Source organism: Mesocricetus auratus, unplaced genomic scaffold, assembly GCF_017639785.1.
Source record: "Mesocricetus auratus isolate SY011 unplaced genomic scaffold, BCM_Maur_2.0 Super-Scaffold_6730, whole genome shotgun sequence".
Lineage (NCBI taxonomy): Eukaryota > Metazoa > Chordata > Mammalia > Rodentia > Cricetidae > Mesocricetus > Mesocricetus auratus.
Genome location: NW_024429184.1, coordinates 62,568,270 through 62,712,448, shown reverse-complemented (window position 1 = coordinate 62,712,448; position 144,179 = coordinate 62,568,270). Strand labels below are relative to the sequence as shown.

The 144,179-nt window shown below is 42.1% G+C and overlaps 3 protein-coding genes and 1 long non-coding RNA gene across 7 annotated transcripts; 2 read left to right on the top strand and 2 right to left on the bottom strand.

The window, feature by feature from the left end:
• Positions 1-19,398: 19,398 nt before the first annotated feature.
• On the bottom strand, positions 19,399-44,818 carry Tram1 (translocation associated membrane protein 1). Of its 2 annotated transcripts, none has more exons than XM_040741427.1 (11): positions 44,685-44,818; positions 36,129-36,192; positions 34,790-34,911; positions 34,550-34,666; positions 33,118-33,176; positions 31,233-31,317; positions 27,758-27,828; positions 27,555-27,659; positions 26,179-26,322; positions 25,679-25,839; positions 19,399-20,906 (listed from the first exon to the last, which is right to left on the bottom strand). In XM_040741427.1, the coding sequence occupies exons 1-11, from the start codon at positions 44,805-44,807 to the stop codon at positions 20,833-20,835; spliced, it is 1,125 nt and encodes a 374-aa protein (XP_040597361.1). In that variant the 5' UTR covers positions 44,808-44,818; the 3' UTR covers positions 19,399-20,832. The 2 variants fall into 2 exon arrangements, with proteins under 2 accessions (XP_040597361.1, XP_040597362.1); XM_040741428.1 differs by lacking the exon at positions 44,685-44,818 and adding an exon at positions 43,834-43,857.
• On the top strand, positions 44,103-50,977 carry LOC121138769. The gene is made up of 3 exons (XR_005875633.1): positions 44,103-44,313; positions 46,181-46,310; positions 50,478-50,977. It is a non-coding gene; the product is annotated as an uncharacterized LOC121138769 (long non-coding RNA).
• A 26,550-nt stretch (positions 50,978-77,527) lies between these two features.
• On the bottom strand, positions 77,528-106,961 carry Lactb2 (lactamase beta 2). The gene is made up of 7 exons (XM_040741426.1): positions 106,763-106,961; positions 102,252-102,415; positions 98,980-99,112; positions 89,745-89,923; positions 82,271-82,419; positions 78,620-78,701; positions 77,528-78,082 (listed from the first exon to the last, which is right to left on the bottom strand). Exons 1-7 carry the CDS (start codon positions 106,882-106,884, stop codon positions 78,039-78,041), a joined length of 873 nt encoding a protein of 290 aa, XP_040597360.1. The 5' UTR covers positions 106,885-106,961; the 3' UTR covers positions 77,528-78,038.
• Positions 106,962-107,050: 89 nt separating this feature from the next.
• Positions 107,051-138,965, top strand: Xkr9 (XK related 9). Of its 3 annotated transcripts, XM_040741424.1 has the most exons (4): positions 110,757-110,864; positions 110,952-111,099; positions 129,218-129,438; positions 136,578-138,965. In XM_040741424.1, the coding sequence occupies exons 3-4, from the start codon at positions 129,285-129,287 to the stop codon at positions 137,204-137,206; spliced, it is 783 nt and encodes a 260-aa protein (XP_040597358.1). In that variant the 5' UTR covers positions 110,757-110,864; positions 110,952-111,099; positions 129,218-129,284; the 3' UTR covers positions 137,207-138,965. The 3 variants fall into 3 exon arrangements, with proteins under 3 accessions (XP_040597359.1, XP_040597358.1, XP_005066817.1); XM_040741425.1 differs by lacking the exons at positions 110,757-110,864; positions 110,952-111,099 and adding an exon at positions 107,051-107,234; XM_005066760.4 differs by lacking the exons at positions 110,757-110,864; positions 110,952-111,099 and adding an exon at positions 116,889-117,491.
• The last annotated feature ends 5,214 nt before the right edge of the window (positions 138,966-144,179 follow it).

The following is a 144,179-nucleotide window of genomic DNA, read 5'->3' as shown; positions in this document are numbered from 1 at the left end:
ACTATGTACTCTTGCACGAGCTCATGACTGTGAGGATTCACTCACACAGATTGATACAGCTGTACTTTTCTCATGTCCAAGGCTACGTAGCCTTATATTTGTTGTTGACGGTCTTTTGTGTATTGTCTGGTATAGAGCAATCTCACACAGTGCCACTACCCTCTTGTGCATGTGTTTTACTAAACTAATATAGACACTTTGGTTGGAAAGTATATCTCAAAGTGAAAGTTCTCAATTTCTGCACAGTATACATATATTCAGTTTTAGAAGGCACTGATAAACACATTTTCAAGGTGGTCATACGATTTGTGCTCCAATACATCTTGTTTTTTAATAAGAAATTTTAATTACCATAATTGCTCTAACCACTGTCATATAATTTTATGGTTCTGCTTTTGGTTTCCTTGATTTTTAAATTAAGTTCTCTTTTTAGTGTAAACAGAACTTTGTTTTCTCTTGTATTTTGCAATAATTTGGAGGATGCAAAAATCTGTTTTTAATTTTACTAATAGTTACTACAAAGCCTTTCATGAACATTCTCGTAAGTCTGTTTAATTATCAAAGTTATAAGGAAAACAATGACATTGACTCACTCATTATGAAAGAGAAGACTGCAATGCTCTGACATTTGCTTTCTTCCCTAATTCCTTCTCCATAGGAGAAACCAACCTAGAGCATTTGGTATTGGCCCATATTAAATTGATCAAATGGCATGCTGCCATTGACCCTGAATGCAGTTATGAGAAACCACAGACTGCAATTACCAGGAGGGTCTTGTTCATTGCATTAGTGTGTCCTCCAGACAAGACACTGCTCTCCAATCTCAGGGCTGTTTTCAGGAGTGTGGGTTTGCATTCTCCTTTGTGAACACGGACATTTCTCATTCTCCAACTCTGACTCCTAGGGCATTTAGGATGCATGTTATTTCTGTGTGGCTTACATCTCTGAAGACAGTCCTGACTCTTTTAGAAAGGAGACAATATATGAACCCACGTAACAAGGACAATGTTGTCAGTAACAATGATGGTTATGAGAAAGTAAGATGAGAAGAACGAGAACTAAAAATAATCCCACTAATTATTCATATGTGTTGTTTGCGTTATCTGAGCATGAATCTGAGCACTGCTGACATGATTTTAAAAAGAGGCATCTGAGCCTGCTGGTAGTGGTGCACACCTTTAATCCCAGCACTCAGGAGGCAGAGGCAGGAGGATCTCTGTGAGTTCAAGACCAGCCTGATCTACAGAGTAAGTTCCAGGGCAGCTAGGACTACACAGAGAAATCCTGAGATCACCGAGAGGTCAAAGAAAGAATGTCCTACAAATGCAGCTTGGTGAACGAGTAAGTTGCTAGGGTCACTTATGGGAGCATGGGTAAATCAAGCCATTTATCAAGCTATACCACTGAAGAGTCCCCATTCCAATTCACATGTTTACTTCTCAGACATATACCCTAGTCAGGGGAGGGACCTCATGAGGATTTCAGGAAGTCTCTTGAATTACACCAGAGAACTATGAACCTCATAACACTCATCTCTCTTCATAAAGGAATGTAAATAGACCCTGTCTTAGTCAAGTGTTTTATTGTTGTGAAGAGACACCATGATCACAGCAACTCTTATAACAGAAAACATTTAACTAGGGCTGGCTTACAGTTTCAGAGCTTTAGTCCATTACCCTCATGGTGGGAAGAATGGTGGCATGAAGGAAGACATGGCAGCTGAGAGTTCTATGTACAGAGCCACAGGCAGCAGGAAGAAAGAATGGAACACTAGGACTGGTATGGGCTTTTGAAATCTCAATGCCAACCCCCCTAGTGACACACTTCTTCCTGGCCATGCCTATGCTAACAAGGTCATACCTATGCCAATAAGGCCACACCTCTTAATCCCTTCTAAAAGAGCCACTCCATAAGCATTCAAATGTGGAGCCTATGGGAGACATTCTTATTCAAACCATCATATTTGACTCCCTGGCCCCAAAGGCTTGCAGCCAGATCATAATACAAAAACGCATTCAGTCCAACTCCAAAAGTCCCCATAGTCTATAATAGTCTCAAACTTGTTTAAAAGTCCAAAATTCAAAGTCTCTTCTGAGACTCATGGCAATCTCTTAACTATAATCCCCTGTAAAATCAAAATAAAAAAAAGCAAGCCACATACTTCCAACATAAAATGGCACAGGATATACATTACCATTTGAAAATGGAGGGAAGGGAAAATAGCGAGGAAATACCAGACCAAATCCATCTGGGCAAACTCCAAACTACATCTCCATGTCTGATGTCAAAGCGCTCTTCAGATCTCCAACTCCTTTCAGCTTTGCTGACTGCAACCCACTTCTCTCTCTTGGGCTGACTCCACTCCCTGTTAACAGATTTTCTAGCAGGTATCCCATGGCTCTGGCATTTCCAACACTTTGGGGTCTTCAGTAAAATCCAGGCTTCACTTTCACAGCTTCATGCAATGGTCTCTCTGGGCCTCCATGCAGGGACACCCCTGACACATGCCGAATCCCAGCAGCTTTCCTTAGTTAGCTACAGAGGGAGATTTCACAACCCTTTCTTGTATCCATTTGAAACCCCAAAGCCCACCCTCGTGACACACTTCCTCCAACAAGGCCACACCTGTTAATCCTTTCTTCCTTTTTTTCTCCTCATTTTTTGAGACAGGATTTCTCTGTGTAACCCTGGCTGTCCCAGAACTCTCTCTGAAGACCAGGGTGGCCTTGAACTCACAGAGATCCATCTGCCCCTGCCTCTCGAGTGCTGGGGTTAAAGTCATGTGCCTGGCCTCTTCATCACTTCAAATAAGGCTGCTGTAGGAATCTAGCACAGTCACTGTATCCCGAGTAAGCAGTAGAGTGAAGAGTTGTTTCTGGAAGTACTTTTGCCTTGAAGAATCATTGGAAAACAGTGATTGCTTTCCACGACTTGTAGTATTGTTTTTCTGAGAGAGCGTTAGAGGTTTTCTTCACTCTGGTCAGAAGGCAGTTGCGGCACACCTGAAGCTCTTGGCCTGTTGTGTGCTGTAAATTGTAGTTAATAAGAACTAAAGTCATGCGGTGTGACACTTTCCTTTAGAAAGACATAGAGATTAGACAATGGACCTTGGTATGAGGAAACACTTTACCCAAAAGACAACTATGTGCAATAATCAATGCACACACTGTGGTAAGGCTGTTTGAGATTCAGTTCCCCAGAGGCTGGAACTTCTTGCTGCACAGGCCTTCAAATTTCATCTTGGAGTGACCTCTTTTTTCCACCAACTCATGCAACCCAGAACAACCAGACATGATGCCACTGCCTAAGCATTCAAATATATGAGCCTATGGGGCCCATTCTTATTCAAACCACCACAGACCCAACGAATGTCACGATGGTGAGGTCTCATGGGAGCGGTCCCAGCGGCTCTGACTCAAGCTGTCGGTGGTCATGTCCAAAAATCCTCAGACTCACCTAGGCTGCAATGAGTTCTTGTCTCCTCCCAACTTCTATTCCTCTCTCTGCCCAGCCACATCACCCTTCTCCACCTCACTAGTTCTGGGATTAAAAGTATGATCTCTGTTTCTCTTTTAGACTGATCATTCTCATGTAGTCCAGGGTGGCCTTGAACAGCAGTTTAGAAGACAGTAAAGTGGATACAGAATTCCCTAAAGCTTGAGGCCCAGAATCCACAGAGATGGTCAACTAGTCAGACTCAAAGATTACAGACCTTTTATTCAGCAAAACCAAGGTATGAAAATCGGTCACAGATGAGGTGACAATATTGATGATGAGTATCAAGGACACAGTTAATAGCCTTACAATAGGACTAGGGATATAACTCAGTGGTAGAGGACTATTCTAGCAATGCAGTGTGTGTGCGTGTGTGCGTGCGAGCTCGTGTGCACATAACCTTATCTTAGTTCAGCCTGCTATAATACTAGGTTTAAACAAAAAACACACTTATTTCTGATAGATCTAGGACTAAAGGTGTGTACACCACTGCCTGACATCAATGTATGGCTAACTTGTGTGGATAGCTTTTCACTCTGATCTTCAGGCAAGCTTTATTAGATCATAAACAAATGATATATTGTAGGTATGTCTTCAGGTCGGTATCTATAGAGATGCTATATGGTTCTCATAAGCTGCTTAGTTTTTCCATTGATGGACATCTGCAAAGACTACTGTTTAAATCACTTCCATTACTTGAATGCTTGCAGATGATCATACAGTGTATGTCTCCACACGCCCATGCCTATATTCTGGAGGACTAGAATCCAAATGGGCTGCGCGTTCTTCTAGTGTAATTCTCAACAGGAGGCATTCTTCTACTGCTTGCTCTCTTCTCCTTCACCTGCGTTAGTTAGAAATAATATGAATTTTGATTTACTGCCAATCTGACAGGCATAAGGTACAGAGTTTATTCTTTTCATTTGCATTTCTTAAATTACAAATTTAATTAAAATGTTTCTTGGCCTCTTATGGACTGAATATTAGTGTCCCTTCCAAATTCATACACTGACATACTCACTGTTAATTTAAAGGTGTCTAGAAGTGGGCTTCTGGGAAGCGATTAACTTACACAATTAGGTCTCTCATAACTGGAGTCACGACACACATGAAAAAGACATGAGTAGCTACTCTCTCACTTTCTGTTCTCTGCTGTGTGGACCCAATGAGGAGAGACAGGAAGCTGTCTCTCACCAAACACAAGATCTCTGCAAAGTTGGACCTTGGATTTTTCATCTTCTAGATCTGTAAGAAATAAGTCAAGCAAACCTCTAACACTCTCTCAGAAAAGCAATACTACAAGTCGTGGAAAGCAATCACTGTTTTCCAATGATTCTTCAAGGCAAAAGTACTTCCAGAAACAACTCTTCACTCTACTGTTTACTCGGGATACCGGGACTGTGCTAGTTTCCTACAACAGCCTTATTTGAAGTGATGAAGAGGCCAGGCACGTGACTTTAACCCCAGCACTCGAGAGGCAGGGGCAGATGGATCTCTGTGAGTTCAAGGCCACCCTCGACTACATGAGAATGATCAGTCTAAAAGAGAAACAGAGATCATACTTTTAATCCTAGCACTAGTGAGGTGGAGAAGGGTGATGTGGCTGGGGAGAGAGAGGAATAGAAGTTGGGAAGAGACAGGAACTCATTGCAGCCTAGGTGAGTCTGAGGATTTTTGGAGACAGGATCGTCCTTTCAGTCTAAGGTAGAGGTGAGAGCAAGTGGCTGGATGCTTTGCTTTTCTGGTTTTCAGCTTTTAACACCATATCTGTCTCTGGGTTTTTATTATTTGACTACAGTCATTAACTGGGCGGGGGGGGGAGGCAAATTGCAGATGATGTGATTCAAGCTTGGGTAACTAACCACACAAAGGAATCTGCTTGTAGTTTGCTGTATCTGTGCAAACAGAATAAATTGAGGAATGATCTAGACCATGAGAGTACCAGGGAATTCTGTGGGAAGGTTTGATGGTTGTGTTTTTGGTCATCTTGGCATAGGCTTGATCATCTGGGAAGAGGAGCTTCTCCTGAGAAAATGACTCCATCAGATTGGTTTGTAGGAAAGTCTGTGTGGTGACTGCTGATTGACGTGGGAGAGACCCGCTCACTGTAGGAGGTGCCACCCCTGAGTAGGTGGTGCTGGGTTGTGAGTCTCAGGAAACAAGCTAGCAAGCAGCATTTTGCCTTGAGCTCTGCTTCAGTTCCTGTTCTAACTTTCTTTCTGATGGAAGACAAGATGCGTGGCATTTATCACAGCAACAGAAAAGCAGTGGATCCAGAGGATACAGTGGCAGCTTTCCCTCATTAGTTTGGTGAGCCTCTGGGTAGTTGTTACTTTGGTTAACATGTTTTTCAGGCATTTTCAAGTAACATTGTCTTACACACACTTAAAGTAGACAGAGGGTTGCTCTGTAGTGTTATTCTTGAACTACTCTGTAGTTCATTTCTTTTTTTCTTTTTCTTTGATACAGGATCTATCTACATAGCTCTGGTTGTCCTAGAACTCATTATGTAGACCACACTGGCCTTAACTCACAGAGCTTTGCCTGCCTCTGTCTCCCAAGTGCTGAGATTAAAGGCATGCACCACCACTGCCTGGCCCTGTCCATTTCTTTTTTATATATTTATGACAGAAAAATTCTTTATCTTTTTATTACGTGTTGTTTGGTGTGTGTGTTTTATGTGTACGTGCTTTCATGCACATATGGAGGTCTGGGGACAACTTGCAGAAATCTGTTCTCTCCCTCCACCATTTGGGACTCAGGGATTGAACTTAAGTTGTCAGGTTTGAGAGCAAGTGTTTTTTCCTATTGAGACGTCTCACCAGCTCTCTTGTAAGACATAGTAAGTGACAAACTAGATCCCACAATTAACTAGATTACAGAATCAATGAAATAAAGTAAAAATAAGTCACACCCAGAGAGAAACGTCAAGGAAGTAGGAGGACAGTTCAGTTGGTAAATTGTTGGCCATACCAATATGAAAATTAATCTCTAGAACCCATGTTTAAAAAGAAAAAAGAAGCTGGGTGTGGTAGCATGTATTTGTAATTGCCTGGTATGATGGATGGAGACAGGCGGATCCTTGGGGCTTTGCTTAGCCTAGCCAGTCAGCAAGCTCCAGGCCAGTTGATGAAGACATCTACAAAAGTAAGGTGAGTGTGATCCCTGAAGAATCATTTGTGAGACTGAACTCTGGCCCCACATACACATGCAAACATGTGGGACCACATGAAGTCAAGTGCACGCACACACACACACACACACACACACACACACACACACAATTTATGGCCAAACTTATTCAAAGACTCTACACTACATAAATATAGCATGTGCATGATAAGTATCTATCAGTTTTCTCATAGCTGTGACAGATAATTGAGAAAAATAACTTACTCACGGAAGCCTTATTTTAGCTCTTGGTGTCAGCAGCCTCACACCACAGTCCTTGGCTATTGTGCACGGGCCCCTGGGGACGAACGATGTCGTGACAGGAGGAGTACATGGCAGAGGCTACTCACGTCCTGGAAGACAAGAACTGAGAGAGGAACAGAGAAAGAGGTAGAAAAAGACAGAGAGACAAAGAGAAACAGAGACAGAGTCTGGGAGAGAGAGGGAGACAGAGAGATAAAGAGAGAGACAGAAAGACAGAGAGAAAAAAGAGACAGAGACAGACACACAGAAACAGGGAGAGGGAGACAGAGACATAGATAAAGAGAGATAGATAAAAGTAGAGACAGAGACAGGGAGACAGAGAGATAGGAAGATAAAGAGACAGAGACAGACAGAGACATCAATAGAGAATATACTTGCTTTAGAGGTCTTTCTTTTGTCCTTATTCTGTCTGGACCACTTTAGGGAATGGTGCCACCTCCATGCAGGGTACCATTCTTCCCTTAGTTGACCCTCTCTAGAAAACCCCCAAGACATGCCCAGGGTAATCTTCTAGATATTTCTCAACTCAAACATCACAGTAGGTGCTTGGTTTCTGTTACTTGAAAACATTGAGTTGATGGTAGAAAAATCATCAAAAATCACCTAGGTTTACTGCCAGGCTACTCACGATAACAATGATGGCAATGACAACTCTCCAGCACTGTTAATATCAGGTCTTAGTATGAGATGCTACCTTGTACACACTGTATTCCCTGCTCTTTTCAGAGACAAGAAAGTACCTTCTCTGAGCCTACTCTGTCTGTCCACATCCCTGAATAGACAAAGAGTACACCTAGCCAAAGAACGACTACCCAGAGCCTATACTCCCTGCATTCTTCACTTACAGACATCTGGGGCTCCTGGGATTTCTGGCGGAATCATTCCAGAGTGGGTTCCTACATTAGGTGTGCCACCCTGAGGTGAGCTCTGCTGTACGTTTGCATTTAGCCAAGAGGAGGCTGTGTGCTATGTTTTGGGTGGAGCTGGGAATGAGGAAGAGATACTGGTACAGGGTAGGCCAGTGGTGGGGAGAAAGGTAGTGAGCTGGATCTGGGGCAGGGTGAGGGATGGGAAGAAAAGTGGGCGTGGGGGGCCATGGTGGGCTGGAGACGGTCTTTCTTCTTCACCCCCTTTAAATGCAGAATGCCAAGGCATGCAAGCATCCTACATGCAAGCCTGGTCTCTCCTGTCTGCCTACGAGTACATAAGCTAGCTAAGACTGTGGAGCATGTTTTATTTAACAACCAATTAGCCTGACTTAAACTTGAAAGTATTTGGACATATAGCATACGGCACAGTGTGTATGACTGTACTCTTCCTCTGGACTTCAACATGGGGGCAGCTGGTTACAGTCTATGTGGACCAAAATTGAGGAAGACTCCTAGAAAGCAAAATGCTCACAGAGCAAGGATTCTCTGGAAGAGGCTGAAGTAGCGTGTGAGGATTAGGTGAAGCAGGAGCCACTGCCTTTCAGTGATGCAGGGAAAGGGATAGTATGAGTGGAAGCCATTCTCCCCAGAACAGCAGGGACCTTGTAGATGTTGAGATGTGGGGAGGGGCGTGGAGTGCAGAATACCAATGGGGCAAATCAAAGTTATTTGTTTGTTTGTTTCTCTTGCCATTTCCTGTTAGATACTTGTGTTGTTTAAAAGTGTAAGTGTTGCCTTCTGGGTGCTGGCCAAATGGCTGGGCAGGCAAAGGTATTCACCGCAGGCCTGATGACCACATGATTGGTAGAAAAGAACAGATTCTACATGTACCCCATCATATACACACTCCCCACAAATAAACACTTCTAAAAACAGCTTTTTAAAATTTCCTTCTGTATCAGCTACTTTTCTATTGCTGCGATAAAGCATCAGGACAAAAGCATCTTAAGTACAAATTTATTTTCGCTTACTGCTCCAGAGGACTAGATGGCCAGAATGGCAGGGGAGGCGTGGTTGTGGGAACAGGAAGCTGAGAGATCACATCACAAATGCATACAAGATGCAGAGAAAGCATATTTACTCCAGCAAGCCTTTGTGTGCAGCTGTCCACCCTCCCCACTAAGCAGTATCACCAAGTGTTCAAATACATGGGGGATTAAGACCATAACACATTGTAAGACATTGGTATTTTTAAAATATTTTCTTAGCCGGGTGTTGGTGGTGCATGCTTTTAATCCCAGCACTTGGGAGGCAGAGGCAGGTGGATCTCTGTGAGTTCAAGACCAGCCTGGTCTACAGAGTGAGTACTAGGACAGCCTCCAAAACAATACAGAGAAACCCTGTCTCAAAAAAAACAAAAAACAAAAAAAATTTCTTGCAGGGTGTGGTGATACACGCCTCCCCTAAAGAAGTAAAAATTAATAATAAATAAATAATTCAGAGTCAGAAAAACATCTTTTAACTTTGTTTTGTTTTATTTTCAAGACAGGGTTTCTCTGTGTAGTGCTGGCTGTCCTGGAACTCGTTCTGTAGATGTGGAACTCACAGAGACCCACCTGCCTCTGCCTCCAGAGTGCTGGGATTAAAGGCGTGCGCCACCGTTGCCCAGCTTTAAAATATTTTTGTGATTTCTAGCCTAACAATTCTACTTCGTTGACTGTATTTATAAAGCTTGTACTCTCTACAGCAGATCTTACCCTTCTTTCCTTCACATATGCCCACAGCCTCCTCCTCATCTTCGTTGACTGTATTTATAAAGCTTGTACTCTCTACAGCAGATCTTACCCTTCTTTCCTTCACATATGCCCACAGCCTCCTCCTCATCTTCGTTGACTGTATTTATAAAGCTTGTACTCTCTACAGCAGATCTTACCCTTCTTTCCTTCACATATGCCCACAGCCTCCTCCTCATCTTCTGACAGAACATAGGCCATAGTTCTCTCTTTTGTTGGAGTTGTTTCAAACACGATCTTCTGTTGGTATCTCAGGGTTGGAGGCTGGCTCTTCCATTTTTCATATTTGTTTATTTATTTATTTATTTATTTGTTTGTTTATTTATCCTCCCTTCTTTTTTATGAGATGGTTAAGGCAATCTACAAAGAGAGCAAGCATTTTTGCTTTGTTCCCAACTGTGGTCTGAGCTTCTGAGCCAATGCCTGGAGCACACAGAGTACTCCAGAATTGGCTAAATAGAGAGATGCCTAAACAATGTAGCGTTTCATATCAGTCAAAGCTCAGCTACTGAGCTCTGTGGCCTGAAATCGGATGCAAAGTAACCTCTAGGCACAGTGGATTTGGAGGGTGCTTTGGCTTCTTTCTGTAGCTCTGATCCACGGTTTGGTGGGAGTGTTTGTCTTTCAGTCATGTAATGTTTGGGGTCTAGGGATTCCGCTCAGCAGTGGAGAGCACTGGCTGTTCCTCCAGAGGACCCAGGTTTGATTCCTAGCAACCACATAGTGGCTCAAAACCATCTGTAATTCCAGTTATAGAGGATCTGACACCCTCTTCTGGCCTCCCTGGGTGCGAGACACACATTTGGTGAATAGACATACACATGGTGCAGTTTGGGAGGTGGAGTCTTGCTGGAGGAATTACCTCACCCAGTGTGGATATTGCAGTTTTACAGCCTGGCCCACTCCCCTTTCTCCTTGCTCCAGGATGCCCGTGCAATGCGATGGGCTGACCTCACGCCCCCACCACCATGTCTTCCCTGCTGTGATGGACTGTGTCCCTCTGTGACTGTAAACCCTTTCTACCTTAAGTCACTTTGTAGGGTGTTTATATTACAGTAGTAGAAAAATGTGTAAGAGATTGAAGAAAAGAAACAGGAAGGAATAGGAAAAGTATTTCTTGGTTTTATCCCCTACCTATCTCCCAATTCTCATAACTGTCATTTGAGAAAGGGCAAGATTCTAGATGTTTGGGTCTCTGATGTTGTGTGTGTGTAAGTGCATGAGAGAGAGAGAGAGAGAGAGAGAGAGAGAGAGAGAGAGAGAGAGAGAGAGAGAGAGAACCGCCTGTGCTCTTTTTCTTTCTTTCTTTCTATTGCCTGGGCTCTTTATTATTTGAATGACATTGCCAAATGGTTTTGCAGTGACACCACCAAATACGTAAGTTGTCTTTTCTGGGAGAAGTTATAAAAAGAGTCTAAAACACAACAGCAGTTCTCAAAAGAGTTAGCTAATATAACAATAATCTTAACAGGGTATGCAGCTTATTGTATTTGAATAGTTTTCAGTTTTCCTCAAGTGAGTTATTGGACTCTGTCTCCTGGGCTTGCAGGGAAGTAAAAAGGCAATGAGTTGTACTAGAACACGTGATCAGAAACCTAAAGCCCGCCACTTCTCTGTTTCCAGCCAAACGATTGTCCTCTTTCTCTACAGGAAAGTGCTATAGTTTGTGTAGGGTTTCAGTGTGTCCCCAAAAGGGTCACACGCTTGAAGCTTGCCCTTTAGTGAGGCAGTGTGGTGAGAATGTAGGAACCTGCTTAGTGGGAGGACCTACTGCAAAGTACTAGCGCAGGGTACTAGTGCAGGGTACTTAGGTCATCTGGCACAGCCTCAGGAAGGTGAAGGTATTTCTCAGGGCACGCGGGCTAGCTCCTGTGAGGGAGCTGTCATAACAAGTGTAGGCCTAGCTCTTGAGCCCTCTGGTTTCCTTACTTGCCATGCCGTCTCCCCTTCTCGCACACACCCCTATCATGATGCCATTTATCATGTTGTGACACACCCAGAGGGTCCCTTGTTGTACCTGAGTAGACGCGGGTATCACATTCTTGGATCTCCAGAATTGTGAACCAAATAAACCCTGTTACAGCTACAGACAATGGACTAATACAGGAAGGGAGTGGGTTTGGCTAAGCAAAGGTGGTGTTGGGGTAGATGGGAGGATAAAAAAGAAAGCAATAAATAGAATGAAATGCCCATGTCCCAGGAACCGTCAAGAGAGAGGGAATGGAGTGAGTGTATCCAGTACAAAGGAACATTCACGACATACGCATTGCCGTGTCAGGGATACTAATGCCTTCCCCTGATCCAAATATGGATGTTGACCAATGGCTTGACCATTAGCTAAAAATAGCATATGCAAAGAGTATGGATGCCAGCTGTTGAGATGACGGCATGCCCCTCTGCTGATCCCCTACAGGGACCCGCTACTGAGAACAGCTCACAGCTTCCCTGTTCATGCAATATATAATACACATGCTGGGTATCATGCAATATGTAATACACGTGTTGGGTATCTGGGCTGTTATGATACCACCTGAGGATATGACCCACCTGATCCCAGCTTTAATGTTACTCATGTCTGTCTCTCTTACTCACTTGTGGTTCCCAGTCAGGTTTCCAGGCCCAGCTGCTCTGGTCTGGTTAAGTCTCCACCAAATGGACTCATGTCAACAGTGGTGGCCAGGACTGTACTTTCCTCTTTTGGCTCTCTCCCTGGGGCTTGGTAGCATAGACTCCATTCCCTTCAGAGTCCCTCAGAGGAGAGGCCGTTGCCTGCTGAATGCTGTAGTCCGATTTGATTGTTAGAGGCCAGAGCTCATCCACTTTGATCTTGCTGGAGTTTTGCTAATGGAATTCAAAGGGGAGAATAAAAGAGTTTGGATTCTGGTCATGATCTATGAGCCTTTCTCACCTGCATGAGTAGCCTGGATTTTCCCTGAGCGTAGTTGGTTGTTAAAACTTATGTGCCACGACACCCAGGTACATGAGAACTCAGTGTGTTTTTTTCCAGGTCCTTTCATTTCTTTTTCTTTTTTTTTCCAAGATGCGTTTTCTCTGTGTAGACCTGGATGTTCTGGAACTTGCTCTGTAGACCAAGCTGGCCTTGACTTCAGAGATCTGCATGTCTCTGCCTCCCGAGTGCTGGGATTAAAGGCCATGACCACCTGGCTCATTTCTAGAATTTTAAGTTAAACAAAACAGTACCCAGCAAGGAAAATAAATAAACTTTGAAAGTGTAAAAAAGGAACCTGTTGCTTGATTTATATATTAGCTAATCACGCGTCTCATTGTTTCAATGACATGCCTGACAGAAGAGACTTCAGGAAGGAAGTGGCCTCACACACACGGGTGGGGAAGGCCCGGCAGCAGTCAGCTGTTTACACTGCACCCACAGTCAGGAAGCAGAGAGTGACAACACCGTACCCCTGTACCACTCACTTTCTGCTTCTATTCAGTTAGGGATCCCCACCCATGCTGCCGCGTTCAGTGTGGGTCTTTCCTCCCCACTTAAACTTCACTGGAAACACCCAAACAAACATGGCCGGAGACTGGCCTTCTAGGTGATTCTAAGCCCTAATCAAGATTAGCCATCATACTCTGTGAGTTCGAGACTCTTTCGACGTCTTACAGTGAGAAGCAGACAGCCTGACCTGTGGCTCTGAAGATATCCTGGGGACCCACAAGCTCTCTGTGCCTCTTACTGGCTTACCATATCTCCAGGTGAGCTTCCACTGAAGTCATGAGCTGGTTTAAGGTGACTTTCTCTTTTTATTTATTTATTTAATGTATGTGAGCGCTCTATCTGCATGTATGACTTTATGCCAGAAGAGGGCATCAGATTCCACCATAGATTGGTGTGAGCTACCACGTGGTTGCTGGGAGTTGAACTCAAGACCTCCGGAGGAACAACCAGTGCTTTCAACTGCTGAACCATCTCTCCAGGCCCATAAGGCAACTTTCAAGGGGAGTGTGCCTGCCTCCCAAAGTTTCTGAATCTATGCTTCCTACTGGCTGAAACTCAGAGCCTGGATTTCAATGGGAGTCTACAGGGTGGCAATAGCTTGCTTCTGACCTCTAGGTCCTTCTGGAAGCTGGAAGGTTGGGGCTGGAGTGGGATGCTTTGAAGCCCACTCAGGCTCTGGATAATACACCTCAGACTGCTGGGCAGGGTGGTGGAGGATTGAGACAAGGATATGAATCTATCATGGACAGATAAATCTTCATTTCCAAATCTAAAACAAAACAAAACAAAAAACACATGCAGCTAGTATTGTATGCCTGCAGTTCTAACTTTTGGGAGGCAGAGGCAAAAGAACCGCAAGTTTAAGATCAGTCTAAATCAAAAAGGGAGACCCTGTCTCCAGCCAAATTTAAGAAGGCCATTTGAGTCACAAGCAGAGCAGGAATTTCTCATAACAGGAACAGGCCACAAGTCCTCGGCAGCAGGCTGTTTTAAATCAGAGCTTGGACACTGGGTGTGACCCTTGATATCCATAGAAGTCAGTGGCCATTCCCCTTTGCTTCTCGGAGAGATGCAGACCATACGCACTCCCTCAGAACTAGTCTGTGGTGTCAGGTCTCATTTAACATATTGGAAAACAATTGGGTGCTTATCAGGCTTTTAGACCTTGCTTGGGGGGTCCAAAGAAATTTCACTATTGCCTGTGTCTTCCCAGGATAAGGACTTGCAGAGTGGTGGGAGGGTGAATACACTCCTTTACCAGGCTCAGCACTGTAGAGGCCTGCAGGCTGAGCCTCCGGCTGGACTCTGAGAGGAGGGATGGTAGGGTACCTCAAGAAGGGATTGCTGTGGTTCCTCAAAGAGAGGCCAGCGGTAGGGGAGTCAGGAAGCCAGGCTCAAACTGTGTCCTTCCCCGCCCCGCCCTGCCTGCTGCCTCCCTTGGCTCCTGGCACTTTCTGTCTCAAGTGGTTGTTCTAACAAAGGCTTCCTCCCTCTGCGCCTGTCCAGGTCACCCTCATCCTGGGCTTCTGGGCTCACTCCCTTTTCAGAGAGCCTCTCCTCCCATTCCCTCTTTATTCTTTCCTTTCTGTTCCCCACACCCTGTCTCCTCCCTATAGCATATAACTTGTGAAGTAGGACCTTGTGAAGGTCAGAGGTACTATCAAGCAAGCTAGTACCAAAAAGCCTGGTTTTACTCCTTGCCAATCACTTGACACCACTGAGATTCTTCATTTAGGAAGCGGGGGGGGGGGACTGAAAATGGTTCCTGCATATCCATAGGGTGCCAGTAGAGAGTGTCAGTGAGGGAGATTAGCTGGCACTTGAAATGTTGAGGCTAGCAACTCTGAATAAATATTAGCAATTCTTGTTTTGCTTCATACAGTTGAAGAACTTGCTAGTTTTGTGCTGCTATAGCAGAATGTGAAGCTGGGTAATTCATAATGAACAGAGTTACCGGGTCCAGGTTCGAGAAGCTGGGAAGCACAACATCTCGGGGGTCCCATCTAGTAAAAGCCTTCCTGCTGCATTGTCTCATGGCAGAAGTGCACAGAGCTGGCAGGGGGACACGGAACTCATGCTTCCGGCTCATTAACACAAAGGCATTCGTGAGGACGGCACACTTAGGAGATAAACATAGAGACCATCTTTATTTTATGCACCACCAAGAAAAATGTGCCATTGTACAAAGGGAGTGTATTTTAGAGTCAACAATACATAGCATTATGGACGTCGTGTCTCAGTGTGGTCTCTGTCCCACCTCCAAATCCATGTGGAAAGGCCCCAGGAAGAAGGTACCATGAGTGAGGAGTTTGCAGATAACTGAGTCTCATGAATTATCTTGAGTTGCCTGTCGCTTCTACCAGGTAAGAGGGTAGCAAGAGGTTCCCTACAATGCTAGATTTGCTGGTGCCTTGATACTGGGCTCCCGGCCTCCAAGTGACAGAAGTAAGGTCTGTTACTTACAAGGCACCCAGTTTATGGCATTTTGTCTGTGGAAGGGATTTCAGGGATTCTCAGGAAAGATGTTGGTCTTGTGTAATCTAACAGGATATGAAAACGAACATCCTTTTCCTGCTTCTTCCCTCCCATACGCCAGGAAAAATGGAGCGTCTGGGTAAGTACTGACACTTGCTGAGCTAAAAGGGAAAGAACATGTCAGGCTCGGTAGTCATTACATGAGGTCCCCCCCACTCTGCCCCCAAGTGAGACTTAGCATAAAATGTTCTACCCAAGTGTGATGACACCTGACTGTCACCTGAGCCCTTAAGTGGCTGAGGCAAGAGGATTGCAAGTTATAGAGGCTAGCATGGATTACACAGCAAGAACCTCCTAAAAAATAAAAATAATTGCAAATGCAAATGCTAGCTTGTTGTTCATGCAACTGGGAAGCCAAAGAGAAACTCATTTCCATTGTCCTGAAATGCAAACTTTCAGATCAGCAGGATAAGGTCTGAAGGAGCTTTCAATTTGGCCCCCATGCTGGCCAGGCTGTAGGGATGAGTGCTGAGAACACAGGTCCTCTCTCTGGCCAGTGAAGCAAGCAGGATTTCAGATGAAGCTCAGATCCTGCCTAAAAACAGCTGAGGTAATCAGTCTAAAACACTGCAGGCTGAAAGGGGGAGCATTTGTGACATTAGGGAAAAATAAAGGAACAAATGTCAAGGACGGCTGGGTTAATGAGTACAGCTAGTACAGCTGCTCTTACCTCTGGAGGCTGGGGTGCTGACGTGGACGGAGCAGAATGGAAAATGAGGGAGGTGACTGCGGCAGCCCTGTATGGGCACTTACTCTACAGCAATATATAATGGTGTGTGATTGGCGTGGCCAAACAGGAGCAGCCGGACTGTAATTAGAACACAGTGATCATCAAAACAGCCAAGCAAGGAGAGAGCAGTGATTACTTAAACGTAAAGCTGCCTCCCACAAGATGGCTTTTAAAGTTCTTTAGTCATAAAAGAGGGAGAAAAAACCAAACCATGCAAAATTAAGATGCTGTGCTATAGGAAAGGGTGGGCTGCTGTATGATGGCCAGGAGAGTCTTATGAATGTCCTCCTCTGGAAGCTTTGCTCTTGTTAAATGGCTGTCTCTTTCTCTTTGTTACATTCTGTTTGTGACAGTGTTTCTGTGTGGAGACCGAGATGACCCACCGTACTGTATCAACAAAGAAATTCCTTCTAGGTTTGAAACGGGCTTTCTGTCCACTGAGAATCATGGATGGTGGTACAGTTCTGAAACCGTCTCTTTGGAGATGAAGTTCAATCCAGCTATACATACTCTCATTTTTTCAAAACTTCATAGAAAAAAATACAAATCACCCATCGCTCCAATTTATTCCTGGTAGGCTTCAACATCCTGTCCCAGAGAACTAAGCTCAGTCTTTAGAACCCTACTTTCATCTGTCCTGTGTTTAGTATACACAGCATAGACACCGTCTTCTGGCCTGTTACGAATAACTTGTATTACTTTGATTTTGAATCATATATAAAAGGACTACTAAATCAGTTTGATTTAATTGCACTGTTTTATGTTGCAGTGTTGGGGACTGAACTCATCTGAGCTACCCAAGTGTTTCACCGACCTCTGTCTTAGCACTCACACTGCATTCTGAAGTCCTCACAGGGCACTTAGCATGAACGCCACACAAGAGTTGTCACATCCAGGCCTCCTGGCCCATTTGCTGAAATGGGATTTCCAGGACATTTTACGAGACCAGCTCAAACTTAGTAAAACATCATGCCATGTCCTTCTAACCTGGAGTTTCTTTCTAGTAGGAAGGGCAGTGATCCCAAGCAGTAGAAAATTCAGGGCACTTTGTGAAGCAGTCAACGGGAAGGTGGCTTCATAAGCTACATTCCCATTTTAACGGCATTTTAGAAGCCACACATGGGATTGGCTTTATGATTATGTCCCATGCTAAAAGACTCCAAATACTGATGCTTACGGATGTCTGTGCTTGCTAAACATGGTCATGGTATTCCAACGGTTTGCGGTAACCACTGGCTCAAGAGCAGCCACCATGGAACCTTGGAGTTGCATGGTGAAGCACCATGCCCAGCCACTTGTAAAACTTCAAGTAAGAATAGCAACAACTCAGTGTCTACAGCATTAGTCACAACCTGGTGAGCAGATTTCAAGAACACCGGGCAGAGTCACACACATTCTTGATGTACAGGTGTCAGTGCCCTGGATACAGGAACTACCCAGAGGGGTAGGTTCTAGTATTATTATTCAACTTGTGGGACGTCATCCCAGTAAACCCTCTGCAAGTTGAAAACCCATTAACAGTAAGACAGTAAGATGCATTTTTAATCCACCTGGCTTAGATTGCTTACACTAGCCTATAGGTGGGCAAAATCATCTAACACAGGACTTGTTTTATAATAAAGTATCAAATAGCTCATACGACTACTAAATACTGTCCCAAAAGGAAGAAGCAGAATGGTTGGGTGGGTAAGCTTTTGAACCACTTCAAGACTGAAAACTTCCAAGTCAAAGTTTTGCCACTGAAAGCCGTGACACCAGACATTTATTTGTAGAACTGACAAGTGGAGTCAATCTTACCACTAGTCAGCTCAACCTAATGAGGGTTTCTATTTCTTAAATTGCTGAATTTTTTTTATGGTCTGCTTAGGTTATAAATGGTAATGAATGTCCTGGTTCAGATTTTGATTGCAGGTTGCATAAATACATTAATAATCTTTTTCACTAGATGGTTGAACTAGAAAAACTGGTTTAGCCTTTCCCCAAATAGTATTCAACAAACCGTGTTAATGTGTCACTTAGCTATGGTGCAACTTTTTGTAAAGCAACTCCTGCTTGGACAAACAGAACCAAGTTGCCTTTGTAAATAGTTTTCACTGTGTGTAGCTGTGCTGCCTGCCTTCTGTAAATGGCTGGGACCTTTAGGACGACTCCAAAGCTGCTGAGTTCCTTTTCTAGTGGAGCAGGCTGTATGCCAACGTGACTCTCCTGTGACAGCTGCTTAAGCATCATCTCCTAGAATTTTCTTCAGGTTTACTTAAACCAGGCTCTCAATGTGCAAACAGGTGATTAGTGGGTTTTTCTTCTTAAAACACATGCTTACCGTTGTCCTTTCGTAGGCAATTAGAACTCCTTTTCAGAGACCTTGCCTGGCCACACTCTGGAGACGAATGTTAGAGGGCTCTAGTTAATCATGTCTTTGCAATCAAGATGCTCCCATTTCCTACACAAGCTGGGTTCAGGAGTTCTGAACCTAAGGACTTCACAAGGTTGTTTAGTTTTAGCAGATGGTGGCAGATATCTTGAATACTCCAACCAGACCATTCCCAACTTTATTTTAATCTCAGTCTCTCAAGAGACTGCTTTAGGGAGAAAGAGTAAATCCCAGACCGACAAGTTCAAAGCCACTTGGAACCTAGGAGCTAATAGCAGCTCTCCCAGTTCAGATCTGTCTCCCATGGGTTCACAGTTCACTCCATCCTGCTAATAGCGCCAGTCTCAGCAGGGCTGGAAGACAGCAAGGGCACTTTCTACAGTGTCTGGGGAAGCTGGGATCCAGGGTGCATAATTTACTACTAGTCTGTGTTGTGTCTATCTGTGTGGTTTGTAAAGTTTAGTCACACACTAAGGGTGCTCTTTTTTGTTTCTTGAAACACAGTCTACTGTACTGAACACAGTGTTGCAAATAACTCAAAAAGGTTCCAGTCAAACGAGGAGGGGAACAATGCTTACCATATCCCTACTGCCACCACTGCTTGGGTACGAGGAAGTGCCTTTGCTTATGAAGGATACTTTAATAGTACACTTTAATGAGAATACATACTCAAAATAGCAGAAACATAACAGTGAAGGACAGGAAGCAGCTTTTGAAAGTAAAAATTTTTTATTCTGATTGATTTTTCAATGCATTGTTCAATATAATGCCAGTTTTAATGGCAGAAATTTGGTTCCACAGACACTTGGTAATGCTACAGAGAGCTACTACTTTTCCCAGGAAGCTAGGTTAACGGCTGGAAAGAGAAAGCACAACTTTCTAGCAGCATGGCAACTGAAGCCACAGGCCCAAAGCCCCGCAGCTTTTATATTTAAAGTGGCACGAACATGTTTTTAGCTGGTGACAGAAGTGAGAAGTGGGAACAAGACGTGGACACCAAATGGAGCAGTGCATGTACTGTAACAAGAGCAGACAAACCAAACGTAAGGGCTGTAAGGGTAATTATAGAAAAGGGAACCGATGTTTTACTCAAATGCTTTTTAGAGCCTTTCTGTAGATACAAATATATATATATATATTTATCCAAAAATATGTTTTATACAGATAAATGTTTCTCAATTAAAGATGGGTCCAAAGCTATAGTATAACATAAAGCATGTCTTCTGTTAAGACTAACCACCTGAATTTTCAATTTCTTTAAAGTTAGTGCATTAGTTTTCCAAATTACCTGACACCTTTTTATAGATATAAATCAAGCAGGCATTACGTTTTAAAAGGGTTTTGCACGTTAAATGGCATTTTACTAAGATGCTATGCATATCAAACTTATAACAAGCCCCATTAAGAATTATTAAACATACTAAAAGGGCTATGTAAGCTGGATATTCCTCTTCACAGTAAACATTTTCTGATTGCCAGTTGATAAATGTTGAAAATGCACAAAAAGACTTCACTTCCTAAGTACTCTTATGTTAATAAGACATCTGCTCCAATATACGGCAATATCTTGCAGTAACTATGGGATGTAACACCTATAACCACTACTTAGAAAATAAAGCACACATTTTGGTGATCTTACAAATCTTTTTTCCAGGTGTAAAGGCTACAAAAAACTCCTAAAAATTAGAGAACACTGAAAACATTAAAAGTTTGACGTCAGACTTTATAGTATTTCCATTTTACCCTGAAAGACAACTTAAAAAATATGACCTTCTTAGAAAAGGTCACCTTGCTAATATTATAAAAAATTGGTGAGAGCAAGAAAAAATTTCACTGGTTATGCGGGGTTTTTGGAAATGGTCTTTCCCCAAACCACTAGAAAAACGTTAAAGACAAAAAGCAAAATAAAATACGTGGTGGTCCCTAAACTATTCTGAAGGCAGGTAGCTGAGACTAAGCTACAATATTTCCTCACTCATAGTAATCCTCCTCCCCTCAAATGCCCTTTCAAATGCAGGAACAGTACAACAGCAAAAATCAAAGAGCAGAAACTGTATTTTCAAGAACAGAAAAATCGATAGTGCTGAAAGACAGAGTGGAAAGCAGATTCTTTGGGGGCCATTAATCCGTCAGTTTCCCATCCACTATGAAGACTTCTCCTTCCTGTTCCGGGGCGAGTCTGCTCCGTTTGATGTGACCGCTCCATTGACGCCGTTCTCTGAAATGATGGAACATAGGTGAGTAGTTATTGCTACGCAGGAGGTACTGCGCTAAGGAGGAGACCACACAAGGAACCAAGACAAGGAACTGACAAAGTAACCACCACGAACAAGCGGAAAAGGAGTTAGGCAGGGTGGAGGACTGCTGTAAATTCACAGGTCTGCAACTGTACCCTGACAGGACACAGCTGTCCCCCACGGGGTGGCACAGACCTTTAAGATATTTCTTGGAAGCATGGAAGAGTTGTGATTAGGGACAGTCACTATTATAGTTAAAGGTGGATTGCAGCCTCTTCCTTAAAACTATGATGGTGTGCCAGGCCCAACACACTTGTGAGGCAGAGGCAGGTGGATTTCTGTGCATCATACCCCATAAATGCAGATTATATGTCCTTTTTGGGGTATAAAAAGAGCATTCACTGAACTTGGGGACAGGCTGAACTGTAGTCAAAGTCTCTGCAAATTTCAGGGAATGGTCTTTAATCAGGCTGAGATTTAGCCAGACACCAGAAAGATAAGCAGGAAAAAACAAAGCTTCCAATAAATCAAATAATGGACCCACATAAAAGTCATGGTTCAAAAGAGAAAGCAAATTACAATTATAAAACATTTGGAACTGGAAAGTGTTCAAGGCTTGAGAAGTCCAGCCAACCCAGGGATGAGGGAAAAAGTCTGAATTGAATTCTGGGTGATTCCAAAGGGGATGTGAAGACCCTGTTCAGGAACTGTCTCCAGAAGGGGACTCCTACCAGCACAACAGCCACCAAACCCAAGTCTGGAAGGAAGAGCAGTAATTGATGACACAGAAAACACACAAAAATAAACAAATTAAAAAAAAAAATCAAGAAAGACTTAAGGTTTTTTTTTTCAGTGCTAGGAATTGTACTCTGGGTTTCATGCATTCAGGGTAGGTGTTCTACCCTAGCTCTTAAATGCTGGTGTCAACTAACAAGGAAAGCAGCCACAAATTCCTTGAAAATCACAAGTTGCTGAAAGGGAGAGATTAAGTAGAGGTCTTAATAATTCAATATCTTGAGTGTAAACCTACAAAGACAGAATTACTGTGAAGTCCTCCAGTGTCTTACACAACAAACAACGTTGAGACTGAACAAAGGAAAAAAATCTATTTAATATTGTTTATAAGGCTTATAGGCCTGACAAGGACACTGAAAAAAAAAGTGCTAATTATAGGCCAATCTTTTATATGAACACAGATGGAAAAATCCTACCAAATAATTAAAACCCAATACAGCAAAGCTGCATTATCATCTGTCCCTCACATGGGTGTGTGCCAGGAATGAAAGAGCAATTTCACATCAAGAGGAGGAGGCCGGGAGATGGCCCAGCAGGCAACAGCACATGGTGTACAACCTTGAGACCCTGAGTTCAAACCTCCAGAAGCCACAGGAACATTGCTGTGGCCACACATGTGGTGACTCTAGCACTCCAAAAGGTAGGGCCAGGGATTGTTGGACCTGCTGGTCAACATCCTCACTCCAGAGGCAGTAAGAGACCCTGTCTGAGGGAAGAGAGGCAGAGAGCAAGACATCTGACACCCTTGTTGGACTCTACCCATACACCATGTCCATACCTGATCTCAAATCAGGATAATTTAGCAAGAAAATGCAACACAAAGCATCTGGATTGGTCAGGAAGGTGTACAAACTATTTTCATTTATAGATGACTCAGAAGAACCCACACCCACTAAAACACTTCTAAAGTTAGTCCAGTAAAGTCTCAGATACAGATCAATGTGCAAACATTAACTGCACATCTACATATTCACAATGAACAATCCAAAAATGGAATCAAGGAGAGGATTCTATTTTATAGCAACATCCAATAATATTTAGGAAGAAATTTAATCAAGTACTAGACATTTAAGTTGGTAACTATAAAATTTAATTGGAGGAAATTAAAGAGCAGAATAAATGAAAAGACATTCATGTTAATGCTCCCCAAGGTAATTTACAGATTAAAGGAAATTTGAATCAAAATTCCAGGTGCTTTTTGTAGACATAGAAAGGCAGATCCTAAAATTCACACAGAAATGATAGACCTGAAATGACCAAACTGTGAAGAAGAAGAAAACTGGAGAACCTCCATCTCCTGACTGCAAAACTTCCAAAGCCACAGAAAGACAAAAGGCAGCATCTACCCATACGCCATATCAATGTAGCACCTACCCACATGCCACAGTAAGACAGTGTCTACCTGCACAGTGACAGCTACCTAAACACATCTGGTGAAATCCAGAGTTCAGATCTGACTCATTTTTCAAAATTCATTAGAGAGAGGCTGAGTCTTCCCAGCAAACAACATAAGAACAACTGTGTATAAATCTGAGCACACCTGAGCTCACTAAAATGATGCCACTTTGCAATAACAGTTTGGGTGCTCTCCTTAATGACCCAGCAGTACCATACCTATATACATGCCCAAGAGGCAGAAACAGCTTTGTAGACAAAGACATGAATAGGTGTGCTTACATCACCTTATTGTTAAAACTACAGACAACCCAAATGTCCATCAACCAGATAAAGTATGGTCTATCCATACAAGACTGAGCATTGACTATGCCGTAACATAGATGAACCTCAAAAACATGATGCTAAGGGCCTGTGTGATGGCTCAGCAGCTGAAGGTGCCTGCTGCCAAGCCACAACCCGAGTTCCATCCCCAGTATCCAGAAGGTGGGAGGACAGACTGCCGGAGTTGTCCTCTAACCACCACAGGCGCTCCACGGCACACATGCACTCACACCCCATAAATACAAATGTCATTTAAAAATTAAAAACACTTTGCTGCCAGGCGGTGGTGGCGCACACCTGTAATCCCAGCACTCGGGAGGCAGAGGCAGGCGGATCTCTGTGAATTCCAGGCCGGGCTGGACCGACAGCCTCCAAAACAATACAGAGAAACCCTGTCTCGTAAAATCAAAAACAAAACAAAACAAAACAAAAACAAACGAACAAAAAAACCCAACACTTTGCTAAGGTCAACAAGATGACTCAGCAATTCAAAGTGCTGGCTGTGCAAGTCTGACCCCTGGAGCCCACGTAAGGCAGAAGGACAACCACTTCTATAGGGCTAGCCTCTGACCCCCACACATGCATGCATACGAAGAAAATTTAAAATATGCCAACTGCAGTGAGTCACAGACGAGCACATACTGCATTGCTCTATGTACAGAAGATATTTAGCAAAGAACAATCCACTGAGACACAGGACTGAATAGTGCCTGCCAGGGGCTGGGGAAGGGGAAGCAGACAAGTTGCTGACAGGCACAGGGGTTTTCTCTGGGATGACTTCCTGTCTGCCTCTGACTCCCAAGTGCCGTGATGAAAAGCATCCACAGCACCACAGCTGGCTTTTTTCTGGGAAGACTTTAAAAAATATCCTGGAACTAGGTAGTAGTTCATATCACTTTGTAAATATCATTGTTCCCCTCACCCTGGCACCCTGAGACAGGGTTTCTCTGTGTAGCCCTGGCTGTCTTGGAACTAGCTCTGTAGACCTAGTTCCAGGTTGGCCTCGAACTCAAGAGATCCACCTGCCTCTGCCTCCCCAGAGTTGGGATTAAAGGATGCACCATCACACCCTGCTGGTAAATATAGTTGAAACATACTTTTATCCTCAAATTGGCTCAGAGGCTGATGGCACCCACAGTCAAGCATGATGAGCAGAGTTTGATCCCTGGGACTCACATGGTGGAAGCAGATGGCCAATACCTCCAGGTAGTCAGGTGATCTCTGCATGTATGCCCTGACAAGAATGTGTCTGCACATACATTCTGAATACATAAATGTTGAATTGTGTTAAACAGTGATATGTATACTTCAGAGGCCAGTCGTATGATGTGGAAATTATACCCCGATAGTCACTGTGGAAAGGTATTACTGCAGGCCAGCGAGATGGTTGCGTGGGTCGAAGCACCGGCCGCCCATCCTGATGACCTGACTTTGATTCCTGAACTCACACGGTAGAAGCAGAGAAGCTACGGTGACCTCCATGTGTGCTCTGGCACACATGTACACACAAAGTAAGTGTAAAAAGAACTACAAAGTATCACAGTAATTCAAGATGAGCCTGGTCATGTGGGTGTGCATGACAGTCGTGGACTGAAACATAAATTCCCTTACGGCAATCTACAGCGGTGATGTAATTTCAGCCAACGACTCAGCTGTCTGAGGGGACACAGAGGACTGGGATACACGGGTTCTAGAACTGCTGGGCAAAGCTGGAGAACAAAACCCACGGATCCAGTACTTAGTGGGGAAAAGCTCGTGCTGATGTGTTTCTATACTGACACACACGTACACATCAGTATATACATTACATGTATGTGTATGTTGTGATCTTTTAGAGATGAGAAGGGGCTGGAGAGGTTTTAGAACATGAACAACAAGATGCCGACAACACACAGTGCCACACCCACTTAGCTAGTCGAAGGAAGGAAGCAGGAGAGGCAAGTGTGAGGACAGCTTGCCAGACAGCTCCTGAGGCTGACTGACTCCTCACCCGAGGAGCGAGGAATGAGAGAGGGTCACTTTGCCTCCGTTCTGTTAAACATCTGGATAAAGGAAAGGCAAGCACTCTTGTTGTTGGCTAGGCTACTGTCCTTCAAGTGTACCTCCATAAATGTGTTTTTCCTTCTTTTAAAACAAAAGGTAACACAGAGCTGTCTGAAAGATCTGGAAGTTAAACATGCTGTTACTGTATTTCTCTACGCTCTCATTTGTGTGTTCCCACAGCTTAGTCAGTACCGACCTGCTCCTTTTCTGGAAGACCTGCCTTTGGTCACGGCCGGTTTCCTCTTCACAGGTGGGGCCTGGAAGGCAGAATGCTCCCTCCACCGCCGAAGCTGGAAGTTAATGAACTTCCACATCATGAAGGCTTGCGTGATGCAAATTGAGGCCAGAACAGCGATCCTGAAAAGCATGCAAAAAATATCAAAAAATTAAGAGTGTCGGAGGGTAACGCTGCAGAGTAAAAGCATTCTACTGTGATTTGATGGTAATGACTCATGATAACACTTCCATCTTGTTGACAAGATTATGCTGAGAATAATCATTTCATTGAGAAATTAATCTGAGAAGTTAAACAAGGGCCTTGTTATTATTATTCAATGTAGAAAGAAAACTGCAACAGGCATGAAACCAAACCAAGGGTTTCCCAGGCCTCAAGTGATCACCTCACTTATTAGACAGTGTGGTAACACAGCCAAGCAGTGCATATTTAGTAACAGTGGGACATTACAGTAACTGTACCTAACCGCCAGCACGTTGAAGTTTCCAGTACTTAAATCCAACTTCTGATTCTCTGCTCTCGCCAGGCCAAAACCAACAGTAAGGACTGAAAGAATTAAGGTCAGAAGTCTTCCCAAAACAAAAAGAACTGCCCAGAGAGAAAATCTGCAAGAAAAATGTGCAAAGTCACAGTAACAAAATCAAGAGGAGATGGTTCTACTACAATTGGGTCCCCCTGAGCTAAGGCATATTCAAACAGTACCTCTTTTGTCTTTTGTGTGTCACGAGAGTGCATGTGTGTGGCTGAGCCTGTGGAGGCCACAATCAGCAAGGGTATCGTCCTCAGCCATTCCCCAGCTATTGTCTGAGAGAAGGCCTCTCACTGAAACTAGAACTGACCAGCTGGCAAGCGTGGCTTGCCCACCCCAGGACCTCCTGTTGCCACCCCCTCCCTGCCTTTTCACATGAGGCTGGGGATCTGAACTCAGGTCCTCATGCTTGCACATCCAGCACTTTCCCACTACGTCATCTCTCTGCCTCCTAAAACAGCACTTCTTATTCTTCAGAAAAGGGTTTCTGCACTCAGATGCCGGGGACATTCTGCACACTGCGGCACACTGTCAGAGGCCCACGGCACTGCTTACCCTGTTAGGTTTTAAGAACTCTTGTGGACAACTGCCTAACACTTCTGTTCATTAGGTACCTGCAACGTGCTTCAGAACTTACACTGACTGACTGGAGCGTGTGGAGTAAAGGTCAAGACAGACAGCCGCTGCCAACAACTTCCATTTCAGAGTTTACATACGGCACTCTTTACAAGCTACACCTTTCTAATTCTAACTTTTGATCTGGTTTTCCCCATTAAAAATTTTCATATTTTTAAGGATATATCATCCATTCCTTTACTTTCTTTCTTTTAAAGCCATTTTATTTGTTGGATGAATGCTGAATGGGGTTGGTGGGGGTGCATGTAGGCCATGGCCATGTGTGGAGATCTGAGAAACTGTGGATTTGGTTCTTTTCTCGCACCTTTATGGTTTCTGGGGCGCGGATTCAGGCCATCAGGACTGGGTGGGAGACACTTTTCTTCTGGGCCATCGCCACCCCTTATTTTCTTCGTGAGTCTTCTCTATCACTCATTTTCTCAAAAGGAAACTATGCTAGTGCAGGCACACTTGCCCCCCCAAAAACCCCTCACAAACACTAAGTCCAATACAGTATCTCTCTAGCTAAGAAAGACTGCTTTTTAAAAACTAAAATATAAAGCATAAACATTGCTAAGCAGTTCCATTTTCTTCTAGTGTACTAACAAAACTGCAGAATTCAGGGACACGGGCTTTGACAATAGACTGACTTCAGACACCTGGTGAACAAGCAGAGGATAAGACTGTACCTACCCTTTCTGATACTTCTCATCACTAAAATAAAACAGACGGGAAATGTGGAAAAGAAACTCAACAAAATAGTGCAGCACCAGGAGAACAAGGCCCAGGTGGTTCAAGCTGTGGAGAGAATACAGGAAGGAAGGTTAATTGCCAACTCTGATCAGTTAGTACACTATCCGCTAGTCGACTTATACCCACGCCAAACCCCAACTCACTTCAAAAGGTAAGCCCCAGCGATGTGGAAGAGGTAAAGCCCGATGTAGACGAGCTGACGAGGGATATCTTCCTGCAAGTGCAAAGCACCAGAGATGAAGAGCACGGCCAACACTTTCATTTTTAACTGCACCACCCGTACAGCCTCTTCCTTCCTTCCATCCCGATGACTTTGTGTCTTAGAACCAACAGGGTCAATAATGACGGCAGGTGAAACACCCTCACTACCCAAACTCCCCTGGCTGCTTAAGCAGCACCAACAGCTTTCAAAACGACAATTATCCAGGAACCTTTTCCTGAGTAGAAGTTCCCTTAGTTGCATACAACAAGTGTTTCCGTAGCAGTGCCTGTTCTCCCAAGGAGTGCCGCAGAAAATTAGTAAAGACGAAGGGAACCAGTTCTGGGCTTCCCATAGTCATGGGCTTGGGCAAGGCAGCTCATCGCTGTAGCAGAGGCCTAAAACCAACACCAGGGAGGAGAGCAGAAGCGAGGAGACGGGAGCGAGCACACAACCACAGGGAGCCACTGGACAACACACAGCAGCCCGTGGAAGAACTAACTAAAAATGATGGCTTCAGCGCAGTCCCGGGTCAAACGCCCCGTCGTTCTCCGGTCCCCATGGGAGGAAGCCACGTGGCTTGAAGGTCTCACGTCTGAAGCTGATGATCACACTCTAGTCTAGCACCCAGGCTCTGGTGCTTACACAGTCACTTAGGTGTGGGGGAAGGGAGAGAACCAAGAGGGCTGGGTGCAACTAAATCAGTTTGCTGGGTGGTAGGGGAGTCAGCCAGCTTTCCCAGGACAGCTCCTCAGAGTGGAAACTATAGGCTAGCCTAAGGCAAACTGGGAGAGGCGGGAGATACGCGGCCCAGTACATTCTCAGGCACAGTCCTGTCATTTTGTTATGGGAAGTAACTTTCTCCACTAGAAGCCACATTCAGATTTTGCTTATGACTAACAGACAAAAATACTTACAACAATGAGTCATTTAATAAAAATGTTTCCAAGTCATTTTACTTTTCACATAGTTTTCAGAGAGTTTCGTGGTGTGGTTCTAGTGTGTGCCGTCATGTCAGGCTACATACACCTTCCATAACTATGAAAGGTGGAAATCATGGAGTGCCATAAAATTTGGATTATTTCATTTTTCATGGAAAGTCTAATTAGTATGCTTAAATCATGAATCCCAAAGCTATAAATAACTTTAAGTAACACTTTTACTTGTTATTCCAGAATTTTTTAAAGATTTATTTATTTATTTATTGTGAATGCAGTGCTCTGTCTGCATGTATGCCTGCATGCCAAAAGAGGGCACCAGATCTCATTACTGATGACTATGAGCTGGAATTGAACTCAGGACCTCTGCAGGAGCCATCTATTCTATTAAAGAATTATTCTCTTTCTATTTTCATAAGAAAACACATTTCTTGACACTAAAAGTAAACTTTACTACAAAACATCACATATATGCTTATAAAAGGCAAAGATTTCCCCAATAGCCCATCTTAAGCTGACATTTTTAAAAGCTCTCATATTACAGAGGTCTATATTGACTATTTTGAGTAATATGTCTATGAAAGGCACACACAGCTTAAAATACTTCCACCATGGCCACCTTCAACCCCTTCTCCAGGTCCAAGGGCAGACTCTGAAAAAAGCTTTGAAATGATTCAATGGGAAACTCACTGCTGAGGGACAGATTAGAAAGATGGAACTGTGGCTGTCAAGAGGGAGGAATGAGGAAAAAAACATCACTTATACTATCTAACATCAAAGCTAATTTGATTGTCAGCAACAAAACATCTTCCTATCAAGGACACTAAGCTCTCTGCCACCAACACACCTCTCTGATCGTTAACAGTGTTCTGTTCTTATTCATCCGCCTTTGAGACTGGTTCAAAACAATCACTGTACAAGTTTCTTCCAGTAAAGATTTCTTCCAAAAATAAATTTCATAGAGTAAATTTTAAGAAACCGTTTAACACATATGCAGCTGTTACTTTGAAATTATGCTAATTACTTGAAACAGTTACTTTCAACTGTCACGTGTAAGTGTTAAAAATAGATTCAGTTAAGTTCTAAGTTATGCAAATTATTCCATAAAAATTAGACTGCCTTTCTGGAGAAATGCCATCTGGCAGGGATTATAAGAAAAAAACTTTAGAAGCTAAAATGAACAACTGCTTTGGAAAGTTCCATTTCACTTACTAGGCCCAGTGAGCAAGATGCAGACAAAGATTAATAATGAAATCTAGAGGTATCATGCCCATGGTGTGCAAACACCTAAAGAAAGCTTAAAATAGTTGAGCTGTCCAATAGTAAAGCACCAAGAAACTATGATACTCTTTCTACGATTACACAGATGTTCCCTAAATCACTGTCCAGGCCATGAATGGTGCCACAAACCTATTACCTTCCCTCACTCAGGAGAGACTGAGGCAGGAGGATCATGAGTTATAGTCCAGACCGGAGCTACACAAAATCACCATCCTTAAAATAGTGTGTGTGCGTGTGTGTGTGTGTGTGTGTGTGTGTGTGTGTGTGTGTGTGTGTGTGTGTGTGTGTGTGTGTGTGTGTGTCTGGGGGTCTATCTAAAACGGCAGTTGTTAGCCACACATGGACAGAGGCACTGAGTAGGGCTAGTGTGACTAAGTGTGTCTGCATGTAGTTTCCAGGTAGCTGCAGACTTCTGTTCTGCACAGCACAGCTCTAGGACAACCTAACCCTCACAAGGGACAGACCAGGAAGAGAACCTGGAAACTGTGGGCCTAATAATTCTGAGACATACAAAGCCAAAGTACTTGTAGCACATACTTTTTAAAGACTATCTTACGGAGAGCAGGGGTAAATCGGTAAATGGTTGTCATAACTCCACTTAGGGAAACTCAAACTAAGGGATTTAAAGGCAAAACCTTCTGATGGTGGTAAATGTGAGCATGAGGGATCGTGACTGTGCCTGCCATGGAGGCTAGCTTTCGGGAAGGGGCACCGAGAACTCCAGTAGCTTGTTTCTCTAAGCAGACACCTTTCCCCACAGGCTAAGAGGGGACTGCATCACCTCGCTCATCTCAGGAAGGGCTGCCCTGGTGAAAATTTAACTGAGGGTTACTTTTTTGTCAATGCTGAATTCTTTTGGACTTAGAGAACTGTTAGCTGTACTCCAACTAGTTACTTGTGAAATAAATCGCTAAACAACAACAGCAACAGACCCAAGACCAGTAAGAGGAAACTAATACATCTTAAAAAATGTGCTTACGTTTTAATTTAAATTACCACTAATTTACAAGTGAGCCATCACATGTTAAATCTAAAAGTTAAGCAAAATCGGAAGTTTTTTCAAAGAAGTGTTCAAGAGTTTCAGCTCTGGAATGAAGGGGAATTGGAAGAACGGCGGGAAAAGGCTGAGGCCAAGGACAGAGGGGTGTTCAGGGTTAGAGATGACAAACCATTTTTTAAGGTAAACCAAACTCAGCTTACTTTTTTGATTTTCTGGAAGTAGAGTTCAGGGAGCGCATGGAGCCAGTATGCCAACTGGGATATGTAGAAAAACTTCATTTGAAAGCTGTGTGAGAAAGCAAGAATTTCTTTTAAAATATAGTAAATAAAACAAAACAAACAAACAAACAAAGTGAACAGGCACAAGAAGCCACACTAGCCGAGCCGTCTATCTGTCATGTTTCACAAGACCTGTGACCCATCTTCAGGCAGCTCTGGGGCAGCCAGCCAGCTCAGTTTCCCCACCATCAGCCTCTGTCTTAGTTACCTAAGGCTGAGGAGTCAGCCATGCTAGCTAAGGAAAACACAGGAGCATGACTGATCCACAGACCTATAAGGGTCACCAACAGGGAACCGAGGCAAAAAGACCATCCGATGTCACAACGAAAGCCATTACTAGAAGAGGGAGGGGCTGATGTGAAGTAAGGGCTCACAGAGGAAATGGACCATCCCCAGGTCAGACACCCGGCTGTTCTCCTTAGTAAAATACAATTTCCACCCAGCTACAACATGGAGGAATGCAAACACATGGAGGTGAGGCCCAAGACAGGACGGAGGTGCGAAGGGTTGCCAGGAGATGCCTCTGAGTTACTCAGCAGTCTCCTTTTTACATTATCAACCTGTGGCCCCTCTGCCTGACTCTTGTCCCTTCTCACTCTCTGTAAGTTAAATGGCAAACACAAAGCCAATCTGAAGGTATTCCCAGAAGGTAATACAGCTGCATGTAAGTATGATGTTTATAGCTACAGCTTACAAAAGTTCAATACGCTACTATACATTTATTTGTTTCAATCAGAGCATGACTCAGTAAGGAGGATACTACTGTTGGATTTAAGACAAATACATGTGTGGCCATGTGACTCCCTTCCTTCATGAATTTTTCTCTAGTTTTCGGGTCACCTAGTATTCAGTGAGTACTATGTACAGGTGGGCAGCACCTACAATTGTCAAGCAGAGAGAGTAAGGTATACAACATCACAAAGAGACAGCTTCACTGTGGTAAAGGGGACAGTCTTGGTGGGTATGGATACAAAGCAGGCCTCACATCCATGAGATGATTAGGAACAGTCTAAATTATGCATAGATGCTATACAAATATAAACTGAACATTAGGTGCGAGGGACTCCTTGCAGTAGGAGCAGTGAGGAGAACTCCCATGCAGCAGTGGCACGAGGCAGAATGAGGCTTAAAGACAGAGGACCACTCACTGTCATCAGGACCACTGCCAGAAACAACATACAGATCCCAGGATACCAGCAAGACACAGGGAACCGCAGCCTCAGAGACAGTACAGAGCAGAGAAGAAATGAGGAGTGGAGAGATGCATGGGCACGGGAAGAGAAAGAGAAACCATGGAAACACGCAGCCATGCACACGGGAAGGACGAAGGTGCAGGAAGGGGAAAGAGCACCGGACTAAAACTGTTACAACCAGGATGGGGGAGGCAGATGGCTTATCAGCTAAGAGTACTTGCTGCTCTTCCCGAGGAGCCGGGTTTGACTCCTAGCACACCCATGGAGCCTCACAACCATCTAAAACTCCAGTTCCAGAGACCTGAAGCTGCCTTCTGACTTCCTCTCCATTCATACATGTAGGCAAAAAGTCACACACACATATAAAATAATCTTTTAAAAAGTGGTTCCAATCTCAAGTCTCAAGCTGGAAAAGGTAATGAGAACACACAAGCCAGCACACAGCTCTTTTTCCTTCTGACAGTGGTGATGCCACTGTCCTTATGCTGCAGGCCACATACCTGCTTCACGTTTAGCATCAAGCCCAGGAGAGATTAGCAGGAATGGATTTGGCTTGTTTGTGATAAGCACAGTCTTTAGTTAAGAAAGGCCTGACAAAAAATAAAATAACTTACGTCATCAGGTTATGGGGGTAAGCCCTCCAGAGGATAGTTGGATCTGAGATATAGTTTTCCTAAGAGACAGAAAAATTGGCCTATGAGTACTGCGCAGACATTTACAGTTCCCCACACAAGGTTCCGGAGAGCAAGCTAAGATCAAGCATTTCAGCTCTTCTAATGTGATGTGAATGGCTTGTATTGGTCAAGTGAAGTGAGTATGAGACATGAAATCAACACAGTTCCCAATTTTCAAGTATCTTTCAGTTCAATACTGGAGAGTAAGAAGTGCTGGCACACAAACACTACACAATAAACAACAATAGAATGTAGCAGGGGTAGACCAGCTTTGTAAGGATATATTTTAGTCATGTAATCAGAGAATCGAAAACAGTACTTCTTAATGGAAGTTTACAATGATGCAATTCATACAATGTTATGCAACCCCTTTTCTTAAAAAACTGGATGTATTTGATGAAAATTACAAGAAACAAAGCAAAAAAACCACTCCAAAACCTAAGATGATGACTTTAAGAAGTCCTGGGTGCAACTTTTTTTTTTTTTCTGAGACAAGGTTTCTCTGCATAGCCCTGGCTCTCCTGCAACTCACTCTATGGACCAGGCTGGCCTTCAAATCACAGAGACCTGCCTGCCTCTGCCTTGCAAGTGCTGGGATAAAGAGTACATGCCACCACTGACTGGCCTGGTGTAACTCTTACATTGAAAGCTTCTATAATACAGATTTAAACTGACATGTCCTTTATGTCTATCACATCAGTAAGACGGGCACTGGACTGACAGTTAAGTGCTAGATCCTGGGCATCCTACTTTGGCTGTTATTAATCTCCACCATGATTGATGATTTCAAAGATTCATGTGTTTAACAATCTCAAAAGTGTGTAAAGCCACGTAACGGGTAAGAACGTGTGTGTGTGTGTGTGTGTGTCTGCGTGAGCACACTGTTATTTAATACTAAAGTTGGCAGTGTCTCCCTTCTCCTTATTAAAGACAGCTAAAGATTCTGATTGCCTTACTTGAACATTTATACACTAAGTTGCTTGGGAGCCACCCGGACTGTCTCAAGGAGGAACTGACTTCTGCTTATCTAACCTCGGGCCAACATGAGATCCTCTTTGTTACGGGGAGATCTGCAGTTGACAACAAGATAAAATAACGACATCCCATCACTGAAAACTATGTGCCGTGCTGGAAACAGTGGCAGCTTAGACTTCCTGCAATCTGAAAAGAGTCTGCTGGAAACCTTTTGCTTTTTGTTTGTTTGTTTTGTTTTTGTTTTTCTGAGACAGGGTTTCTCTGGGTAGCTGTGTAGACCAGCTTGGTCTCCAACTCACAGAGATCTGCCTGCTGGAAACTCTTAATCATACTCATTCATGAGCAGACTTCTTAGTGTTAAATGAAATTCAAGACCAATACCGAGTGACATACTTACAGAGATGAGAATGAATGTGCCCCAGACACAAGCAAAAAGGTAGAATGCACTAAGCTGGCCAGATTCATTAAACTTGCTGTGTTTGGTTTTAGAGAAGTGCATTCGTCTGTTAATTTTCTAAAAACAAAAGCAGGTGTTAGTCAGAAAGAACAAATCACAAAATACACATAATATATGATGATCACAGTATGGAGCTAGTAGTGTTTTACAAAATAGGGATTTCTGAGATTGTATACTTACATCCAACACATACTCCTGAATTATGGCATGAATAATTATCGCCACTAGCATGTAGAAGAAAACTGTAGCCAAATCTTTGAAACCATAGGAATAAAGGGATGCTGATTCAGTAGCTTGTTCCTCTGAAGGCCAAAAAGGACACACACAAAAAAATATATGTGAGATTATGAAAACAGCACTCAGTACAACACAGTCATGGAAACAAACAATAGGGGATAAACTTGAGTAAAAGTTCTACAGGGATATCATAGACAGTTTCTCCTGAGTGTCTTGAGCCACGGAGGAATGAAAACCAAAGAGGCTGTCTACCACCCAGAGATTCAGGGATAATTTGACACATGTTAGTCACAGCCACCAGAAACCACACGCTACCTGGCAGACCTTTACCTTGTCTACTCTCTTGCCCTCTTGAGAGCCTCTGCAGGCCCCTTGCTGGGCTTGACTGAACCCTCCACTATGATCCTCTAATTTGACTTGTCTGCTTTATTGCTGGTTCCTAAGCACCAGAGAGATGCGGCTACTACTTAAAAGTTATGTTAATTTTGGAATTTGCCTTGATTTTTCAAAACATGTGATAGTATTTATGAGTTGCTGGCACCTGTTCTTGGAGTTTTGAGGTCTGTTTAGGGGCATTTAGGTGACAACATCATTCTGGCATCTCAACGCTATAGTCGTTCAACCAAGCATCTATAAAACTACACAGAATAGAATAAACTTATCCTGTCCCCTGGTCTTCCGCCAAGGTGGGAAACCCCAAAGCGGATTACTGCCAGACACATTCCCATTTCCTGAAGTCGGCATCCATAGTCCACCACAGTCCTCTGTTCGCCAGCAGCCAATTTCCCACAACAGTTTAATCTCTGCATGGCATGACTTGGAAATAAAACTTACTAAAATGGAAGTATACTTTGGATACAATTATCTGATAATTTCTAGAGTTTATCAATATTTTCTCTAGTCAAAATACTTGCTAAAGGCAGAATACAACAACAACAACAAAAAAGAAAATGTCTGAAGGGCTTATCCCTGGTCTAGAATATAACAAAGGGCAGAAAAACTGAACTGGAGGAACACTGCACCTATAGAAATAGCTGTACAACAACCTAAACAAGTATTCTCAGGATTTCCTACAGGAAATGATTAGAGGAAGCAATACAAAAAATTCTCTGATGGAATTTCAAGATCATACACAAAATATATAATAAACCATAAACACATAAAAACAGGTTTCATACACTGTTTAGGATAAAATAAAGCCGGGACACTAGAGATTAACAAGACTTTAGTGTCCATAGATACTTCCAAATTTGTTCAATTGTCTGTCTACATAAGTACCTACCTGTTGCAGGCTGAGTAACATTATACTGAAGAGCAACAAAGACGATGGCTGCTTTTGCTGTTATCTGGGGGAGAAAGCATGAAAAAGAGCAGTTGTGACTCTGTCCCAAATGAATACATCAAGGGCAAAAAGACTGCAAATTCTGCCCCTGGTTCCATGAAGCAAGGCCCCCTATTCTGTGGCACCTTGGGTAGACACAGTGGGGACTTATGACCGTAAGTAGCATCTGGAGTTAGGACAATTCCCCAGAGGATTTTTCTGTAATTCAGACCACATGACCCATGTGTACTGTTGACATTTCAAAAAACGGTAGCTTTGGTTGACCCAATAAGCAATGATTTATGAAATATTGATTTTCTATTATACACAATCACCGTGACGTTCCTATCAAGGAAAATGTGTAAGTTAATAAAAGGAAGCAAAGATGGATCACATGCAGGGTCAGTGTGTCCATCCCTCCTTCCTTTACACATCTGGCTAACTGGTCAGCAGGTATTTCATTAACTAGACTACTGGTCAAAGGAAAGTGGCCAGAATGCAAAGACGAAATGTTTACTTAGCACTTGGAAGCACTAGGGCCAGTGCTCCACAAGAAAGGCTCAAATGCAGATGAATGAACTAATCCCATGACAAGAGGCTGGGTTGCATCAGGCGTGGTAAACAGACTGTTAACATACTGCAGGATCTGTGCCAGCAGCCTTACACTACAGGTACGGGATAAAGGACCAAGCTCTTTGCTTTTCCTTGGGGTAGGAAATGCTTCTCAGAGGTGTGGTGCAAGAGCTTGTCTGACATTCCCGAGGTGCACAAGGGAATGAAAATGGCAGCAGAGAGAAACAAGGTAAATTTAAGGTCAGGGCCCAGTATACACACCAGAGGCAGAAAAGCATATAAACAGTACTGAGTTGCTTCAATGTGATCGCAAGATTTTAAGGCGGGGTGCTTCTTCCTTTTGTAGCCTAAACGGGTTCTCCACATCCCTGCCACAGTCGTCTTCGGACCCTGTTCCCCACTCTACCTTCCTTGGACTATCTTCCTAGTACAGTGTGACCGGCACACCTCCGTCTCTCTTCTGGCACCCATCCGGTCTTCTACTCTACCCATTAGAAAATAAGCACTATCTGAGCTGGGGCCTTGCTTCTGTCATCCTGTCACTGTATGCTCAGAACCTAGTGTGGCGAGGCTGGAGAGATGACTCGGCCTGTAAGGGCCCTGTTACCACGTCTGACAACCTGAGTTCAATTCCAGCAGCCCACACGGAAGAGGGAGAGAACTGACTCCTGTTACATTGGCTTCTGACCTACACACAGTAAGGTGATGAATGCAATGGTAATTTTAACCTAGCATGGGATCTAGAAAACACTAGGCAATTCATCAGTATTACAGAGTAAACAGAAGATGAAGCACCACACAGTACACATGCAAGTCATCCAACGAAGGATACTAAAGTCAGCACTAGAACCGTGGCAGAGGGATAGAGGAGGCACTCAGGAGGCCGAGTATGACTTGGCAAGCAAAGGGAAGGGTCCCAGGTTACTTACCAGTGTTTACAACTTGTACAACAAGGTGGCAAATGCAAATAAAAATGTGGACCACAAGAACAGCAAGTTTTGAACAGAAGGGAAGAAACTGATCAACTAATTGAGATTTCTAAATGATACATGGTTGCAAAGAGCTACAGGAAGCTGATATCCAAATCTAGAATCCAGCAGGCAGAAGTTAGCTTAAAGACTTGGGAATTACTATATCCAGACAGAAGTTGAGCTGCGGGAGTTTATCCATCATCTACGAAAGTGTAGGTCTGCAGAGCGCACAGAAAACGTCAAAAGTCAAGTCCTTGCTACCCTCGGGTAAGTGTCTCCTAAAGGCCCATGTGCCAAAGGTTGGGCGTCAGCCCATGGAACTCCTAGGACGTTTAGTTCATGGAGCCTGGTGGGAGCTTTCCTGGTCACGAGGACTGTGAGACCCTACTGCCTCTCTCTTGCTTCTCTGCCATGAAATGGCCAGCTGCTGCTCCATCCGGTGCACTCTGCCATTATGTTTCACTCTGCCACACCCCAAAGCAGTTGGGTCAGCTCAGGCTGACCTGACTTCCATAACTGTGACATTAAGGGCCACGGGGTACTGAACTGAAAAGTCTGGCATCCCCAAAGTCAAGAGAAAAATGCTCGGGAAAAAAAAATGAATGGATTTACAAAGTCACGTTTTCCAAAAGGTGAGATAAAGAGAAGGCATCACGTGTCACAGCTTGAGAGATGTCAATGAAGGGTTTAGAGAAGTCAAACTGCAGTGCAATGAAATCCTAAGAGTGACAAGATGGTGCCAGACTCTCTTAGCAGGCAGTCACGATGATGCCGTCTTTGGGAGTGGAAAGATAATGAGCTTGTGCCCATGGACAGTTCCCAGGGGAAAGGAAGAATTAATACAAAGAGGAAAACATGGAGAAAATGTGTTAGGAAGGGAACTGTAAGCAGGGTTCTCTTGACTGCCTCCTTCTCAGCTGTGATGGTAACTCAGGCTAAGTCTCCCTTATCCACATGCCAGAGATCAACAGCAATTTGGTTTTTTGTTTTTAAACTCTAAAGTGTCTGCATGTATGCCATGGGATGTTCTGCAGAGGGGACTAGGCTCTAAGCATGGAATTCATGTATGTTTTTTATATGCCATATACACTCCTATGTTTGATTATAAGGGATGGAATCATCTTACTCATGTGAACTGAAGAAATCTGTATACGGGGGAGTGAAGGGAGAATGAATGACAATAAGAATCCATCTACAGCCACGCAATCTCTGTGTATATGTATCCCCCCCCCCGTGTAGGCTGGTCTGATATCTGACATGTAGGTAAGGCTAGCCCAGAACTAGCATCATCTTCTTTCCTCAGCCCCTGCAGCCCTAGCATTACAGGGCTATACTACCACAGCAGCTGACATTTGATAAAACTTGTTTTACCTGCAAGCTGGGGGGCGGGGAGAGGCAGGAATGCAGTATTGCCTGGCCAGGACAAGGACAGCACTAAAATTGCAGATCATGTCTGGGGCAAAAATCTGTGAATCAACATGTGCATGATTTTTTTCTAGAACCCCTCAACACTGTGAATTGAGATGCATATAAAAAGCAGAAACAGCTGGGTATGCTGATGCATGTCTACAACCCCAGGACTCAGGAGGGCATAGCAGAAGGGTCACGAACCTGAGGCCAGCCTGTGCTACACACGAGGAAAAGGAGGTGAGGAAGGAGACCTAGGAAAAGGCAAAGCAAGGAACAGCAGTCTCCCCTTGAATGTGGTTTTCAGATATCTGTGGTCAACAGCGGCCTTGGAGACATGAAGACCGATAGGAAGGTCAGTTTTAAACCGTTATATGAGCAGTGTGATGAAACCGGGGCTGTCTCGCTCCACCAGTCACCCGTGTCCAGTGCATTCATCTTGTAGGCATTATTGGCCTGTTAGTAGCTGTTGTGGCTACTGGGTGAACTTTTAGGGCAGTGCTTGTGCCTGGTAACCTTTACACTGCGGCCTCATTTCATCTCATCTCACATTATACAGGTGGACTCAACGTAAGAGTAAGATAATGAGAGGCCACCGTCACATAACTGGTATTGGAGTATAACTGTTTCACCTTACTCCTGCTGCTAATCTTTCATCATACTTGGTTTATTAAATCATCGCAGATATTACGTACAGCGTAGTAAGGTATGTGGCTGCAGGCATCCTTGGGGTCCTAAATACTGTCCCTGTGGACAAGGTGCACTGAGTGTCTTTTAGCCAAGTAAAGTTTATAGGAAGAAAAGAGAAGCAATGAGAGTTAATATGAGGGAGGAAAGGAAGAGGCAAAGTTACGTGAGGACTAGCTGGAGAGTTGGCACAACAGTAGATGGGAAGTGTGGGAGGAGCAAACACTGTGTAGGCTGGGTCTGAACTCTGTTATTCTGGAATTCGTGATCTAGAGATAAATCAGGCCTAGGATTAAAAAAAAAAGTCTAGAATATGGTCACTAAAGTGAGTTACTGAACCAGGAGGCTATGAAGGCCGTTGAACAAAAGTGTTAAAAAAGGTACTGCATTAAAACTTGATGATAGGCCTGGGGAGGTCGCTCAGGTAGGTCTTACTGGTTGCCAAGCCTGACACTTGACTTTAATCTTTGGGGTGTCTGTGCTAGAAGGAGAAAATAAAATGGGATTTGGTGGGGCCACCAAGATGACGTGGCAGTTAAGGGCGACAACTTTGATTCCCTGAACACATATGATCAAAGGAGAGAACAGATTTCTTAAAGTTGTCCCCTGACCCCCATGTGTGTGCTGTGGGTATCTGGGCATGTATGTGTACACATCTACACTCTGTCTCTTCTGCTGACTCCATGACCCCCATTTTCAGTTTATAATATGAGGTCATCAATACCACAGTTAGAGAAAACTTTGTTTTCTTTTATACACAGCAAATGTAAATCTTCAAAGATAAATATGGTACCACATTCTAAACACAACAAAAATTAGATTATCCTTTTATGCAAGGCTTCCAAATAAAATTAAGATCTGGCTTCCAGCTGGCTTAGCATGTGACATTGGGCAGGAGAGGAGAGGAGGAAAACAGGAGTTACACCCACCAAAAATTGTACAGTGGAGATCATGCTTGCTGCCGTTTCCCAGCTGCCCAAGCTTCACATCCCATCTAGCACTGCTCTAGAAGTCGGCAGTGAGGCACATCCATGCAGAACATAACGTGCCACCCCGTGCCTACTGCATTAAATAGTAAAAATGGTCATTCTGCATATTTCCACCACTGTCCACTCATTAGAAAAAAGTTAAATTAATTCAGACCTATCTCAATAAGCTACCACAATCTCATGAGAGATCCAAGTCTATGCATGCAAAGTCATAGAATTTCAGTGGGTTTTTTTCAAGTGGCTATCAGCGGAGGCTTGATGTCTGTTCATATTATAAAGATGAGAAGTATTCTGTACTGTTAGAGGTAGGCATGGTTACCATATACACTGCATTCCCAAAAGGCATGTGAGTTTTTGACTATCAAATTCTACTTCTCCATCAGTTTACATAAAATTATTGTTTAAAAGACAGGGGGAAATGTCATGAAAGCAAGCTATGTTTAAAAATAAAATTTGGCTGGGTGTGGTGGTGTATATATTTAATCTCAGCACCAGGAGGCAGAGGCAGGCAGATTTCTGAGTTTGAGGTCAGCTTGGTCAAGAGAATGAGTTCCAGGACAACCAGGGCTACACAGAGAAACCGTGTGTGTGTGTGTGTGTGTGTGTGTGTGTGTGTGTGTGTGTGTGTGTGTGTGTATGTGTGTGTGAACAAACCACTAAACTGAAATACATAAATAAATAAAACTTATGGGATTGTATAGATGGCTTACTGGTTGGTAGTATTTGTTGTATTTCCAGCACCCACATAGCTCACAACTAACTCCAATTCCTAGGGATCTGACACCCTCTTTTGGTCTCCAAGAGCACCGGGTACACATGTAGTACACAGACATACATGAAGGCAAAACATCCAGAGACATAAAATATTTAAATTGAAAACTAAAACCAAATAGTAATAAAACATGTGGGTCAGTGGATAAAGGTACCTGCTGCCATCATCATCAGACCTGAATTTTATCACTAGAACCTGTATGGGAGATAGAAGGAGAGACCTAATCCCCATAAAGTTGTCCTCTCATCTCTACATATGTGCTGGAGTACAAAGACTCAACATCTGCAAGCCTATCAGGTACAAACAGCCAATGTATCCCTGACCACCATCTGCAAGATCACTCCTTTCAAAATGATTCTGTAAACCCCTTTAGTCTTCCATAGTATCCTTTCTAGGAAGCTTCCAAAGAATCCTTACAGCTTTTTTACTGTTCTATTTTTCCTACTTTAAATACAAAAATTTCTAATAGCATTTGCATTCTGTAGATAGATACCGACTGTAAAAAGAAAACATTATTTACAAGATTTGTATAAAAGTTCCTATAATCAAACGTTTCCCTCAGATTACTTCTTCCGAGAGAGAGAGAGAGAGAGAGAGAGAGAGAGAGAGAGAGAGAGAGAGAGAGAGAGCTTTTTTTTTTTTACTGCCATCTGTTTTCCAACCTGGATGAATTTCTAAGGAATAACCATAGCTACCTTCTTATAAGTCAAATATTGAGTGAGGCACGATACATATTAGTTAATTTAAGTTCTGATTCAGACTTGTAGAGTATTCCCATGTGCTTGTCTGTTTAGCTAGTAACACACCATGTTAGTTCTTGGTTTCACCATAAATCCCCCAATATTTCACCGCTATTCTTCCAGGTCTGCACAACAGCAGCGTCTCTGTATTTCAGTATACACACTGTACTTGTATAATTAGATTGACTGAGATTTAGCCACAATTATTTTAAAAGTCAAACAGCAAAAAACCCAGTCAGTCAGTTTCTCCTGTGCATAAATAATGTGTCTTCAAAACTTCCATCTTTAACATATGGTTAAAGAAAATGGACGACTTGCTCTGTTCTGTTTACCATTTTAACACTCACTCCTTTTGGGAGTGACTTTAAAAGCTTCTATTTAGGATTAAAACAATCCACTTAGTGTTAAAACTTTTAATCCCAGCACTTAGGAGGCAGAGGCAGGTGGTTTTTCTGAGTTCAAGGCCAGCCTGGTCTACAGAGTGAGTTCCAGGACTGCCAGGACTGCCACACAGAGAAACCCTGCCTCAAAAAGAACACAAGACAAACAAAAACCATTAACATAACAGTCAATTTCCCTGGAAAATGTGGCAAAAGAATACAAAGCAGACTACAAATACATAAAAACAGAGGTTGTGGTATTTCTAAGTGTTCAAATTTCTGGTTTATATTTCACTTTATTTAAAGCACTGCAAATAAGCCGTACAGATCCTCATATCCCTAAATCATGCCTCTCAAGTCGGGAGCTGTTACCACGAGAATGTGCAGATGGCCAGTCATAAAAAACTGTCTCGTATACTGTGCCTATAAAAGGACTGCATTTTATTTTCATTGCTTTACTATTCTTTTTAAGACAGGGAGGGACTTGGAATTCACTAAGCAGTCCACACTGGATTTGAACTCACAATTCTCCTGCGTTGGATTCTTGACAAGCATCTACCAACTATTTTAATATCATAGCATGAAAAAAGGCCATACATTCACACACATATTTACTATTGTGTGTGTTGCTGGTAAGCGAGCCCAGGACCACGCTTCTGACATATCAGAAGCCAGCGAGGACTAGATGGGGTATGGGGGTACAGGCCAAGCACAGAGCTCTTGCCTAACCCTGCACCATTTTACCACAGGGTCACACACCGAACCCTGCATTTTAAATACCGCCCAATCCGGTAACACTGTCAGACTTCTACAAACCCAATTATCTGACTGACTCTGCAACAACAGCTGTGTGCTTGTGCAAGTGACTTCTATTTCCCTTGTTAAGGGGAGACAAATTCGGTCTCAGATTTGGGTTGCCTAGTAGGCTTTTTGACAAAGTTAGTTCTACTTTCCCTTCATTCTGCCACCTCCTCAGTAGTGGCTACAACTGTATGTGACACTATCAGGAACATGTAGTACCATATGGAGACTCAGAAAAGTCTATTAGAAAAGAAGCAAACATAACATAGAAAGTTGTCTAATGATAACTTCACACACACACACACACCCCAAATGGGCTCAGTGGAAAAAATAAAAAAGTATTCACCTTTCATCACCGGCTGTCTCATTCCATTAGTTTCTTACTTTCACTCAAGTCTTTAGAGCTCTATTCTCGACAACAGAAAAAAATACTAGTAAAAATGAGTAATAAAATATCCTCACTAGGTTACACGCCAAGGGGAGAGGAGACAAAACGGTAATCATCAATATATTTAATGAGACTCGGAGGCTTACAGATAAAAAAAATGGAAGGGGGGAGGGAGTGGGCGGATGTACTGAAGAGGGTGGAAAAAACCCGTAGGATGTTACAGGTTCACCTTGCAAACTTCATTACCCACATTCAACAGCTGTTAAATAAGTCATCAAAACAGTCAGATCTGTGGGAAGAGAATTTACACACTCCTGACAGTCTCATCGCCTCTGCTTCAAGAAACGAAATCGCTCAACTCCTCAACACAGCTGTTGCGAACCCCGGTCGGGATCAGACCCGATCCTCCGGGAAGGGAGACCCAAGGCACAAAGTTAGGTGAGTGGCCGTCGGCAGGGCGAGGGGCCACCGGGTGCGGACACCCCGTCCCCGCCCTCCGTGCAGGCGGCGGCCGCCGCGGTGGGTCGGGGGGTCCCCACCAGTCACCCGGCCCTGCTGCCCTGGCCCCGGGTCCGCCCACCGCGCAGGGCCGGCGCCACGACCGCGCCCGCCGCCCCCGCCGGCCCCTCGCCGGCTGCCACGTAACCCTTCGCGGGAAGCAGGAACTGCGCGGCGCGGGAGGGGGCGGCGGGCCGGGCCGGGGCCGCAGGGCCGCGGGGGGCTGCGCAGCGCCGGCCGGCTCCTTTGGGGTCGCCTGCCTGGGCCGGGGATCAGTGGGGAGCCGGGGACCCGGACGGAGGAGGGCTCACCTCGAACATGAGCCCCAGCAGGAAGAGCATCGCCAGGCAGGAGACGATGTCCGCGTGATTCTGCAGCACGAATTCATGGCTCAGCAGCGGCGGGTTCTTGTTGCTCTTCTTGCGAATAGCCATGGTGGAGCCTCCGCCGCCTGTGCCTGCAGGTGCTCCCTCCGCCGGGTCCCGCGCTCTGGGCTGCTCACCGCCGCGCTGCCGCCGCCGCCGCCTCCCGCTGGCTGCTCCGCACAGCCCCGCCGCAGCCGCTCGCTGGGGCTTCACTTCCCATCCCACAGCCAGTACGCAGCCGCCGGGGCGGCCCGGAAAAAAAAAAAAAAGAGAGAGAGAGAGGAAAAAAAAAAAAAAGCCCGCAACCGAGGCGAGCATGCGCACCAGGGAGGGACCGCGCGCTCGCGCCCCGGCCGCGCCTGGCGGCCCACAGCGCCCCCTGTAGGCTGGAGGCCGCAGGACACGGCTGGCGCGCCGAGGCTTCGCGACCGGCCGGGGGTTGGGAGTCGTTTGGGGCGCGAGCTCCCTGGGAATGGTCCCTGTGGTGGTCGCGTGCCTCAGGGTGTGCGCGGTCGCCGGGTGCTTTCGCGCCTTCCTGGCCCATCCTGGTCTCGGTGCTACAGTGTTCTTCCACACTGATGGGCGGTTGTGTAAGCGACAGTCACCGTCCAGAAAATCTGGAAAACCAAGTAGCCTGCCTTTTTAAAGGGTCTTTCGATAGTTTGAGCATCCGACTTCAAACGTTGCAGCGGCCGAGCCAGGCATTGTGGCTGACTCCTGTAATCCCTTGTTTTGAGAGGCTGAGGCAGAAGTGCTGTTGAGTTTAATTCCAGCCAGGGCTACATAGCAACAGCTTGTTTCGAAGTGAATAAAAAGAAAAGAAAGGAAGAAAAAGACAGACAGACAGACAGACAGACTGACTGACAGATGGACTGATGGACTGGGTTTAAACTCTTGTTTGCCTCAGCTCTTTTGTGTTTTTTCCTCCAGACTCCCCCGCTCCACTGGGAGTTTAGATTTACTTGTTACGTGGTATTAACGCTGTTTAGGAAATTGAGAAGAAGATCCCTTGCCACCCCTCTTTCCTACTTGTGTTGAACCCGGAATCTTTATTTTTCCTTGCGATATCCAGAAGCCAAAAATCAATGTATGTTGCATCTTTTTATTATCCTTCGACATCTATTCCAGCCCCAAACCAAGGCAATTCAATCCCCATGACCACTCTCGTAAATCCCAGAAGGGGACCTGGCCTGGATGGAATATTACATCTCTGCGGTAATGATGGTGGTTTTGAAAGGTGCCTATTGAATCAATGCTCAATTTATTATCTGCATTTTCACAGACAACTTACTTCTGTGAGACCCAATTTCCTTATTTATGGATCTATTTAGTCAAAAAGTATGGACTGGGAGTCGACTCAGTACCAGGAAGTCAACTGAGGACTGGGAGCTCAAGGAAATTTTCAAATTAACCTATTCTTATGGGCTTTCATTCTCGTGCAGAGGGAGAATCTTTTAAAAGGAATTTGAAAGTGAACCGTGTTAAATGGAGCTGAAGCCTTGGGAGAAAAACACAGGGACTAGGACATGAGCAAGCTGCATTTTCCCAGGACGAGTAGAGGAAGCAAACCAGGTGAGTTTTATATGCTGGGAGGGTGGTGGTGCCCACACTAGCAATTAAAACGAGGTGCTCAGCAGAAAGACCACTAGACTTAGTTATTAGCTTCCTTTCTGGTTAAGTCACGAGTTTCACTTCCCTCCAGCCATCCCCACCTTTCAATGTTACCCCTCTAGAATGTTCTCTGGAAAAGCATTATTCTTCATTGCTTTCCCCTTTCCTCGTGGAAAGACAGCTGGACTAAACACCCCTTCATGACTGGTCCTGCCCACCCAAACAGGCTTGGTCCTGTCCTTCAGCCCCCTCCGGCCCCTGTCTCTTTTACCTGCATTACTGAACACTCATGCTAAGAAGCAATGCCACACTTCCTTTCTGCCCTTGTGTCAGCCTCTGTCTTAGGGACAATTGTTTGTCTTTTCTACTTAGCAGAGTTTGTGGTTCCTTCAAGTCTAGCTGACTAGTGACGTTTTTGAAACCTAACCAACCTTATCTTATGAATCCCATATATTTACAGAATTGTACAACTGTGTATATATGTATACATATACATACATGCATACACACACACACACACACACACATATATATATATATATATATATATATATATATATATATGAAACTTTGTGCAGATTGCCAATGTTCTGGTGTTGATGTAAATGCTCCCCAAAACTATGTGCTAAGATTTTCACCCAGGGTTGATGGGGCTATTAGGAGGCAATCCAGACTCTGGAAGGAGAGGCCCAGTTGGAGGAAGTGTGTTACTAGGAGCTTCCTATTTTGTTGCTTTTGTTTTGTATTTTAGACTGGGTCTCACTCTTTAACTCAAGTTGACCTCAGAGTCACTCAGTCTCCCTGCATCACCCTCCCGAATGCTGATTGTAGGCACGAACCACCATGCCTGACTGGGGGAAGAGTGTGGGGGCTGCCCTTCCTGAGTCCCTGGCTTCCTTTCCCTGTAAGTCTCGGTCTTTCCCTGTCCTTTGCTCTCCTGAGACAAGCAGCTTTGCTCCACCCCACCCCCTATGTCCCACGTCACCCTGAGACAGACATGATGGGACCAAGCAACCACGGACTGGAACCTCTGAAAATGGAATCGAGATTAAGTTGTCTAAGTCAGCTATTTGTCACAATGACAGGAAGCTGATTAGGACACCCATTTTTATGAGGTGGCATGCTGTATTCTGATTAAAAATCTGCCTTCCCATTAGGCAAGTGTTGCAAAGGAATGTGAAATCCTTCCATTGTATCTCTTAAGACTTGGCACTATATTGTCATGTGGATTTGCTTTTAGACAGCATCTCACTTACTCTGGGTGCCCAGACATCTGCCTGCTTCTGCCTCCTGAGTGCTGGGATAAAGGACATGCACACCACACACGGCCTTCAAGATTTAACTGAAACTTATTGAAACTCAATCATTTTTCATTAAAAACAGGCTTTACATGGACTCGAATGAAACTTGAAGACACTTTACCTAAGAGTCAAATATCAGAATGACTTGACATATAGTCTACTGACATACTAATCTTAGGCCACGTGAAGGGGCACTTTGTGATGCGTCAGTCAAGTCTTGAGTACCAGTCTGGGAATAACACAGACTTAGTCTTCCTTTTTAGAGTTCATCCCTGGAATGGAAGTTAGAATATAAGCCAGCATGCGGCTTTTCTTGTTATGTCACACAATGCTCGGCCAAGGCAATGTGAGGGGAAAGGGCTTGTTCTCGATCCTGGTTTAGAGGATGCAGTCCATCATTGTGAAGAAGTCATGGGTGGGAATGGGGGGGCCACTGCTCGCACTGCACCAGCGGTCAGGAAGCAGAGAGATGCTCTCGGTTGGTTTGAATGAAAAATGACCCCCAGAGGCTCAGGCATTTGAACACTTGGCCCTCAGTTGGTGGTACTGTTTGGATAGGTTTAGGAGAGGCAGCCTTCCTGGAGGAAGGGTACCACTGGCAACAGGCTCTGAGGGTGTAGAGAATCGCCTACTTCTAGTTCTGTCTCTGTACTTAGGGTTAAGATGTGATCTGTCGGTTTCCTGCTCCTGCCACCATGCCTGCTGCCTGCTGCCTGCTGCCACACCTCCTGGCAGTGGTGGACTCTTACCACTCTGGAACCATAAGCCCAAATAAACTCTTCCCTTAATATGTTACCTTGGTCATGGTATTTTATGATAGCAACACAAAGGTAATTAAGACAGTTACTCCTCCCCTCCTTCATTCATTCTGATATCCCTGCGCCCCCATACATAGGATGAGTCTTCCCTTCTTAGTTAAAATCTCTGGACTCTCCCTCAAAAAAAAACTCAAAGATATGTCTCCTGGTTGGTTTCAAATGCAGTCAAGGTGAAAATGAAGATTAACCCTTTGTCAATTTACTACCCAAACACATCGCCTTTAATCCATAGTCTTCAAAGGCTCATGGCCATCTCCCACTGCAAAATACATTTAGTTCAACTGTAAGGAACCCCCAAATCCTTAACATTCCCAGCATTGTGTGAAAGCTCAAAGTTTGAAGTCTTTTAAGACTCAAGGCAATCTCATAAATGGGAACCCGTATAGAAACATTAGGTGTGTCGAGCGGTGGTGGTGCACGCCTTTAATCCCAGCACTTGGGAGGCAGAGGCAGGCGGATCTCTGAGTTCGAGGCCAGGCTGGACCGATAGCCTCCAAAACAATACAGAGAAACACTGTTTTGTAAAACCAAAAAAAAAAAAAAAAAAAAAAAAAAAAAAAAAAAAAGAAAGAAACATTAGGTGCATACTTCAAAGCACAGTGGCACAGGACAGACCTTCCTGTTCCTAAACTTGAAATCCTTCAGGTCTGTGTCTGGCCTCTGGGGCTGGGTGAAGGCACCATTTATGTTCCAGTGGGCTTGGTGGTATGCTGTGTAGTTTTGTGTCAACTTGATACATGCTATAGTCACACAAAGGAGGGAACCTCAATTAAGAAAATGCCTCCACAAGATCATGCCTATATGGCGTTTTCTTAATTAGTGATTGATGCGGGAGAATCTAGTCCATTGTGGGTGGTGTCATCCCTGGGCTGGTGGTCCTGGCTTCTATAAGAAAGCAGGCCAAGCTAGTCATGGGGAGCAAGCCAGTAAGCAGCACCCCTCCATGGCCTCTGCATCAGCTCCTGCCTCCTGGATCTTTGGCTTCCTTCACTGATGGGCTATAATGTGGAAATGTAAGCCAAAGAAACCCTTTCCTCACTAACTTGTTCTTGGTGTTTCATCTCAGCAATAGAAACACCAATACACATAGCTGCAGACTTCAGCTCTTCTGTCTTTCACACTGTGACTTCCCTCTTAGATCAGCTTCCCTCTATGCCTGCAGCTTTCCTCAGGAAGCTATGTCTGGATACCTCCTATATCCCAGTGTTTCCATTATACCTTAGGACTTACCTCCATAGCTTCAGACAATGGTCTCTCAGGAGTCTAAGCTGGCCACACATTGCTTGTCCTTGGCCACTTGTTGGGAACCTTAATGCAAGCCCTTATGACCCTGTAATTCTTGAATTTTGCACAATTGCAAAGGTGGCACCCTGTGACTATGCTGCCAAGCTCCTTTGCCCATTTAAGCTGTGTTCTGGCACCTTCTACTGTAGTATTACTGACCTCTTTACACCTTGGTGACTGAACTTAGGAAACATTTCTCTGGGTGCTTGTTTTCAAGTAGGGACCCTGTTAGCAGTTTTTTTTTTTTTGTGTTTGTTTGTGTGTTTGTTTTTTAACAGTCTCTTTTCTTTCATATTGATGAGCATATTTTCCAGGTATGGTCCTGCTCCAGGGCACATGACTTAGTTGCTTTTTTTGTTGCTATGATAAACTACTCTGACAAGAGCACATTAAAAAAGGAACAGTTTTTTGGCTTGCAGTTTGAGGTTGCAGTCTGTCATGATGGGGAAATCACAGTGCCAGGAGCTTGAAGCTGCTTATAAACATCCAGTCACTGGGTGGTAGTGGTGCACACCTTTAATTCCAGCACTTGGGAGGCATTGGCAGGTGGATCTCTGTGAGTTTGAGGCCAGCCTTGTCCACATAGTGAGTTCCAGGACAGCTAGGACCATTACACAGAGAAACCCTGTCTCAAAAAAGCAAAAGCAACCCCCCCCCCCACACACGTCCATAGTAGGGAAAGGTTAATGCCTATGCTCAGCTCACTTTGCCTTGTTTTCACACAGTTCAGGATCCTGACCCAGAGAATGGTGTCACCTACAGTGGGTGGATCTTCCCACAATTAACCTAATGAAGATACCTCCCACCAAAGGATGCTCAGAAGCCCAGTCTGCCAGGTGAATCCAGAGCTCATCAAATAGACAACTGAGATTAGCCCACAGCAGCATTCCAGCCATTGCAGCTCCTTTCCTGGCACCTACGTTGTGTGCAGCTTTGAACTTGTTGCTGCTCCTTGTGCTGGATTAACTGAGAATGGCCTCTACAGGCTCGTGTGTTCGGATACGTGGTCTCCATTTGTTGGAACTATTTTGGGAGTGTTACAGGTGTGGTCTTGTTAGAGGACGTATATCACAGGGGACAGGTTTGAGGTTTCAAAAGACATGTGCCATCATTCCCAATGATTCCTTCTCTGTCTCCTACTTCTGACCAAGATGCACGATCTCAACTGCCCCTGCCTCTAACCCTCTGAAAGCATAGGCTTAGATTAAACCCATTCTCTTATAAATTGCTTTGGTCATTTTTTTAAATTTAAATTAAAAACAGGCTTGCTTCACATGTCAATCCCAGCTCCCTCTTCCTCCCCTCCTCCCCGCCCCTCCTCCAACTGCCCCCTCACCCCTACCCCATCCCCCCTCCACTCCAAAGTCTGTCATATCATCTGGGGCAGAGCCTAGGCCCTACCCAAGGTGTCCAGGCTGAGAGAGCATCGCATCCCTTCATGTGGAATGAGCTCACAAAATCCAATCGTATGCCAGGGATAAATACTGATCTACTACCCGAGGCTCCATAGATTGTTGAGGCCTCCTCACTGATACTCTCGTTCAGGGGGTCTGGATCAGTCTCATTCTGGTCTCTCAGTCATCATTCTGGGGTCCATGAGCTCCCCCTTGTTCAAGTCAGGTGTTTCTGTGGGTTTCACCAGCCCGGTCTTGACCCCTTTGCTTAACACTCCTCCCTCTCTGCAGCTGGGTTCCAGGAGTTCAGTTCAGTGTTTAGCTGTGGGTGTTTGCCTCTGCTTCCATCAATCACTGGATGAAGGCTCTAGGATGGCATATAAGGTAGTCATCAATCTCATTATTGGGGAAGGACATTTAAGATAACTTCTCCACTATTGCTTAGATTGCCAGTTGGTGTCATCCTTGTAGATCTCTGGAAATCTCCCTGGTGCCAGATCTCTCAGCAAACCTATAATGGTTCCCCCCCTCTATTGTGGTACCTCTCACCCTGCTCCCTCTATTCTTTCCCCACTCAACCTTCCTGCTCCCCCATGTCATCTTCTCCCCTCCTTGTCTCCCCCTCTCTTTCTCCCAGCTCCCTCTCCCCTCCCCCCATGCTTCCGATCTGCTCAGGAGATCCTGTCCCATTCCCCTTCTCTGGGGTACCATGCATATCTCTCTTAAGGTGCTCCCTGTTTCCCAGACTCTCTAGCAGTGGGATTGGGTCATGGTGTTTTATCAGGACAATAGAAAAGTAACCAAAATACTCCTTTTCTTGTCAAATTGTACTGCAACCCCCCCCCAACACACACACACTTCTGGCTCTTCTTGCTGCTATCTCATATAGGAAATGTGAATAAAAGCAGTGAAATGGGCTGGAGAAATGGCTCAGCAGTTAAGAGCTAGTCATTCTCTTTTAGAAGATCTGAGACCACCTACCATCACCCACAGCAGGCTGCTTCTAACAACCCCTAACTCTGCCTTTTGCCTTGATAGGCACCTGCGTTCAAATGCATATACCTGCATATACTCTCGCCCCACATACATATAATTAAAATAAAAATTTTAAGGCAGTGGGCCATAGCCATGTCATAGCCTGAGTCTTATGCTGCCTTGGAATTTCTTCTGTCAAACAAATTCATTCATTACCTTTTTATAATTTTTTTCATTTTTTAAAAATTATATCACTTCATTTCCTCTATTCCCTTTACTCCTCTAAGCCCTCCTATGTATTCTCTTGGTCTGTCTCTTAAATTCATAGCCTCTTTTTCTTTTGTTGTTACATGGATACAAATACATACTCCTAAATACATAAGCTTAACCTGCTTGCTCTGTATAATGTTAGGTGCGTGTATACAGTCTCAGGACTTACCACTTGAATTCAATCTCATTTGAGTCCTCAGGACACAGGCAGGATACAGTCATAATCCTTGCCAGAATGTCACGAATGGCCTCTAGTCCAGTTTCCAGTAAAATCTTTGTTACTCTCTGAAGCCTTATGAGCCAGAATTGCACTGTCTAAACTTTCTATTGGCATGCTGGCCTATTCTCCCACACTCCCCTCAACATATCCTATTCAGCTTTGCTTGCAACACTCTAGACAGTGGTTCTCAATCTTCCTAATGCTGTGACCCTTTAATACAATTCTTCATGTTGTGGTGACCCAAACCATAAAATTATTTTCATTGTTACTTCTTAGCTTTAATTTTGCTACTGTTATGAATTGCTATGTAAGCGTCTTACATGCAGAGTATCTGATATGTGAGCCCTGTGAAAGGATTATTTGACCCCCAAGGGGGTTGAGAACCACAGGTCCATATTCTTTTTTTTTTTTTTTTTTTTTTGGTTTTTCGAGGCAGGGTTTCTCTGTGGCTTTGGAGGCTGTCCTGGAACTCACTTGGTAGTCCAGGCTGGACTCGAACTCACAGAGATCCACCTGCCTCTGCCTCCCGAGTGCGTGCGCCACCAACGCCCGGCCATATTCTTATTTATAATTGCCTCTCACAAACCATTCAAAAAGACTTACAAACCGTATAGTCAGGAGGTCAGAGGCACAGCCCTGCTTCTGTAGGTCTTCTGTAGCTTTTGACTTTTATCATTGCTGAGATAAAATGCTTGACGGGAGCAAGCGAAGGGAAGGATTATTTTGGCACACAGTTTGAGACGTCAGAGTCCATCGTGGCAAGGAAGGTGTGGTTGTGGTGGTCATACCATGTCTGCAGGCAGTCAGCAGAGAGAGATGAACGCTGGTGCTCCGCTGGCTTCCTTCTTGCCCCTGTTACTTCGTTTAGGATCCAAGCCCCATAGAATGGTGCCTCCGTTATTCAAGGTTTGTCTTCCCCCCAGTTAAACTTCTTTGAAAACTCCCCTAAAGATATACTTGGAGATGTGTCTCCTTGATGATCCCTAGTCTCTTCAAGTTGACAGTGGTTATCTGTCTGTCTGTTTATCTATCTTGCATTATCCTGTATGGCTTACTTTCATCTTGCTGGTACACACACACACACACACACACACACACACACACACACACACAGCTGTAAGGCATTTTCTCAATTTCTCAATTAGTTGGCCATGGTGGGTGGTGCTGGTGGTTCTGGGTTCTTTTGATTTTTAAATTTTTTAATTTAAATTACAAACAAGCCTGCTTCATATGTCAATCCCCACTCTCTCTACCTCCCCTCCCCCCACCCTGCATCCCATCTTCCCTCTGCTCCCCAGGGAGGGTGAGACACTCCATGGGTGATCCCCAAAATCTGTCATATCATCTGGGGCAGAGCCCAGCCCTCCCCCCCCATGTGTCCAGGTTGAGAGCACATCCCTCCACGTGGAATGGGCTCCCAAAGTCCATTCATAGGCCAGGGATAAATACTGATCCAGTACCAGAGGCCCCATAGATTGCTAAGGCCTCCTAGAAAGCAGGCAGAGCAAGCCATGGGAAACAAGGCCCATTTGAGTTCCTGGCCTGACTTCCTTCAATAACAACAGCAATATGGAAGCAAAAGCCAAATAAACCCTTTCCTCCTTGACTTGCTTTTGGATAATGGTGTTTGGTCACAGCAATAGAAACTCTAACAAAGGCAGAAGTTGGTACCAGGGACTGGGGTATGACTGTGAAAGACCTGACCATGTTTTCATTTGCAGGAATTAGGACTTTGGTACTTTGGATTAGGAAAGCAGTGGGGTGCTTCAAATGCTACTCAATAGGCCATACCAACAGGAGTGTGGAAAACAGTGGTGCTAAGAACTATTTGAATGTTGGAGGCTGGCTCCAGAGTTTTCAGAGAAGTAGAGTTTTAGATTATTGCCTACAGATTGTTTTTGTGGTATTTTGGTGAAGAAAGTGGCTGCTTTTTGTCCTTGTCCAAAGAGTCTGCCTGAGGCTAAAGTGAAGAGTTTTGGATTAATTCCATTGGCAGAAGAAATCTCAAAATAGCCTAGTATAGACTCTGTTGTATGGTTATCAGTGGTAACTCTAATGAAGATTTACAATGAGAAGGAGCAAGCTGAGCAGGGTAAATTACAGAATATAAGATCTGAGGAGAAAAGGAGCACCGGGAAGTGGAATAGAGCCAAATCCTGTGTTCAAAGAGATAAAGAGATTAAGAAATGGAATAAAAATGGGACGATGGTGGTGCATATCTTTAGTCCCAGCACTCCAAAAGCAGAGGCTGGTGGATTTCTGAGTTTGTGGTCAAGTTGGTCTACAGAGCAAGTTCCAGGACAGTCAACCTTAGGCAATGAAGGAAACCATCAAAAACAGAAATCTGGTGAAGATGTAATTGAACAAGATGGCCACGTTCTAGTCCTTGGCAGCTTTGTTCATGTGGTTCTGGCTTTGGAGTTAAAACTAGAAGAAAGGGGTTATATAATTTGCCTCTGTGACTAAAGAAAGCTGCTGAGGCCAGGGGTGTCCCTGAATGAAGAACTAGAGAGACCATTTTGTGAAGCTGTGAAGTTGAGGCCTGGATTGCCTTGGAGACCCCAAGATGTTGGAGATGCTAAAGACATGGGGTACTGCCAAGGAAAGCTGCTAATGGGGAGTGGAACCAGCCCAAGAGAAAGAGTGTGTTGCAGTCAACAAAGCTGAAAGGAGTTGGAGATCTGAAGAGCATTTTGATATCAGACATGGGGATGCAGACTTTGGAGCTTGCCCAGCTGGTTTTCAGTTTTGCTTTGGTTCAGTATTTCCTCACTATGTTCCCTTCCCTATGTTTTGGAATGATAATGTGTGTCTTATGACATTATATGTTTGAAGTATGTGGTCTATTTTTTTCATTTTTGTTTTATAGAGAATTACAGTTAAGAGATTGCATGAGTCTCAGAAAATACTTTGAACTTTAGACATTTAAATAAGTTTGAGACTGTTATAGACCTTGGGGACTTTTGAAGTTCAACTGAATGCATTTTGCATTAAGATATGGCCTCTAACATTTGGGGGTCAGGGAGAGGAATGTGGTGGTTTGAAAGAAAATGGTCCCCAAGGGGAGTGGTACTATTAGGCTACTAGGGGGTGTGGCCTTGTTGGAGTAGGTGTGGTCCTGTTGGTGGAAGTATGTCACTGTGGAGGGCTTTGGGGTCTCATATATGCCTAAGCCATGCCCAGAGAGATAGTTCACTTCCTGTTGTTTGCTGATCAAGATGTAGGACTCTCAGCTCCAGCACCACATCTGCCCACATGCTGCCATGTCCACGGGGATGATAATGGACTAAAACCTCAGCAACTGTAAGCATTAAATGTTATCCTATAAGAGTTTCCATGGTCATAGTGTCTCTTCACAGCAATAGAAACCCAAACACACACACACACACACACACACACACACACACACACACACACACACACACTCACACACCCATTCCTGAATAAAATCCCTATCTTCCTCTCTTCAAGGAAGATATTGCTTGGAAAGAGCACCTATGCTCTCCTTACCTGTTCTGGTAATCCTTTCTCTGCCCTTTCTGTCTTGGCTGTGCTTGCTTTGGCTTCCCATTCACTAAGATAGGGACCCACTATACCCAGTTATACAAACCTGAAATGTCTTTATTTTTCACTCTTTTATTTTTGAGAAACCACTTCATGCTGCTTTGACTTCAGTTTGGCAAGATGGAGTGTCAGTTTAGGTCATTTGGGACACTGGTTATAGAGTTGGAGATCTAGCTTATTGGTGGTAACATTTATGACAGTGGTAGCAGGCAGAGTCGGCAGGGAGAACTTTCTGACCATGATCCAGGTCAGATGACTGAGAAAGGCAGGAGGCTAGGGCAGGAAGGGCCTCGGGTTGAGATGTGGCTGAGGGAGTTGCGACCATCTCAGGGGGAGTGGCTGGAGGAGTCCCACACTACAAGAGATGGTCAGTCACTGGGCTCCTCTTGTCCTCAGTTAAACACTGAAGATTCCACACAGGAGTGTGGCCAACCATCTGCCACCAGGCTTGCTTCTGTCAGGAGATTCTCTGCCATTTCTTCCTCTGTCCCTTCTGCACATGTCCCTGGTCTCAGACCTTGTATTATCCCATATGGCTTCCTTTCCCCTTGCCCATACCTTTTATGAAAATTTGCCCAAATCATCAATTTGAATGTACAACTTGTTCCTGCTAGCAACCTAACTGATATCAAGATAATGGTTTTCTCTGGAATACTAGAAACACATGTCTGGCTAGAGTGGGGTCAGAGAGAATAGGAAATGACAGAAACACAAGTTTAAGAACTCAAGAGGTGGTATTTTTTTTTCTTTTTCTGGGAATGAACAAGAAGCTCAAGAGGACCTAAGAAAGGTTTTGCTTTTCTTTTTGCTTAAAATGTAGTATGACATTCTGGATCCAAATGGAAGGGCCTACAAGATGGCATTCTTCTACTGAAGTGACTGCAGGAAAAAAGGCCCTGAGTGGGTCAAAGGTAATGACAAGCCACTTACCTACAGTGACGAGGATGAGCTTGACCCATACCTTAGAGGGTTACCACAATGTCAAGATGCAGTTATCTTCCCTTGATTGTTTCTGTTTTCTCAGGGAAAGAATTAGGACCAAAGGCAATGTGATGATATTTGGGAAGAGAACTGGAAAACTCATGGGAGGGTGAGTGGATTAGAGGGCCCTCTTGAGACTTTTGGACATGAAATTAAGGTGAACTCATAGGCAGATTGACATGATTTTTCTGCAGCCACACTTTCCTGCCTGAATACAGGTGTAGAGGACGTGGTGTTTTTGTCAGGCTGGTATGACAGTGAGGCAGGAATGCTGAATGTGTATGCACATGAGGACAGGGATGATGAAGCGAGGGCCATGGAGGAATGCCGTATCTTTAAACACCAACTCCTGTTTCCACGGCATCACACTTTGTCACTGTGGCGAAAGACGAATATCTGTAGACTGAGTTACTGGGCTCCCTGGCTCTTGGCCTCAGCTGGATAGACCTGGAAGTGACATGGAAGACACTGGCTGAAAGTCAGACAGCGGGATACGTACTTTCCTTCCATGTGTCCTTCTCTTACCATGCTTCCAGTACGATTGATCCTCTTGTCACATCCCCCTCTTACTCGTTTCAGTGACCTCCTTCTCTCCGCTTCAGGCTGTTGATAGCAATGGCTTATCACATCCCTTGCTTCTGAACACTCCATTATCTCTTCTGGGTCTCATGGTCTGCTGGCTACTGTGGGCAGAAATTTCTGTCACATCCCATCCTGCAGCTGTTTAGTCCCAAATAAACACACAGAAACTTATATTAATTATAAACTATTTGGCGAGTGGCTCAGGCTTCTTATTGGCTAGCTCTCTCCTAATGATTAGCCATTTCTATTAATCTGTGTATCTCCACATGGTCTTAGCTTACCAGTGATGCCCGGGTCTCTTGCTTCCTTGGCAGCTACCTGGCATCTCCCTGACTCCACCTACCACCTTTCTCTATCCCTGTTTGGATTTCCTGCCTAGCTAAATCCTGCCTGTCCATTGACCGAAACATGCTTTATTCATCAACCATAAGGGAAACATATGTTCACAGCATATGGAAGGACATCCGCCATTAGGCTACTGTGTGAATAAGCCCTCCATGAAACTCCCCACTCAAGTCATTTCGTAGGGGTCGCCTTTTCCATGTCATTTCTTTGACAAGAGCTAGGGGATAGAGGAACAGTGCTAGGGACTTTCGATAGGAGGCCCCTGTGAGGTTGGGAGGGTGTGGCCAGAGATAGGGATGATAGACATGATCGCAGACATTATTTCCTGACCATGAGATTGACTGGGTAGGACTATAGGAGGTGGTTGCTGAGGTGGGTTGAGGAGAGACAGCAATGGAAGTGAGGAGAGTAGGCTGTAGGAGACTAATGTCTTGGCACTCATTTTAGGTGGCCACTAAGCCACAAAGAATGACTAGAAGTGCAAGATGCCAAGGGAGGCAGCTCGTGAGCCGGATGCTAATGTCTGCTGTGAACCAGGAACAGGCGGCTGGCAGATGACTGCGGGGAGGGGGGGGGGAGGTGAGTGGGTGGTAGAATTGAGGGTGTGGGTTTTCAGAAGAACTGGGGTTTTTCAGCTGGAGAAAGAAGAATTGCCTGCCAGCAGCCATGAGAGCCACGAAAAGACACCGGTTCTGCCCCTGGGCTCTGTGGTGTGTGGGGCGTGGGAGGGGGAAAAACAGGCAGTTCCTGAGAGAGAATGCTCTAGGGAAAACAGGTTTCAGTCTCCAGTCAGGGCTGTAGCCTAACTTCTAAGAAAGACAATGAGGAAAACGTCCAGAAAGAGGCAGGGATTTGGGGTTCTAGAGGATCTTGCAGGTGGCACACCTAGGAGACACATCGGGAAGGTTTGGAGACAGAAAGGGGCCTTTCAGCTGACAGAACTGTAGGGGAGAATGTGATGATACTGGGTGACACAAGACGTTTGCCCATGGCACGAGGAAGGTATGTTAACCCCACATGTGTGTGGGAGAGACTGACTTCTCATTGCATAGCACTTATATGGGAATAGCAGGGGACTGAAACCCTGGATAGCTCTGGTGGAGCAGGCACACCTGAGGGGACAAAAGACAAAGAAAAGTCCACCTAAGCTACCTTAAGGCAAATGACATTGGTTCCAAGGGTCTCTGCAGGAGCTGGCATTGCCAGACAGTCACTGTGTTAGTCAATATCGCTGTGCTAGCCACCTGGACTAGTGTGGCTCTGAGGTGTTCTTTGTGTAACTTCCATCATAGGCACACATGTAGGAGAGAGGGGTCCTTTTCATGGCCTCTCAGTGCCGTCTTGATAGCGGTCAACATGGTTAACTTTATTTGATACTGAGAACTTTTACAGGTAGGAAGGGTTCTGAAGCATAGTGAGATTATCTGAGGCCTTGCTGGGAAGTGGTGAATGACTTCTAATTTTAGCTTCCTTTTTAGGAGTGTCTTCTTAGGAAAGATATAGGGAAAGGTGGCTGTGTTAGTTAGCTTTCCATCACTGTGACAAAACACCTGGTACGGAGAAAGTAGGTCTACCTGGCTGTGTGTGATGCTGCTTTTGTTACTGTCCCTGTCACCAAGATGAAGCTTGCTTTTAGCCCGTGGTTTGAGAGGACAGTTCATCACGATGGAGAAGGCATGAAGGGATTCATGGTGGCTTCCGATTACAGCAGTGGGGAATGTGAGGTGTGGTTCATTCATATCTCTGTAAACCAAACAGCAGGAGAGAGCTGGTGGAAAGCCAGCTTAAACTATAACCCTACGGTTTACCCACCAGTGAACCACTTCCCCCAGCTAGATCCTACCCCCTCAAAGTTCCACAGCCTTCCAAGGTAGCACCAGGACCAATGCTGGGGATGAGGTATTCAAACACCTGAGCTTCTGGGGCACCATTACATATGCAGGTCGTTAAGAGACAAACAGAAGAGCGGAAAAATAATTCTGAGATAATATGAAAGTGAGTGCAAAAAAGGTGCCCATAAAAGTAACTAAGAACAGGAGGTTGGAGAGATGGCTTGGTAAACACTTGCTTGGTCTTCCACATGAGTGAGCTTAGTTCCCAGCCCCCACACCTAGGGCTCACAACCACCACCTGTAACTCCAGCTCTAGGGGATCCTAGTCCGTCTAGCCTCTCTGGGCACATGCACACACTCGTGGCAAACACACACCCAGACACTCACACATACACATTTTAAAAAGTTTCAAAAATGGGGGAAACTGAGGCTCAGAAAGACTCTTGTCCAAGGTAATAGGGCTAGAAATATGTTGGTCTATCCAACTTTTTTTTCTCTGTGTAGCCTTGACTGTTCTGGAACTTGCTCTGCAGACCAGGCTAGCCTCCAACTCACAGAGATCTGCCTGCCTCTGCCTCCTCAGTGCTGGGGATAAAGGTGTGTGCCTACATTGCCTGGCTTCGAACTCATTCTCACTCCCTGAAAATAAATAGTCCTCTGTGCTTCACTTGCTAGAGTGACTCTGAGAAGTTATTCCTAGTCTTATTTCATGCCTAACCCATTCAGGAAATTGGTTTTGTTTGTTTGTTTGTTTTGTTTTTAGAAAGCAAGTTATGTATCTATTCACACATTATCATTATATACGTACTTACTGAAAGTGTAAAATTAAACTCATAGAAATTGTTTTACCAAGGAAGCATACTCACCCAATTGGCCTTTGAAATTATACAATTTCCTTAATATACTGCAATTTATGACATAGTCTTGAGACTAGCAGATCAGAGTCACAGTGATGACACATACTTGGAGGTGGACCTGACAATCAAACAAGCCCATTGGCTGGTTATGATCATGAAAATCATGTGGCACCCCTACCTGACCACTCCCCTGGGGTTGTCTGAGACCCAGAGTCTGAGGAATCTTATGAACTCCAAGTGTATGAAGCACATCGGGGTTCGAGTTAAGGTTTCTCTGATGAAAGATCATTTTTAGAAAGAGGTGAATAACAGAAAGGAAAACAGGAAGTGTAGGCAGTACTTTTAAGAAGTTTATCTTTGGACAGGCAAGATGGCTCAATGTGTCAAGGAACTTGCCACACAAACCTGGAGATGAAAGTTCAGTTCCCAGAACCCACCTAAAGGTACATGGGGACAGCTGATTGTCTTCTGCTCTGCCAGTCCACACCGTGGCAGCATACAGCCCCCAGCCTAAGGTTAGCTGACAGCTTTTGAGTGACTAAGCTTACATTGCATTTTGCTGTTGACTAAGTTGAGTTCATGGTTTGTTTCCATAGGAACTTCAGATGCTGAAGCCATCTCTGCCTAATAGCCTCCCGAGAGTTATTTTGGTCGAGTGAAAAAGAGAGTGGTAGTCAGAAGGGGGGAAGGAAGATGACTGGAAGGGCAGGAATGGTTCAGTACTGAGATCAGAGAAGGTTTGGAGCCATGCTCTAGATAGTAAGAGCTCAGGATCAGGAACAGTGCTCATTTAACCAGGAAAAAGGGGACTGGTGGCTTGACTGGTGGTCCAGGACAAAGGAGAAACAGCTTGTTTGGAAGCAAGTTTTGGTGCACTGCTGGAGGATGGAGAGGGGCTGGGTTTCTTCTTTTACTGGCCTCGATTATATTCATTGTAATCCCTTTAGTTGTAAGTGACTACAATGGGCATGTATTGGACCAAAATTTAAAAGACAAAAGAAAAGCTGCAGGAGCCAGGATACATTGTGGGTCTTAAGAATTAGAACTCTGCATTTCAACTCACCAGGCTCTCTTCCTAGCCCTCTTCCTCTCTCTTTTTCTGTGTCTCTCTTTCCTACTTGGCTTCATTTTTCTCTGCTGTAAATAGGTTTTATTTATCTAACAGAAAATCTGATCACTTTCAAGCGACATTTGGAACCTGCGCTTGGTTGGCCTGGGCTATGGTTGATTGGAACACCATCTAGTTGATTTACTTGGTCACTTTTTGCCCTGGCTTCACAGAAGCTAGTCTTAGAGCAGGTTTTTTTCTTGGGATTAAGTCCTTTAAGATAATTATTATTCTTTGCTTCTTCCCATTTACTACTTGACTTATTCAATATGTCTCTAAAACATTTCAGATTCACAGGCTACAACTGTATTAACACTGCTGCTTGAACCAGCACAATAGCATCTGAGCCCAGAATAAATCAGTTGTTAGCATTCTAGTATGAAAGACTACTATGAGCTTTAAAAAATTTCATCATCCCGACTTTTGGAGATTTGTAAGAGACGATTGTTTGAAAACAATTGCTATTAAAGTGCCACACACATAATTAAGCACCTGGTTCCCCTGTCAGCCTCGATGACATGGATGCATGGACTTTGCTGTTTTTCGTCCTTTTACCCACCACCTCAGAGAGCTGCTGCTTTTCACTTTTAGTGGTATTGACAGTTACTGCTGGGCTGAGCCATTTCTTCATGTGTGCTGATCTGGAACTATTCCTCAGCCCCCGGCCTGCAGCTTTTGCTCTCTATGAAGACCGTCTCTTTGGTTGTCTTCGGAAATCAGATGTAAGCATGAGGAAACCCAGCATGCTTAAAACTGGAATCTCGGAGGTATCTAGATGTCTCAGCAGGTACGGGTGCTTGCTGCCACACTTAACAACCTGAATTCAGACTCTGAAACATACATGGTAGAGGGAACTGACTCTTAAAAACTCTGAGTTGTGAGAGATTAAACTAACAAATTGCCTTTGCTTTTCAAAAAGCTCCTAACACTGGGGAGGCAGAGGCAGGGCCAGAGGTCAGAGGGCCTATTTCTGAAAGTTCAAGGTCAGCCAGGGCTGACTAGGTTAAAAATAGAAAGATAAATGAACAACAAAAACAAGAATAGAGCTCTGTTGTGGTCTGCGGAATAAACCCTTTGGACACTGTGAAGATGTGTTGCTATGATTGGTTTAATAAGCAAGGTGACTGGCTAACAGCTGAACAGAATAAGGTTAGGTAGGACAGCCACTTGAGGAAGTGATTCCTGGGGGTGCTTGGGCATCTACAGAGCCAGAGGCAGCGTGCCCATGGATTAAGTACCTGGCTACCATGGAAGCTGGTGGCGGAACTTGGGGTTGGTTTCACACACATGCACAGGCAAGAGCTAAGGAAGATTCCTCCCAGGTTTCCAAGGGAGGTCTGGGATCTGCAATGAACAGCTAGCTGGGTTAGGAATCCCTGTAGGTAACGGTGAATGGTGATACTGGAGCTATGGAAAGAAGCTGGGTCATCAGCAGAGACAGTAAGAAATAATCCACTGAAGGACTATGCATTATCCACTAAGGGAAGACACAGGCGGTGACCAGGGACATCCGAGGCCACATGGGCTACAACCAGCAAGTCTATGGGGTGGTGTGGTCTAGTGTCTGGAACTTGATCATGCTGACATGTCTTGCTGTTCAACATGAAACTACAGGATTTAGTGTTTGCCCTTAAGGCTTTCAGGTTTGCTTGGTTCCTCACCCCGTCACATTTGGATGAAACTGTTTTCCCTGTGCCCATCCATGTTGGAAGACTGTTGAGTCACTGTTTTGAATTTTATAATGACTATCACAGTTTGCCTTGGGTCTCAGAGAGGCTCTGGACTTGGCACTGCTGGGAATGTGGGGCTGTTTGAGTTCCTATTCCTGGCGCTGTGCCAAAACACCATGGTAAACAGCTTACAGGAGGAAGGGCTACTTTGGGGAATCCTGTCTCTACAGTGGAGATATACCAGCAGTAGGAGCTTGAGCAAGCTGCTTACATTGCATTCACAGCCAGGAAGCAGAGAATGCTGCAGAGCATGCCCAGCTGGTTTTCTCTTCTCTATATAGTCCAGAATCCACCATGGGATGGCTTCATCACTGTTAGTGTCTTTCACCTTCAGCTCAGCTCAGGATAACCCCTCAAAGGCATGGCCAGAGGCTAACCTAGTCCAATCCAACCTAATCCCTTCACAGGTGTGTCTTGAGGCTTGCATCCTAGGTTATGCAAGATGCTGACAAGTTGACAACACCAGCTATTAGAGAATACCTGGAGATGGATTAAATGCATTCTTCATTATGAAACTGAGGCCGACGGCATAGGGTCACGGTTATTAGCTGGTGGTACTGTTAATGTGAGGTTGTAGAACCTTTGGGACCTCTATGACACTGGTAGCCCACCCAGGGGCAGGCCTTGAAGGTGATACTGTATCTGATGCTGGCTTCATTTCCCTTATGTCCATCATGACACAGTTATACCACAAGCTCCCACTTCCATGTTGAGCTGCATCAGCTGTAAACTCTTTTCCAATGTGAAGCTGTGTGCCAAGATGAACTTCTCATCCCTTATGTCACACCACAGTACCAAGAAATTAACCAAATACACGTTTAGATAAGAAGTGTCCCCCGAACAGGACCGTGTGTTGAAGGTTTGGTTTGCTGCTGGTAGCATTTTAGAGAGGTGACCGCTCATAAGAACACTAAACACACCCAAGGATTTATCAATTAATGCTGTTAGGAATAGCTGTTAGGGCATGGGGCATGGCTTTAGGAAGTGGGTCGCTGGAGAATGCCTCGGAAGAGTACGGCCCGTGATTGGGCCATCCTCATTGCTCTCCTCTGGCTCTTGTGAGGTGAGCAGCTTTCTTACATTATGTCTTTCCATCATGCCATTCCTGCTTTACCACAGGACTAAGAAATTGAGCAGCCAAGCTAATCCTTGGCTGAAACCTCTGAAACCAATGTGGAGCCGCTACCTCTTAAAGTTGTTTATTAGGTATTTTGTCACAGTGATGAGAAACTGACTGACCTTACTCTGTGACTTGATTAAATAGGTGGTTTCAAGTGCTTAACACAGGCACCGGATGTTGTCATTACATTGTTGTTAAGAATATATTCACGCGGGGCCGTGGTGGCGCACGCCTTTAATCCCAGCACTCGGGAGGCAGAGGCAGGTGGATCTCTGTGAGTTCCAGGCCAGGCTGGACCGACAGCCTCCAAAACAATACAGAGAAACCCTGTCTCGTAAAACCAAAAAAAAAAAAAAAAAAAAAAGAATACATTCACATATTCCATTATGACACTTTAACTTATGCAGTTAACTGCTACAAAAAACAATATTACCCATTAGTATAATCCTATTGACTCTTACAAAATTCACATTAATATAATAATTGTTCAACTTTAACCAAGGGATTTCACTGAGCCCGGGTTCTTGGTTGAGACAGCGATACAGTCTGTGGCTATACCAGCCTGAACGAATCCCACCTCATTTGAAATATGGATAACATTAGGTTACTGGGTCAAGTACTGTGGTGCATCCTGGTCATGCGTTTTGCACAATAAGTTAAATGTACAGGAAGGTGTTTTGGGTAAATAGAACAAGAACCATTCCAGGTATCTCAGAGAACATGATGAAAGGTTCTAGAGATAAAGGGACAGTGAGAAGTGGGATTAAAAAGTTGCTATAGGAAACAACCTAGATGCCCCTCAACCGAAGAGTGGATAGAGAAAATGTGGTACATTTACACAATGGAGTACTACTCAGCAGAAAAAAACAATGGAATCCTGAAATTTGCAGGCAAATGGATGGCACTAGAAGAAACCATCCTGAGTGAGGTAACCCAGTCACAAAAAGACAAACATGGTATGTACTCACTAATATATGGATTTTAGACATGAATCAGGGGAGTGCCAGCCTACAATCCCACTGCCAGAGTCTGGGAAACAGGAAGGACCCTAAGAGAGATATGCATGGTACCCCAGAGAAGGTGGAATGAGGCAAGATCTCCTGAGCAGATTGGGGACATGGTGGGGAGGGGAGAGGGAGCCAGGAAAAAGAGAGAGGGAGAAGAGGAGCAGAGAGGAGGACATGGGGGAACAGGAAGGTTGAGTCAGGGGAAGAATAGAGGCGAGCAGGATGACAGATACCATAATAGAGGGAGTCATTCTAGGTTTGAGGGGAGATCTGGCACTAGTGAGATTTCCAGAGATTTACAAGGATGATACCAACTGGCAATCTAAGCAATAGTGGAGAGACTACCTTAAATGCCCCTCCCTGATAATGATTTTCATGACTATCTTATGTACCACCCTAGAACCTCCATCCAGCAACAGACAGAAGCAGAGGCAGACACCCACAGCTAAACACTGAACTGAACTCCTGGAACCCAGTGGCAGAGAGGGAGGACTGATGAGCAAAGGGGTCAAGACTGGGCTGGTGAAACCCAGAGAAACAACTGACCTGAACAAGGGGAGATCTTGAACCCCAGACTGATGGCTGAGAGGCCAGCATGGGACTGATCCAGAACCCCTGAATGTGGGTGTCAGTGAGGAGACCTAGGCAATCTATGGGTCTCTGGGTAATAGATCAGTATTTATCCCTGGAACACAAATGATCTTTGGGGACCCATCCCACGATGAGGGATGCTTTCTCAATCTGGACACTTGTGGGAGGGCCTGGGCCCTCCCCAGAACAAAATGACAGACTCTAGAGATCCCCCATGGAGTGGGGGTTGGGTGGGGGGCTGGGGGGCTGGTGAGGGGGAATGGGTGTGGAGGGGAGGGAGAGGGAGCTGGGACTGTCATGGGAAGCAAGCTTGTTTCTAATTTAAATACATAATAAAAAGTTTCAAAAAAAGTTGCTGTCACACGAACATGAAGGCACTGTGGAGCAACTCAGACATGAGGAAAATGGCTGAGGGAGGTTGAGTGTGGCAGGTGGATCTGGAAAACAATGGGTCACTAGAGAGACCTTTGTTGGATTTGATTTGCTGATTCTCCTCAATAGAGAGAACAGGAAATGGTGGCAACTGCTTTCTGGGAAGGCTGGCACATGCTGGACGCAGCAGCAGCTTCTGGGGATGCTTCACTTACTTCAGGAAGGCTACCTAGAGGGTCATTGTCATCCCAATTAGCCTGAAGTGCATTGTTTTCCGCAGAAGGCATCCCTAAACTGCCTCCACGGTGAGAACTACACCTCTGGAATTTATGAGTGATGTAATGAGGCAGATATCTTGTAATCTTCAAAAATGGCACATGGCTCAGTGCCTAGTAGAACCAAGGTCTTGGCAGCATGGCCAAGGATTATTGGAACTTTTTCCCTTGTTTGCATCAGCCTGTGTGCTCTAGGGCAAAGGACACTTATTTCCTTGAAGCACATTTTGTATACACCATTAGTTTTAACCTTATTATCAATATAGAATGTGTTATGCCCATTCCAAGTGAGGAGACAGGCTAAGGAAAATCACTCGTTTAAGGTCTGAAAACTATTGTATTAAGTTTTCAATATGCTGGAGGTAATTTTTATTTCATAAAATGTGGATAAGATTTCACTGGAGACTAAATCTGTCACGTTTTGACATTTAGCTCCAACTCAAATGGAAAGAATCATGAGGGGCACCTGCGATTATAAAACTACTAAGAATGACAATGAAATGGAAGCAACTAAGACGTGTTAGACACCAACCTCCTGTGCCGAACACAGTGAATCACTCCCCACTGACAAGTTATTGAAGGAGGTACTGCCATTGTTCTGTACAGGCGAGGAGTTGACTGGACAGATGGACTGCCACCACTACAATAAGTAGAAACACAAAAAGGCTACAAAAGGAAATACTGATTAGTGATTTATTTTAGCTGGGAATGGAGCATTGGCCTGGGGAAGGAGAGTGAGAGGAAATATAATTTAAAAATGTATATTTTGCTAGTGGCACAATTTCACAGACTGGGAGAGTGTCTTTGCTAGGGTTTCTATTGTTGTAACAAAACAACGTGACCAAAAATCAAGCTGGGGAGGAAAGCGTTTACTTGGCTTACACTTCCACATTGTAGTCCGTCATTGAAGGAAGCCAGGACAGAAACTCCAACAGGCCAGGAAGTAGGGGCTGATACGAGGCCATGGAGGGGTGCTGCTTACTGGCTTGCTCAGTCTGCTCTCTTATAGAACCCAAGGCCACCTTCCCGTGGTGACCCCACTCACAATGGGCTGGGCTCTTCTCAATCAATCACTGATTAAGAAAATGCCCTACAGGTTTGCTTATAGAAGCGTTTTTTTCTCAATTGAGGTTGCCTCCTTGCTGATGACTCACTCTAGCTTGTGTCAAGTCTGCACAAATTAGCCAGTTCAGAGAGATATAAGGAAAAGACGCTTATTTGGTTCACAGTTCTGGAGGTACAGATCTAGGAGCTGCGCATGGTGATGGCCTTTTTGCTAGCAGAGTTTAAAGCCGGGATAGGACATTGCATGGCAAAGTGCTGTAAGTCTGTGGGTCTCTTTCTTCTGGTCTCTCTCACTTGCTATAACTCCTTCATGATTTAATCGTGGGGGTTCTACCCTAAGGAGCCATCTCTCCAGCCCTATACAGATATTTCTTGGCTGTATTTGCCAGTTTCAGACTTTATGCCATCACAGGAGATAATAAAGAACTCTGAAACCCCACTTCCTTCATCTTGTTACTTTATGATAAAAATTTAGTCATTATTTATGCTTGCCCATAAAAATTCAGAGAGAAATTATTTTGTACTTATTTCCTTTCTTGCATAACTTGTTTCTTGGGATCAATAATTGTTTCATTTTATGAACCAGTCTGACTTTCTATGAATTCACCAGTTTCAGATGCTTAGCACAGCTTATGTTATGACTACCACTGCTTTCCCTTACATGTTCAGATAGATAACCTATTACTCCACTCCCCTGACCCCTTGGAGCTCCCTCTTTGAAATCCCCTTACTCTTGCTTCAATCTGGATCTGACTTTGGGCACCCTATGATGGTCTGTGTATGACATTTCCCCAAAGGTCCAGGTGCAGAGGCTCACCAGCCTATGGAAGAGTGGCGGAACCTTTTGTGAGTTGGGGTCTACTAAGATGGAGTTACATTCCTGGAGGCATCCCACTGAAACCTGGGAGCCAGGTAGGCCATTCTACCTAATGGCTGATTACCTAAGGTATTTTGTCAGAACAGTGGAGATCTGACACACATCTATGTTGGAGACCTGCCTTCTGGTGCATGCACGTGCCTGTGTATGTGTGTGTGTATTACTTTTTTCCTGTTTCATCCAGGAACTAAAATGGTGGTACATGGATGGTAGATTTTTATGTTTTGATTTCTTACATTCACATGATTAATTAGTTGACTAAATATTTTTAGTATGTAAGCAACTATCCCACTACGAAAACTAGTGTCAACTGTATTTACAGCGTGAATTTTATTCATGCTCTTTTGTGATTCCAAGTCCACCATCCAGAATCATTTTCCAAAATCTTATTTATTTTGGTTAGTTTTATTTCCTATGATTTTGTGTGGAGCCATTTTATACTGTCATGTTCTTGTTTTATGAACACTTCACCCTTAATCTAGGGATACTAATTAAAATACCCCTCTGCATCGTCATAGTCCCTTAAAGCTTGTTTTGTGTTGTGTCTCTTAAGTCTTTGGATTTACAATGCTGACATCATTGTGGGAATGCCTGTCAGGTGCCTGTTGAGGGGTGGACCATTCTATCTGAGAAGACTCACTCTCTCTGTGGAGTCTTTTCTGTCTTCAGTCTGGCATTCATATACTTGCAAGTCAGTACTCTGGGGCTTGATAGAGGAGAATGGAATCCTAGTCTTCCACTCTCATTTTCATCGTTAAGAATAAACTTCAGGCCTTTGTCTGTGGTGTTGTTTAAAGTGGTATTTTTCTACCTCCACAGCAGTGGTTAGGTGATTTGGGATACACTGCACATACAAGCTTTCAACAAGCCTGCAGATCAGAATCTTCTGCAGGGCCAAGCACCTCCAAGCCCTGATCTCAAGGCATGGGCAGGGCGCACTGTTCTCTGCTATAACAGTATGTCTTGTATAAGGTAAACAGTTTCCTCTCCCATGCACTCCACCATAATGTACTGCCTTGCCATAGCCAAATGGCCATGGGCTGAAAACTCTAAAACTCAGGCCATTTCTTCTTTTAATTTGACTTACTTTAGGTGTTGCTTACAGTAAATGGAAAACAAACTAACACACAGACCTGTAATTTTTATGTCTGCTTTTATATCTACCTCTACATCCTTGCTACTTTTGTTGCTGTTTTGTTCTGTGGTGTTTGGGACTGAACCCAGAGCCTCAGGCATGCTTTTTTTTTTTTTAATGGATCTCAGAAAGGAGTAACGATAAACATGTGCCCAATCTATTATAAACAATCAGTAGCAAAAAGTTGAATTTTCCAAGGAAAAATGCTTGTATATATTTTCCTTTTTCAGATACCCGGTACTCCTGGTTGTGGTACTTCTGCCCTGGTGATGCCTGCTCCTTGTTAGGTCGATGGAAATCTACACCAGCTTTTCCTGTGTAGCTACTCCAAGGCTGTCTACATGCACTTAGCCATTCCTGTAATTGCAGCCTCAATGACTTCCCACTCAGCCTCTGATCCAGACTTCTTTCGTGAGCTTCTCAATAACCTGCGGGTGGTAGCGTGTGTTCTGTTTTCCCACAGTGCTTCCCCACTGTCCCGGGATGTGGATTGTCTCACGAGATTTACAGAGCTGGTGTGGACCAGCCTGTAGCAGCTCATGCCAGTCTCACTGAGCACCTCCTTTCTCAGCCACTGGAGCACTGGTGTTACAGGGAGTAGTCATTCTTCCTGGACGCGCCTTTGATTTTGATTAAAATGCTGTAAAGTTTCCAGTGCTATCTCTTTTCTTGTAGCCATCTATAAGTTCTGAGATGTAACTGATACTGTTGTTTTCTTTACAATTTTGGTATTTTTACCAAAAAAGTATTCATATAGAGGTAAATGCATTTGTCATGCATGCATGAGACCCTGGGTCCCACCCCCAGCACGGCATAAAACTGGTGTTATCTTTTAATACCAGCCTTTGGGGAGGTAAAGTAGGAGGATCAGAAGTTCAAAGCCATCCTCAGCTACATAGTGAGTTCCAGGCTACCTGGGTTACCCAAGACCCCATCTCAAAGACAAAACAAAAGAAAAAGCAAACTCACGTATGTACACATCCCTCACCAGGTTCTCATTTTCATTCTGAATTGTCTACTCATGCAGGTAGAACTGATTTTCTTTCTTTTCTTTATTTGTTTTTATTTGTATCTACATGTATGTCTGTGTACCAAATGCATGCAGTGCCAGCAAAGGCCAGAAGGGGGCATCTAATCGCCTGGAACTGGAGTTACAAATGGTTGTGAGGCACTATGTGAGTGCTAAGAATCAAACCCCAACCTCTCTGCAAGGGCAGCTAGTGCTTTTAACCACTGAGCCAACTCTCCAGCCCCCAGGTAGAACTGATTTTCTTGGTTAATACTTCAAACTCTGAACTTTTTCCCAAACCAAAACAAAATATTCCAATACCTTAACACAGACAGGTAGAAAGACTGACAACAATGAGAACATTACTATTCCAACATTGCCTAGAAGTTGGTAGCAAGTTTCTTTCTAATTTGTCCCTCTGATTAACATGTAGACTTGGAAGGCGCTGGTACTGATTAACTGACAGAATTAAGAATCTTAGCACACGAATCTGTTCTCACTTTTTTCAGGATTCTAGCTTTCCACTTTTAACCATTTCAAAAACTTTTTCCTCAAGTGACAACATGGAGATAAAAATGCTCAACAGCCACAAACACACACACACACACACTCACACACACACACACACACACACACACACACGCGCGATTAGGGCTGCAGAGCTGGGCATGGTAGCACATGCTTGTATTCCTCCTCAGAGGCTGAGTGAGGCCTGAGGATCAGTTTCCAGCTAGCTGAGGGCTACAGGGAGAGTTCAAGATCAACCTGGGTTACATGAATGATCCTGTCTTTAAAAAGACCCAGGCTGCCCAGCCACTGAGCTACAACATACAACTGATTTATGAAGTAGCATTCACACATTCACAAAGGAAGCCTGTGTGGTAAGCAAACAATGTTTGTTTGCCATCTTCCTGTGACACTGTTTCTGGGATTGCGCCTTCCTCACTCCAGCCATAAGAGTAGGTTTGGCACTGACCTGGGGCCAAAGGAGCACCACCTGTTTCCTTGGCCGCAGGACTGACCTGAAGAATGGGTAATGAGCCTGTGTAAATCACTGAATCTGTTCCCTAAGACCTTTTCACACTGAAGCTGGAAGGGCCAACTATTCCTGCTGGTAGGGCTCAGAGCTGCCCATGGCCGGGGCGACATCAGTTCACCTGGAGTCTTTGATCTGAAGAACAGATAGATGGGAAGGTGACAAGATTCTTGTTCTTAAGCCTGGCTCCTGCTCAAACTCATGGTCAGTCACCTGTACCAGCCAACTTGTTGTTGAGCACAACAAAACACAACTCATCTGTTTAGCTCCATTTCTATAATCTGTGCTGCACGCTGGGTGTTCTCAGGCACTCCACTCATATCGGCAGAGAAATTCGTCTTCCTCTCTTCCACATGTGTGCAGCAGCCTGCCTGACGTCCTTTCTACTGCTCATCGGGGTCAAACCACACATCTGCAGCTTTCTTAAGACTTCCTCCTACCTGGCTCCCATTTTCAAAGGTCAAACAGCTGTTTGGGTACGTGGGGTCATCTGACTGTGTGGAGGCTAGAGGCTGATGCTGGGCGTCCTCATCAGTTTCCATCTTATTTCTCAGACAGGGAACCCAAAGCTCACTGACTAGATAGACAGACTCGTAGGATCCTGTAAAGAGAAGCCTTCCCGCCAGCCTTGTTCCAGAGCCACATCAGTCCCAAATAAACACACAGGAGGCTATATTAATTATGAAGCTGTTGGCCTTGCTTGTTTCTTACTGGCTAGCTCTGACTTAAGCATTTACCTCATAATTGTTAATCTAAGTATGTCTCTTACCGGAGCAAAGTTACGGACATCTTATTTCTCTGGCGGGCTACATCGTTGACTCCCTGTGTTTCTTCTACCCAGAGTCCTCCTGGACTCCTAGTCCCACCTATCTTGGTTCCCTATTGGCCAACAGTGCTTTATTGACATATACACAGGACTTCCCCCCATCAGGATCCCCCTGCCTTTGCCTCTCCAATGCTGGGGTTACAGTTATACATCACCATGCCTGGCTTTTTACATGGGTGCTGGGAATCCAACCTCAAGGTGTTCATGTTTAGCTATAGGGGCATACCCCCAACTCCTTTGGGTGTTATTTCTCCTTTTAAGTAGCACTCATATCTGCTGTCCTCTATTCCTTTGAAATCACCCTGCCTTTGTTTCTCCCAATCTGCTGTGCAAAAATCAAATCTCCAGTGTCTATGCTTAAAAGGTTCTGGGCCAGATGGCTGTTTGGAACAGTTATCAAAAGGCTGGCCAGTAGCGTATAAGAACATAGCAAAAACTAAAAAGTAATATCTGCTTAGCTATTCCTCTCAGTTCCGTGTGACACACAAAGAGCTACTCAGTTGCCAACAACCTGAGTTTATAAGACAGAGAAGGCAGAGGTGCTGAAAGGGACTGTGTAAAGTCTCCAGTAAACAGAAAATGAGTAAGTAGAAGCTGAGTAATCGAAAGCTACTGGGTATACTGAACGGAGGAGTAAAGTACGGGAAACAGGGATGGCATTACTATAATGGCAGGTGACAAACATTTGCTACTGAGGCAAAATAATACTAGAAAATTATATTAATTACGCTAGGCCCTGGAACCTGAACTTCATGCTGTGCTGAGTAAGGAGACCTCATATTGTCCTGTTCTGAACGGCGCAGGACACGAATCATCCTTTATCCCGTTTATGTGCACTGTATGTGCTGCTACTGTTAGTCACTTAGTGGCCTCGTGGATTACCAGATCGCTACAGGCTGGCAATCAGTGCTTGTATGCAGGTAACCTTTATTTTATTTAACCATGTTCAAAGTGTAAAAGTAGTGATGCTGGCAACTCAGCTGAAGCCCGAGAGAAGCTGAGAAGTGCTTCTTTTAGGAGGAAATACAGTAAGATTTTTGGAGGTGGGAGAGAGAGTACTTACCTTTCTTTTCTTCTTTTTTTTTTGAATACAGTCTCATTATGTAGCCCTGGCTGGCCTGGAATTCTATGAGTGGCCTCAAAGGCACAGAGATCCATGTGCCACCACACCTAGCTGTGCACCCACCTTTGCTATACTCCAGTGGTATACTTCTACTGTATTACTAGTCATTGCTGTTAATCTCTGTCTTTTATAGTCAAACTTTATTATAGGTGTGTGAAAGTATGCATGTGTGAACATGTGTGCACAGGCATGCACATGTATGCGTATAGGACTCAATACCATATGTGGTATCACCTGATATCTATTAGAGGTATTGGAATGTATTCCCTACAACTAAAGATTATTGTGATCCATTATGCAACGTATGAATACACACACACATACACGCACACACACACACACACACACACACACACACACACACACACATATATCCACTTATTTTTGAGACAGGGAATTCACTATGTGCCCCAGGCTGACGTTAAACTAAAACCCTCCAGCTTCATCCTGTTGAGTACCACTGGAATTACAGCTAGGCCCCATTATCTGTGACTCTAGAACAATGGTTCCTATGATTTTAATGCTCTCATGAGATTCTGATTAGCTCTGTGACCTCCATCACAAACACCATGTCCAACTTTTCTGGTTATATAAATTAGTTCAACCACAGGATGCCTTTATCTGTTTATGTGCACTGGAACAACATTTCTTATCTAAACAAATACTGCATTTTCATGTGGCTACCCCTTACTTTGTATAGACTGAACTCAGGCTTCCTTTAGCAGCCTTCTATAACCCAGCCAGGTTATATATTCTTCCTTTGCTCCAAACAAATACAGCAGTCCTCATATTGTCTTGACAACAAAACGATGAGCTGTTCTGTTCACCTTTGTCTCCTCAGTATCTGGCGCAGTCCCCAGCACAAGGCATTTAATATATGTCACTGCTTTTGCTAGAGCTCTGTTGCTAGGCTCTTTAAATGACTAATAGATTTAGTGGCCTCCCATCCCTCCCCTTCTTTGAAAAGATCTACTTGCAATGTGCAGTATCTGAAGTGTGCCATGGCAATGTAACAATTGTATGGATTTTTTGCCAGGTTGTGCACACTTTAATCACAGCACTTGGGAGGCAGAGGCAGGTGGATCTTTGTGTATTAGAGGCCAGCCTGGTCTACAGAGTGAGTTCCAGGACAGCCAGGGCTACACAGAGAAACCCTGTCTCAAAAAACCAAAAAATAGAGATTTCCTCAACTCAGAATGCCCTTTTTTCTTCTTCCCCAACCTCGTTGAAGAACAGAGGAGGGAACTAAGAGTTAACAGGCATTTTATTGATACAGGAAGAAAGGATGGCCAGGACTGAGCAGCACAGACTGGGTAAGAGGTGAATTCTGGAGAATTCCAGACAGGGAAAAGTTGGACATGGGTGATGGAGGCAGACCGAGAGTGATTTTTTTTTTTTTTTTTTTTGCTTTCTGATCTGACCAATTGGACGGTGTTTGTATTCAACCTTCTGAGAAAGAAAAGAAGTAAGGTAAAAGGTAAGCTAATTACACATTCCAATAAAATTATATTCTCTTTGTCTAAAGTGTATTGGTATGTGTTCACATTTTTATTTTTGGTCGTAGTATTATGGAAGACACTTAGGATTATTACTGATCATTTTAGGGACACCACATGGCATCACCATTCATGTCCAGAACCTTTTACGTTATCCCTTACTGACACTTGAGTAATTCACCATTTCTTTTCCTCCATTGGCATTGGCCATTCGACTTCTCGTCTCTATGAATTTGGCTGCTGAAGGTGCTTCATGCAGGTGGACTCACAGTATTTGTCTTTTGGTGTCTTATGGCACTTAGCATTATGTCTTTGGAATTCACACACGTTGCAGCATATGTCTGATTTTCCTTTGTTTTAAAGATGTTTTTCTGTCAGTCGTGTCCCCTCCCACCCCCCCCCCCTCCGTTAAGTCAGCTTTCTGGAACGATTCTCAGAAGCTGAATGCTCAATCACACTGAAATTGTCCTTTATCTCTGGAGGAGGGCCACCTATTTTACCACCCTGTCAGCTGTATTCTCCACACCTCCGCAGCTGTTCTCTTCTTATTTTTGGAAAGCAACAGCTATCCAAATATCCAAATGGGCAGGAAGCAGTATCTGGTGGTTTTGATTTGTATTGATTAGTGATGCTAAACATCTTGTCACATAGGTATCTTCTTTGGAGAAGCTGTCCATTTGTGATTTGAGTCACTGGCTTTCAATTTTTCAGTTTATAGTTATTTTGTAGCATGGAACACTTATTTCCATGGAACAAGAACATACACATTAAGGTAGAATAAAAATGGTAGGGTCTTTGAGAAAAGGGACAGGAAGAGAAGATGCTAAGATCATTTTTTTTTTTTTTATAAATTGGAATCTTATTTTAAAGGAAGAGTAAGAAAAACATACACTTAGAATTTTGAGTCTAAGCCGGGCGGTGGTGGCGCACACCTTTAATCCCAGCACTTGGGAGGCAGAGGCAGGCGGATCTCTGTGAGTTCGAGGCCAGGCTGGACCGGTAGCCTCCAAAACAATACAGAGAAACCCTGTCTCGTAAAAAAAAAAAAAAGAATTCTGAGTCTATTTTAGTATTATTGCTTGGCACTCGTATGGGTCAATTAAGCATTGCTGAACTATATTGTACCATACAAGAATTTCTGTGGAGATGTGACAGCTACCTATCCAGAATGGAAGGCAAAGACAGACAAAAGATTTTACGGAAGCCTCGCTTAATGAACCATGAGTTTACTGGGGTTACTAACAGTAATATGGGTGAAGGCTTCCTTATAGGCACATGGGTGCCTCAAAGGCAGATGCATTACTGAAAAGGCCATTCCAGCCATGAAGGCTACATTCCTGGAACTCCCCTGTATCACTTGTAGACAGCTCAAGAATGGAGAAAGTTTCTTCTCCCCTGCAATCATTATTGCTTAGATAACCCTGGGAAGGGACTTAGTGAATTGTTTGTTTCAGGAACTTTCTGAGACTTTCGAGTTATTTACTTCCTGAGTCTTAGGAAATTCCCTCCAGAACTGAATATTTCAATTTGGAGGAAATTACTACACAGCACCATGAATCTAACCAGTACTTAAGGATGTTATTTGTATTTTTAAATGGCCTACTTTACATTCTTCTAATTAAAAGAAAACACTTTCTGGTATATAATTCATATATACACTGATGACTATTTCTGTACTAACACTAAAATCTAAACTTGCAAACCATGTTAGTTGTACCAATCAATGGATTACCTTACTTAGAAGCTGGAGAGATGACTTAGCAATTCAGAGTACTAATTATTGTTCCAGAGGAACAAGATTTGATTCCAGCACCCGCATGGTGACTAACAACTTCTATAACTACAGTTCCAGGGGATCCAATGCCTTCTTCTGGCCTCCCTAACACTGTATGGATGTAGCACATGGACACCCATGCATGCAAAATACCCATACAAATAAAACAAACATAAATCTTTAGAAAATAATTATTATTAATCACATAGTATTTCAGGTTGGTATATTTAATGTTTTTAATGACAAACTTATGATGGGATACATTATAAGAAAACAAACATAACAGCTGTAGAATCAACACTTAAATGATATAATTGAGAAATATGAAATAAACTTGGTATGTAAAAGGTACAGAATTGAAGAAAAGGAAGGAGTATGCAGATATCTGTATATCTGTGCTGTTGACTGAAGTAGCTAAAGAAAACAGTATTACTGGACCAAACTTGTAACTGGTTTGAGTTGTGCAAAAATTATTCTTAAGTAATCATTTCACTTATTCCATAGGAAAATGACAAAGTGCTAGGTTCTGAACTTCTGGTAAAATGTTCCAAGGCCAAGGTTAGCTCAATAATCTACAGATGTACAATGTAATTTACATATTTTAGAAAGGTATCAGGGTTATTTCCAAAGTCCCACATCTGATAGTCTCTATAAATAATCTATAGATAAAAAACATACCATCCTCTAAAAGCAAAACAAGACAGAGCTTCACTCATCTGAAACTAAAGCACAGCTTTCCACTTCTTGTCAGGGTTTGTGATGTAAACTGTAGAAAGAAAACCAGAAAGTAAAAACAGAAGCTAAGTATAGTCACTGCATTTAATTTTAAGTTATTTTATAATAAGAAAAAGTGCACATCCTATAAAAGAATTTTGTTGATGTCTACAATGTGAGTTTCTTCTTGTATGTAAACAAACAATTGAGGCTTCCACACAAAATTCAAGCTTTGGAGAACTTCTTGATTTTAATGCTAAACATTATAAAAATGCCTAATTTGACAAATTAATCTACTATAAGGAAATAATTATAGAATTTTTACTATCTCTGACATCACTATTTTTACTAGCATTTAAGGACTGTGCCTGTTTTAAAAGTGTACCACACTTCCTGATCTTGGCATCTAGAAGAGGCCATCCTCCTGTTGCATACTTGGATTGTCACTTTGGCAGGAGGATTTGGACCCTACTTCCTCGTGTTTATCTCTTTCTATTGAATGTGAAGAGAGAACTCAGATGGGTGCTGTTTTAACTAAAAATGTTTAAATGCTAGTAGTAAATGCATTAAAATTCAGAAGTATACATACATATTTTGCCTTCTTTTTCTAGTTTTTTCAAATGAAGCAAGAGATTGCGCTCTGCCATCGTATGTAAATTCTCTGGAACATTCTGAAAGGAAAACAGGGATGAAAGGGAGTCTCATTTCTGAAAAATTCTCAATTGTCTGGAATCGAACAGAAAAGGACACTTCAGTGCTAAGCCAGGTCAGGGATGTGGCTCAGCTGACAGCTTTCTTCGCACACACAAAACCCAGGTCCCATCCCAGTCCTGCATAAACAGGGTAAGTGGCACGCATGTAATCTCAGCACGCAGAGGTGGAGGTATAGCACAGTCAGAGATTCAAGGTCATACTTGGCTACATTGTGAATTTGAAGCCAATCTGCCATACATGAGACCCTGCCTCAAAAAAGCAAAATCAAATAAAGAAATAAAATACCAACCTAAACAATTTTCACTTGCAAATGGTCTTGCTTTAGAATACCATCCTGTTATATTTCTATAGATAAAATAGATCAAATGCCATAAAAACAATAGTGGTGACTTATTTTGCTCACTACTGAATTCCTAGTGTTTAGCATACTGACACACAGTAGAGACTCATTAATATTTATAAATGAAGCAATGAATAAATATAAAAATTATTCTTAGGTTTCAAATAGTTTTGAATCTACTTTACGCTTTTTTTTAGGTATTATGGTAATATCTTTGTACCTAATGACTCACAATTTTCCTTTACTTATGCTAAAATAATAATGTAATATTGACATGTCATCTGAATAAAGAGAAAATTTATTTTATTTTTAAATAAGGATAATAATTATGAGGTCAGTTTTTTTTTTTTTTTTTTTTTACTAAATTCACTATCTCTGTGTCCTAGTTAGCTTTATCTTGACACAGCCCACAGACATCTGACCTGGAGAGCCTCGGTTGAGGAACTGCCTAGATCAGATTGTCCTGTGGGCATGTCTGTGGGGGGCTCTCTTGGTTATTCACTGACCTAGAAGGGTCCAGCCTACTTCGGGCAGTACCATCCCTAGGCAGGTGGGCCTGGGTTATATAAAATAAGAAAGTTAGCTGAAGCAATTCCTCCATGGTTCCCACCTTGAGTTCTTGCCCTGACGTGCCTGGATGATGGACTGTGACCTGCCAGTACACATCAAATAAATCCTTGTCTCCACAAGCAGCTTTTGGGCAGTGTGACTTGTCACAGCAATGGAATGAAACCAGAATACTGTTTCTCAGCTTCCTCAACAAATTCTGCCAAGATTATCAAATTATCTCAGTCAAAGTTCAGTGATTTGCTTGTCTCATTGTGCCTGAAGTTAACTGGCTTGTTCCTCTTTTTTGAATATAGCTTTTTTCTGCATTCACCCCACTTCACTTAACATTCATAGTATCTTGCATAGTCTCCCCTAGACTTATCTTAAACAATGTATTTACAAAGAAACCCTGATGTTTACAAAGGGTTGTATCATTGGCTCCCTCTCTCTTTTGAGACAGTTCAATCTGGCTACTCACTGTCTGCAGGGCTGCCCTCACACTCAGTCTCCTGGGTTCTGGGATTACACGTGTGGGACTCTAGACTCAGTTTCCCTTCTCACTTTCATTCAGCTAATACAGAAATGATAAGCGCTGGTGATTACCAAATTTGAATTTCCAAATCCGACTCTCCTTTAAAGCACTGGTACCATACACACCTCTTGATCAGGGTGATTTTCTAAATCTCATCATGTAAGTACCCACCGAAGACCTGAAAGTGATCATTCTCAGGTTATTGGGTAACACCTAACACTTTTAGCTGGCAGTGAAGTCTCCTGTAATCTGATCACATCTACTTTACCTACCTCATCTTCTGGGATTCTCTTCCTGTCTGCTCACAGCTGTAGTCTGTGCTCCTGCGACATGTCTTCTTGGTGAATTTCCCAACACAATGGTTTATCATTACTCCAGTGTCTGAACATGCCTTCACTATCTAGAATGACATCTTTCCTTGTCTACTCTGACCTAGAAAATACTTATTCCTTCTTTAGACAAAACTCATTACTCTGCATTTTCACTAAGTAAAACTGGTTTCAGTTTTTGTGTCTTAACATATGGTGTATGGTGTAAAAGATATAAGACTTGAATATTCAAAATGCTCCAGCATATGAAGCCATTGAAGCATTAGAGTATTTTGGATTAAGGATGCTCAATCTATATAAAATTTAGTGTAGTGTCTAACAACGTTTAGTGTGCTCAGTGGAGGCCATCTGTTATGACAGAGCCATACCTGTTGAAACAAGTCCGTTTTAACTAATCCTTGGATCCCTTGAAGCAAGGGTCCATAGTTATCTATGTATTTCTGCACCTACTCTAGCATGTAGTAAAATATATAATAAATGCTGAATGAATAAATCACTTTAGGCTATTCCATACTTTTTACATGCATTAGGTGTTTCATACACTTGCATGGTGACTCTGCTTCTGTGTATACACAGAATATATTCCTGAATGAAGAACCAATGCTTATCTGGGCATGAGCAATTACTTTGACAGGGTATGAGAGTTTTGCTGGCTGTACAGAGGTTAGGGCCCAGGGAAAACTCTCAGTGTAGCAATGTATAGAGTGGCTACAAACTAGTATTAGAGAGGTAATGAGCTCTTTCACACAATTTCAATACCCCCCCCCCGCCGTATGTGTGAGCACATGTGTGTATACTGAAGCTAAATGTTGACATTGGGTGTCTTCCTTGATTACTCTCCACCTTATGTTTTGAAGGGTCTCTTACTGATTCTGGAGCTCACTCATTCAGCTAGACTGGCTGAGCAACAAGTTCCAGGAATCATCCTGCCCCTGCCGCCCAACACTGGGATTCCAGGCACATGCTGTAACTTTAGCTGTTGGGGACTGACTCGGTCCTCTCACTTGTACAGTCAGCACTCTAGTACCTGATCTATCTGTCAGCCCTACAATAAAATACTTGTACTCATTTTTCCAATGCCTTTTTTCCTGACAGTGCTGGGAATCCTAACCCAGGGCTTTGAACATGCTAGGCTAACACTCTATCGCAGCTATACCCCCAGTCAAAGGTATTTTTTCGTTTATTCATCATCCTCGTTTGAAATGAGGCACACTGTGTATGATTTAACAGCTTGACATAAATCTAGGGTATGTTTAGGATCCTTTACTCTAACTGCTACAATCTCCAGGCTAGCTTATAAACTCAACACTGTATACCTCAGGCTAGCCTCATTACCCTTATTTCTGCTTTCTTTATGTGTGTACCATTGTGTCCACCATAACTGGACTTTTAAAACTCAGGCAATCTGCCAAATCCTACACACCGAGTCACTAAGCTACTCTACCTGCACAGCAAACATTAATAAACCTGTTAAAATACTGAGTGGCATTAACTTATTACCACACAGTGCTACAGGGATGCATCTGGAGGCCACAAACTGAGGTGTGGTGTTCTTTCCTATAGAAAGTATTTTCAGGTTTTTGATGCACATTTTCCCATTGTTAAGCTGCAACTTCCCACTGCCATTATCCTCAGATGTTTTTTTGCTTTATTTTGTTTTCGCTTAGAAGATCACTCTCATTTACTGGAGGTTTGGACATTAAGTTTACCATATAGCTTACTGAATGATAACCTAGTAAACAGTAACCAGGTACAGATAAGATGAAAGAAAGTTACCTTGTAAATCATTTTCACAAGTTCAGTCACTGTAAATGATTTTTCAAAGTTATCACGGATTAATGAAAGAATTTGTTCTTCTCGGTTATTTCTGTGAGAAATATATTCCAGGATTTTAGCTTCAGCATTATGGATTACTGGGCCATGTCCTGAATTAAAAGAATTATACAAGTTACTGCAACCAAATAAAAAACACTAGGTATAAAGCTAACTCACTCTATTTGAAAATAATTCATATGCGGTACTGAAAAGCACATAAGTACATAAATATTCATTGCTTGGAAAGCTACACCACAGGTCTAAGATTTAAAGACTGTGTACACAGGACATTTTGTGATGTGAGGTCTCATGAGACTCTCCCATGTATTCAGCCACTGGCAAACTGCCAATGCCCCTCCCTCAGGACCCCAGCTCCTGTAAGCAACCTTTTTACTCATTGGATCACCAAAGAGAGACATGAAAGCTGGGTGGGGGTGGGAGCTCAGGAAGAGGAAGGGATCAGTGGAATGGGAGGGGTCGAGAAATGTTTTAGGTGTTGGTGGCGCATGCCTTTAATCCCAGCACTCGGGAGGCAGAGGCAGGCAGATCTTTGTGGGTTCAAGACGAGACCAGCCTGGTCTACAAGAGCTAGTTTCAGCAATACAGCAAAACCCTGTCTTGGAAAAACCAAAAAAAAAAAAAAAAAAAAAAAAAAAAAAAAGAAAAGAAATGTATTAGGAGGCAAATATAATTGAAATATACTTTTAAAAGATGTATTCTATCATTTATGTGTACGTCTGTCTGGGTATGTGAATGAGTATATGGGTGCTTGTGGAGTCTTTGGCTCCCCTGGAGCTGGTGTTATAAGGACTTGTGAGCCACCCAACATGGGAACTGAACTTCTATCATCTGAAAGAGCAGCAAGCAGCAAGCACTCTTCAGCCCCTCTGAAAAAAAAATCTATGAAAATGTCACAATGAAACTGATTATTATGTATAGTTAACATATGCTAATAAAAAGCACTACATTATAGATAGCCTGGGGAAAATTAAAGCTTTGATGGCAAAAAGAAAAGATTGTGCATAATGCCAAAAACCTTTAGAGAATTATGTCAAGTAAAAATACATAATGTTATTATGCACCTTAAAATATAAGATCTATTTTAGCAATAATATATGCACTAAAACGGTAACCACAATAATGGTAGGTAATATGTAATGTTCACTGGGTGCTCAGTATTATTCCACGTACTTGAAGTATGTTGTGCTTTCAAGGATCTCTTGAGGTAGGTATTATTACTGTCTACAGGGAAGGTACATAACTTGCCTACAGCTGTATGACTAAGAAGGGGTACAGTTGAGATTCCTACTAGGCAGCTTTTAACCACTATGGGTTCTGGGTGCTGTCTTAATCACTGACATAAGCTTAACTAACAAAAGGTGGCAAAGGAAGAATACAAAAGCAGTCTAAGACCCACAGAAGAGCTAAAATCTCCCAGCAAATGTAGCAATTCAGAACTTGTGACAACCCAGATGCAGTTACATGAGATCTGCCTGCACTTTAAACAGTGCATGAATGATGCAGATGTCCACAAAAGCGGTGTTTTAGATCTTCCAGAACAAAACATCCAGATGCAGGCTAACCTGGAATCACATAAGAGCACTGGACTTTGCTTTGTAACAGGCTGTTCCCTGAGCCCTGGGAGGAAAAGTGGATCTCTTTGAGCCCGGTTCCTTAGCTGTGTAGTGTACCAGCACCTCTTCACAGGGCTTCGGTAAGCAAGAGGCTCTAACGGTGCCTGCATGACACCTGCAGGGCAGCAGTCTTTACTGTATGGTAGCTATGGTGACAGAGCATAATTTACATAAAACAACCTCCCTGCTAGTAATATGTGAGGTTCGATAGATCCAAACACTCTGAGAATCTTCGCAGGCAGCCTTTCATTGACGTAGCTTAGGAGTACCTCGAGCAGCTACTTCTTTTGCCTTCCATTTGGCCATCAGTGCCTACACCTCTCATGTCATGATATACACATGCCCAGCTATACATGGGTTCTGGGTGCTTACTCCCTAAGCACCCAGAACCCATGAGAGAACTCAAGTGTCCTGACAGATCTTCCCATGGCTGTTTTGTTAGCAGGGACTTAGAAAACGAACCGATTCCCTTTTCCCTCCTGGGATTCTTTCTGGATTCTTCTTAGCTTCTATGACGGAGAGAACATTCACACTGCAAGGAATGCAGTGATATCTGACATATAGCAGGGTTCTTATTCTGGAGATAGGAAATGTACCATTTTGCAGTTGCTATGGAAACCTGACATGTCAACATTGTGAGTTGAAGTACAAAGGGCAACTCTACCCAAAGTTTCACAGCCAGTCTGTGGCTTACAAGAGAAGTCGGTTAATAAAAACAGCAATGACTGAGACATTTTCCTGTTCCCTTGCCAGCTTGTTTTGTTTCAACAGTTTAGTCAACAGCTGCGTGGATGCTGAAGAAACCTTACAAAAATGTCATGGACATGGCTCTCTGCCAGGAAGGAATCCAGGGTGTAATTTAAAGACGTAGGGTATGGCTTCTCAGGTGAGATGGTGGCGACTGGAAGCTCCCTCTGCTTAACTCCATGGATGAGAAGAGTCAGGGTAACAAAGAGCAAACTAAACTGAGGGAGGGGAAGGGCAGAGCCCTGGGAATCAAGAATGAGGTAAGGGGACACCTAAGAGGCATGGAGAAACACAGAGGGATACAGAAAAAGGTGTTGAAACCATCTTCAGTTCCAACCGGAGCTCCTGAGGGAGAGGCTGAACTACAACCACAAGGGAAGGGAGACGGTCCTGATGTCAACTGACTGACTGTCCCAGCTGATGCAGAAACCCACATTCTAGAAGGTTCCAAGTCCAGCGTGGGGATTTAGTGTGACAGAGACTTCTGTGTAGCAGGCCAACAGTGAAACAACAACCTATTAACTTTGTTCCCAAACATTGGAGAGCTACAACAGCCCAGTGCAATCTTGAGAAGGGGTTTACTGTTTGAGACTGAGCTATGCTGGGACCTGAGATCAAACAATGAGCACAAGTTAGGGAGCCAGGGGACAGGCTGCCACTGTGTCTGCCTGTGTGAGAAGCAGTAATAGAGACGGGGAGGGTTACATGTGGCTTTGCCTAGTTTAGGAAGCAGGAAAAGGGTGGGCTATGAGGTTGTGGTGACTAGTGGCCCTGGTCTGTGAGGCCAGGAACTTACTGTATTGCTCATGGAGAGCTGTAGGGCCTTTGGCCTTAGGAGCTGCCTTTCTGCAAATGTCAGTGTAGGACTGAGCTCTGAGCTCAGGTATGGAAAAGCAGTAGATTCCCTGCTGTCTTCCCCCTGCAGGGTGCTACACTGCTTGGCAGTGTCTGGAGGTGCTGAGGCCAGCAGTCACACTGCTGAGTTCCCTCAGTGTTTCATGTCCATTGAGGAACTCTGACATGTGTGTGGATACCCCTTGGTTTAGAAATTTGCCATCACTGGGTGCAAAACCTGGTGGGCGTCTGGACCAGGTGAGAAGCTGCCTAGCTTCACAGGCCATAGCAGTTGGGGCTGGCAGTGACTCCTGAGCATAAGAAGGAAAGTTCTAACGTGAAGGAAGCCCCAGTGCTAGCAAGAGTCAAGGACTGATGACATTAAGACATTATTACATTCAAATGTCAGTAAGAGTAAAAAAACAAAAACAACCATGGCCACAATACTCAAGACCTCTGGGACAGATGGAGAGAAGAAGCCTATGAATGTGTAGTGTTGTGAAAGAAACTAAATTACTGACGAAAGACACAGAAAATGCATTCAGTGATATTACAGAAGAACAATCCCAGATGTAGGGAAAGAAATGGACATTTAAGTTCATTCAAATGTGACCAGACGCAGCCTTTTCATGTCATACTATAGTGACAATTCCCAGAGGATGGCACAGTGAAAGAATACTGAGGTTGCACAGGGTACGTCAAGTTACAAAGGAAAATCTGTTAGAATCAGAGCAGACATGTCAGCAGAAACTCTAAGGCCTGGAAAGCACAGACTGATGGATTTCAAGCCTCGCGACTAAGTAAGAGTCAACCAAGTTTATTATACATGCATAGACGCTATCTTTTAAACACTTCCCATTGCAAGCATAAACTAAATTAATCTGCATTTCATGAGAAGTCACATAACAGCTCGTAGGATGGTTGAGTGGGTAAAGGCCCCTGTCACTAAGTCAGATGACCAGAGTTTGATCCCCGGGACCCACATAGTGGAAGGAGAGAACCAACTCCCGAAAGTTGTCCTTTGACCTGTACAGGTGTGTCGTGTGTGCACATATTTACACACACACACACACACACACACACACACACACACACGTAAAAAAACAGAGATATAGAACAAATAACCAAATTAAGCACCTTTATATTTTGAAATAAGAAAAGTCAAATCCAAGATTAATAAATAGAAATAACAATGGTTCAGGGAAGAAAGTAACAAATATGAAGAGACTGAAAGAATAAAAAGGACCAACAAGAGAGCTCTTTTTTTCAAACCCTTAGCCAAACTAACCAAAAGCAGGAGAAAAGAGTTAGACAAGATTGAACATAAAAAGAGGAACTACCGAACTTCAGATTACTGCACATTATTTCGCAAACCAAGTCTAATAAATTGGAACATCAAAAAGAAATGGATCAACTTCTAGCCACATCTGACATACCAAAATCAAAACAAGAGGACAGAAGCAACCAAATAGACGTCTAGTGGGAAATAAGATTGAAGTTGCACTGGAGGCTCTCAACAAAAGCCCAGGACCAGAAGACTTAACTACGGAAAAGTAGCGGCTCTTTAGGGAGAACTAACCATGACCCTTGTGGTAGTTTGCATGTAATTGGCCCCCATCATCTCATAGGAAGTGGCTCTATCAGGAGGTGTGGCTTTGTTGGAGTGGGTATGACTGTGTTGGAGGAAGTGTGTCACTGTGGGGCTGACTTTGAGGCTTTCTATGCTCAGGATACCACCCAGTGTCTCAGTCAACTTTCTGCTGCCTGCAAGATATCTGACTCTCAGCTACTATAGCACCATGTCTGTCTGCATGCTGCTATGCTCCTACCATGATGATAATATGCTAAATCTCTGAAACTGTAAGCGAGCCCCTCCAATGAAATGTTTTTTGTTTTTGTTTTTTTTTTTAGTAAGAGTTGCCATGGTCTTGGTGTCTCTTCACAGCCACAGAAACCCTAACTAAGACAATCCTCAAACTGTTTCACATGACAGAAGAGAAGGTAACCCTTCCAGACACAGGACACTAATCCAGGGTCACCTTGCTACTGATGCTGCTGGACAATGATCCAACAACAAAGGACAAAAGGTTGATGTCCTTAATGAATACAGACCCTAAAACAAACAAACAAACAAACAAACCTGGCAAACTGTATTCAATAACATCTTAAAATATATTATCACGATCATGTTGATTTAATTCTAGAGATGGTTCAAAATATACAAGCAAGCAAACACAACACAGTATACAAACGGAATCAAAGACAAAAATCAAATGCCCATATCATCAGAAGCAGAAAAAGGTGGCAAAATTCAGCATCCCTTCATGATAATAGCCCTGATGAATGTAGACCAGGATAGCCAGACTTGAGCATAATAAAGACTATGTGTGATATGCTTAGTGACCATCATACAGACTGGAGAAAAACAAAGCATTTCCTCAAAATCCAAGACTGAGATAAGGATGCCCACTGTCTCCACTCTAGTTCAACACAGTGCTGGAGCTCTTAGCTTGGTCAACAGCAAAGAGAAAGAGATGCAGTGTGGTCTGAGTGTGGACTCCCTAGGCTTGTCTTCTGAGCTACATCTCTCAGAGGTAGGCTAGGGAGCAGAAGCCAGTGACTAGGAGAGATCCTTTCCACGTCACGCGTGGCTCCTGCTTCCTTTTGCTTCTCAGATGTGAACCCTAGTGTCTGCTATGCATTCTGGCTGCCAGGAACTGAGTTGGCCCAGCAGGCCGTCCCTGCCATGAGGCAAATGGGCGAGGACTGAGGAAGAGGTGCGATTAAAAAGCTCTGTACCAATAAAGAAACAAGTAGTACAGTGAAGAGACAGACTACAGGCCAGGAGGAGCCCCCTCCCCCCACTGCCCTGGCTCAGCGTCTGCTCTTACTGAAGATGGCCTGGAATTTACAGCAATCCCCTTGCCTTAAATACTAGGGTTGCAGCATATGCCATAATACCCAAAACTGCCTCAAAGAAGCAATCTTCAAAAGAAGTGCCAACAGAGAATAAATACATGAAAAGAATATTTATTATCATCAGCCACCAGCAAAATGCAAATCCAGACTACACTGAGATTCTAGTCCACTCCAGTCAGAGTGTCTACCTTCCAGAAAAGAGGAAATGAGAAATGCTGTGAGGATGGGGTGAACGGGAACCATTAAACACTGCTGTTGGAATTGTAAATTAGTATGGCCAGTACAGAAATAAGCTTGGTTATTCCTCAAAAAAATGAAAAAAGGGGGGGCTGGGATATAGCTCTGAGGTAGTGTATTTGCTTATCACGTGCAAGGCCCTGCTAGGTTCTACCCTCAATGATGTTAAAAGCAACCAACTTACAAACAACACTATCACATGATGTACCACTGCTGTGCATACACCCAGAGCTCGCTACGACACTGTCCTCATACTGGGTTGCCTCATCCAGCATTAATAAGAGGAGAGGTACCTAGTCTTACTGCAACTTGATATGCCATGTTTGGTTGACATCCATGGGAGGCCTGCCCTTTTCTGGAGAGAAAGACAGGAGGAGTGGGTGGGGGAGGAGTGGTATGGGGGGGGGAACTGCAGTTTGGATTTAAAAAAAAAGAAGCAATGCGGAGGCTGTAGAGACGGCTTAGAGGCGAAGGACAGACAATACCATTGCAGAAGACCCGAGTTCAGTTTCCTGCCCCCAGTTGGGAAGGTCACAATCGCCTGCACCTCCAGCTCCAGGCGACCTTCTCTGGCCTCCATGTGCACTGCACTAATATGCACAAATCCACACGCAGACACATATGCATTATTAAAAATAAAATCTTAAAAAAATGAAGGTTGCAGAAGGGGGACAGTTGGAATGGGGGAGTAAAAGAGGGTGATGCAGGTAAATATAATGAAGGCACATTTTAGAATATATGCATGAGAATGCCATCTTGAAACCAAGGACTTGAGCAGTTAGTATATGCCAATACAAAAATTTCAAACTGTCTACATATATTTCAACTCAGAGATAAGCCAAATGAACATTCTTTTTTTGGGGTTTTTTTTGAGGTAGGGTTTCTCTGTGGCTTTGGAGGCTGTCCTGGAAGTAGCTCTTGTAGACCAGACTGGTCTCGAACTCAGAGATCCACCTGCCTCTGCCTCTGGAGTGCTGGGGTTAAAGACGTGCGCTACCACCGCCCGGCTGCCAAATGAACATCGTGTTAAAAGATAGCTTGCTAGATTAAAAAACATCACTCACCTGGATATATAACACTAGCTTTGATTTTTAATAAGTCTTTAAGTGAGTTCATATAATCATAGAGGTCTTCAAATACTGTTGTCCCTTCTCCTAGGATACAGTCCCCAGAAAATATGGCGTTTTCTTCTTCCAGGAGTAAAGCCATGTGGTCATCGGTGTGGCCAGGAGTGTGTATAACTCTAGTCAAAACCAGAAGGTATGAATCATAAAATAACAAGTATGAATTGCTGGGCTTGGGGAAGATGATGAGAAATAAATAATTCTATCATCTTTAGAGAAGACATCAACATGCTGCCAAGGAGTCAAAAATCTCATTATCTCATTTTTTTTATAGGGGCTGCTCATGGAAAACGGACCACAGACAAATATCCCCTGTTATCAGATCACATTTTTTTTCATTCAGAAGTACAAATTTAATAACATCTTTCCTCCTTATTTTATAAATAAAAAGAGGATGATTGCAGCAAATTTGAAATACATGAAAATATAAAAAGATAAAAATTAAGATTACTGAGAAATAGTAATTTTGGTAAGAACATGGCTTTTCAATTTCCTATGCTAATAATTAAGAAACAAAACTGATTTTTGAAATTTTTACTTACTTTATTGTATTTTTCGATATTATTAAATATTTTTCATAGGCAAATACTTAAGTGCACTACATAATATTTGGCACAATGGTATATGTTTCAAAAATAAAAATTTACTCTAATAGTATTTATATAAAAATTTAAGAGAAACATTCTCCCCCCCTTTCTTCACATGACCAGGTTCACTTTGACAGGAAACTGAACACTTTATCCACCCCATTCAGCTCTTTGTCTCCCCTCCCCATGGGAGATCCAGTCACACTCAAGATTCCCTGATTTTGCCTGGATCCATTGCCTCGCTTCCTCCCTGCTAGGAGCTTCTGCAGTCCTCAGCTCCTCTGAGCCCTTGGCCTCCAACAGTGCCTCCTGCCTCCTGCCTGCTGTTCCTCAGCTGCTGCTCTAGGCTCCAACGTGAGGTTTCCTCCCCTCTCCCTCTTGAAGCTATCAGCTCTGTCCCTTCCTTAAGCCCTCCTAGGCCTTTCCTCCCTCAGGCAGAGCTCCTATGCTGTGTGACTGTTCTCTCTCTCAGCTCTCTCCTAAATGTCACCCAGCTAAGAGAAACATTCTTAAATGTACTTGTTTCCATGTATTTCTTAAATAAGTGTAGAGGCTGGAGAGATGGCTTAGCAGTTATGTCTGCTGCTCTTGCAGAGGACCCAAGTTTGGTTCCCAGCACCCACACGGTGGCTCACAACCATCTGTAACTCTTGTTCCAGGGAATCTAACACCCTCTTTTGACCCCTGCAAACTACACATGTATGTAGTACACATACATACATGATGGCAAAACACTCAAACAGATTTCAAAAATCTAAATAAAGGTGAGGTGCCTACTAATATCAAGAGTGTTTGTAAACCATAAATATTTAAAACAATGTGACACAGAAACAAGGATAAATAGGCCTTTAGAATCAGATTAAAAACTCATAAACAATCCTAAATATGGCTATACAGAACGTGATGTGTGCTTTTCTTTGGTAGTGCAGACTAAATAACCCCTCACCTATACTCCTGTAAGCAATCCTAATCAAATTCACTAGTAGAAATGCACGTGCACCCATGTACACCCATGTACACACATGTGCATACATATACACACACAGAAGTGCTGTGGAAGTAGAAGGGGACTAGTTGGGGGGGAGAGAAGGATCAGCAGGGTGGGAAGAGAGTGAGGGAGAACAGAGGATAATAAAGGGGTGAATATGAAATGTCTTGTATTCATGAGTAAAAATGCCATAATGAAACCTACTATTGTCTATAATTGACATTTGCTAACAAAAATCCTTTAAACTTCAAAACATTGTGATATCTTTAAGTCATGAGAAATACTGCAAGAGTTTTTATTTTATTTTATATTCACATAAAGTTTTATAACTATACCAACAATAAACAGAAAGTCTAACGAATAGCTTGTTCTGCAAAGGACCTCTTGATTTCTCAGCCACATTTAGTCTTCGGGACTGGTAAATACCCCCCCCCCCTTACTGTGCATCTTGAATCACCTTGTGTCCTATAGGTTGCACACTGTCTTACTTGTTTACTTCCCAGTGTGCTGACAGGCAGGGCTCCCTCTTTTTTTTCCACCGTCTATTTCCAGCACTCAGCTCTTAGTGGCATCTAACTTTGATCCATAGCTTTCCATGTCTCAGGCACTGACTTCAGGGGCTTGTGAGCATTGCACATTTAATCCATACACTAACTTTTCCATTTTAGATGAGTGAATCACAGAAGACAGCAATAAATGTCTGAAGAATACAGTGCAAACTTAATTTTCCTTAGCTTCAGAAACTAATTCATTACCTTTTTGTCTGATTTAAGATATTGATTCTCATGGGCTTGGAATACTTTAAACAAAACTCTCAATATTGAACAATTTAGGTAGATAGGGCAAATATAACTGCATATTTATATTTAATTCTTAGGAACTCAATGTGGGTTTTTGGTTAAAGACAATGGAGTGTACATCTGCATCTGTTTTTTCTAAACCCCCATGAGACTATCAGAAAAAATTTGCTTGCTTGTTTGTAATGGTATAACTTCCAGGGATGGAAAGAATGGGGGGGGGGGGAGACCATAACTCCAGAGCCACAGATGCTGAATGAGAGGTGAATGATGAGGGAATTAACAGTCAAAGCGGAGATCTAAACAGACAGAGGAAGCGGAGGAGAACCTAGATCACCCAGAAGAATCCTTGAAAGCTAAGCATTTGGGCATCAGGAATCTAGAAGAAGAGGGGCAGTAGGGGAAAGGTGGCTAAAATAAAACGATTGAAGAATCTGTTTAACAAATATTCAGGGCTGTGGCTGTACTCAGTGGTAGAACACATGAGGCCTGGGTTCAATCCTCAACCCTAAAAATCCCAAACAAACCCCAAACAAGAACTTTCTACATATTCAAATTCCATTCTCACTCTGAGCTCTTTGGTAAGTGTTCCAAGCCTGTTAATAGAAGGGACTCGGTCTTCTAACAGTGTAAAACAGGCTAGGCTGGAAACAGAGATAACATATAAGAAAACGAGGGTTAGTTGAACACAGGTAGATTCCCATTTTACATCAGTTGATATAATGTTGTCTATGAGGTCTTTACCCCTTCTGAAGACCTCAAAAAAGCCTTTTCTAAGTTATCTTACTACCCCAGGAACAGCCTAAATGGGAACAAAAATGGGCTCCCAACAGAGCAGTTCATCTAGAGTATAGCACTATGAGGCTTATGCCTATAACCCTCTGTCCCCCCAATTCTCAGGGCTTAGAAATAGTTCTGTGGTTTCCAGTAGAAGAAAATCAGGAAATATGAGAGGGTAATTAAGATAAGTAGATAACCCACTGCATGTAGCGGATAAGAAAAAGCAAGGAAATCTAAAGCAACAATCTACAAAGAAGAAACCTTCTAAAACAAACCCCACTGACTACAAAACCTTCAGCAAGATAAAAAGAGAATCTTAAAACCAAAACACAAGACTAGGTTAATGTAAGAGGAGCACCCAGGGAACAGACTGACAGATGCAGAAAGAAGTAAAATGAGGGAAACCCGGAGGGAGAATGGAGCAGATGCACATAGTTCTGACAACACAATTGGCGTGCTAGTAAATAAACTAAGAAAACAGGTGAGAGAATGTAATCAGGAGCAACTTCAAGAAAGATTTCTAGAATCGAGCAATTATTTCCAGACTGAAAAGTCCTATTTGGAGTTGGACAAAGATTTCTTCCTATGGTCAAAACTTTGGCCAGGCTCCCATGAATTCTCTCTTTTTCTTTTAAAAAGTGAACTTATTTTGTGCACATGAGTGTTGTACTTTCCTATTTGTATGTGCACCGTGTGTGTGCCTAGTGCCTACAGCGTTCATTAGAAAGTGTAGGATCCCCTAAGCTTGCATACCAGGTGGTTGAGCCATTATGCTGGTGCTGGGAGCCTAACCTGGGTCCTCTGTAAGACCAGTTGGTGCTCTTAACCACTGAATCACCTCTGCAGCCTCCAGGGGCTTCTTCCAATGACAGGACCTACAGCAGCCTACTCTGAAATATGGCACCTGTTGCGTCCTGGGTGGGCCAAGCAGAGGGCATCAGAGAACCAGAAAAGCGGAGGGTTTCTCTGACCTCCCAATGCCTTCCCCACCTTGTCTAAGCTTCAAACGTATGAGGCGTTCTTGACTTTCTCCTGAGAGGCGCCAGCTTCATGATCAGATACAGACAGCCTCTTCTGGAGAAGAAGGTCTGAAGCCAAGGTCACCTCTTGTCCAGCCACACTTCTCTATGACTGTTTACTCCATCAAACAGCATGAAAATAGGTAGTGTTCCTTGTGAATTTGTGAACACTCCAGTGCTTCATAAAAGCATTAGATCTACTGTTCCCCTGCCATTCTGTCTTTGTCAGTTCTGTCTTCCCACCTAGCCAAGGGTCCTAAGAAGACAGAGGGCACTGCTCTCATGCACTCACTCACTCACTCACTCACTCACTCATGCACTCACTCACTCATGCACTCACTCACTCAGTCACTCACTCACTCATTCACTCACTCACTCATCACTCACTCACTCACTCATGCACTCACTCACTCACTCATGCACTCACTCACTCACTCACTCACTCACTCACTCACTCACGCACGCACTCACTCATGCACTCACTCACTCACTCACGCACACACGCACTCACTCACTCACTCACGCACTCACTCATTCACTCACTCACTCATGCACTCACTCACTCACTCATGCACTCACTCACTCACTCACTCACGCACGCACTCACTCACTCATGCACTCACTCACTCACTCACTCACGCACGCACTCACTCATTCACTCATGCACTCACTCACTCACTCACGCACTCACTCATTCACTCACTCACTCACTCACGCACTCACTCACTCATTCACTCATGCACTCACTCACTCATTCACTCACTCACTCATTCACTCACTCACTCATGCACTCACTCACTCACTCACTCACTCATGCACTCACTCACTCACTCATTTGCTTACTCATTCACTCATGTCTTTCTTTTCTGACAGGGTCTTGCTCTGAGGTCTCAACTATCTCTAACTCATGATCCTCCTGCTTCAGATTCTCAGGTGCTGGTGTTACAGGTACAGATGCCACTATGGCCAACCAAGAAACTTAAAAACAAATACAAAGCCCCTTTTAATTAACAAAATATAAAAGCTGTACTTATTTACTTATTTATGGCATGCTATGTTGTGTTTTAAAACATGTATCATACTGTAAAATGTTTAAATAATATTGAACGTATCTATTTCTACAAACATTGACCATTTATGGCAAAAAGCATTCAAAATCCTGTCTTCTAGCTTTCTTTCTTTCCTTCTTTCTTTCCTTCCTTCCTTCCTTCCTTCCTTCCTTCCTTCCTTCCTTCCTTCCTTCCTTCCTTCTTTCTTTCTTTCTTTCTTTTTCCAGACAGGGTTTTTTTTTGTATAACAGCCCTGGTTGTCCTGGAACTTGCTTTGTAGACCAGACTGGCCTTGAACCAGTCAACCTGCCTATTTCCCAAGTGCTGGGATAAATGGCGTGCTCCACCACTGCCCAGCTCTTATAACTTTCGGCATTTTTCTGTGTAGTCCTGGTTGCTCTAGAACTCGCTCTGTAGAGCGGGATGAACTTGAACTTCAGAGATCCACTTGTCTCTACCTCTTGAATGCTGGGATTAAAGGTGGCACCACTACTGCCTGGCTTCTTTCCCTTTCTTAATGCATCAGGAGCTCCCTCAATTTCATCTTCCAGGAGGACTCTCCCCTTGTCGTCTACCTTCTAACAAGTTCTATCCTGTCTGGACTGGCTTTCAACCCTAGTTCTGTCACTTGGGGCTTCTTTTGATTCTCTAAATTCTTTTCTAACAAATTTTTATTCTGTATCTTTGGAGACACTTGACTAATAAATTACCCAACTCACCAGTACTGTTATAAAACAGTAGTGAATATATTAACAAATAGAATAAGAAACACATTGAGCCAATAAAATGAAGAAGTGCAATTGTGCTTCAATACTATATAAGTGCAAATAGGTACTGAAGCTACGGCAAAAAAACAAGCTCATCTCTCTAGAATTTGTAGGACATTTGACACGTTAGCTATTAAATGACAGTATTTTTTTTTTCTTTTTTCTTTTTGGTTTTTCGAGACAGAGTTTCTCTGTATTGTTTTGGAGGCTGTAGGTCCAGCCTGGCCTCGAACTCACAGAGATCCGCCTGCCTCTGCCTCCTGAGTGCTGGGATTAAAGGCATGCGCCACCACTGCCCGGCTAAATGACAGTATTTAGAAAAATAAAATAACTAACGTTGGAGTCCCCCTTTGTCAAAAAATAAATTATAACCAAATCCTCAATATTAACTAATGAAACTATAAAGACTTTTACAATTTTAAGCTAGTCATGGTGGCATACGCATTTAATCCCAGCACTTGGGAGGCAGTGGTAGATGGATCTCTAAGTTTGAGGACAGCCTGGTCTACAGAGTGGGTTCCCTTGTCTTGGAAATAAACAACAACATCTGTTCGGGGACATATGGTAGAGCCCTTTCTGTCCCTGTTTGCAGATCAGGATGTAGGTGCTCAGACACCTTTGCTTTGCGTTATGAACTCCAGCCCTCTGAAACTTTAAGCCCAACTGCATGTTTTCTTTTATAAACTTGGCTTGGTCACAGTGTTTTGTCACAGCAATAGAAAATTTGTTATTATGAGAAAATTTAATCAAGCACCTGCCTATCTGTTCTGTGTTTTGTTTTTCTGCAGCACCAGGAATTAAAACCAGGGCCTTTTAGATGCCAACCAAGTAAAATGGTACTAAGTACATTTCTCTGTCTCTGTCTCTCTCGTCTCTCTGTCTCTGTCTCTGTGTGTGTGTGTGTGTGTGTGTGTGTGAAGAAGAGTATTTTAAGAAGTCTATCCCAAACTAGCTGGTATATAAATTATATCAGAGATTTTTAAAAATCACTGGCACCTTGGTTAAAAGAGGATACTGGTCTGGAAAGGTACAATGGCTACTCATTGTTTCATTTCCCCTTTCATTCAACTGCACATCCACTTGCCTATTTAAAGACGCTATCCATAGGATATATTTGGTGACTTCTATGTGCCAGGGACTGAGGCTACAAAGATCAACTTGGTATACACCTGTGTGAGAGGAAGACTAGCTACCTACCTACCCTACTTCTCCTTTCTCTTGAGCACGAGGTTAATGTCCTCGAATCTGTATAATCTGGTGTGGCACATGACTGAATTTATAGCTAATGTAACAGAAAGCTTGACCCATAACCTCCTACATGATATCTTCTCTATGCTCTTTTCTATTTGCTGTGTTGAGCTAAGCATGGGGACTTTGAAAGCCAAGTGCAGAGGAGTGGCGAGTCACAAGATCAAAGAAACCCAAATCAAGGTCCTGCTGAACATCTTGAAGCCACTCACAAAACAGGAATTTTGGGAGGGAGACTTAATGTGACTAAGAAATTTTTTTAATGTCTGAACCATTATATTTCTAAGCTAGCTTGCTATGGTAACTGGCATAAACTACTACTGTGAATTGTCAGAAGACACCTACTCACATACACAAACTATAACATGACTATTAAGTGCTTTAAAGAAATATCAAGAATTATAGGAGAGCTGGAGGAGGGAGCCATTGATTCTGGTCAGAAGGGATGCTCACAGTAACTTGTGACCTGGGCAAACAATAGTTTCCAAGGAGAAAAGTCCGAGGAAAGTTGTGATGCTCAGGAAAAGGGAAGACACCAATCCCACGAGTGGGTAGTGGGAGTTAAGACCAGAGCTGTGGAACTGTAGGGACAGTAAACATTGTCTTGTAGATAGTGGGAATCATCAACGGTCCAAGTGAAATGGGAATGAGGGAGCCTCGACAGGAAAACCTGGAGATGGAAGGATAGGGAGAAAATAGCAGCAATAGACATGAAGAGGGGACATCAGTAACAAATGGTTCATTTTACTTTTTAAATTAATTTTTATTTAAATTAAAAACAATTTTATTTTACATCCCAATCCCAGTTCCCTCTCCCTCCTGTCTTCCTACTCCTCCCTCCATCCCCCCATCCCACCTCCCATCCACTCCTCAGGGAGACTGAGGCCTCCCATGGGGGATCATCAAAGTCTGTCACATCATTTGGGGCAGGACCTAGGCTCTCCCCGCACTATGTAGGCTGAGAGAGTATCCCTCCATAGGGAATGGGCTCCCAAAGCCCATTTGTGCACTAGGATAAATACTGGTTCCACTGCCAGCAGCCCCATAGTCATTTTAATATTTTTAAAATTACACTTTTATTTATTTGTATGTGTGGGTTGGGTGGGGTCATGGTATGTGTGTGGGTGGGTGGAAGACCAGCTTTTAACGGTCAGTTTTTTTTCCTTCTATCATGGAGGTCCAAGTGACTGAACACAGGTCATCAAACTTGACAGCAAGTGTTTTTTTACCCACTGAGCGTCTTGCTGCCCCTGATAAACACTTCTAAGGCAAAATCTAGCCCAGTGTGGTAAAGAGTCAGGGGAATGGTAAAGGTGAACAACAGTGGAAAGGGTAAAGGTCACCCTGAATAACATTCCACCTGCAGAGAAGAGGGGATGTTCTGGGAGCTGAAGGCGAGACCAAGTCTAGGAGACAGCACTATCACTAGTTCAGGCTCAGAATATCGGAGTTAGAAATGCTTTATCCCAGACACAGGCCGTGAGGGGTCATGGGTCTACCCCAAAGTATTTACAACAGGTCTGGGTCTCTTTCTCAAAGTGAGAGCATTGGGAAAGCCCTGCATTGAGGTTCAGGTAGATCCCTCAATCACCCAAGGGGGAATGTTAACTTAAAATAAATAAATGTGCTTTTTTGAGACAGTGTCTCACACTGTAGCCCAAGCTGACCTGGAACTTACTAGGTAGCATAAAGAGAGTAGACAGAGTGGAATGTTTTCCTTTTCTGACTTTGTAAGCAAGCCCCTTCTCTTTCCTGAGAGCATTAAGTGTGTCAGATTCATGATTCTTCACACACACAGGCAAATATACCTAGCTCTACCTTCGACCCTCTTTCTAATACATATATATATATATATATATATATATATATATATATATATATATATACACACACACACACACACACAGGCCCCTCATGTTTCCTAAGGGATATTTACTTACCTGAGAGTGGCTCCCTCAGTCTTAATCAAGTCTCCATTTTCTATGTAAACATATTGCTGTTCTCCATCTCCTATAATTTCTTCTTTGTAAGGAATCCGTGGGAGTTTTTTAATGCAATAGGTAGTGTCTAGTCCTAAAACATGTAAATATGTTAAATTATACTCTAACTGATTTAGCTTTTGAAGAGCTCAGCATCCACACAGGCAACACCCACTAATGGTTACATAAAACATTGGCAGCAAGACAACAGAGAGATAGGAAGAATTAAAGCCACGTGTCTCTGAGATGAAACTAACTTCATCTATTTCCAGAGTGTTTTATTCTCCCATGCCCCTGTGGGCCACATAAAAGCCTCTGTGATTTTCTAGCCGTTTCTATTCTGTGTAAAAATTTCAAAGTAGTTCTCCATAATCTCAGCTGGCATTTGACTCCAGGGAGGTGATGGGGAGATGCATGAATGGAACATGACCACTTTTCTTTATCTAAGAACCCACTTAGGAGTAAAGGAGTCATGGCAGCAGCTAATAATCAGACCGCCTGTGCTGTCAGTGCTAAAACGGCTCCCAGATGCTAGGACAATAAACCTTTAAGATGAGTTTAACACACAGGACTCCTCACTGATAGAAACAAAAATCATACTTTACCAATCCTAAGTGTCACTCATTTAACCAGGACAGTGAATACAGAGAACAAAAGCACTTAACATCTGACAGAGTCGGGGATATGAAGCTTTCATATGGAATGAAGACCTACAGTGAATGCCCCTGGAATCCTGAAGAGACAGCTCGGCTAAGAACACAACAGGAGTGTACACAAGGAACGTGCTACTGAGAAAGAATCCGGGACCCAGACAGAAGTTGAGATATGACTTACAGGATAAATAGGCTGGGTAAAGGTACAGGGGAAAACCTGTAAGCAGGAGCCCAGCCTAAGGAGTGGGTGTGGGGTAGGTGTGACAATACTACCATCTTGTCTAATGCCAACTACTGCTGGGAAGAGTGGAGAAAAGCTGCACAGGTTACATGGGCTAGCTGACAGGAGAGAGGAATTTAAACTTGGCCACTGCGGCCACTGTACAGTGTTTAATAAGGTAATGTGGCAGTATTAACAGGCCAGTACGGCAGCTGTCCACGTTGACAGTGGAGGGCGGATCAAATAGAACCTGGAGGGATGGCTGCCACAGTCCAGCTGGAAGATACAAAGGTCAGGGCTGGAAACAGAGGGAGACACGACATCTGTAAGTTATACTGTCTAGGATTTTGTTTTTTTGTTGTCTTTTGAACACAGTTTCTCTGTGTAGCCCTGGCTGTCCTGGAACTTGCTCTGTAGATCAGGCTGGCCTCCAACTCAAAGATCTACCTGACTCTGTCTCCAGGGTGCTGTAATTAAAGTCATGGCCCAAACTTAATTGTTTTGTTTTCTTCTTTTGGTTTTTTGAGACAGGGTTTCTCTGTATTGTTTTGGAGGCTGTCCTGGAACTCGATCGGTAGACCAGGCTGGCCTCGAACTCATAGAGATCCTCCTGCCTCTGCCTCCCAAGTGCTGGAATTAAAGGCCTGCACCACCAAAAAGAAAAAAGAAAGAAAGAAAGCAAAGGCGTGTGCCACCAACACCCGGTCCATATTTATTGTTTCTAATTTAAAGACTTGTTTTGTTTTTGTATGTATGTATGTATGTATGTATGTATGTATGTATGTATGTATGTCTGTATGTCTGTATGTATGTCTGTGTGCAGTGTGCCCAGTGAACTAGAGAGCTAGCCTCGGAGCCTCTGGAGCTGGACTTACAGGTGGTTATGAGCTGCTTGACATGTGCTGGGAACCGAACTCAGATCCTTTGAAAGAGTAGGACACACTTTTAACCATTGAGCCATATCTCCTGCCCTAAACTGTTTGTTTTTTTTTTTTTTTTTGGTTTTTACGAGACAGGGTTTCTCTGTATTGTTTTGGAGGCTATCGGTCCAGCCTGGCCTCGAACTCACAGAGATCCGCCTGCCTCTGCCTCCCGAGTGCTGGGATTAAAGGCATGTGCCACCACTGCCTGGCCCTAAACTGTTTTTTTTTTTGGGAAAAAAAATCTGTCATCTGTTGCTTCAAATTTACTGTCTTGCCAAAGAAATTGTATAAATGGCATTTATATATTTTAGTATGGCCAATAAAATACATGTAGCTAAAAAAACAGTACAGGTAGTCAGCACTGAAAACTACATGCCCATATCCGTCATACCATTACATAAACAATAAAGCAATACGGAGCAGGGCAGACTACAGTACAACTGAAGGGAATAAGAATATAGTGACTGGGGATTTAGAGAAGAAATAAGGAAATGATTAATACAAACTTTCTTGGTACCATTTCAATGCAATCAACCTACATTTGCACACAGCCTGTGCAGCTTCAGTAAGGCCTACAAAGATAGACAAGACCTTTCTCAAGAAAACATTAAACTGTTAGTAGCTATAAAAAGTTGTGTCAAATTTCTCTTCTATATTTCTTTTTATCAACTGAATGATAATTATATAAATATTTTATTTTGTATGGAGCCTAAAACTATTGTTCCATTAGAACAATCCCAAAGGTAATGTTCTACAATACTCTCAGGGTGTTTGTATTTTGACTGGCGTCCAGCATGGGATTTTTCAACTGTGGCATCAGGCTAGTGCATTTTGGATTAGGGATGTTCAATCTGTAGAACAAAAGCTCTCTGACAGCATACTCGGCTTTGTTCATAATACCTGACGCATAGCAGGCACCCACATGTTTGTTTAATGAATGTCTCAATCTAGGAATAGGATAAAGTAATTAAGAGGACAGGTAAAATGTCAGCACTAAATAGGTTTCAGGGAGAAAAAAATGATCGATACACTGATATGCTGCCCAGATCTCCATATATCTTAGCAACTGTCCTATGGTTCTGTAAGGCCCAGCTAATCTGCTGGGAACAGACAATAACAGCAACAACCTTATAGCGCCCATGTGAAGTGTTTGGTACAGTACCTGCCACAGGGTAAATGCGTAACAGTTGTTCGTTAGTAAGTTTGAAACTGGAGTTGTCACAGAGACTAAACTAAAGCTTAGCTTTATCACTGGGGTGCAGAGGAAGAGAGAAAGAACTTGAAAGAAAACCGAGATTTCCGTGACACCTATGTTAAAATTGACAGTATTCAAGTCATATCAATTAAAAAAAAAACAATCAACATAGTTGAAAGCTTAAATTATAAATTATCTTTCAAGCATAGCCTTTCTCAGTGATCTTCATGTCTTCTGCTTACCATTACTGATGTTTTCACAGATATCTACTATGCCTCCGGCATGATCGCAATGCCAATGAGTCACTAGGATTTCTTGGATTGCTGTGTCAAATTCAGTCAAGGCTTGCTTTAAACAGCTGATATATTCTGGAATTGATGGCTCTCCAGTGTCAATGAGGATTCTCCTAGAAATGCCAAGGAAGACAATCACAATTGGAACCTGGAGTTCACATTAGCATATTTTTTTACACAGATAACTTGCATTAAATTCAAGAAAATATAAATTTTTGCTTTTAACATATTACTTCAGTTTAAAGTGACCTTACTGTACAGGGGTTCTTAGAAAGGAATTATAGTTAAATATAAATGTGAACCAGGGCTGTCAGAAGTGATCTCAAGTGCTTGTATAACAATTAAAGTTAACACAGGCCATTCCAACTGTATTCCTAAGGCAGGCTTTTCATCATTACATTCAGAAGTTAAATAACTTGCCTGCTGTTACTCTGTAATAAAATGGTAGACTCAGCATTCAAACTCAGGTTTTCTGATTCCAGAATATGTGCTCTTATCTACTCTGCCTTCCAGATAGTTTATAAATTCTTCAAGTATCTCATAGAATTTGACTTAGCAGCATCCTTAGAGAAATGTGGTCTTCTCTGTCTGTGAAAGGATACATTTATAGGCTGCCATTAGGATCATGCTGGCTTACTAAATTAGACACTGTAGATTCTCCTACAATAACAGCTCACTAGCACTGAGTAGTTGGCTAGGTTTCTAGTACCAGGCATGGTTTCCCTCTTGTTGAGAGGTTTATATCCACAGATAAGCATCCCTCAACCCCATTAAGGAAACATCTCTTTGCAACAGATGAATAAGGATCTTTGCATTCCTCTAAATGCAAAAGAGCTATAGGGAAGTAATGGTTGAGAGGGAGAATCATCTCTATGTTGATTGGTTGTGGTTTTTGTAAAGATCTTCATCTGTTATAAAGTTGAGGCCTGGAGGGCTTTTCTCTATCCAGTTTGCCATGTCTATTGGTATCATCTTTCTTCACCCATGTTTGGGAGTTATTCGGGTGAGACTGTATGGTGTAGGGAAGGGCTCTCTGATAGGTTCTAAGTGGTCAGCCCTAAACACATACACATAGGAGCAATACTAAAAGGACCCGGCAGGTTGTATATGTATATATGTAGCAATAATAATTAAATAAGAGGCCATGAATCTGAGAGAGCAGGGATGCAGGAGAAGTGGGAGGGGGAGGGGAAATTTATGTAGATATAGTACGTATATAAGAGATACTCAAAATATAATAATATCCACTCTGAAATTATTCTAAACTCTATGGCCTTTTTCTGTCCTCAAAGTATGTACAATTATGATAGGAAAGATTAGAATTTCAGCTATCAGAGGTTCTTGAACAGAGGAAGAATGCTTGTTGAGTGCCTCCATATTAAATATCAAAGTAGGTCTACTAGGAATGCAGTGAACTGTGATATCTATAAATTGATCAAAACACGGGAGGATGAAGAGCTAAAGTTCTCAGTATTTCAAGAATAAAAAAAGACAAAATTAAGAGAGAATTGTTAGCAATACTCAGCAAGTATTCACTATATTCCCTCTGCTGTACAAGGCATTGTGCTGGAGGTACAGAATAAATCCTGGCTGAGGTTATGTTTCAATGGGATGACTACGTAGAAAAGAAAGACAGTATAAATCACAGTCTGCCGGGTATAATGTGGCTCTTCTGGGAAGGCCAGCCAGCATGGCTGGGCCAGAGCCATTTAAGATGGACAAAATAGCTACATTTGGGAGAATGGACTGAGGGGCAGAGGAAGCCAGTGAGAGCCTAATACAGATGCCTACACAGAATTGAATTGGTTGATAGTAGTTACAGATTTTCAAGATGGCTTGGATGTGTGCCAGGAGCAGGGAAATGTTAGTGAAAGTGTTTAGGCATTTTGTTCGATCAGATACATGGGTGGGTGATTCTGTTTACCACAACAGGGACCACCAATTCAGGAGCACCTGGGCTTAACTTTAACAGGAAAGTTGAGTTCAGTTTGAAAAACGGACGATGCAGGAAATTTACGAATGCATCCAGCTATGAGCCTGATGAAGTTGGCTTCTGTTTAGATGTGTTATTAGTAAGGAGATTATAGGTGATACCAAGGAAGCAGGTAAGACTGCCCGAACAATGGTGTACAAATATGAGTGGTGTACAAGTTACTTTTTTCATTGCTGTGACACAATGTCCAACAAAAGCGATTGAAGGAAGGGTTTATTTTGGTTCAGCTTGAGGACACAGGCCATTATGGAAGAGAAGGTGTGAAGGCAAGAGCCATTCTAGCTCTGGCAGCAGAAGTGACAGCTGGCCATATTTTGTACATAGTCAGAGAGAGATTCAGTGGTATACTTGTTGATATACTTGTTTTCTCTTTTTAAAATTCAGTTTAGGAATGGTATGTCTTTGCTATTCAGGAAGGGCTTTCTACCTTAGTTAAACCTTTCTTGAAATTCCTTCCCAAAAGTTTGTATTCTAGGTGATTCTAAATTCAGTAAAGTTGACAGTCATGATTAGTCATCAAAGACCTTAGGACTAGGCAATCGAGATAGCTAAGTGTATTATTTTACAAATTGTTGGCCAATATCTAGGGCTTCTTTACAGGCTAGTTCTCTTAATTAGTAACACATAACTACTAATCTAGATATTTCTACATGGTCTTATCTTACTAGAGCACACCTGGTACACCCAATCTTCCCAGTCTCTACATGGCGTCTCCCTCGTGGCTTCCCTCTCTCCTTCTCCTTCCTCTTGTAGTCCAGCCTATCCTTCCTGCCTGGCTACTGGCCAATCAGTGTCTTATGCATCAACCAATAAGAGAAACATATACACAGAAGGACATCCCCCATCATCAGTGGGTAAAGGTGCTTGCTGCCAACTCTAACAACCCAAGTTTGATCCTCAGGATGACAGGGTAAGGGGAAAGAATTACTTCCTAAAAATTATCTTCTGATTTCAATATTCCAGCCATGGTGTGTGAGGCCTCCCCCCATATACAAATAAATGCCATTAAAAAATGATAAGATTGCATTTAGAGAAATGCAAAGATCCGATAAATAAGGAGAATTTGAGAAAAGCAGTCAGAGGATACAATGTTAGCCAATCAAGGAGGGAATGGCCAAGGGGTCCCACAGTTAACAGAAACAAAAATATAAAAATGATCTTGAGTTTAACGATACAGAAGCCACCTATAGCCGTAGACCTTTTTTTGTGTGTGTGAAGTGGAATAGTGAACCCAAATTTTGGAACATCTGATCTAGACCCAGTAATATTTGTTTCTAGTCACACTTTAGATTATGTTGAGGAACATTATCTGCACATTATTTTAGCTTTACTTATCACTTAAATATCCTATAAAAATAAAATTATAATTTAAATAGCTCTAGTAAATCCATTCATTCTGAGTAACTGTTAAGTTGCTTAAGATGGGAGACTATGAACCTGTTCTTCCCCAATTAATTCAGTTTTTTAAGTCTTTTTCAGCATAAGCATTTTGTGATTCTGAGTGTGATTCAAATGTCTAAGGATACAGTATTAATTTTTCACATAGTGTAGTCTCTAAATGCAACAGAACTTCTATTTTAGCTCACGAAGAAAAGCAGGTTGTGTAGAATTTACTGGGACCCTCCACGGATCTCCAACATGGCACTCTCCAAGGGAACTCTAGGGCTTTCGAACTGTCTGCAATTTCCATCTTAGGTACTGACTTCAGAGTGAGTTTTAAATGACAAGCCAAAGAGAATATCTGTGTGCCCACTGTACCCTAAGAGGTTAGGCACTCTGATGCTTAATTTTCTGTCCCCCTTAAGTGTGCTGGAAGTCTAAAGGTCCTGTACTTGACCCTGGCCTTGTTCACTCTGGGTTAACCCTTTGCCTACTTGACTTGGAATACTTCCATTTCCTTATAGCTGGCTGCTTGTAAAGTTCTTTTACTCAAGTAGGGTATATATAGTAGAGACTTTAGATGCAGACAAGCAATGCTTGCAATAAGCAATTAGAAGAAAAAGCAAAATGAGTTAGTTTCTCCTACCCATGGGCTGGGTTCTTTTACAGACTCTGGTTGAATTTTGGAAGTAAAATTCTGCCCTCTACTGTATGGAAATGGCTTGAGCATTGTCAATAGCTTCCACAACGGGAGGCTCTGGGCAAAACAAAATCAGAGAAGCAAATACTGTAAACTTTTGGGGCACGGGGGTAAGGGCCTTGCTATACGGCCCTACCATGCCTGAATTGACTATGCAGACCAGGATGGCCTCGAACTTGTGGTGACCCTCCTGCCTCTGCATGCCAGGCACTGGATTCCAGTCGTGCACCAACATACAGGGTCCCACAAGCTAACTCCTGGAGATCCCAAATCAACACTGCCACCATCTGCGGGCAGCGAGACCGCAAGCAAACGGTGATTCAGAAACAGTGAGTGTCCTTTCTTTCGGCTCGGGGAACGCGCTGGCTGCGGGGAGGGGACGTTTACCTGCTGCCGGTCCCCACCAGGTACGTGTTGGTGCCTTGCAGGGTCATGGGACCCGGGTTACAGCCCAGCACGCGCACCACCCGACTGGACAGCCGCTCGATGCGCTGCAGAACTGTCGCCATCTTCACCCCGGCCTGCCCCTGGCGACCAGATTTCAGGTCACTGTGCGCCGCGCGCCCCGGCCCCGGTGGGCAGGGCGGCGGCGGTCACGTGAGGCCGCGGGAGGCGGCCCGTGGCGGATTGGCAGGGGAGGGGGCGGGGCCTTCGTCACGTGACGGGGCCCGCCTTTCTGGCAGCCGCCGGAGGGCGTTCCCTGTGGTTGTGGCCCGAGGTGGCCTCAGGAGGCGTGAAGGTTCATGACCAGCCCTCAGAGCCTGGCGTCTCTCCGGACTTTGTGCCCAAGTAGTCGGGCATATGCACGACGACGGGTGACATTAGTGGGTTGGGAAGTTAAGCTGCGGGGGAAGTAAAGGTAGGCAGCTCTGGGGGTAGTTAGTGAGCACTCAACCCTGGAAGGAAGGGCAGGCCGGTTTTAGGCAGTGCCGGGGTACAATAACTGGCGGAACTTATGCTAACCTAGCATTTCTACCCGAGTGCTTCTTGCGAAGCGCCACCCCACCCCATCTCACCCCCTTTGAATCGTCAACAACAGTACCAAAAAAAAAAATGTGCATGCCTGTGGAGGCCAGAAGACAACTTCAGGTGGCATCCTTAAGGACATCCATCTACCTCTAGGTCACCGGCCGGGAGTAGCCACTTAGGCTAGATCTTGAAACTGTTCACAGCCCCAGGGATTACCCTGTCTCCCCAGTACTGGTGTTATAAAAATGTGACATTAAGCCCCACATTTTTATGTAGGTTCTGTGGGATCAAACTCAGTGTTTACAAGGCAAGCTCTTTACCAACTGAGCTATCTCCCCAGGCCAACTCTTAAATTCCCAAGTGGTCCCCTACTACTTTGTCAGACACAATTTATCCCCATTTTATAAGTGTAAGATGGAATTTGGGAGAACCCAGCTCTGTGTTGGATCTCATTTGTGGAGCCTGGAGGGGCCCACCCATCTTTCTCTCTATCCTACCCACTTGTCCAGAGAAATAGGCCAGTTTTGTATCCAAGGTAAAAGTGACTTATTTTCTCTGTAATGAAGTATATTTTTTAATTGGCAAGTATTAACTATTGCTTCCCACTTAAAAAATTTGAGCTATAAACTGGGCACTGGTGGCACACATCTTTAATCCCAGCACTTTGGAGGCAGAGGCAGGCGGATCTCTGTGAGTTCTAGACTAGCCTCGTCTACAAGAGCTAGTTCCAGGACAGCCTCCAGAGTCACAGAGAAACCCTGTCTCAAAAAACAAAGCAAAACAAAAAAAAATTGAGTTATAAGTTACCTACAAGAAAATGGCCAGATTCTGTGCTCTCCATCAAGTTGTAAGACATGTGTACAACCAAAGACATGTAGAGTATATTCACTACCTTAGCCTACTCCTTTTAGAAAGAATTGAATGATTGCTACGTCTGATATTTTAGTCTGACTTTTAGGATACTCAATGACTTCACAGATTAATAGTTCAATATTTCAGAGTAGTTGAAATATATGTTTGGTATGTGGAATACATTTCTGTTTTGTGTCTCAAGAATGAGCTTAATTTGAAAAGTGTTATTGAAATTATCACATGTCATTTTTGTGACCCACAGTATGTCCTTTAAAAAGTACTGAGGTAACCATCAAAATCATATATATCAGGTGTTTTCATCCTACCAATATTTATTTATAGCAAATATGGAAGATGATTACTGAAAACTGTAACATAGCTTGCCGGTAGTTCTGTGGTCCAAACACCGTTTTTTGTAGTTTGACGGGTTAGAGTCATTCTCCATGCTGGGGTGGGCTTTTTGGTAATGCAGCTGCTTTTGAATCATCCCTGATTCTTATAAGCAACCCCTCACCCATAATCCTGCTGGCAACTCCAGAAAAAAAAAGAACAATGTTATGTGCCCTTTTGCTATGCTATTGAGAGACTAGTAATTACAATCTGTTAGGTAGACAGATAGGGGGAGGGTAATAAAGGCAGTGAATTTTCAAGATGGTCAGCTTTGCCCTCACTTTCCTGACTTGAGACAAAAGCCTGGCAACTTCAAACAAAGGTTTTGTAGACTTTCGTCTCCCATCGGCAGGCCCTGCTAACGGACTTGCTCAACAAGGCATGTTCCTGACATGTTATACAACAATTGTGGGCCAATCAACCATCCTAGCTTTATTTAAACTGACCAACCGCGAATTAGGAGAGGAAATCTCTTGAGAAGCTTTAAGACCCCCAGCTCTGGAGAAGAGACAAGATTTTTGTTGCTGCCGAGTCCTGCCATCTGCCTTGCAGAGGGTCTTTTCTCTGAGTGTCTGCTACCCATGTCTCCTCACCCCTTATAAACACCTTCCTTCACCTGCTGATTCTGTCTGCAGTGCTTGAGGTTTCTCTGCTGCCACCTGCTGAGCTCCAGATTTTCCTGCCTCTTAGTTTGTTAACTGGCAGAGAAAATGAACCTGATCAGCATCCCTAGACTGCATCACAAGTGTTACATGTTTTTTTGCCTTGGGTAGTGAGATATGCAACTAAGGTTGAGCCATCGGGATCTAGAACGTCAGAAGGGGGACTTTTAGCATGTTGACCTTTTCTTTACCATGTATGAGATAGTGTGTCATCTTTCTACATCAGTGATTACACAGTACCTCCAGCAAGTGCTGAGACACAATCAAGGCTGAATTCTCTGTGCAGAAGGAAAATCTGAGTGGGCAGTGTGTGGGAGAAATCGCAGTGAGGCTGCCTTACTCTGTGGAGTATGAGATGGCATGCCCACTGGATGAGTGGTGATCCTTCCCTTTGCTGTGCAGAAGCACCTTAATTTAATGTAATTAATAAATAATTAATGGGATTAATTTCATGTAATTCAATTTGTCAGTTCTTGGGTTGATTTCTTGTGTAGTCCAGTTCAGAAAATCTTTACCTCTGTCTACATCATGAAGTGTTTTACCTCTGATTTCCTCTAGCAATGTAAAGGTTTCAAGTCTTATATTAAAAGCTTTGATCTACTTTGAATTGATTTTTATGCAGAGTGAGAAATATGGACCTAGTTTCATCTGTTTACTTGTGGAAATCCAGTTTTCTCAGAACCATTTTTTGTTTGTTTTGTGGGTTTTTTTTTTTTTTGGTTTGTTTTTTGAGACAGAGTTTGTGTAGCTCTGGCTGACCTGGAACTTGCTCTGTAGACCAGACTGGCCTCGAACGCAGAGATCTGCCTGCCTCTGCCTCCCAAATGCTGGGCTTAAAGGTGTGCGCCACCACCTCCTAGTTCAGCACCATTTGTTGAAGAGACTGTCTTTTCTTCAAGTTATGCTCTAACTGTGGGTTTCTTCCTAGGTTATCTGTTCTATTCATTGGTCTGCATGTCTGCTTTTGTGATCACAACACACTGTGTTTACTGTTACGGCTCCGTACTGGAATTTGAGATTGGATATTGTATGATACCTCCAGCATTGCTCTTGTTACTTTAACATGTTGCTTTCTGTGTTTCTTTGTGAATTTTAGGACTTTTACCTAATTCTGTGAAGTAGTCATTGTCACTGGATGGGAGTACATTGAGTTCGTCGGTCATTTTTGGTAACAAGGCCTTTTTCACAAGTAGGTCTGCCTGTCCATGAGCACGAGCAGTCTTTCCATCTTCCAGTGTCTTGAGATTTTTTTTATTGTTCCTTCAGTTTTAGTTCCTTGGTTAGGTTTTCTCCTAGACATTTAATTTTGCTTTATTTGAAGCTTTGCAAATAGGATGTTTCCACCATCAAATGACATTTTCCTAACTATTAAATGATATGCATGTCAAAGCTTGGAGTCTAAACATAAAAAAGGAACCGGGCTATTTCTTATCTGTGAGGGACTTTTATCAACAGATTGGAGAGTGCTCCATGTGACTAGCAGGTGATTTTGGTTTCATTTTAGTACTCGATCCAAAAGGATTGTATACTCCATATTCTTGTGTTCAGTGAAGAAATAAGATGAAGATTTCGAAGAAGAGACATTGAATTAGAGAAGGCTTTTAGATTTGTCACAAGTAAGTCTAGTGTTACATGAATTAAGTGTGGTTGATTAAGTGAAACTTCCCTAGTTTTAATTCTTTTAAATATATGCTTTATTGCAGAGTGATCCTGTACTAGGGCAAAGGTTATATATTTTGGCTGGCAGCCAGCTAGTCATACAGCGGGCAATGAGTCCGTAAGTAGAAGCTACATTTTGTAGGTGGCGGTGTTTTTACTCGGGTGGTATTGGAACAGTGATCAACTGTGGAGGTAAAGATGGGCTCTCTGTAATATAAATTTTAAAATTAGAGTTATTCAGAGACTTGTGGGATGTATTTATGATGGCTGCATTGTCTATCATCTTGCTATATAGATTTGCTTCCTATTGGATTCCTGTTCTATCTGACTGAATCAATAATGTGGACATTGTTAACAAATTGTTAAGTAACGTTCTGACAATAATACAGTTTTTGTTTCATAGAAATGACTGTACCTTGTAAAATTAACAAAAACCTGTTGGGGTTTTACTTATATCAGGCAAAGGGAGTTCCCTTTAGGGATGAACTGATAAATACACACACAGACTGCTTATGTGTAATAATCTATAACTGAGTGAGCTACATTAAAAATTCTGTGTGACATTTCAGTTCAACCATTGAATTTTGGACAACTTTTAATATTCTGAAATCATCTGATTATAGTTTTCTAGAAAAGTCTGGAAAATGAATTTAAGATTTTTATTCTTGTTTTATAAGTAGAGTATAATTCCTTCTAGGATTATCTGGTAGACTTTTAAACAAAATGTATATAATTAGAAAATGATATGAAACAGTAGGTACTAGTTTGTGTGTGTGTGTGTGTGTGTGCATTTTTGTAATTCTTTCTTCTCCTTCCTTTTAGAGTGCTAAGTGTTTTCCTAGAGTGTAGTATACTACTTCCTCAGGTTCACATGTAGAACACCACAGACTCATAGGATTACAATTCGTTTAGTCACACTTTTAGAGACTAAAGTCCAAGATGAGGAAGCTGTCAGGGGTGGTTTCTGGAAATGGCTGTCTCCTTGCTTTAGCCTCTATCCTTACAAAGCCTTTTCTCTGCCGTCTTTTCCTTCCCCGGCCCCTCTCCCTTTCTTACCACCTCATTTTGAGGCGTGGAGGATCAAACCCTGGGCCTCATGCTAGGCAAGTTTTCTCCACACTGAACTGCATGGCCCGCCAGCCCTGCAGAGAGTGGTTATACTCATCAGTCTCCTTAAAGTTCTCATCTCCCAATAGGCCATATTTGGGAATTGGGGATTCAATATGTAAATTTTGAGGGGGAAAACGTTTAATTTATAGCATATGGTAAAGACTGATGAAGAAAATCAATTTTCTGAAATGTCATTTATTCCTCAGATAAAACCACAGTTGACATTTAATTTTTTTCTCATCATATTTCCTTTGTGTTTCAAAGCTCTGAGTTCACACCATGAAAAAGAACCTTTTCAGTTCTCATTAAAGAAAACTAAGTCAGAGTTTGGGAAGTACAGATGCTTCCACAGACAATCAGGCCCACAACAAATAATGACCACCATTTCTTGAGTCCTGTGTGCCAAGTACTTTTCTAGGGGGTTCTATGTGCTGTGTGGGTTTTCTTTTTTTAACCTGCAGGACAACTCAATAAAGCAATGCTTAACTCTTTTCATTCATGAACCATGAAATTTTTATGCAGTTTTATATATCTAGGCAAACAAAAATCAGTATCAGATCAAACATTATTGACAGTAAATGATAGAGAAAATTTATTTTACTATAATTTTTTAGTAGACATATAATGTTACACTTTACTAAAGATGAAAGAAAATTTCCATAATGATGAGATGAGTGTGCTTGTTTTTTTTTTTTTACATGTGGAACTCAATCTTGGCTGAATATTTGGCACTACAGGATAAAGATCCTCTTCAAGGTTTTATAGTTATAGATATTTTATAATTGTCAGTGCTGAGAATCCCATTTTGCATAGATACATAGTAAAAAAAATGGCAGAAATGTGTTCAGTGGCATTTTAGTACTTTTGCCCTAGTCCCAAGCCAAAAGTCATGTATCTATTTTTTTAAAACAAAACTCTAAGAGTAATTTTTAAAATCAAACAATGGAACACAGCAAAATCCAAAGAGATTTTTGGGAATGAAGGCAGGAATATGTTCAAAATCTTTGTTTTCTATAACTAAGCCATAGCTACTGTAAGAGGAGCAAACTTGGATATATATGTTGTAAGAATGTTACAGTTCATAGAATACAGTATTCTCAAATCTGAGGCAAAGTGTAGCAGACAGAAATCTGGGTTTGCTTGCTTGTTTGGTGAACTACTGGCAATTAGGAAAAACAAAACAAAACAAAAATGCTTGCATCAGGTAAGTCTTGTTATCAGACTGCACCCAGAACATTAAACAGTAGGGATCATAACAGTGTCTACACTCTGCATTTGCTGAAAGAACTGAATTTGCTCATTTCACGATATATAGCTCAGTGTAGGGCACCTTGTCCTAAGTGAGTGTTAGCTCACAGGTAGGATAAACATTTTCTCTAGTAACTCAAATTACTCGTGTTGTTTACTCTTGTTTTACTCTTAAAATAGCACACAAGTATATGTGTGTATGGTAAAAACTCAAGCAACACAGAAGCCTAAATGTCAGTGACTGAAGTTGTGTTTTCTCCCCATTCTCACTTCCTTTCTCTCTCCATATATGGTTAAAAACCATAATATCATTTAGCTTTTGTTTTGTTCACTAGGTACATCTTAGAGGTCTTCTGAGATCGTCTCAAATGAACTTACTTAATATTTTTAAGGTTGCATCCTTTGGCTATCAATATGTATAATAATTTATTGAAGTAGGCTTCTCATTTAGGTAGTTTTCAGTTCTTATTATTATAAAAGAGTGCATCTCTCTGTGCCTATTTATAGATATAAATCCTGCATGGAATTTATGGTTCAAATTCATATTAAGAATTTTCATAGCTATTGTACTGTTGTTATATGTATTTTTTTGTTTGTTTTTCGAGACAGGGTTTCTCTGTATTGTTTTGGAGGCTGTCCTGGAACTTGCTCTGTAGACCAGGCTGGCCTTGAACTCACAGAGATCCACCTGCCTATGCCTCCCGAGTGCTGGGATTAAAGGCATGTGTCACTAACACCCGGCTGTTAAATAGTCTTATTTTTATTATATTATAAAGAAATGACTTTTTTTTTGTTTTTCAAGACAGGGTTTCTCTGTGTAACAGCCCTGGTTGTCTGGAATGAACCCTGTAGACCAGACTGACCTTGAACTCACAGAGATCCACCTGCCTCTGCTTCCCAAGTGCTGGGATTAAAGGCATGTATCACCACCACCCTGCCCTTGTGATATTCTTATGCATGTAGCTAGAGTTTCTTTCTAGCCTGGTCTTATAGCTGATTAGCTACAAATAAACACACAGAGGCTACATTAATTATAAAACTGTTGGCTGATGTCTTAGGCGTCTTACTGGTTATCTCTGTCCTAATTATGAACCCATTTCTACTAATCTATGTATTGCCACGAGGCTGTGGCTTACACATAATTCAGCATGTTACTCCTTAGGCAGCATGGCATCTCCTTGAGGCCTCTCTCTGCCTTTCTCCCTCCAGCCTTCTCCTAGTCTGGTAGCCCTACCTATCTTCCTGCCTGGCTATTGGACAATCAGTGTTTTATTCATCAACCAATAAGAGAAACATAAATACAGAAGGACATCACCCATTACATGTATAACATGTACATCAATCTAATTCACTTCCCAATAACTGCTTCCATTTCCCTCTTCATCTTGTCTACTGTTCTTTTCTCTTTCCAAATAGTACTCCTTTTGCTTTTGAGTACTTTCTAAAAGTCTATATTCTGCATATGAGAGAAAACATGTTTGCCTTCCTGAGGCTTCTTTTATTTAACACGATAATCTTCAGCTCCAATATTTTTTTTGCAAATGACTGAATAATGCTTTATTGTATATTTATTCCTCATTTTCTTCATCCATTCACTTGTTGACAGACATCTATGCTGATACCTTCATGAGGAACTGGCAAACTGATTTCCATAGTGACTACAGAAATTTATATCCACACTAATAGTATATGAGGGTTCCTTTTATGCCACATCCTCACTGGTATTATTTGTTGCTGGAATATTTGATGATTTGTCATTTGGATTGAGTTGTGGAGAATCTAAATTCAGTTGAGTTGTTTATTTAAGACTTGTTCTTTATTTTTAAGTGTGTGTGTGTGTGTGTGTGTGTGTGTGTGTGTGTGTGTAAGGTTTGCATATATCTGAGTATCTGAGTTAGTGACCCTGGAGCCAGAAGAAGATATCAGATCCATTGGAACTAAGGTTAAAAAACAGTAGTCACTTGCTGATATGGGTGTTGGGAACTTCTGTTGTAATTTAAAAACAGTGGTATCTGAGAGAAAGACACCATGTAACAGAGTTCAAGTGGAGGTGTTTTTATTAGGGGATAAGTATCATAAAATGGGGAAAAGGGAGCGGGGGAGACCAGTCTCTGGGGCCAGGAGCAGCAGGAGAGAGGAAAGAGGGGTGTGTATGGACGAACAGAGAGTGGGAGAGAAAGATAGAGAAAGAGAGAGGGATGGGAGGTGAGCAGGGCCCTTTTAAAAGGGAACATAGTGAACAGGCACAGGTGATGCTCTTAGTGGCAGCAGCTGAGGGTATATCCTGTCAGAACTCCAAAGGCAGGCCAGTACAGATGCCTGAATACTAATAGATGGTGGGTGTTGTGAATCAACCTCAGTTCCTCTGCTGGAGCAGTAATGCATGCTCTTGATGGCTGAATTATCTCTCTATCCTGTCAATGTAGTATTGATGAATGTTTCTATAACAGCTATGGATATTAAACATTTTGAATGTGTTTATTGAGTAGTTTTATTCATTCTTTTAAGAACTATCAGGTAAATTCATTCGCCCATTCGTTACATAATTTTGTTTTGTTTTGTTTTTCGAGACAGGATTTCTCTGTATTGTTTTGGAGGCTATCCTGGAACTTGCTCTGTAGACCAGGCTGGCCTCGAACTAGAAAATTTGTTTTAATGTTTGCCTTTTCTATTTTTTAATAGAGTCTAGGTACTAATCCCTAATAAGTGCCAAAGTTTTTTATGTCATTCTCCAAGCTGTATCACTCCTGTGATCTGTCCTTTTCTGTGAAGATACTTTTTAGTTTATTTCCTAAGCCTTTGGAGTCCTTTTCAGAAAGTCCTTACCTATACCTATGTTTTGATTTTTCCTCTTAAGTTCTATTAATTTCAAAGTTTCAAGTCTCATATTAAGGTCTTTGATATATTTGAATTGATTTTTGTACAAAGTGAGAGATAGGAATCTAATTTCATTCTCCTATGTGTGGATATTCAGACATCCTAGCACCATTTCTTGATTAGGCTGTCTTTTCCCTCATGTATGGTTTTGACACTCATGATGGATCTGATTGCTGTGGCTGTATGGGCTTATTTTTGGGTCCTCTAGTCTGATGTATTGGTATTCATGTATGTTTTTGTGCTAACTGTGTTTTTGTGCTACTATGGCTTTGTAGTGTGATTTGGGATCAGGTAGCATTTAGGTAGTTTGCATTTTTGCCAGTACAAATGGTCCTATAATGAATACCTTTGTGAGAAAACATAGCTTTAAATGATAAGTACTTGAGTTTGAGATGACATTATCTACTAGTAACTATATTTTTGAGACTTGACTTTTTTAAATATAAAAAGCATATTTCAAGCAAATATGCTTCATTTAGAAACATAGGATCATAAAATCATGGGCCAGTCTTTATCGTTAAGAGTTAGAAATGTGTTTTTGTTTTGTTTTAGACATTGCTATCTGTAATGAAGAACATGGTAAAAGAGAAGATATGGAAAGACCTTCTTGTATCACTGGATCTGGATTAGAGATTTTTTTTTTGTTTTTTGTTTTTTTGTTTTTACGAGACAGGGTTTGTGTTGTTTTGGAGGCTGTCGGTCCAGCCCGGCCTTGAACTCACAGCGATCCGCCTGCCTCTACGTCCCGAGTGTTGGGATTAAAGGCGTGCACCACCACCGCCTGGCTTAGAGATTTTTTTTTAAAGAAAGTTAAAATTATTTACTTTTGTTTTAGCATTCCAATTTCGTAATATGCATTTATTTATCTTTGTCATTAGGGACTGAATATAGGACTTCATGAGTGCCAGATAAACACTATGTCCCTGAACTCTATTCCCATATTCTTTTTTCTAAGTAGACTCAGAGAATAGAAATTAAAATTCAGTGCTAAGTCACAGGATACACTAATATTCATTCTGGCATTTCCCCCATTTTTGTATCTGAAAAAAGAGTAGCGAAGAGTCTTAGTCATTCATAATGAAATATACCAAATGCAATTTCACAATGTCAGTTTTAGGCATTATAATCTATGTAACTGATTTAGTTGCAGACATCCTCTTATCTGTTAGGTATTTCCACAATGGACAATATGTTTTTGGTGTTTTAACATTAAGCTTTGTGCTTTGTGGAACACTCATAGTCCAGTGTTTTAGCTATTCATGGTTGAAAGATGATCTAAAGAAAACGGGACAAGAAAATGAGCACTATTTTCTTCTACTTCATTGCTTTCAAGGAGGAGTTTTTACAAGGTGAGTGCTTATGTTTAATCCCCAGCATTGTTATTTTACTTTTTTTTTTAAATTTACACAGTCAAATGTGAGAGGTTCCCCATTTGCAAGTAGGGCATGTAGTGCTTGCTTTCAACCATCAGTTTTTATGTACATCATTTCTGGACTCACTAATACAGCCTTCCCTTTCCATCACTCCTCTGACCTATCAGGTATATAATTTGTAAAGACCCTTTCCATTTCTGTAGCCTTCAGCTTTTCCCAAATGATATGTTCAATATTTGGCATGCGGAGATTTTTACCTTCATGAGGTTCCATTTATTAGTTATTGATCTCAATGTCTGTGCTATCACTATCATGTTCAGAAAGACCTTCCCTGTGCAAGTGACTTCAAGCCTATTTCCCACTTTATTTCTTGTCATATTCAGTGTGTCTGGTCTTATGTTTAGGTCCTTGATCCATTTGGAGTCAAGTTTTGTTCAGGGTGATGAATGCAGATTTATTTGCATTTTTCTACATGCAGCCATCCAGTTTGACTAGAATTATTTGCTGAAGATTCTGTTTTTTGTTCAGTGTGCCTTTTTGGCTTCTTTGTCAAAAAGCAGATGTTTATAGGTGCATGGTCTTTGATTCCATTTATCAACATGTCTGTTTTTGTCCCAATACCATGTTATTTTATTACTTATAGCTTTGAAATACAACTTAAGATATGGAATTGTAATACCTCTAGACATTATTTTATTTATTCAAGATTGTCTTTGGTCTTTGGTATCTTGTGTGTGTGTGTTTATATAAAGATGAAAATTGTTTAATTTCCGTGAAGAACTGTACTGTAATCGTGGTGGAGATTGTATTGAATCTGTAGAATGCTTTTGGTAGAATGGCCATTTTCACAATATTAATCTTACCAATCCATGAACATGAGAGATCTTTCTATATTGTGATATATTCAATTTCTTTATTCAATGTCCTAAAGTTTTTATTATACAAGTCTGCTACTTGTTTCATTAATGTTATCCCAAGATGTTTATGTTTTTGAGGCTATAAAGTATGCTGTTTCTCTGATCTGTTTTTCAGTTTGTTATTTGAATAAAGAAAGCTACTGAGTTTTCTCTGTTAACTCTGTAGCCTGCTACTTTGCTGAAAGTATTTAACAGATGTAGAAATTTCCTGGTGGAGTTTTTAAATATATAAAATCATATAATCTGGAGATAAAGATACTTTGACTTCTTTCTTTCCAATTTGTATTCCCTTGATCTCCTCCAATTTGTCTTATTTCTCTAGTTAAGATTTCAAGTACTATATTGAGTAGATTAGTAGATGGTGACAATCTTGTCTTGTTCCTGTTTTAGTGGAAATGCTTTGTGTTTCTGTTTAGATTGATGTTGCCTGTGGGTTTTGCTGTAAATAGTCTTTATTATCTTCTTTGTATATCCTTTGCATCTCTAGTGTCTTTAGGACTTTGTCATGGAGGGATGTTGGATTTTTGTAAAAGGCCTTTTCTGCATCTATTGAGATAATGATATATTTTTTATCTTTCAGTCTGTTTATATAGTGGATTGTGTTTATTGATTAGGTATGCTAAACTATCCCTCCTGGAATGAAGCCCAGGGTGTATAATCCTTTTGACATGTTTTTGGATTCAGTTTGGATTTTTTTTCATGGAGAATTGTTGCATCTATATCACAAGGGATAGTGTGCTCTATAATTTTTTTTTTTGGTTGGGTCTTTGAGTGATTTTGTTATCAGCATAATAGTGGCCTAATAGAAAGATTACACAACATTCCTTCAGTTTATTTTTTTGTAGAATAAATTGAAGAGTATTGGAGTTAATTAATCTTTGAAGGTCTGGTAGAATTCTGTGATGAATCAATCTGGCCTTGGGCATTTTGGGGAATTTGAGACTTTTAATTATTGCTTCTGTTTCACTAGAGGTTATGTGTCTGTTTAAATTGCTTATGTGATCTTGCTTTAACCTTGTTAGGCTATATATATCAATAAATTCCCCAGTTTTTTCCAGGTTTTCCAGTTTGGTGGAGTAAAGATTTTAAAAATATATTCGTACAAATCTCTGGATTTCTTCCATGTCTGTTGTAATGTAGCCATTTTCATCTCTAATTTTATTAATTTAGATCTTCTCTCTCTGTCTTTTAGCTAATTTGGCTAAGGGTTTGTCAATTTTATTGATTTTATCAGAGTCTACCCTTCATTTCATTGACTCTTTGTATGGTATTTATTTAATTGATTTCCTCCCCAAGTTTGAATATTTCTTTCCATCTATACCTTTTGGGTGTTATTTATTCTTGTTGTTCTAGATATTCCAGATGTATTACTAAGTTACTAATATGAGATCTCCCTAATTTTTTAATGCAGACACTTAGACCTCTAAACTTGCTTTTAGAAATGCCTTCCCTGTGTCTCATAGGCATAGGTATGTTGTATTTTCATTTTGATTTAATTTAAATATTTTATTTCCATCCTAATTTCTGTCTTGGCCTATTTTCATACTTTCTATTGTTGACACCCAACTGTAATCCATGGTGCTCAGATAGGAAGCAGGGTGTTATTTCAAGTTTCTTATATATGGTGAGACTTGCTTTATGTTCAAGTATGTGGTCAATTTTGAAGAAAGTTCCATGAGGTGTTGAAAAGAAGTCATATTCTTTTGTGTTGGGTGAAATGTTCTGTAATGTCTGTTAGGTTTATTTGATTTATGATATCAGTTATCTTCAGCATTTTTCTGTTTAGTTTTTGTCTTGATAGTGGGGTATGCAAGTCTCCCACTATCAGCATATGAGGGGCTATATGTAATTTAATCTGTAATAGTGTTTCTTCTATGAATTTGGGTACCCTGAGTTTAGTGTATACATGTTTATAATCACATTATTCTCTTGGTAGATTTTTTCAATTATTGAGTATGTAGTATCCTTCTCTATCTCTTGTGATTAGTTTTTGTTTGCAGTCTATTTTTTTCTGTTAAAATGGCTACATCTGCTTCTTTTTTGGGTCCATTTACTTGGAATATCTTTGTCCATCCTTAATCCCCAAGATGATGTCTATCCTTGATGTTAAGGGAGGTGTATTTCTTGTATATAGCAGAAAGATTAATCCTTTTTTCTAATACAGTTTGGTAATCTGTGTCTTTTGTTTGGGGAATTGAGACCATTAATATTGTGGTATTATCAATGAGTAGTGTTTATTGATTCCTGGTATTTTGTTGTTAAGGTATGTGTTTTTCTCCCTGTTTTTATTTCTGTCCTGGCATCCATCAATTCTGTCTTCTTGGGTGTTGTTATCCTCTTCAGACCGAAATTCCTTTTAGTGTTGTCTGTAGAGCTGGACTGGTAGGTAGATACTGCTTATATTTGGTTTTATTGTAAAATCTCTTTCTTCCTTTGTAAATTGTGACAGTTTTGCTGGGTACAGTAGTCTTGGCTGGCATCTGAGGTCTCAGAATTTGTAGAACACCTTTACAGGTCCTTCTGACTTTTAGAGTTTCCATTGAGAAGTCAGTTGTTATTCTAATAGGTCTGCTTTTATATGTTACTTGTTCTTTTTCCCGTACAGTGTTAGATTCTAGTTAACCTCAAGAATTCCATTTTGTTCTAGTTTTTTCTACTCTGAACTGGGCTACAACCCCTTCCCCCCTTGCATAGGTTTCTAGAATGATGCCAAACTACACAACTCCCTGATAAACTGGAAGTGTACCCCTATGGAAACTCCTCAACCATTTTATTTGACTGAGCTCTCAATATCCTCTGTATGTCTTCTAATCCAAGATTTTATCTTTTATGTCTTGTACTTTGTTGGTGTCTTAGTCAATGTTTCATTGCTGTGAAGAGACACCAAGACTATGACAGCTCTTATAAAGGAAAGCATTTAATTGGGGCTTGCTTACAGTTTCAGTTTATCTTCATAGTGGGGAGCATGGCAGCACTCAGGTAGACATGGTAGCTGAGAGTCCTACATCTCAATTCAAGGGAAGCAGGAAGAGAGAGCAAGTACTGGGACTGGCTTGGGCTTTTAATACCCCAGCATCCACCCCCAGTGACACAATTCCTCCAGTGAAGCCACACCTCCTAATCCCCCTCAAGTAGAGCCATTCCCCTAATAGCCAAACAGTCAAATATATGAACCTCTGGAGGCCATTCTTATTCAAACCACCACAGTTGGTAAGTTTACCTCTGGGGTTTTTGTTTACAATCCTAAAATTTTCTTTTGTTTTATTTCAGTTTGGTTTTCTTTAGTGATTGTATTTCTTTGTTAAATTCTACTCTCATGTCTTGGATTGATTTCATTCTTCTATTCAACTGTCTGTGTTCTCACAGACTTCATTAAGGAATTTATTCATATCCCACTAAGCTCCTTGAACATATTCATAACTGCAATTTTGTCTTGTACGTCAGCTATATTGCATCTTTCAAGCAAGGCCTGTTGTAATAAGGTTACTGTTGCTGGTGGAGGTATCTTGTCTTTGCTATTCATGCTTGTGCTTTTGCATTCAGGTCTAGGTATCTTGAGTTTTGTTTGAGGTGTTTCTTGGTGTTGATGCCTGGTCTTGCTATTGTTGATTGGGTATTCTGGTCTTCTGTTGTTGTTGCCTTCTCTGGATCCTAGGCAAATATGGTAGCTGTGTGGTCCTTGATAGAGAATGCTTCAGCAAGTTGGTGAGTCACAGAAAGGAAATGAGATAGGAGGGGCTGTAGGAAAGAGCTGGGGGAGAGGATTGGGTCAATACCAAGAGGGAGTTCCCAGGGAATGGAGGCATGTGGGGAGAAGGGGCTCTTGCAGGCAGGCTATATAGGACAAAAGATAAGTCTGGAGAGGCAGAGATGAAATGGTAGGGTCAGTCTGGGTCAGTACCAAGAGGTGGAATCCCCACTGAGTGGAGATGAGGTAGGAGGAGGGGGTCCTACAAGATTACTGCTACAGGACTGAATGTGAACCTGGAGAGGTTGTAGCCAACATTGCTATTCTTTAGTTCAAACAGACACAACCATTTTTTTTTGTAGCTGAGTAGTCAGATGAGCAAAGGTACAAAGGTTCTTTATTTGAAAATAGCACAAAGGTTACTTGTTCTTTACTATTGCTGCTTGTGTGAGTCATTTCTATAATGGCAGAATTTTCCAGATTCATGAATATACTATTTTCATTTAAAAGGTATTTTACTGTGCTTAAGAGAAACAAAATGTGCAATGAGAAACTGAAAGACAGTATTTTAGTTCTGGAAGTGCACATTCTCACTGAGAAGGAATGGCGTAAAGGTTAGTTGTTGATGTGCAAATAGATCTATAGTAGATAAGACTTAATGTGTGGCACATATAACCGCTGAGAGTTATATAGTTAGATGTAAAGATTATACTTTAGGAGGTGTATTTTTGTGTTAATCTTTTTCATTAGCATGCATATAGTGTGTTTCATTAAGTAATTTTTTTTTTTTTTTGGTTTTACGAGACAGGGTTTCTCTGTATTGTTTTGGAGGCTGTCGGTCCAGCCTGGCCTTGAACTCACAGAAATCCGCCTGCCTCTGCCTCCCGAGTGCTGGGATTAAATGCGTGCGCCACCACCGCCCGACAAATAATTTTCATACATGTGTCTCATTGTACTTTGCTTACATTCATTCATCCTTTTGTTATCCCTCTTGTCCCTCTTCCTCATCTCCTTCTCCCACTAGAATAGTCTTATTTCTGTTTCATGAGTTTTATATGTTTTGATTTTCCGTATATGGGAGAACACTTGTGATATTTGTCTTTCCTTTTGCTTTTTACATCTTTTGTCTTTCTACCCTTTTTATGTTTTACCCTCTTTCTCCCCTTAAATTGTACCTTTTCTATCTTATTGTCATACATGTCTAGGATTTGGTATATTAGTTAAATTATGACACTTTTATTTATTGAGTTTGGTTTCTTTTGATTACATTATGGTTTCTAATTCCTTTTATTTTTCTTGCAAGTGGTCTTGTTCTAATGCTATGAAGAGATAACATGACCACAGTAAGTCTTGTAATGGAAAGCATTTATCTGGGGCTGAATTACAGTTCAGAGGTTTGGTCCATTATCAGCATGGCAGGAAGCATAGCAGCACACAGACATGGTATTAGAGTTGGAGCTGGAGTTCTACATCTGGATCCACAAGCATCAGTAAGAGAGCCATTGGGCCTGGCTTGGGCCTTTAAACTTCAAAGCCCATCCCCAATGATATACTTCTTCCTTCAAATAGTGCCACTCCCTAAATGTTTAAAGATATGAACCTATGGGGACTGTTCTTACTCAAACTACCACAGAGGTCCTGCTTCCTCATTCTTAGGAATGTCTAGCTAGTTGGTGAGAGGGTAAGACACTCTTTTGGGTCTTATTTATAGGGTACTAATCCCATCGTTTAGTTATCTTTGAAGCATCGCCCATACATCACATGGAAATTAGTTTTCAGTATATGAATTTTGGAAAACACAAATATTCAAGCTCTAGCACCCATCTTTACTTCAATGATCTGTTTAGTTTTGGCTAAATTTGCTGTTAATTCCATCCAGTTAATTTTGATTTTGTGTATTTTACTTATACAAGAGTTCAATTAAATACTTTATTCTACATGCATGTCTTTTCTTTACATTTCCAACCTTTCACCCATAATATCATCATAGACTCCTTAACATAGTTCTCATGCTTACTTTTTGCCTATCTCAATATCAGTGTCATGTGTTCCTGCATTTCTTTTAGCTGATGTTTCTTTGAACTGCTTTCCCTCTTTGTTTTGAGTTACATTTCCTCATTGGCTGTGTGTCAAGTAATTTTTTTCATTGTGCTGTGAGTATTACAAGGTGACTGACACCTTGAAATGATATTGGTTTCTTTCAAAGCAACAGCCAAATTACAGGCAAATCCCCTTGCTATTTTACAGGAGCTTGTTTGAAGAGTAGATTGGGCAGGTCTCTTTTGTTTTTCCCCCATGGTAAAATCTCTTAGTTTTGAGATGTACTTTATGCTTCTACACTGTGACATTTTCTGGGACTTGGGGAATTTATGAGATATTTGCCTGTCACTTCTAATTTGGTGAGAGTCAAATTCATAGTTCTTCCCTGATGTAGCTAGCTGGTGAAATCTCTAGGGGTTCCCTTTACTTGTTTTCTCCTGGTTCTTGAAGTCTTACTCCATGTTTACAGGTAGAGGAATGCACAAAGGCTTGAGGAAAGTAAGTGTAGAGATGGGTTCTGTACCCATGGCTTTCTCTTTGCTGAAATGCCCCAACTTTCTACTACTCTGGAGGGTCTCACTGAGCTTCTCATCAGGATATTTTGACTAGTCTTGAGCTGTATATAGCTTGTGTAATTTGGAATGTGGGCGTCTTCAGAGGAGAAGCCAACTAGCCATGCAGTGGAGTTCACACAAGGCCTTTGGGTTCCTTCCTGGTTTTGCTTGTTTTTCTTTTTTCTCTTTTTCACTGGTATGTGTGTGTTTCTCAGAATTCATCCCTTGTCACTAGGAAGTTTGCCTGCTAACAGCAATTCATTACTGGAAAATAAGACCTGAAACTTATTTTTTTCAAGTGAAAGGATATATGGGGATACATTATGCTAAGAAGGTGTTGCTTCTTTTTCTTGGACTTATTGACTATTTGTTCCATAAACTGGAACAATGTCTTACGAGTCAAGAAATTATACTCAAATCTTCCTTTGTATGAAATTAACCTCAAACACACACACACACACACACACACAATTTTCATGAACCATTATGTTATTGAGCAAAACTCCTCCTTCATGTCCCTGTAAGTGTAGACAGCTTATTCACTTTGTTTCCCAGGGACGTACACAGCACTGTACATGGTTCACGTGGGCATCTTACATATACAATTCATATGGAGCGATGCCGACTGATCAGAAGGAAGTTTTCTGTTTTGGAAACTGAGCAGTGAGAGGTTAGAAACTGATAGAATCTGGATTTGAACCAAGACATTTTGATGTTGTTAGAATTTTTGTCTCTCTCAGTTTTTCTCCCTATTGGTGGGATTGAAAAGACTCCAACAAAATCAATTTAAGAGAGAAAGGGTTTATTTTGGCTCACAATTCAAGGTGCAATCCATCCTTGTGGGAAATTCAAGGAAGTAGGAACCTTAAACAGATAGTCCACCTTGCATCCACAGAGAGGAACAGAAAGTGATAAATGTGCGCTAGCTTTAAGCTCTTCATTTTATAGAGTCCAGCATCCCCTGCTCAGGAAATAGCTCTGCCCACAGGTAAAATGGATCTTTCCACAACAATGAACTAAATCAAAATAATCACCCACAGACATGCCCAGATACCCCTCTCCCAGGTGAGTCTAGATTCTGTCAAATAGATAATTAACACTAACCATTGAAACATCTGTTTGTCATCTGTCTGTCTGTGTCTGTGTCTCTGTCTCTCTCTCTCATCCATCTACCTAACTACCTATTGATACAGATGTGGTTTCACTGTCACCTGGGCTCAAGTGACCCTCATGTATATGTATACACATACCATGCCTCTATGTGTTCGCTACCATATTTAGCTGAGTTTCAGTTTCTACTACTCTTTTTTTTTTTTGAGACAGAGTTTCTCTGTGCAACTACTCCAGCTGTCTTGGAACTCACATTGTAGATCATGCTGGCCTTGAACTCACAAAGATCTGCCTGCCTTTGCCTTCCAAGTGCTTGGATTAATGACTTGTGCCACCCCCACCTGGCTGAGTTTCTACTCCTAACACTGACATATTTTCCTCTAACAGTTTTTGCTGCCTGTGTTAATTAGGCTTTCTATGTGTAATTGATAATATTTATGTAATTTCATGCTTTTGAATAGTATTTAACCTACTGATTTATAAACCACTTCAGAAATAGGAATCAGGCATTTCTTGTTGTGCTAGAAATCCAGAACAGACCCAAGTTAAGGTTTCTATTATAAATTAGGCCCAAGCAATGTTAATTTTCTTCCATGCTATACTTTTACGGTGTGGTATTTATATTCTAATGCTTGCTTATTTCTTCTGCCTTATATTGCAGTTAGCAGTAGATATACTTGATATGCCTATTGAATTGTAAGACCATTGAGAATAGAGATCATGAAGTTGTCAGTGTTCTTGGTATTTTCTTTACCTGGGCATCTAGCCCATATGGAATATAATTCATAGACATGACAACCAAGTAGAAACTTGTAAAGTTAAGGAGCCAAATATTAAAATATATTGGGTTTAGAAAAGGTCTAGGTACATTTAGTAGTGAAGACAGCAGCCTTTAAATTGTGAAAGGGAGCAAGGCAGCACACTGGAATTGTGGGAGAAAATGGAAAGACAGTGGATGGTAGTGTGTGTGGAAGCAGATCATGGAGAATATTAGAAGACATAGTAATAATTTGGGTTTTTAAGTCTGATAGAAATCATTGGAACATTTTTGCTAGAAGAATGGCATATGAATTATATTCAAAGCATTCAATCTAGATGTTGTGAAGAGAGTAGGATGAAGAACAAGAGTAGAATCTGGGGTGGGCAAGATGGATAAGAAGGTAAAGGTGCTTGCTGCCAAGCTGAACAACTTGAGATTGATCCTTGGAACACATATGGTGGAAGGGGAGAACCCATTCCCCAAAGCAGTTTTCTGAACTCCACTTAAATACTGTGGCACACCCCTCCCCTAAAGAATAGAACCAGGAAGAACAGTTATGGAACTAGTGAGATAATCTGGGTGAGCGGTTACCTGATTAACTTGGGCGTGGAGGTCATATCATAAGTGGCATGAAGTGTTTAGAGTTTGGATATGTTTAACGTTAGAATCCAGGATATTTGGGAATAACTTTTACAGGGTTTGAGAATTTCCTAACATTTAAGTTTAAACAGCGTGGTGAATATATCTATATCACCTGTATCTATGTCTGTCTGCCTATTATTATATACATGAAGGAACTGATAGTAGGTAAGGAATTCTGATATGTTTTGAAATAGTGTCTTGGTTGCCTTTCTCCTAGCCTCAGATTGCTTCTAAATATGTGTCAACTTTTGTTTATTATGGATTTTATCTGTAGGCGGGTAGCTAGTATTTATTTAAAAGTTCTTTCAGGAGAAGGTCCTGAGCAGGAGTACATTAAGAGTCTTGGAGGGTTTTTGTTGTTGTTTTCTTTTGTATTTCTACTATGAGAACCATTTGCTCAGAGAATGCCTTGCTGGCATTAATGACTTACTAAATTCAATGGAAAAGATTCAATTTTCTCTTCAACTTTCACATTCTGTGAGTAAATGTTTTGTATTGTAGTTAAGATAAATGGATAAACACTTGTCTTAGGGTTTCTATGCTGTGAAGAGACACCATGACCATGGCAACTCTATAAAGGAGACATTTAATTGAGGTGGCTTGCTTACAGTTTCAGAGGTCCAGTCCATTATCATCATGGTGGGGAGCATGGTGGCATGCAGGTATTCATGGTACTGGAAAGATAACTGAGAGTCCCATATCCTGCAGGCAACAGGAAGTGAGTGAGATACTGGGTGGTATCGTGAACATAGGAAACCTCAAAGCCTACTCCCACAGTGACACACTTCCTCGAACAAGGCCGTATCCACCCCAACAAAGCCACACCTCCTATAATGCCTCTCCTTATGAGATTATGGGGGTCAATTACATTCAAACTATCACAATAGTAAAGTATTGCTTGTCTTCTGAAATACAGTAGTTAAGGATCACAGACTCTGGGTTTGAACTTTCCATTGGCCCACTATTCTTTGTATAAGAATCAGTAATCATTTTACCCTTGGCAGCCTTAGTTTTCCTAATTGAGAAATGAGAGGTGTTCCTGACTATCTCATGACTATTGTAAAAATGACCATCTGTACTTAATACACATATCACTTACTCATTAAAATTTCATGAGGTCCGAATCTCCATGAAGCCTGTGGAGTGAGTGTAAAGGACCTGCACCGAAGAATATTTGTGGAAAATTCTGTACTTATATTTATTCGATATGTACATCAATATACACATCATAAAAACATGTAAGTGTAGGTGCTAAATAAAAGTAAGAGAAAAAAAATAGGATCTGTTGCATGATAGGATGCCTATAAATAATGACCTTGTCTGTATATTTCAAAAAGCTAGGTGTAACACAAAAAACAAATGGCCAGAGACAGATATTGGGGTTCAAACTGCAAGCTGAATATCAGAAAAGCAAAGCAGCTGGCCACTAGCTTTTTACCTCTACCTCAGGCTAAATGGGCTGATCCTGTCTTCAAGACCTCTCACCAAGCCTCAGACTGTAACCTCTCCTCAGTGTGGCTGGAGACAGAAAGCCTCTACTGAATTTGCTCCTGTCTTATATACCCCTCTATTGCTGGGATTAAAGGCGTGAGCTCTGTTACTCTTTTAGATTGATTCAATCTTGTGTATCCCTGGGTGGCCTTGAACTCAGAGAGATCCATCTGTGTCTTAAACCTGAGTTCTAGGATTAAAGGTTTGTGCCTGGTTTCTATGGCTTGTGGCTGATTTGTTTTCCGAATCCTCAGGCAAGCTTTAATAAATCACAATAATATAGCACTACAAGAAGGATTTTTGTGTATTTCCACTAGAAAGAAATGATAAATATTTGAAGTAACAGAAATGTTTAACTTGATTTAAACATTGAAAAGTACATGTTTTGAAGCATCCATATCTCATAAATATTCATAATTTTATCTTTAATATGTTAATTAAAGTGAATTTAATGTCTAAAAGTATGTGACTGAAGAGAAATGCTCATGTTTATTTTATAGGTATTGGTTTGCCCTGAGAAAGGGTTACCATGTGGTTTTCAAACACAGCAAAAGGACGAGTAATTTCATGGAGGAACAAACAGATCCTCATAAAGAAGCCATAGACATAACCACCGACTTGAGTATGCTCAGGCTGTTTGAGACCTACCTGGAAGGCTGCCCACAACTCATCCTTCAGCTCTATGCCTTTCTGGAACGTGGTCAGGCAAATTTAAGTCAGTGTAAGTCTTTCTCAATACCCCTGGCTAGATATATGCCACTGAGATCTTATTATAACTTCATAAATCTCAGGACTTTTAGAATTTTTTAATTCCCAAAAGTTTATTTTTTGAAATGAAATTCAGCAGCATGTTTCAAGTATTAAGAAATGTGTAAAGATATAATCTCTATTTCTGTTCTTTATGTTTCTTTTCTTGTCTACCTAGAAGGGAAACCACTGCTGTTGGCTACTAGATGGTCCCTCAGAGAACCTGGAAAAAGTGTACAGTTAATGAAAGTTTTCTTGTCCTGCCTAGGTCCCGTTGCCACTTCAGCCCCAAATAAGCACAGAGATGCTATATTAGTTATAAAATTGTTGGCAGATGACTAGGGCTTCTTATTAGCAAGCTCTGTCTTAATTATTAACCCATTTCTACTAATTTATATATTTCCATGTGATCTTGCCTAACCAGAGAATGTCCAGACCTTCTACTCCTTTGTCAACTACATGGTGACTATTTTTGGTGGACTCTCCCTGCCTACCTTTCCCAGAATTCTCTTCATCCTAGTCCTGCCTATCTTCCTGCCTCTTTGGCCAGACAGTGTTTTATTAATCATCCAATAAGAGAAACATATGTACAGAAGGACATCCCCCATCAGTGTGTGCTATGTTTTGTTTTATTTTTTCCCTTAAGACAAGATAGTAGTTGGTTTTTTGTTTTGTTTTCAACTGTACATCCTGCAGCACTGTCCAAATCGGTAGAGAAGGGTTCCCTCATTCTTCTTATCACATGCATAATGCTACAAATGACAGATAAACCATAATTTACCAGCCACTGTGTTAGTTATGTTAATTTAGGTTATTTGAAAATATATGACTATTAAATGATGTCACAGATACACTTTTGCATCTTTAAGGTATGATTCTGTCCTTATCTTTATTGTTTTTTCTTTTGATCTTTTAAAAAATTTAAAATAGAGTTTTTCATACAATATGTCCTGAATACAGTTTCCCTCCCTCTATTACTTCTAGTTTACCACTCCCATTTATATCTACTCCCTTTCTGTCTCTCCCTAGAAAACTAACAGGCATCTAAGAGATAACAATAAAATAAGATAAATCATAATAACATAAAAAACAAACAAATCAGAATAGGGCAAAAGAGCCCAAGAAAAGGTACAAGAGGAAGATATAGACGTGGAAACCCACTGTTTGCATGACATAAAAACACAAAACCAGAAGTCATACTATATGTGCAAAGAACCTGTAGGGTAACACATAGATACACAGACAGACAGACAGACAGTTAAAAATAAAACAAGAAAGAAAAATCCCTGACACAACATTATGAGACAAAGAACCTCCAAAGACGCCACTGAGTTCATTTTCTGTTGGCCATCCACTGCTGGGCATACAGCCTGCACTTAAGAGTAGTTTGTTTCCCCGGTGAGGCTCCCTTGGAGAAAACTATATTTTCATTTGCAAGGGGTTGTCAATTGGAGATAGCTTCTGGGTAGGAATGGATGCATGTGTCCACTGCCTCCTTATTGCTTTTTTTCAAGGGAAAATTTGAAGAGTTATTTAAAAGTAATACCCGGGCAGTGGTCCTGCACACCTTTAGTCCCAGCACTCTGGAGGCAGAGGCAAGTGGATCTCTGTGAGTTTGAGGTCAGCCTGGTCTACATAGCTAGTTACAGGACAGTCAGAGGGCTACACAGAGAAACTCTGTCTCACAGAGTCAAAAACCAAAACCAACCAACCAACCAAACAAACAAAAGGTGGGGGGAGGGGTTGTAATTATCTATCAACAGATAACTTGGCTAACTTTCTGTAGACATTTAAAATAAAACATATAGTTCTTAGAAGAGTCTTTTCAGAGAAATTTTAATGACATAGGAAAACAAATTTAATCAAAACTGTTCATAAGGTTTTCTATCAACATATTCTTAAGGATACACATAAGTGACTAGGAAGAAACATTTGGATGAAAGTGTGCCAAAATGTTAAGTAAGACTGCTGTTGGTAGTGGAATTTTGAATGATTCTTTTCATGTTTTTATGTTTTTTGAAAATCATGAAAATTATTCAAAATATAAAAGTATCATGTTACCACAAAGACTATCATAGACGATAACCAAATGAGTGCCATTCCAGATATACTGGGTTAATGTAACACACTCAATTCAATAAATGTAATATGTTATATAAGTAGACTTAAGAAGGAGATGTGGGAGAGATTCCAAAATGTTCAACCTGCCTTCCTGATGAAAGTCCTGGAGAGATTAGGAATGGGTGGATCATACCTCAAAATGTAAAAGCCATAAACAAGAAACTGATAGCCAATATTATACTTATAGAAAGCATTTCCTCTAAAACTGGGAACGAGACAAAGATTCCTACTTTTATCTCTCTTGCTCAATAGAGAGTTCAAAGTCCTAGTTAGATAAACAAGACAAATGAAAGACATAAAAGGGATAAACACATGAAAGGAGGAAGTCAAACTGTCCCTAATGCAGACTGTGTAACTCTGTACTTCCAGACTCCCTAGACCATAAGAATTGCAAACTTAATAAAGTACTTTTATTAAGGTTGTAGGACACAAAAATCATTATACAAAAATCAGTACCCTTCATATATACCAAGAACTCACAGAGAAACAAATTAGGGAAAATTAAATAGCTCACAAAAATAAAATACCTAGGAATAAACCCAATCAAGACATTGAAAAAAAAGAGAAACCAAAGACCATATTAGGTAATGGAAAGATATTCCATGTTCCTGGCTTGGCAGACCCTATGTTGTAAAGATGACTGAGTTACTAAAAATACTCAACAGATTCAATGTGATTTCCATCAAAATTCCAGTGTCATCCTTCCTATAACTAGTAAAAATAATCTAAGAATTCACATGGACCCACCAAAGTCCACAAAACAAATATCAAGTAGTAATAAATGCAGTCTTAAATTGGCAGAATAAAGAGTCTGGAAATAAACCAACAAGCCGTGGCTGCCTGATTGTTGACAGAGTTGTCTAAAACATGCAGTAGAAAGACAGTCATTCAAGAAATGATGTTGGCTTGGCCTAACAGTCTCCCCCAAGAGTCACAGATATCTAAAAACAACCCCAATACCAGGCACGAGAAACATCTCTTCCAGTTGTTGGTCAGAGGAGTCCAAGAGACCCCCCAAACAATATAGGCTATTGTTTTTGTCCTTGTTTGCCTCTCAGAAGTAGAAGTTAATGCATTATTTCTGAAGACACCACACACTTTAGACAAAGGAACAGGGACCCAGGCTGGACCTGACTTGAAAGCCACCCCAACACCTGAGAACTAGCTTCCATAGTACTGGAACTTTCTATGCAAGTTTCCAAGGGAGAGAAGCAGCCAATGATCCTACCCAGCTGTAGCACCTATGAACCACAACTAGGATGGCATGGCAATCCTAAGGGTGCAATAGTGATTATCTCAGCAGTAACCAACAGCTCTTTCATTGAACTTAAGGCCAGCTCAGCAGGAGCAAAGTCGTGTGTTTCTTACCTAGCCAGCCAATAAGGACTAGTGAGGTCAAGGACCTTAGAGGAGGACTTACCACTGCCATTTTACTAAGCCATCATAATTCCTAACAGTATTTTAAATATTTGTCCTTGTACCCACAGATAAATGTAGCTGTCACCCCCATCACGGAAATTCTCTTTGCAATAGAAGAGACTGTTACAGAAAGTCCCAACCTTGTTATGAAATGAGTGATTGTGAGATTCTCAGCCTCAGCTGGTACATCTGCAACACAACTCCCACACCTAAGACTCAGGGAACGTTGCAGAAGAGTGGGCAGATTCTTGTAAGAGCCAGAGTCTGCTGTGAGAAGTGTTCCCTAGAAATGACAGGGAGGTTTCATCCACAATACCTCACCAATATGGCTGCCTAAACAAAACCTGAAGGAGTATAACACCAATAGACATGTTAACATGGAAGTGAGAATCTCACAGGGCCCCATCCATAGCAAGATACTACAGACAACTAAGGATTCTGGGACTGGGGGAAATAGTCTTTCCCAGAGATGTAACCCCTAATTGGTTACTGAATACCAAGTGGTCAGTTCTGAATTCACATACATACAAGCAACACTAAATGAACTAAGCAGGTTGACTTTATATATGGAAGCATGTGTGTAAAAGTGTGTGTGCATGCACAACAGTAACAGTAACAACTTTTAAAAAGGCCATGAGTTTAAGAGGGAACAAGACACAGGAATATGGGAGGGAGGAAGGAGCAGGGGAAAATGATGTGTTTTTTTATTTAAAAAATGTAAAATTTTTAATATTAAGAAATGGTGCTGACAAAATTGTATATTCACCTACAGAAGAATGAAATGAAAACCGTATCTTTTATGTTGTGCAAAAAATCAATTCAACATGGAGTAAAGACCATAATTTAAAGCCTGAAATGTTGAAACTGCTAGAGAAAACCCGGGAATGGTATCGGCAAGGACTTTCTGAACAGAACCCTGGCAACACAGGAGCTAGCCTCCAGAACCAACAAATGGAACCACACTGAATTATTACACAGCAAATCCTATGTCAGAGCAATCAGCCCACAGATTAGGAGGAAAATCTGTACCTGCTGTACTTCAGATAAGGGCCTAATATGCAGAATGTACAAAAAGTTGCAAATATTAAACACTAAAATTTCAAACTACCTTTCAGCAAATGGGGTAATGGATTCGATAGTCATCAACAGAACACGGATTTACAATAAGTATCTTTTTGTTATTGTTGTTCTTTGTTTATTTTGAGACAGGGTTTCTCTGCGTAGCCCTGCATGACCTGGCACTCTGTTGACCAATCAGGATGGCCTTGAAATCAGAGATCTTCCTGTCTCTGCCTCCTGGGAACTGGGATGAAAGGCATCCACTACCATTTCTGGCTTCCAATAAGTATCTGAAAAAGTGTTCAATATCCCTAGCCATCAGGGAAATGTAAGTTAAAATGATTTCTAGATTTCATCTCACCCAAGTCAAGTAGATATCACAGATGCTGGCAAAGATAGGGAAAAAAGATGAACAAGCTAGGAGAAATCAATACAGTAGTATCTAAAAAATTAAAAAGTGGACCTACCATACTACAAGGCCCCTATATCCTAACAGGGAATACTGGCACTGTCATATTTATTATTGCTCTATTATGAGCAGCAAGGAAATGGACCCAAACTAGATGTTCATCAACAGATGAATAGATAATGAAAATGTGGCACATATATACAATGGAATTTTACTTATTTATAAGCAAGAATGAAATTTGTAAGAAATGAATGAACCTGGATAGTATAATATTATATCAGATGACTCAAACTCAGGCAAAAAGCACATGTTCTCCCGCATACACAGACTCTATCTTGTAAGGTATGCATGTATACATATAAATGTATGTAAATTCAGTTAAAGCATAAAAAATTAGAAAAGAGACCAACATGGTTGTTACAAAATGCAGCTAAGGAATGGGAGGGGCACATGTGACAAGAAAGCAGAAAAAAGGCTATGGGGACAGGGGTGATGGGGAGGTGAGGAGGAGGGAGTTACTAAAACACTGTTTGAAAATGGCATAGTGATAACTAGATCCTTTGTTGCTAATTTAAAAAATGAAAACTAAAAATCATGTTGTAGAAAGGGCTTATAAGATTGAGCATATTCTTTGATCTTAGAAGAATAAAGGAACAATGTCAACACTTAAGGATAAAGATACTACTTGGTAGAATAACAAAAATACCAGTACAAAGGTGTCAATAAGATTCCAATAGAAGATGGAAAGACTGTGTTTATGTAGGAATATGACAGTGTATGCCAGGGCGATGGCTAGTGGAGCTGGGGTTACAGCTCAGTGGGGAGAGGACCTAGAGAAAGTGACTGCTGGTTTCCTTTAGGGGTTGTAGAGCTTTTAAAGCCATGCGTGTGTGTTAATTTGGTAGCGATTAAAGCCAGGCACAGTGGTGCACACTTGTAATCCCAGCACTCAGAAGCCTGAGGCAGTCAGATTATTTTGAGTTCAAAACTACCCTGGACTACACAGTTTCACGAAACAATAAACAAATCACCAAATACAAAAACACATCACATGGGCTGAAAAGAGGGGTCAGCAGTTAGGAGCACTTACTGCTCTTGCACATGGCCAGGTTCAGGTTCCAGAAGCCAAATGATGACTCTCAGTTATCTCCAATGCTAGTTCCAGGAGATCCAACACCCTCTTCTGGCCTCTGTGGATATCAGGCACATGTAGGCAAAACACCTCTAGACATAAGATTTAAAAAATTGTTTTTAAAAGTCATTGGGCAAAAAAGGGAGAGTGATATTTTAATTAAACAAGAGGAGAAAATAAGTCCAGATCCATTGTATTTTGTGCAAGACCAAGAGAGGAGAAAGTGTGTTTACGAGGCCCTGCCCAGCCTCAACAAGAAACACATCATTGGAAAGATGAGTAGGCACGTGTGGACCTCAGATGCGACTCAAAGCCACTCATACTCAGTGACCACCTTCACTTTGGTGTTCTCACATATTTGCTTTACCTTTAAAACATCCTCTGTTTGGACAGTGGGGTGAGAAATGGCTTGCATTTCTAGAACAACAATGAACTTCTTTGGCTGTTTGCTGGGAGAAATCTCACAGCATATTTGTTAACACTACTAAGAGTCTGTAAGTTATGAAAAATAATTTTGTTAATGATGTATACTTATGTTAATTTTCTGTTTAACTGTCTCATACCCCATTAAGTTATCTCTCAGTGAATTAGGTATGCTTACAAGGTCAAAGCTTAATAGTGTAGAAAATTTAGACATAGTTGTGTTTAGCCAAGGTGTTTTTTTACTGAATCTATTCAAGTTTATTCTAAAGCAGCATGCTGTAGTTCATTAATACACCAACTTTCAGACAGCTTTAGTTTCAAATCTCAGTTCCATTCCTTTTTAGTTGCATAAGAATCAAGTAATACATTTCTTCAAACCTTGGTTCCTCTAATGCAATGTGGGGGTATCAAAATCACAAGTAAACTGCCTGACGTGTTGGTGTGTGTCTACACTGCTCAAGCATGCTAATTTGCTATTGTGGTTACAATTCTTGCTAGTATTACTGTTACCATTCTTAAACCAGCATGTCTTTTGTGTTTTGTTTTGTAGATGCAGTCATCATGATTTCCTGCTGTGCTATTTCTTGGTCAACAGTGGACTATCAAGTAGCTTTAAGAAAGTCATTGCCTGATAAGAATCTCCTCAGTGGGTTCTGTCCCAAACTCACCTATCTCTTTTACAAGTTGTTCACCTTGTTATCATGGACACTGAGTATTGTGCTTCTGTTGTTTGTAGATGTAAAGATTGCCTTGTTTCTGCTGTTATTCCTTTGGATCATAGGTTTCCTATGGGCATGTATAAGGCAAACTCAGTTTTGTAACTCTCTAAGTATGGAGTTCTTATATAGGATTGTTGTTGGAGTCATCCTTGTGTTTACATTTTTTAATATCAAGGGACAGGATACTAAATGTCCAATGTCTTGCTATTATACTATAAGGGTGCTAGGCACCCTGGGAATCTTGACTGTGTTCTGGACTTACCCTCTCTCTATTTTTAATTCAGACTATTTTATCCCCATCAGTGCCATTGTAGTTCTTGCCCTTCTCCTTGGTATTGTTTTTCTTACTGTTTATTATGGCGTTTTTCACCCAAACAGAATTGTAGAAGCACAGCACGATGAAACTGATGGAAAATCGCCACAGAGAGATTGTAGAATGAGATATTTTCTAATGGACTAAGTTACGAATTTATGAGAAATGTTTTAGTTTTTGTTTCCTCACCAAGTAAAGAAAATGTCTGTTATATTGTATTGTTTCTTATTTTTGTCACCTTTGACTTGAAATGAGTTATGGTACGTGGTAAATGAGGGTATAATAGTATTTTATTATTTCAAATAATTTCTTCTTCACGCTGAGGATTAAGCTTAGAGCCTTAGAGCATGCTATTCCACAGAGTTACACCCGCAGCTGTCTCAGTGGTTTCGGAAGTCTTGAGTACTGAAGTACTTGCTTTCTGGCTGATAGAGCTGCCGTCTTACTCAAGTGGAATAGACAATGTGGTTCCCATGAAGCCCATGCTGAGCTTCTCTCCAGCTTTCCCCTCATTGTTCCTGGAACCACAGTGCCTCCTGTGGACCACTGCCAGTCTTTTTTCTTCTACTTTCTTCAGTCAGCACATGGCTTCTGAGTTGGGGACAGAGTGAGTGGAAGGGAAAGGGATGGAGGAAAAGATGAAAGCAAATTCTTAGAGTGAACGACTGTGCTCTTTCCATGAGCTTCCCAACTGGGAAACAAAGAGCAGAATTGGTGAGGACAGAAAAATCCATCGTTTACTGATTATTTAGCTTTATAGACACATTTTGTTAGTAGATAATAGTTAGATATAACAATGAATGTCATTATGGAGTTTTTGTAAATGACGTAACGTCATGTTCACACCTGATCTCTCTCTGTCCTGCTTACCTACCTCTTCCCAACTTGCTTCACTGCTTTCAAATCTTGGTTTTTATTTGTTATGACCCAACAAGTTTTCACTCTGGTTGTTTACAGGAACATTGGCCCTTTATGCCTCTCTCTTCTCATCAGTTATTAAGTGACTATAAATCCTTACTGAAGGGTGGGCCTCTCAATTCCCTCCTCCCTCCATGCCAGATGCTGATGGGCTCAGTTTCCTGTAGGTGTTGCAGCTGCTATGAGCTTGAGATCATAACAGAGCCACGTCAGACTAGAGAAATTGTTCTACACCACTACCTCCCCCCTCAAGCTCTTATATTCTTTTATGCTGGTCCCTGAGCCTTGGGGTAGGGGTGACATAGATGTCCCATTCATAGCTGGGCACTCAGCAGTGGTTCATTCTCAGTACATGGACCAGTTATCTGTCTCTGCGATCACCAGTGAACACTGCAGAAAGAAGCTTCTCTGAGCAGAGCCGTCAGCAGCATCAAACTATCAACAAATGGAAGGCCATTTGATAGGCACATCATGTCCATTTAGCAATGGCAGTTGTAGCTTCTGCCCTTCCCCAGATACAGATGACAGATTTTTAACTGGGTTTACAGAACCAGTGAAATCCCTTTTGCAGCAAATCTTCTTGATATCATTTTTATTATAATGATAAATTATAAATAGTTATATTTATGCTGAGTAGTTTGAAAGTCAGATTTGATTCATATTATTTTATTTTAAAAAATCTGGTAAAAATACACAGCAAAACTTCTTGATCATTTTAAGTTCACTAGTGTTAACTTTTTGCAATAGATACCTGTAGTTGTTTAACCTTGCGAAGCCTAGACTGTGTATGCATTGATGAGTAACTCTTGCCTCTGATCCTGGCAATAAGTTTATTTCAGGTGTCATGATGTCTCCAAGGCTCATTCATGTTGTAGTATGTGATATATTTTTTTGTGTGTTTTTCTTGACTAGATGATATTTCCATTGTATGTATGTCTAAGCCACATTTTCTCTATTTGTCTATCAATAAATACTTGAGTTGCTGTCACCTCTTGAGTGTTTTGAACAATGAAGTAATGAGTGTAGATTTGTGACTCTTTCTTTGGAATGTAGCTTTCAGTTTTTGGGTCTGTGTACTTAGAAGTGGGGTTGCTGGATTGTGTAGTAACTATATTTTTATTTCTTGAGGCATCTTCATACTGTTTCTCATAATGGAAGTATCATTTTATGATCCTACCAACAGGTACCAAGGCTATTATTAGTTGTCTTTGTGTCACTGTGATGTGTACCTGATACACACCACAAAAGGCAGGAAAGTGCATGGCTTCTGAGAGATTTCCAGAGCCCCACAGTGGGGAAGGCACGACGAAGTATCTGCATCTGTGCTAACAGCAGCACATTGATGTGGGAAGTCCTTCTGTATGCTATGAATATATGTTTGTCTTATTGGGTGATGAATAAAGGTGTTTCAGTTAATGGACAGTCGGGATATAGCCAGGCAGGAAGTATAGGCGGAGCTACCAGACAAGTAGAATTCTGGGAAGAGGAAAGGCAGAAAGTGAGTCAGCAGAAAGATGCCATGTAGCTGCCGAGGAAGCAAGAGGTCCAGGCATTGTCCGGTAAGCCAAGATCACATGGAGATACATAGATTAATAGAAATGGTTAACAATTAAGAAAGATCTAGCTAGTAAGAAGCCTGACAGTTTATAATTAATATTGTTGTGCCCAAGTTGCAAAGTCCCCAGAGACCACTAGGACGACAGACCCACTAAACTGCAAAAGCAAGGTTTAATGATTGTTCATCCACCCATGATAGGGACCCGTCTGGCTAGCTGCCTCAGCAGCTCCCAGAGAGAGTGAAGTTCCCTGTCTACTGTTAGGTTTTATAGACAAAAGTTACAGGATTACATCAGTAGGTAGGGGTTGGTTTCTGATTGGTTGACATTTGGGAACAATTAGGAGCATTTCTCAAAGTCATATTTTCGCATGAAATACCTGTGTACCAATTACAATTATTTTCATTAGTCAGTGCTGAGAGGGAACATTCTGTAGTTTCTATGGCATTGCCTTGTTACTTGCAGGTGGCTTGTTGTACACAGAAACCAATAGTTTTCAGAACTATATCCTGGAGACTACAGGGGAGGTTTTGGTCGCCCCTAGAATTTCTTTTGTGGCCAAACAGTTCCCAGGAACCAAGCATCTAGGAGGCTGCGCGGGAGGGGGGGTTGTCTGGAGTTTCTTTGTGTTCAGTTTTGGCATTAGGCTTTGGGAGGCAAAAGGATCTAGAGTTTCCTTGTGTTAGAGGTCTACGGGTCTCTTATTAGCCTGTCATGACTACTAAAGCAGGGGGCTGAGTGAGGGTCTGGTCCCTTTATTTCTAAATTATTAGAAGTCAAGCCCTTGAGTTTAGTTTACCCCTTTCAAATATAAGCCTCTGTGTTTATTTGGGACTAAAGGGATGCAGGGCTGGGCGGGACAGAAACTTGCTTCTTACACTGTGCATCAGAAAGGGAAGTGAGGCTTTTCTTTCTCTTCCTCTTCCTTCTTCATCCTCTTCCTCTTCTTCATGTTTTCAGTGTTCTGTCTGCACTCCAGAAGAGGACACCAGATTTCACTACACCTTGAGCCACTTTGTGGTTGCTGGGAATTGAACTACAGGGATGCTGGGAATCTGGTCCTCCTGCTTATTAGGAAGTTCTTTGTGCACTGGGCCGTCTGTCTGTCTGTCTGTCTGTCTGTCTGTCTGTCTGTCTGTCACAGCCACCCAGTGGATATGAGGTGATATCTCTATAGTTTTATTTCCAATTTCTGTGTGTGGAGATTCTGTATATCTTTATATATATATATATATATTTTTTTTTTTTTTGTCATTGGCCCATCTTCTATAGAGACTTATTTGTATCTGATGAAGGGTCAATATCCAGGATGAAGAATTATAATCCAACAACAGCCACCAATCCTACAAGCTGATTTAAAATGGGTAAGGGATTGTGTAAAGGGAGGCTTTTTCCTTGAGAGAAGCCTTCCCGCCAGCCTGGTTCTAGTGCCGCATCAGTCCCAAATAAACACACAGGAGGCTGTATTAATTATGAAGCTGTTGGCCTTGCTTGTTTCTTACTGGCTAGCTCTGACTTAAGTAATTACTCCATAATTGTTAATCTAAGTATGTCTCTTACCGGAGAAGTTTCCGGGCTTCCTACCCCATGGTGTTACATCTTGACTCTCTGTGTTTCTCCTTCCCAGAGTCCTCCTGGACTCCTAGTCTCACCTATCTAGATTTCTATTGGCCAGCAGTGCTTTATTGACAAAGGACTTCCCCAACAGGATTGGAAGTAGCCCAATCCTATTCTGCAAGTTTTGAGCACTATTCTTAGTGAGAAGTAAATTTTGGTTCTAGGAGTAACTAAGAAGATGCTTGGATGAGGCTGAGCTCCTGGAAATAGCAAAGCTTTCCCCATTAGGCTGCCTTTGCTTCAGTTCTTTCTTCTCCTCGTGTCTTAGTGATGAAACCTTAAAGATGCATTTTCTCTTACCAGTAGAAAATCTGGAATGCCATACTTAGTCTTATAACTTAATAAAAACTAACTCTTGAGAACTTAAAGGACAGAACAGATTGCAAAAATCAAAGCTGGGAACGTTAGGCACTAACTCTGCTGGGTGTGTTGCTAGGCCCTGTTGAGGGTCCAGAACAGATGTGCAGCGTCTCCTGCTTGAAAAGGTCACATGCAGTAACCCTGACACAGCCAGCGGGTCGTCTTTTAAAACGCTTACTGAAATATTGGCATTTTTTACTTTCCAGGAATTGGAATAAATAATAAGAGGTGGCTATATTTATATAATTATGTAGACTGTAAAATGCAGTGAGATACTCCCTGTGCTTTTATAAGTAAATAGCAGTGTGACAGTGTGGAAGAACTATTTCCTTTTTAAAATCTGTGTGTGTGTGTGTGTGTGTGTGTGTGTGTGTGTGTATGAGAGAGAGAGAGACAGAGACAGACAGAGAGAGACAGAGACACAGAGAGAGAGACAGAGAGAGAGAGAGAGAGAGAGAGAGAGAGAGAGAGAGAGAGAGAGAGAGAGAGAGAGAGAGAGAGAGAGAGAGCCGCACTGCACATGTAGAAGTCAGAGCACCAGGTGCTGGGCCTTGCCTTCCTTGTTTGGAGGTGGGGTCTTTTGCTGTTCATTGCTGTGTATGCCAGGAGACGGGTCTGAGAGCTCCTGGGGGTTCTCCTGTTGTCCACACCTTTGATCTCATGATGGGGATATGAGAATCACAGATGCGTGCCTCTCAACATTGAGTCTAGGGGTCTGAACTCAAGTCTCCATGTGTAGTCTGACTTTTCTTGTTAGATTTTCTTGGACCACCAGCTCCTCAGTAATAACACAGAGACTTATTATTAATTATGAAAGTTTGATCTTTAGCTTAGGCTTGTCCTCAACTAGCTCTTATAACTTAAGTTAGCCTGCTTCTATTAATCTATGTTCTGCTAGTTTTTTTTTTTTAACTTAACCTCTCCTTTGTACCATATGCTTGACTTGGTCCAAGCCTTGTGGGTGTCTCTCCATTTCTCTTTTTCCCAGAGTTCTTTTTCTCTCTCTGGAAAACCCATCTATTTTCCCCTGCCTAGCTATTGGCCAGTCAGCTTTTTAATTAAACCAATCACAATAACACATCTTTATAGTATACACAAAGATTGTCCCACAGCATTCATGCTGGTCAGACACAGGTGTTCCAGTGAGCAATCTCCCCTTCTCAGAACCATTTACTTTTGGAGGAGCTGGGGAAATCTATAGTTTACCTTAGGCACACAATTCTAACCTCCATGTGTATCTATGCCTCTCACGTTCCGTTTGTGTCCTGGTTTTCTTTCCATTACCGTTATATAAGACTCTCAGTAGAAGCAGTTTAGGGGACAAAGGGGCTTATTTAGCTAAAAAGTCACAATCCTCCTTTAAGAGAAGTCAAGGTATGAAAAAATCATCAAAACACTATGCTTGCTGGTTCCCTCAGGCTCATACTTAGCTTTCTTATGCAGCTTAGGACTACCTGCCTAGGAATACTGCCATTCCCAGTGGTCTGGGCTCTCCTATGGCAATTAGCCATCAAGACAGTCCCCTGCATACATTCCTGCAGGTTAATCTGATTTGGTCAATCCCTTAGTTGAGACTCTCCTTTTAGGTGATTTTATACTTTGCCAAGGTGACAGTTAAAGCTAACTAGGACAGTGTATATGTATATGTTAAAGTTAAAAACAGTTACATGTGTTCAGAACTACCTGAGTGAGAATCTGAGACATAAAAGACCAAAAGATTTTTTAAAATTATAAAGTAAAAATTTTCTTGAGAGGCTGGAGAGATAGCTCAGTGACTAAGAGCACTCACTACTCTTCCAGAGGACCTGAGTTCACAGCACCACATGGTGGCTCACAACTGTTTGTAACTCCAGGGAATCTGAGTGCATTCATGTAAGGCACTATAACACACATGGTGTATGTACATACACACAGAGAAAGAAATATTTGAGAATGTTTTCTTTATTCATTCCTGGAGATACAATGTTCACGTATAGTCTAAATACTTTTGTAGCACTATAATGGTTTATTTTCATTGGTGATAAATTTCTTTTATCCCTCTATCTGATAATGTTTTCATTTTCCTTTATTCTTGTAATTTGTTTGTGTGTGTACATTCCTACACACACACACACACACACACACACACACACACACGTCAGCCTTGTGGATATTATCCTATACATCTCTGAATCATATATAGAAAACATACATATATTTATATAAATATAAAATCTCTCTATTGCCTAGGTTAGCTTTGAACTCATGATCCTCCTTCTTAGCTTTGTGAGTGCTGGGATTATAGTTGCTTACAGTTAAGCCTGAATCATGTACAATTTTCTTTTCTTTCTTTTTAAAAAAATTTCAGATATAGAGTTTTAGGTTGGTAGGATATTTTTAGCCTTTAAGTACTTATTTCATTAGTAAGTAATAATAGCAGTCTTTTCTGGCCTCCATGTTTTCTTATAAGAAATTGGTGGTCGTTCAAATCACTGTTCCTCTGTGTGTAATGTGTTGTCATTTCCTGATAGTTTTTAGTTTCGTTCTGTACTATTCTGATTATTGTGCCAATGAGAGTGGCTTGGTCTGCATTAGTCTGTCCACTGTGTTAATGAGTGTGGTTTCTTCTTTAAAGTGATCTCAGCTTGAAAGTTTCCTCAAGTTTCTAGAAGATGCACATTTTGGTTTTA

Bases quoted from the DNA above. Each gene is read 5' to 3' on its own strand.
- Tram1 (XM_040741427.1), bottom strand. From the start codon at position 44,807: ATGGCTATTCGCAAGAAGAGCAACAAGAACCCGCCGCTGCTGAGCCAT. The intron at 34,667-34,789 runs GTAAGTATACAA...TTTTGTTTTTAG, and splicing joins TTCAGGAGTATGTGTTGGAT to AAAATTAACAGACGAATGCA. The intron at 27,660-27,757 runs GTGAGTTGGGGT...TTCTCTCCACAG, and splicing joins GCTGGGGCTTACCTTTTGAA to CTTGAACCACCTGGGCCTTG.
- Xkr9 (XM_005066760.4), top strand. From the start codon at position 117,220: ATGAAATATACCAAATGCAATTTCACAATGTCAGTTTTAGGCATTATA. The intron at 117,492-129,217 runs GTGAGTGCTTAT...TTTATTTTATAG, and splicing joins CAAGGAGGAGTTTTTACAAG to GTATTGGTTTGCCCTGAGAA. The intron at 129,439-136,577 runs GTAAGTCTTTCT...TTTGTTTTGTAG, and splicing joins TCAGGCAAATTTAAGTCAGT to ATGCAGTCATCATGATTTCC.
- Lactb2 (XM_040741426.1), bottom strand. From the start codon at position 106,884: ATGGCGACAGTTCTGCAGCGCATCGAGCGGCTGTCCAGTCGGGTGGTG. The intron at 89,924-98,979 runs GTAAGTAAATAT...GGTTTTGACTAG, and splicing joins ACTGAGGGAGCCACTCTCAG to AGTTATACACACTCCTGGCC. The intron at 78,702-82,270 runs GTAACTTTCTTT...TTTTCCTTTCAG, and splicing joins TTGTGAAAATGATTTACAAG to AATGTTCCAGAGAATTTACA.